This window comes from Anabrus simplex, chromosome 10 (genome assembly GCF_040414725.1).
Source record: "Anabrus simplex isolate iqAnaSimp1 chromosome 10, ASM4041472v1, whole genome shotgun sequence".
Lineage (NCBI taxonomy): Eukaryota > Metazoa > Arthropoda > Insecta > Orthoptera > Tettigoniidae > Anabrus > Anabrus simplex.
The window spans coordinates 8146565-8283132 of record NC_090274.1 but is presented as its reverse complement, the minus strand read 5'-3'; the positions used below and the strand labels follow the sequence as shown (position 1 = coordinate 8283132).

General features: G+C 40.2%; 4 protein-coding genes across 8 annotated transcripts in view; 2 read left to right on the top strand and 2 right to left on the bottom strand.

Moving 5' to 3' along the window:
• Positions 1-21362: 21362 nt before the first annotated feature.
• Positions 21363-67943, bottom strand: Zcchc7 (Zinc finger CCHC-type containing 7). Of its 2 annotated transcripts, none has more exons than XM_067154353.2 (6): positions 67683-67943; positions 61786-61859; positions 40110-41721; positions 35397-35605; positions 30870-31013; positions 21363-21981 (listed from the first exon to the last, which is right to left on the bottom strand). In XM_067154353.2, the coding sequence occupies exons 2-6, from the start codon at positions 61801-61803 to the stop codon at positions 21601-21603; spliced, it is 2364 nt and encodes a 787-aa protein (XP_067010454.2). In that variant the 5' UTR covers positions 61804-61859; positions 67683-67943; the 3' UTR covers positions 21363-21600. The 2 variants fall into 2 exon arrangements, with proteins under 2 accessions (XP_067010454.2, XP_067010455.2); XM_067154354.2 differs by lacking the exon at positions 67683-67943 and adding an exon at positions 62090-62296.
• Positions 62756-74536, top strand: Ppox (protoporphyrinogen oxidase). Of its 2 annotated transcripts, none has more exons than XM_067154357.2 (2): positions 62756-63007; positions 73110-74536. In XM_067154357.2, exon 2 carries the CDS (start codon positions 73111-73113, stop codon positions 74506-74508), a length of 1398 nt encoding a protein of 465 aa, XP_067010458.1. In that variant the 5' UTR covers positions 62756-63007; position 73110; the 3' UTR covers positions 74509-74536. The 2 variants fall into 2 exon arrangements, with proteins under 2 accessions (XP_067010458.1, XP_067010457.1); XM_067154356.2 differs by lacking the exon at positions 62756-63007 and adding an exon at positions 68279-68449.
• A 6182-nt stretch (positions 74537-80718) lies between these two features.
• On the bottom strand, positions 80719-123397 carry Taf13 (TATA-box binding protein associated factor 13). Of its 3 annotated transcripts, none has more exons than XM_067154976.2 (4): positions 123170-123397; positions 119371-119541; positions 112466-112631; positions 80719-81020 (listed from the first exon to the last, which is right to left on the bottom strand). In XM_067154976.2, the coding sequence occupies exons 1-4, from the start codon at positions 123197-123199 to the stop codon at positions 81010-81012; spliced, it is 378 nt and encodes a 125-aa protein (XP_067011077.1). In that variant the 5' UTR covers positions 123200-123397; the 3' UTR covers positions 80719-81009. The 3 variants fall into 3 exon arrangements, with proteins under 3 accessions (XP_067011077.1, XP_067011074.1, XP_067011075.1); XM_067154973.2 differs by lacking the exon at positions 80719-81020 and adding an exon at positions 96138-99578; XM_067154974.2 differs by lacking the exon at positions 80719-81020 and adding an exon at positions 96138-96246.
• An 8833-nt stretch (positions 123398-132230) lies between these two features.
• The window catches only part of LOC136882428 (xaa-Pro aminopeptidase 1), a 277746-nt gene continuing 273408 nt past the window's right edge, over positions 132231-136568 (top strand). The window contains exon 1 of the mRNA XM_067155073.2: positions 132231-132393. Coding sequence (XP_067011174.2) covers positions 132354-132393 — 40 coding nt within the window. The 5' untranslated portion in view covers positions 132231-132353. The remainder of the gene's footprint in view (positions 132394-136568) is intronic.

The following is a 136568-nucleotide window of genomic DNA, read 5'->3' as shown; positions in this document are numbered from 1 at the left end:
TGGAGATAATTGCAAGATAAGCTTGATAAGTCATCTCTTGAAAGTGCTCTTGAGGGTGATACACAGAAGAATATACAGATTGTGTGAAGATCAGATAGCCCCTAATCGTTTTGGGTTTGTTAAAACAGTAGGTACGAGAGAAGCCTTGTTCAGTGTGCAGGTACTATTTCAGAGATGTAGAGATGTAAATAAGAATGCATTTGCTTGTTTAATAGACTACCAGAAGGCCTTTGACCGTGTAAAACATGAAAAATTGATGGAGATTTTGAGCAATATTGAAATGGAGGAAAGAGATCTGTATATCATAAAGACACTGTACTGGAATCAAACATCGGTGCTGCGTGTTGAAGGAGAACACACCGAAGCAGTCAAAATCCTCAGAGGAGTGAGGCAGGGATGTATCTTGTCACCTATACTATTTAATTTGTATTCAGAATACATATTTAGAGAAGCCTTGGAACATATAGAAGAAGGAATTTTGATAAATGGAGTGAGATTAAACGATATCTGGTATGCTGATGATACGGTTGTATTTGCTGATACTATCCAAGCGCTACAATAACTAATGGATAGAGTCAGCAGCCAATACGGGCTTGAAATAAGCACCGCAAAGACTAAACTCATGGTTATAAGTAAGGAAAATATTACCCGATTAAACTTGGTTATAAATCAAAAGAATATAGAAAGGGTAAAACAATATTCATACCTTGGAACCATAATAAATGAAGACTGGGTTTGCTCACAAGAAGTCAAGGTACACATTGGAAAAGCAAGAAATGTATTGCAGAAAATGAGTAATGTGTTTAAAAGACACAATCTAACTTAGGAACTAAAATCAGACTTTTGCACTGCTATGTATTTTCTGTTTTTTTATATGGTGTAGACATGGACCTTAAATAAAAACACAGAGAAGAAGTTGGAGGCCTTTGAAACATGGCTTTATAGGCAGATCCTGAGAATATCTTGGACCCAGAGAATGACAAACTTGGAGGTAATGAGAAGGATGAACACAACACCTCAGTTGATCAAGATAATGAAATGCCAAAAGCTGCAGTATCTGGGACATATCATGCGCAATACAGATAGATACGACCTACTCCAACAATACTTCAGGAGAGAATCAACAGCAAAAGAGGTCCTGGAAGGAGACAAATATCTTGGCTTGACAATGTTAGAGGCTGGTGCAATATGTCATCAGCTGAACTGTTCCGCGCTGCCACAAACAAGACAAAAATAGCCATCATGATCGCCAACATCCGAAACGGATAGGCACCGAAAGAAGATGTATATCATCTCAGACCTACATTGAAGTATTATACTGATTTAATATGTTTAATTTAAAACTGCATAATTTAGCTATAAAGAAAACCAAAATCAGCGACATATAAATGCCAAAATCAAGGAATTGCAATTTCCATTAAGACGTCAGTAAAATTGCATATTTGTGACAGCATAGATAGCATGATGCACTCAACAATATGGTTCTGAAAGACACTTAAAATACAGTCCTTTCTGGTGCTAGTCTGTTCTCCTTACAGCGCAAGGTTAATAAAGACATCATACTGACCGTTGCGACTCACGGTTTTGGAACGGTCATACATGTTAGCATGTCAGCCAAAGAGCTACGGAAAGAACAAAGTTGGATATCAGCTCAAGGGACTATGTGAGAAACAAAGTGACAAGAAGTAGAACAAGACTCTACTTCAATAATTGAACGGTTGTGACACAAAAGCTGTTCGTTTTTAACATTTTGACATACCGATATCATTTTTTATTTTGCCTGTAAGTTTTAATCACTAGCTTATCTGCTTTCTTTGTTTGGCAGAGAACTTTTTTTTTTTTTTTTTTTTTTTTTTAAGACATGATATGGGCTTTTGGGTTTATGCTGTGTCCAGAAAACAGTTCTGTAAACTGAGCTCGATAGCTGCAGTCGCTTAAGTGCGGCCAGTATCCAGTATTCGGGAGATAGAAGGTTCGAACCCCACTGTCGGCAGCCCTGAAGATGGTTTTCCGTGGTTTCCCATTTTCACACCAGGCAAATGCTGGGGCTGTACCTTAATTAAGGCCACGGCCGCTTCCTTCCCACTCCTAGCCCTTCCCTGTCCCATCGTCGCCATAAGACCTATCTGTGTCGGTGCGACGTAAAGCAACTAGCAAAAAAAAACAGTTCTGTAAACGAGGGAGACTGGAGGAATGTCAGAGAGGATCCTGCCTCTGGTTATAACCTAACATATACACATGGAAGGCACTGAACAGACTCAGTACTGGTGTGTCTCATTGCAAAACAATGCTTAAAAGTTGGGACTCTAGAACAACAGATGATCTTTGTGTTTACGGAAACCTACAGAATCCTAACACCAGGGCTAGAGAAAGCCTGCACATTGGATGACCTGTTACTGACAAGATTGTCCAGACTGTTGAATTTTGAGCTCCACGGCACATTGTTATTGTGTCTGTCATTCTGTTTCATATATCTTATTATCTAATTAATTTGAATGTACATTCATGTATCTCGTACTGGATATGAAAAATAAGTACATTTTCAAAGGGATCCACAAAATAGAAGTGGCATACCAACTAACTAGAGATCATCACATCATCATTTCCCATTGTCCCGCTCCTGCCAGTTCGGCGTGTTGATGGCACTTTTCCACCATCGCCTCTCCTTCCACCACTCCTCCTCTTCAGTAATTGTATTCCAGCCATCATCTTATTCTTATACTCTTCTTGATAGAGTCCATCCATCTTGCTCTGGGCCGCCCTCTTTCCTTCTATCTTAGCCTCCAACACTTGTTTTGGTATCCTTCCTTCCTCCATCCGCATAACGCATCCAAATCACCGCAATTTATTCTTCTGCATCTTATCACTCAGTTTTTCTACCCTTATCTTCTTTCCGACCTCAACATTTCTTACTCTGTCTTTCCCTGTCTCCCTACCATTTTCCTCAGGAACTTCATCTCACCGGCCTGAATTTTACTCTGATCTTTTGCTGTCAAGGTCCAAGTCTCTGATTCATGTTGATATAGGTTTATAGTACATCATGTACATTATCTCTTTATATTTCATAGGAACTTCTCTGTTCCACACCAAGTTCCTTACAATCTGGTAGAATGTACTTCCCGCTTGTACCCTTCTGCTGATCTCTCTATCCAACCTTGCATTATTTCACTTCTCAAATATTTGAAGTATTCAAAAACCTCAAGGGTTTGTTTCCTGATACTAGCGATTCCTTTTCGTTCTCTTTCTCCTCTGGTCATCACCACTGTTTTGCTCTTCTCCACACTAATTTTCATACCATATTTCTCAATATTGTCATTTAAAGCCTCTCTAGTTGGATTGGCACTTCTATACTGTTGACTCCTCAGATCACTATGTCATCGCAAAGAACATTTTCATATCCCCTCCATATCTTGCTTTTGTTTCCTTTAGAATTTCATCCATAACCATTATAAATTTACGTGGAGACAATACACTTCCCTGTCTTAGTCCAGTTAGGTTACTAAACCAATCTCTTCTCCCCACTGGAGTCCGAACACAACTGGAACAATTCTTATACATTGCTTTCACTAGTTCCCTTGATTACCTTCCATATCCTTTTCTTTCCAGAGTTTCCACCCACCTTTTCTCTATTAACATCATCGTATGCCTTCTCTACATCAAGGAATACCATCACCAGATCTTTTCCATATTCCCACTGTTTTTCCATTAGTAATATAATGGTAAATATAAGATCTATTGTTGACCTGCCGTGTCAAAATCCATATCGCTCTTCTTCTAAATTTCTTTCCACCCTTCCTCTCATGCTCCTTTCTATTATATTATTCTCTCCAATATTTTGGGTACTCGTGACAACCAGAGATATCTCTGACAAAAGATCAGTGTACATCAACAGCAAGCTTAGGCATTATTGGTCATTCATCCAGACTCTGTATGCAGGAGAATGCCTTGCATTGAATACAAAGGATCTAACTGACAAGTTAGAAGCCTAAAGACCAATCACAGAAAATGGTGAGTATAGGGGACGGCAGTGGCATGTACTGAGGGCTACCAAGGCTATCAGTGAAGCCTAAATCTCAATTGAGAATGATGGAAGTCCAAAGCACATTATAATGTAAGCATCTGAAACACTGTTCCATTTACAAAACTTGAAAGCACATATTTCTGAGAGCAAGGCATCGGAGACTGATATCGCAGCCCAGACTCTCGCCCCTCTCCCCTCGACTCACCACACGCAGCTTGCTGCTGGATATCGGATAGGAGCGGGGACTGGTGGAGGATAGGTGTGCTAGGCTTCAGTGCGTCACATCGCCACTGCTAACTATCAGCCACGCGTTATTCATTGTACATACTTCCTCACCTCATACTTCTGACTTAATGATATAGATAAGAGAGTGCGCTTATTCCTCACTCCCGCTTACTTCTACATCCTTGTATGAAGAGACTGCAGAGCTGCTGTTAGAGGAGCAAGATAGTTTTATTTTTATTGGTAGATCTGATCAAATGAAATGCCATCTTTCAGGTTTAGTGTTTTCTTCTGTTGGTTGGAATCAAACCCGTGATCATGGGTCAGACACCACCACTGATCTGCCGAGGAAGCGAATTAACCAGTGAACGATGGGTACGACTGCTGAATAATAATAATAATAATAATAATAATAATAATAATAATAATAATAATAATAATAATGGGGCATGGCATCTATACAGGCTTCGTGTTCACCTAATGGGGATAAAATGAATGATGGAGATGTCATAAACACCCAGTCCCCAGGCCAGGGGAATTAACAGCACGAGCGGGTTGATTTTGGAAACTGAACAGGGGCCGTCAGACCAAAGGCAAATGTTCTATCCATTTAGCCACAAAGCCGGACTTCAACCTTAAGCTACCATCTCCACTGATCAGGGGTTGAGCATTGCCAGTAGCAGAAGCCTGTAAAGCAGGCTTGACAACACAGCAGGTTTCTCCGTTGGCTACTGGCTGTAGCTCAAAACGCTGAAGGCCAACTACTGAAAAGAGGTAACCTAAGTCTATGGTAGCCCATAACTTAATCCCAGCATACGCCACTGGGGGACGGCATAACAACGAACTGTACCTGCATGTAGAAAGGATGAGAGACACCATTTGGAAAAGGAAGATTCATTTTTATGGCCACATAACACGTACACAATTACAAACGTATCACAAAACGTGGCTAAGGGGTTGACAGACATAGAGCCACATAACACATGAGACTCACGTGGTGGTGGTGGTGGGGATTATTATTTTATGAGGAAGTACAACTGGGCAATCATCCTCTATATAACACTAATCAGAGAGAAAAAATGGAACGAGTCCGACACTTCGAAAAAAGGAAGACAAGGACCATGAAAGGCATGAAAATGCAAGATTCCCTAGGCCTCAAATTTTCTAATACCATCAGGTCGGAAAAGAACAAGAGTTGACCAAGGGAGATCTGACAGAATAGATGAAAATGAGGATCCTGACTCAAGTATGTGGAAACAATGCCAGGACTCGGCTAAGAGCCCCGTGATCGCCAACCCACGCTCCAAAGTTCAGAGCCCCTGGGCGCCTTTTAGTCGTCTCTTACGACAGGCAGGGAATACTGTGGGTGTTAGAGACTGACCAACCGGATCTTTTCCAACTTTGTAAACAGGAAAACTAAAAGTCAAAGAAGACCTTTGAGAAATAGGGATCACACATGAAGACCAGAAGAAACTTTGAGCATGCCAGTGTTTCCAAGAAAAGCTGAAGTTGAAAACACCCAAGAAGTGGACTGATGAAGGAAAGGAGGCTCACAGAAAACAAACAAGTGAATAATGGGGATGCAAACGGTAGAAATAACGTGGTCCACAGCAGGAAGAAAAAATCTTCAAAGAACGATGGACTTAAGTTCATGGGGGAGGAAATAAGGGTTGAATGAGTGTTACTATCACTGTTTAGTATTGCAGGTAAAAAATATTTTATTTACAACAATTACAAATGTACAATTAACATATTTAAGAAGTGATCAATATTGTTAAAAATGGCCACACAACTCATTTTGATGGAGCCAATCAGTAAAACAGTGTGACCATGAAGTATAAACAGCGGAATTAGTTTTACAATACAGTAACTTCTGTTGCCCTGAGAAACACACACAAAAAAAAAGATATATCAAATTAGTCTGTAACAATACAAAGGGGGTCACTACATTTTTGACCTTCCCAGCATTTTACCGGTATGGGTTTTCTTCTTTCTTTACCAGAGTGAGTCATCTGAACCAATATTTCCATAACATGGAGGTGACACTGAGTCGTTCTCCCAATTATACAAATTGTTATTGTTTTTCAATATCAGTATCTTGTGAGATAAAAACTAGACAAGTTAATGTTTGCTTTATATGGTAACCGTGGAAAAAAATAAAGAAAAAAAAAATTAACAGGATACAAGTTGCATTGAGAACAATTCTTTACAAATGATTATTATAATTAATGAGGTTTTACATTTATTTTCTTATAATAGCAAGTTGTGGGTGTTTTGCGAACACAATTTTAAATTTTACTGTAACAGGTAAACGATGGTATTTATGATAACATTCAAGTGGCAGCGAGTATCAGCGGTTTAATAAAATATATTTCAACTTCGTCTTAAACGTTGGTTGGCAGAGCAACCAGGGTCAGTTTTGTATTTGACCTGGGAAGTAGGACCTATTACCACACGCTGGTCAAACTGAAAATCCTTCCCAAGGTCACTTGAATATTTAGACTGGGAGCCGGGCTGCTAGACCACAGCACTAGTGTGCACCTCTAATCCCGTGGCACTGACCACTGTAAGAATTGTTGTGCAGCAAATAGATTCGTTCCAAACTGTCAGGTCCAGAAGAACTGGAGACTGCCATGTGAAGACGAACGGTAGTGATGGCAGTCCGATAGAGGATCTCGAGATTAGCACGACGACCTATCACTAGAGCTCTCAAGAATATTGTCCATGGATCACGCGGCAAACAGCATGTAGTAGGCGGAACTGAATGTTGTTCCTGCCCAGTACACAAATAGTCAACCATGGCACTTCCGTAAATGTGTTCCAAGTGAACGCTGGCCATCAAGAGTTAGCTGGAAAATTTATAATTTCCGGTAAGGGACAATTATATTGGAATTATATGGTACAGCGTTTATGATGGTACAAAATGAGACAATCTCAGCAAAAGAGGGCATACACAATGCATTTTGCTGAGTAATTAACCACATTGGCATTAAAATGGCAAGAAAAGAACCGATCTCAAATGTTCACTTATTTCATTTTACTGAAAAAATTTAAACGAATAGAGGTCATAGAATTTGTCTGACTCACTGGCTGAATGATCAGCGTACTGGCCTTCAGTTCAGACGGTCCCGGGTTTGATTCCTGGCCGGGTCAGGGATTTTAATCGCTTCTGATTAATTCTTCTGGCTCGGGGACTGGGTGCATGTGTCCATCCCAACACACTCCTCATCATATTCAGTCAACATACCACACTACCAACCACCACAGAAACACGTAATAGTGATTACATCCCTCCATATAGGGTTAGGGTCAGGAAGGGCATCCAGTCGTAAAACAAGGCCAAATCCACCTGTGCGACCCCACAGGTGTGGGAAAAAGAGGTAGCAAAAGAAGAGGAAGTGTCCTTAAAATTAACATTACTTTGTCAATTTTATATATTTTTCATCTAAACAGTGTTATGTGGCTGAAGATGTTGATAATATACGAAACATGTACCACTTTTGACCATTAAAAATTGCCTTAAGCAATCATTGTATCGACTAGGTGGAAAATAAATAAATACTTAATTGTGAATTTCTCCAATCTCGGGCGATATCATTGCCCATCCCTAATGAACAGTCAAAATATGAATCATCATCAGTTTTCCACTCCAGTTGCCCGGATATGGTTTACGAGCACTCTCCACTTCTGTCTGTCCATGTACCACTCTTCTCTCAAGACGACATCCCAGTTGACTCCTCTTGTTCCTATGTCCTCTTTCACTTCGTCCAGCCATCTCTTCCTAGGTCTTCCTACCGGTCGTTTTCCGGCCACAACTGTGTGTAGCCATTGTTTATGAATAATAATAATAATAATAATAATAATAATAATAATGATGGCATATTGCCTCCAGAGAGGGTTGGTGTAGGTGTTTCAAGTAACGGTGAACTCTACTCACACACGCACGCCTCAGTCTGCCAACCAGCTACCCTTGGAGTCTGACAGTGTCACATTCAGAACTAGTTAGAATTCTTACAGCAGTGATAACTGTTCCAGTTGTAGGCAGAAATCATCTTTCCTCATTCTCTTTTAGCTGTGTACAAATGGATCTTTTTTTCCTAACAGGGAAATATATAAGGATCCCCTTTTGAGATTTTCTGCATTCCATTTTTCCAGTTTTAAAGTAATTTACAGAATGGTTAAGATTTTTTGGTGCTTTATTCTTTCCCTAGCTCCTAAAACTGAAACACACGCAAATCACATCCTCCTCTAAACACAGCTAAAACCATACTGACTGAATATCCCCCCCACCATCACATTTCTCTGTTCTGCTGCCTCCAGACATGAAAGGGAGTGGTTTTAGAAGCTTACTTCAAATCATAAGTGTTTTATCCTATTCAAGGTTGCTATCAGACCGAAAACATGCTTTGCAGAAACTAAACATGGAGATGTAGTGTTATTTGTTCTTGGACTTTGTGTCCATCTATATAAATGAAGGATATTTCACACATTTTTCTTTTGTGCACCATAGAATTGAAGATCTCAGTAGACTGTCAACACTGAGCATGTATTTCAAGGACTTTTGGAAAGGACACTGGTCGTGGAAATGAAACAGAGATATATATAGAGAAAACTCCCGAGGAAAGACACACCGACATGTATTTTCACTGTGACACTCTGATGCTCATTCCCGTGTTGGGCTCTTTCCTTAGTTCTGCATTCATTGACGCTGTATGTTGTCTGTGAAAGTTCATGTCGTCCAGTAATAATGAATGTTTTCTTTTACGATGTCAAAGTGAATATTTTCTATGTGCAAAATACCAGTTATGTGGAAAGTGTAAAAGTAGTTTTCACGCTCAATTTCACCCGGATTTAAAAAGTAAAAAAATTCACACTGGGCTTTTTCACTTTAATGAATGCCCATCTGGTGGTGATAATCGTCAAGTCTAAATAGTCTGACACTGTGGTTAGCTGGTTCGAGTCCCCTTGGTGGGAAACATTTTAACCATCAGAATGTCAGCGGCAGGGTAGGAGAGGTGGTGATATACTATTTCTGATCCCTAGACTGTGCGCCGACAGCCTGGATTCAATTACAAACCTCTCCGCAGTGTTTGTACGGAGTGAGAGCATATGATGATGTTTATGGTAAATCGTCTATTGGACAGGGTCTTGAGAAAGACCCTTTGGTGTGAGTAGGCTCTGTGCCAATACTGGATTTCACCCTCTCCCTATCTCCCTGATTAGTAGGCCGCCCATGGGCATCACAAGGAGAGACATGCATTATGCCTCTCCAGAGGCCACAAGGAAGGAAGGAAGGAATCAATCAATCAATCAATCAATCAATCAATCAATCAATGAACCAACCAACTTCATTGAATAGAGTAAGCTATCCTAAATCCAAACATATAGAACATCGTAAGTATATGTCCTGCAACAAAAGTGTATGAAAATGAAAATCCACAGCCTGTTTCCAGTCATTCGACAGGGTCAGGAATGGGATGAATGAAGCCCCCATCTAGGGGCGAGGATAGGAATTGTGCCGGCTGCCAAAGGCTGTCTCAATCCTCTGGGGCAATGATTAATGACTGACAGATGAAATGAAACTGCAGTGTGTTGCTGGAATGAAAGATGACAGGGAAAACCGCAGTACCCGGAGAAAAACCTGTCCCGCCTCCACTTTGTACAGCACAAATCTCACATGGGGTGATTGGGATTTGAACCACAGAACCCGGCGCACTGCTGCGTAAGTCACAAAGGCTACAACAAAAGTGTATATTAAATGCTATTTTAACATTACATATCTGAAAGAGACATTTTAAGAACCTTCTTCTAAGGAACCACAAGAGCTAGAGCAATGAAGGTTAAGACACCTCTTAAACTGGTTGAAAGCTATGAGGAAGACGTACAAAAAGAAAATTATCTGCTAAAATACAAGTAAATATAGCACTAACAGCCTTCAATTTTTATTTTTTTTTTGCTATTGATTTAACATCGCCCTAGCACTTCGTAAGTTTTTGGCAAGAGAAGGATGGGAAACAGCTAGCAATGGGAAAGTGGCATGGCCATCGTCTTAATTACGATTCATGCCCAGCATTTGCCAGGTGTGAAAATGGGAAGCAACAGAAAACCACCTTCAGGGCTGACCGTGGGATTCGAACCCACCAACTCCTGAATGCAAGCTCCCAGCTAACATGACACAGTCAACTCGCTTATCGAGAGCCCATTTTAATATGGTAAAATACATTTTGGACACACTTGTCTCTATTGCAGGTCCTAATTATAAACGAACATCTTCAGTGTAGCTAAACAACTTAGGTGGCAGAAATTTGAATTTTTAAATGTTATTTTTTGTTCTTTCAACAAAGATTTGGATGATTGTTACATTTAGGTTGCCTACAAGTCAATTTCAAAGTTCTGTTTTACTCTATCAGATATCGCTTGCCTGGTGGCCATGATCGTTAAATGATCTAACACCGTGGTTAGCTGGTTTCAATCCCGTTCACGGAAAACATTTTCACCATCAGAATGTTGGCCGGCACGGTAGGAGACGGGGTGGTATACAATTTCTAATCACTAGATTGTGTGCCAAAAGCCTGGATTAAATTCCACACCTCTCTGCAGTGTTCATATGGAGTGAAGCTGCTGATGTCGATTCGTCTGTCGGATGGGGACGTAAAGCTTTGAGCAGACCCCCGGTGATATTTGACAGGAGGCGACTACGTGGCGACAATGGGTTTCGCCCTCCTCCTACCTGATCATCCCACATACAGATGTGCAGCTATCAGATACCAAAGAAATAGAGACACACTATTACGGAACCTGTTACTTCATTTTTATTAATTTTTTCGGGGAAACACCAAACATGTCTTCAGATATCTTCTACCTGCTGACATCACACCACCCCTCAGAAATCTCACCACCTGTCCCGGATCTGAAGCCAAGGTATTGTGATCTGGAAGATGAGGAGGAGTTATTTTGCCAGGAAAGCTACCAATAAATCTAACAGCAGCATCTCTTCCAAGCCAACTGACGCGGGCAGGCTTTTTATCTCACAACACTGAGCAACAAGACTGGAAATGGAGTACGGCAGACAAAAACTTTGGAGGAACTATGTTTGCGTACGGCCCAGTAGCATCTGGACAAGATCAATTATGTGATGAAACAACTAAAGGAAAGCATGCCATGAATAGTCATTTTAAGGTCACTTCAAAACTAATGGACTAGATTTCAAAAAAACACAAAGCCATTTTTGCTACACCTTTGCTGTTTATATATTACACAGAAGCACTATTACTGCTTGTATCAGAATTTAGTTCAGTTTCCATGCACAGTGCGGTCACAGCACTAGTTGAAGATGGCCGTCGAGCTTCACATCTTTCAAAAGCAATGTGCTGGGTTGTGTTGCGAGAACGAAACCGTGGGAAACGTCCACAAAAGGTTGAAATAAGTCTATGAACATGGCATTGCACTGAGATTATCGGGCAACAATGTGCTCTTCAAGATTCTCCTCGTAGCAGCAGACCACACAAACATCTTACAATGTACAGTCCATCAACAACATGGTTACAGACAAGTGTGAGTGAAGTTTCACATGAACTTGTCACCGTTCTTGTTTTGCTGCTAGTTGTCAAGTACGTGTTTATTTATTATTTATATTATCATTGATGAATTTTAGCAATCTGTTCAACTCTTGAATGTATTAATTGTGAAAAACTTGTACAAAATGCCTACAATATTGAGATTTTTATTCTTATTAGTGTTTGTATTAGTATTACAGTTGCACTAACACTGACTGAAAGGATGGTAAAGGGCTAGGACTGGGACGGTAGCATGGCAGTGGCCTTAATTAACGTACAGCCCCAACATTTGCCTGGTGTGAGAACGGGAAATCAAGGAAAACCACCTTCAGAGGTGCCGACAGTAGGATTTGAAGCCAAATGCAAGCTCACAGCTACATGACCCTAACCGCACGACTAACTCGCTCAGTTTGTAATTAAGCAACAGAGATTTATTTGTATATTCCACTGAAGTAATAAAAATGTTGATTCCCATAGGGAACCTGAAATGAGTGTATTTATAATATGAACTATATTGGTATTATTATTCCACTGAAGTCTCATTCTGTTTTCTGGCTGTGACATGAAAGTCGCTGAGTAATGACTAGGGCGCCGACTTTGCCTATTTGTGTTTTATTCCTTTGATCTGAAAGATAGGCTTTTAAGTTATAAACCTGTTTCATACTACGAGTTTGATACTGCAATTTTATAGTGCCTATAAAGGCCAATTTGAAACGGAGCCTATTTTGGTTGTTGATGCCAAAACTCCCTTTTTTTAAAGATAATTTGTGCTCTTTTTGCCTTACTCTTTTAGTAATTTTAATCACACTGTAGTTTTCATGTAAACCTTTCGAGAGCTTGGCACTTCCTGAAAAGCAGTACAGAATTTGAGACCTTTGACCAGGAAAGAATAAACTTGCTTAATGACGTGATAAATTGGTAAGATAAGGCCACTGTGTACCAAACGTAAATAATTATGGAATGTCTGCAGAAGATGTACAGAGGAGAATGCAAGTGAAGCACTAATTCTAGTATATTACCATCTTTAAAATGGCTGCTTAAGCACACATTTGGTCATTCCATGTTTATCTGTACTTCTGTGCATGTCCCCTGTAGGAAACTGGAGGTGAAAATGCCAAAGGAGTAAAGTTGTGGAAGTGTGTTATTGTCACTGTATCATCCTTTCCACAGATGGAAGAATTTTTTTTCTGCCAGGCTTGTGTGAAACAAATTTAATATTTTGTTCTGGTACCCTTTTGTTATTGTCATTCTATTTTACTTTTAATAAATGTGTCAAAAGCAATGGTCACAATACCACCATTCTTTGGACAAATTACTCAATAAAGGGCCAATAAATGACGCCACTGTTTTAGATCAAATGACAAAAAAGGTATCACTTGGAACAACACAGGCATCAGAAAAACAGTCGGAAGAAATCGGGACACCAGCCTTTCTTTTCTGATCCTGAGACACGTGGGCACAGGCCGTGATAAATTCTCTTCCGAATTGTGTGTCGTAATGATAGCAACCAATATTTCATGAAGAAAAGTAGATAATCCAATTTTAACAATATTTTTTAAAAAATATACCAAAAGGATACTCTTCATGAATTGACCATTAGAAAGAATTATTTGCTGCCATCCTACGAAAATGTAAGTTGTGTGGAGGGTAACTTAGATGGAGTACTGTAAGTATACTAGGAATTAAAATAGAAGTGTTATCATTATCAAAGTATTTTGTTCCATTTACTACCTGTTTCTTTAATTTTTCATGCTTTTTGTAGAACTGATTGAATTTTTAATGCCTTTTAAATTGCCTATTCTTCAAATATTTGCCTGCCTATTTAAGCATTTTCAATGCCTATAAACCCACAACCTCGTAATGACATTCACAGCTTGACCAGTGCTACTCGTATAGTCAGTTGTGCTACGACTGTACTTTCTGACTCTGTGAGGAAAGCAATGGCAAACTATCTTGTTCCTCATCACACCTAAATTCGGCTTTTGCAGTTTCTTTATAACTGCATAAACTTTGGTGGCCTCTTGGCTAATGACCTGATAGCCAGAGATTTATTCTGAAAGTGCTGGGTTTGTTCCAAGTACAGTCCCGTGCAAATTAATGGAATTTTTTCATTCTTTTCCCAATGACTAGGTACCTATTCTTTGTTTCCGCACCCTCTACATGTTATTTGCACTGTTGTTCAGCGTTGTTTAATTTGTGTGGCAATTGTTGTTGTGGATAAAAGCGGTATTTATTTCGACGTGAGTCACTTTGGAGGATTTTTGAGGTGGTAATAATACCTATTTCTTCAATGGAAATGACTCCCAAGAAGCACAGTGCAATTGCAGCATTATCACAAAATACTTCTATGACACAAAGAGAGTTAGCTACTAAAATCTGGTGTCGGTGTAGGCACTATGAATAGAATTATTCAGCGGTACAAACAAACTGGATAAATTTCACCAAAGAAAATGGGGAACTGTGGTGGAAAAAGAAAACTGCCAACTGATTACCATATTCTCCTCAAGAGAAGTAAATTAAACCCTAGGCTAACTGCTGTGGACTTGGCACGTGAATTAGGGGTGAATCTGCATGTTCGCCGTAGACTACTGTCAGCTGGAAGGAAAGCCTGCAAATCTGTAACAGCTTCTAACAGGAGAAATGCGCAAGAAACGTCTTTTGTGGGCACATAGTCATTAGGACTGGAAAATGAAACACTGGACGACAGTTCTTTTCTCTGATGAGAGTTATTTTCAAATGCAGGGGCAGAGGGTTCAATATGAGCGAATAATAAGGTGACAACTTCACATCATTCGCAACAGACCGTAAAACCCTGTGCAGATGATGTTTTGGGGGTGTTTCACACATGAAGGATTGGGACCATTAGTACCAGTTGAAAGAATGTTGAAATCTGACCGTACATCCAAATACTGCAAAGAAGGGTTGTTCCTACGCTGCAGAAAAGGTTTCCAGATGGTGACAATTTTTCAGCAACATCTGGCTCCTTGCCATACTTTAACCCTCCAAGTGATACGTAAAAACCTCTTAAGCGATAAGCGACTGTAATGTCTTAGTACAAGATTTTTTTTAAATTCATAAAAAATGCAAAATGACAGTAAAATATATATCATATTACATATCTTATTGTTCAGTATAAACTAGAGAATGTGATTATGTAATAATATTGGGTACACACCTTGAATCCATTTTACTGGGGGTGGTGAATTACAATTTTTCACTTTTGAAAAAAAAGTTTCAACTTACACTGTACGTAGCTTCAAAACTATAAAGACGGAAACAAAATGTAAATGTACAAAATGTTCGCCATTTTGTTAGCAACAAAAGACTTAAAAGTACACATTTATCATAAAACTAAAGAACAAAAAACCAAAACTATGCACATCTCCTCTTCGGGCATAATCCATTACTTCGAGTCACTTGCAAGAGTTTTCCTGTTCCTCCCCTTTACTATGGGCCTGTAGAAGTGTTTCAACTTATGGTAGCAACGAGGATGAACGCCACAATTACACATAGGGCACCAGAATTTGCTTCGCTTTCTTTTTATCATCCTTGTTTTCTGACGAGTCACCACTCAAAGAAACTGCATTTGGTATTTCGTCACCTGGCAAATCACTGTCATCACTGAAAACAATTTTCATAATCATCTTCTAACATATCCCAAATATCGTCAGAAACACATGGATCGCACATTTTAGTTTACTGAAACACTAACCAATCAAGAAGAACAACAATAGAACACTGTCATGCGGTGTGGCACTTCGAGCGACTGAAGCCGATTCATTTTTGACAGTACATAAGCAAAAAAACCTATTCGATAATTCAGCTAGATGAATCAAAATAGCCAATGAACTGAACTATTGATTAGTGCAAAGTTCGACGATATTCATTAAATGGTTGCCCAGCAACACGGCTCTAAAAAAATGAGTCGTTAATAACAAATTTTATCATTTCACAAAGGCATAAATGATAACGACTCATATCACTTGGAGAGTTAAAGAAAGTGAAAAAATGTTCAGCGAGAACAATATTCTTGTTTTAGAGTGGTTAGGGAACTCTCCTGACATAAATCCTATAGAAAACTTGTGGGCTATTTGCAAAAGGAGACTCGCAAAACTTGCTGTTCCACCAAAGTGTCTCTAAATAAAGTGCAGTTTCATGATGAACTGTAAAATACGTGCTCAAAGCTTGTAGAACAATGACAAATCATGTGAAAGAACTTATAAAACACAAAGGCTATTAGAAAGTATTCAAGATATGTATTATGTAAATAAATGAAAAAATGAAAATATCTAATTTATTGCCACATTCTGATTAATTCGCACGGACTGTAGGTTCTGACGATGCTGAAGGGATTTACAACAGTGCAAGACACATCTTACAACCCTGATTTGGCACCCTCAGATTACCCTGTTGTAACATAACTAATTCCTTGTTACGTATGTAACGCATTGTAGAGGTACCAGACCAGATTTTTACTGTACAGGAATACACGTGCACATTTCGAGGAGGTGTAAGGCAGCCAAAAGGGACGAAGATTATGTAAAGAAATTACACTGTGAGGCTAAAGAATGTAGCAATATACAGTAGAGTAAAAATAACAAAGCTGTAGGTTAAAAACTGGCTCCGAAAAAAACTTAGCTGGCCCTGCAGTCTGAGGGTAGCAAGCCTGCCCGGCCATATCAGAGGTTTTTATCCGAATCCAAGGTTCACGCACCTTAAATGGGAATAACCAAGGAACTCTCCAATGGTAGGATAGCGACCCTGTACTAGAAAGCAAAAAATAGTGGCTGAAAGGATCTGCTGTGCTGATCACCCGTCACCTCAATCTTCAGGCAGAGCAGCAAGGTCCAGCGAGGCTGAAGCGCCATGGGGCTCATTTCTTGTTATTATTCTTAAAAATTTTGGAGCTTTAATTTTGTAGCGATACTGGATTTTACGGATAAACACACCTATGTGGATTATTAACACATTCACGCCCGTATCCGTGTTACTGCCTATAGCACAGAGTCTATGCTGTGGACCGTATCCGAGTTAGCCTGGATAGTGCGACCTTGAATTGAAGCCATTCCTAGGCAGATGTGGTCTATTTTTGTCACAAATATGTGCGAGAGAGATGAGGGCAATACACTTCTGAATGCTTCTACTCACCAGAAACCACATGGCCATGGGGGTTTCACCGTCCAATGCATTTTCTTGTTTTGTTCCTTAACGTAACCTAACGCTGGCCCAGCTAGCTGCATAATTTGTTCGTGATTGCACAAGTGTGTGTATAATCATATTCTGAAGTGTAACCGTGGTTTTCAAGAACAATATCAATGTTGACAAAACTGCCAACATTCTTTTCAATTAAGTGAAAGTGACAGTGATGACAGTAAAGAAGATTCTCCTGGACACGTGACAGAAAGCACAGTACCTGAAGGTACTCTATCCCACTTACGGCTAAACCAGGTCGTAGGTCTGGTAAACAAAGAATTCTGTAGACTGCACAATTCCAAGCTGTACGAACATATAGAGAGGCTCTCTACTGTGCTAGGAAAAGGAGAGTGCTTTCTATGGCCATAGAGTAAAACTGCCTCCCAAAAGACTGACCAATCGTCTGTTCATCTTCTGGCAAAACAAGAAGATTCGTACCACTTGGCTGACAGAAAGTGAGAAGGACATTAAAGAACTGGGAATATCAGATCTTCAAGATAGACGGTCTGTACGACATACTCAGAAAGAAGTCCATGGATCTCAGGAAAAACCCCAGAAGAAAGGTACCCTGGACAGACGAAAGAAAGGAGCTACACTGGCAGAAAATGCGCCAATACTGAGCAAAGATCAAAGCCCAACAGTTGAACTAGTGTGGTCCAAAGTAGGCCCATTCGAACCAAGAAGCAGCAGAAGGAGGAGGAGGAGAAACACAAAACACTTAACAAGATGTCATGCAATCGTTTAAATTAAATTATGGTTTCCTTCTAGGAACCTTATTTTTTGATATAGGGAGGCAAATGCTTCCCCTAGTGCACCGTCACTGTATCGTCCTACATAGGAGGCTTGCGGTGGTGTCTCAATGGCACACCAGCGCTAGCGTCTTGAAAAGGTGTAGCAGACCAACTGATGAGCCCACTGCTACACTGGGGCGAAACGCTGGTCATTTCACGACTGAAAAAGCCCAAAGACTTAAAAATGTAATTTGTAAATCCTTTTCTCACAGCTGAGTTTCTCGAATACTTATGTGGGCAAAAAAATCTGTATACCACTCAGTAAATCAGTGCCGTGCCACGCCCCTTCTCTAAACACTCTCATGCACAAACGTGCAGTAGAGTGACTACTTCAGAAAAGAGACAGTTCCTGGGTTTGATGCGCATTAGCTCACTACCAGCATTATTAGTAAACCATCTCTCAGAATGTACCAGACAGAAGATCCAATTTTCCCCGCTCCTAATTTTGCAAAAAATTGTCATGAAATCGCTTTGAAAGTAGTCTCTCATTTCTCCACTTCAGTGATAGCAATGAATACGAGCACAGCAATGACAGATATAAAATCAGATCCATTTTAGAGATACTCTGCAACAGATTACAGACGTTTATACCTCCCAAACAGATAATTGCTCTGGATGAGGAAATGCTAGCTTGGAGACGGTGCCTAAGATTCCGTGTATACAACCCAGGTAAAATATAGAATTTTGGTGAGGATGGTTTGCGAGCCTATCATGGGGTACATCTGAAGTGAGATACAGTACAAGTGGCATGAATTTATAAAGCACATTTTTTCGCCTCCTTGAAAATTATCTTGGTCAGGAGTACACAGCATACATGGCCGATTGACATGCCCGGAAAAATGGGTTAACACCCAAAATTAAAATATTTGAGTTATGCACTGCTATCTGCTTTCTGATACAAAAGCTATCTTTTGTGATATTCGGCTATCCTCCAGGGATGATATTACCTTAAATACACAAGGCAAATATTCTTGCGCTTCTTTGATCTATCCGTAATGTCAAGAGCCGGGATAAGTGGCTCAGACGGTTGAGGCGCTGGCCTTCTGACCCCAACATGGCAGGTTCGATCCTGGTTCAGTCCGGTGGTATTTGAAGGTGCTCAAATATGTCAGCCTCGTGTCGGTAGATTTATGGGCACGTAAGAGAACTCTTGCGGGACAAAATTCCGGCACCTCGGCGTCTTCGAAAACCGAAAATGTAGTTAGTGGGACGTAAAGCCAATAGCATTATTATTATTATATTAGTATTATATTGTGATGTCAAGAACGGGCTAACCCACTGCTGCAACTGACATCTTCAGTATAAGCAGTGGGTGAATGTCTTGAGTAACTCAACAGAAAAAACATACGGCTCTCCTCAGGTAAGCTTGCATGTTTTACTTTTATTATGTACCACCAGGTAGAGCAGTAAATTCACATTACTGGAAATTTTGCAGTGTTTTACAATACAAGCCAAGTGTTTTTATTAAATACTACATTCATTATTTACTTATTAAAAGTGGACAAAAGAGGACATTACAACAATCACCCAAGTAAATGCAGCGATGAAAACCTGGCATTTGCTCGCGCTCACACCAACAGTTTTCCTGCTCAGTCCAGTCATTATTCGGTACTTGGACATACAGTTTTACTATGCGATTTTTTTTAGAATTTGCTTTACATCACACCGACACAGATAGGTCTTATGGTGATGATGGGATAGGAAAAGGCTAGGAGTGGGAAAGAAGCGGCCGTGGCCTTAATTAAGGTACAGCCCTAGTATTTGCCTCATGTGAAAATGGAAAACCACAGAAAACCATCTTCAGGGCTGCCGACAGTGGGGTTCAAACCCACTATCTCCAGGATGCAAGCTCACAGCTATGCGCCCCTAGCCGCACAGCCAACTCGCCTGGTTTTACCATGTGACCGGAACTTCGGTCTCATTGAGAAAACATAGTCAAGTGTCTTATATTTTATGTTCCCGATCAATGGATGGAGCTAGTTAAGAAAACTAGAGTTAAAAATCCTTTCAGTGTTGTCAAAGCTGGTACCTCTTCTCGACAAAGTCCAGACAAAAATAGTGAGAAAATCTGGTCAAAAGGTACTGCCAACCTTTTAAGCTGTTTTTTTCAGTATAGCTATGTTGAAATTGAGAATTATGATTCTGTGGTTATTAGAAAAAAAATTACTTGGTACACCTTCACTTAGTTGCGAGACATTTCCCCTCAAATATCATGGTCCAAGATCTATAAATCCTGCAAAACTGAAAGATTTACAGGAACTGATGGATATTCCACCAGTTTATCATGAATACTACCAAAACCTGAAATCTGTTCCAGAATCTGAGACTATTCCTGACGAACCATTTTTAGACCATAACATTGTTAAATAACACCTTCAACCATAAATTTCTGCGATAACGGACTGTTATACTATTTGGGAAATGCAATCGATGAACTATAACGTGTTAAAAAGAGGGTAAATGAAAGATGTAATGACTGCTTTCGAGATATTAAAAAAAAAAAAATGTATTACCATCTGTGATAGGTGCATAAAGAATTGAAGAAGTTTCTCTTTGTTTACTGACAATGTCTTGTTTTGGGTAATGAAATATGGAAGATTATATTGTCTGCTTGAACCTTTTGTTTACAAAAAAGAAGATTTTTTTTTTTTTTTTTTTTCAGCCTCAATCACAAACCTCAAATTTTCTCCATTTTAAATAAGTGTGGGTTAACCCGTTTTTCCAGGCATGTCTTCAATTATTGCAACCGTGTTGGACTCGCAAAACAATTACGGGCACAGAACACTGTCTTATGTGGTACAATACAGTCAAATAGGGGTGTAACGAAATATCTAAAGGAACACCAGACAATTCTCGAACAGAGGGGAATAACTTTCAGGAGGGACGATGTATCGCTTGTTCCCTGGAGGGACAAAAATGTTATAACTATAGTAACTACCATCCACTTGGCAGAAATGGTTGAAACAAATAAATCTAGAAGAAAAACTGAAAGAGTTTGCGACTGACAATAATCAACACATGCACAATGTTGATACTGCAGACCAGTACTTGGCACTCTATCCTTTCATAAGGAAAATTGTGAAGTGGCCAAAAAGTTTTCTTTTATTTACTGTACTCTTTAATGCATTTCAGCACTCAAATCTCTGAAAAAACAACACTTCTGAATTTCATGCAGACAGTACTTAGGAACTTGCTCCAGGAAAAAAAAAAAAAAGCAAACCCGACATACCTGACACCATCCATTTCATCAGCCCAAGTCCACGTCCTGCGATTTTGCCACCAAAAAGGGCACCGGCCAAGGTTAGATGGGAAGATAAAAGAGCATACATCAAATAAAGTAAAGTTCCCCTCAGGAAGGTGCAAAGAGTGCTTCAAAAACAAAATTATTAGTGAAACATGCTATTTTTGTGGAAAATGCAGCATTCCCATTCAGCCAGGAAAGTGTGCCATTAGCTATCATACCCTCCAGTGATACAAGAGGACTTTGTCACGGTATGTGCAAAATTTAATTTCCATTTCTTGTTTAATTTAAAACTTTCGTTGTTGATTGCTGTGCCACTTACGGCTGGAATAGCTGGGCAAGCCATTTAAATAGCCAGCTCAAACGGTGGGCGTGAACGTGTTAATAATTCAGTCAAACATAAGAGAAGTTTTAGCATTGGGAAGATGAACTGAGCCCCAAGAAGAGGCACCACAATGGCAGGACCAACGGCGGGAAGAATTACTGTTCAGGACTTGATAGAATATCTCAATTCAGAACAAAACACTTCCACAAACATTCTTTTATCACAGTAAATAACATAAGGTACACAACACTTCACGAAATTTTGGAATAGTTTATGTAAGACTCCCTGTACCGCCCTCCTTTCATTCCCCTGGATCTATTACTGAGTTTTCGCTGAGCTCTCTGCAACCTGTGTTTCATCTTTTCTTGTTTTCTTTTCATCTTGTCCCTTTTACGGAGGATGGCTTCCAGCGCCATTATATTTCCACTTATGTCCATTTTGTTAGGATTCGCAAATGGAGCTGAATTCACTGCCGATGGCCCAGGGATGACTGAACCACAATGAGGTAGCGAACGGTTCGCCAAACATTCATGCGCTGAATGTCCTTTCATTGTGCACACGGAACATGACAGCTTCTTGGATGGCTTATACAGCGTCTGGTTTGAGTAGTTTGATATATCATACGGCGAAGTCTGCAAAGATAAGAGACAGACTGAAGTATAACATATGTCAATGGCCATGTTCAAACAATAAAATTCAACAGCAGATGATATGGAAATAATACTAATAATAATCATTAACACAGTAAAACCTTTTTAAGAAGTTTCTGCACAAGAGAAGGAAAGATAATGTGTTAAATGAGAAAAGGTACTAGTGAATATCCAATTAAAAATAACCCTAACTGGGATTTGGAATCACATTCCACTATTCTTCGACATGCATGCATTTTACACTGTGTATGTACAGCAAAAGCTGTATCTACCGTTTCTGAAGATATTAGAGGAGAGTATTTAAATAAAAACCTTTTGCACTGGAGTCCATAAAAAATAACAGCACGTTAATTCAGATCACTTTCCTCCTAAAACAAAAAAGTAATGGTGAACTGTTAGTTGAAGCCTTATGTTACTAAATATTGTCTTCCGGTCACACTTTTTGACGATGAATTTTTTGCAGGATACAACTGCCCATGTCCGAAAAAATGACTTTAGCAGCAACAACACTTCTATAATATCCGGCATTGATTCAGACCGACTCAAGCCAAGGTGTGAGTTTTAACATTTGTGCGAACTCTGCATGCATTAAGATACTTATGCCTGCCTGTCCACTTCCTGAAGGACTCTAATTTATCTTCACTAGTTAAGTTATTTCATGACTTTTCTAATCTATAACTAGGATATCACAAGACAAGTCATCATCTTCTACTGCTTTTCTCACATCTGTGAGGTCAATGATGCAAACTGTGGATTTAGCCCTGTTTTACAGCCGGATGCCCTTCCTGACCCCAACTATGCAGAGGTATGTAATCCCTATTGGGTGTTTGTGGTGATTGGTAGTGTGATGTGTGTGGTGGTGTGAACATGAAGTGTGTGTTGGGACAAACACAAACACCCAGTCTCCGAGCTAGAAGAATGAATAAAACGTAATTAAGGTCCCCAACCTGGCTGGGAATCAGAGCTGAGACCCTTTGAACTGGAGCCCTCAATGCTGACCATTCAGCCAAGGAGTCTGACATACCACACAAAACATATTCTCAACCCTTCACTCAACATAGAATACATTTCTAACTTCAGACTAGAATGCTCAATACAAAGCAGAAATGGGTTATTCAGCACCCTCACTGTTAACCCCTTAACTGGGTTTGACGCCTTTAGGCGTTCTTGTACTTCTAAATGTGTTCTTACGTAAGGTTAGCTGCGTATGGGCGTCTGGCTATTCGTAATCACTTCTGCCATCTACTATCGTAATTTAAAACTAATTCCATTCAGTTGATTACTGCTGTCCTATTCACTTTTTTTCCGGTCTCACGCCAGTCGGGTAGTTCAAGGCTAGGCGGCAGTCCGACAGCTGTCTCGTGTTGCCTCGTACTGTCCGCTCCAAATTCTTCGTAAAGAATTTATTTGTGTATATGTACATTGAAATTACTAAATTTGCGAGTTGTTGTTGTTGTTACGATACAGTTGTTCTGCGAACTCCATTGTCCATGTTCTGATAACTTTTTGCAAATTGGTCTGTGTATGGTGGTAAACTGTTGTGTGTGACGTGAACATGGCTTGGTTAGGAAAGACATTGAATTATCTGAAAACCCGCCAACCGGAAGAAGTAATCACTCAAGAAAACATTGTGTTGTGTGCCTGTCAAACCAGAGGCAACAGAAAACTGTCTATTGCTGTGAGGAATATGATGTGGCACTTTGTGCTTGCCCGTGCTTCTGTATTTACCACACTGTGCGCAATTTCTGAATGACCTATGAACCAGAAAGTATGTAGAACCTATTGATGTATAACTGAAAACTTGAAAAATGTCATCATAATAATGAAAGGAACACTTTCTATATTCACTTTTGTATGAACACACTGTGTATATATTTACGGGTTTAGAAGAAAAACGGTAATAACATAATTCTATTGAATTTCTACTATATCACTGATAATTTAAATAAATCAAGTAAAATATATTTTTCTGTTGAGTATTTACATCTGCCACACGCTACTGTAGACATTCCAAAAGTGCACGTTGCGCTGAATAATTACCGCCTGGCTGGCTGATGTTATGAAACTATTCCCCAGGTAAGGGGTTAACTGTCCAGCAAAACTGATGCTTCCCAAAGGTCCAATTTATGTTGTGAAGTTCAAGAATTCAAAGCCTTTTCCTGTTATCCTGCACCTTTCTCTGGCCTGCCTCCACAGCTGAAGGAAATTGGAAATCACATTCCATATGCAAGGGATGACAAAACATTTTCAAGGCTCGGAAAAGTGTAACTATACTATGTAGTAACAAAAAATCATGATGCGATAATCAAAGTATTTTATATATATACAATATGATGGGACTCACTCCACTGAAAAACAGGTGGTAATATGAATCCGCCTTGTCAATATTATACAAAATACTGTTTAACATTAACTAATTATCCATGTCTCTAGAAAACATAATTATCTTCTTCAGCGAAATAATATTCAAGGAGTTGATTAGATGACAAAATAATTAGATGTTCAACTATTATTCCTGTTTTTTAGTGTAGCGAGATTGTGACTGTAAGTACAGTAGTCAATAAAGACAACTTTGTTTGTCCAACCCTTGTCCCGTTTCTCTACGGGGTCGGGTACGGTGCGAGATGAATGTGTTGCGGCGGTTTTTTATGACCGGATGCCCTTCCTGACGTCAACCTAATCAGAGGAGTTAATGAGATGAAATGAATGACGTAATATAAGATAGCACTGTCCCCGTCAATTTAAGGCCTAAATAAGCATTTATTATATGTCCGCAATAACCAACATCATTTCTTTCATTGTGAGTGAAGTGTTAAGTTTTATTTAATAGCAAGCTGTGTTATCATTCAGAAAGTGGTTTGACAGGTTTCTGGCAAAAGCAGAGTATTGATTTTATTCTAGCTCGTCGATCGATACCATGTGCAAACCACGTGACAAACTGGAATTTTTCAAGATTGCTTCCGCCCGCCCGCTGAGAGTCTTGGCTTGCTTTAAGTCAAGTAACTTCCAGAATGATTCTAAACAATTACAGAACATAATTACAGGCCAATTACGAGTAGAGAATGTGCCACACCTCCCGATGAGAGGATATAAAAACTTTTTTTTTTTTTTGCTAGGGGCTTTACGTCGCGCCGACACAGATAGGTCTTATGGCGACGATGGGATAGGAAAAGCCTAGGAGTTGGAAGGAAGCGACCGTGGCCTTAATTAAGGTACAGCCCCAGCATTTGCCTGGTGTGAAAATGGGAAACCACGGAAAACCATTTTCAGGGCTGCCGATAGTGGGATTCGAACCTACTATCTCCCGGATGCAAGCTCACAGCCGCGCGCCTCTACACGCACGGCCAACTCGCCCGGTGATATAAAAAAAAAAAAAAAAACTAGGGACATTAATTTATCATCCCCTTATTGCTGCAATTCCACAAGAGCCTGCAAGTTTCGTCGATATAACTAATCAGCGTTTTCTAGCTTGAACAAATATTAAAGCCACTTGTGTCAGTTTCAGCTATCACCAACACTTCAAGAAGGAAGACGACCTCAACAGTTCGAATTCATTGCCCACTCCAGGATGGTTTGCCTACCTTCAAGAGGAGCAGCTTAATCATAGTCGGAAATGGACTTTGCTGTCATCACGCCCTGGTAAATGTAGGCATTTCTAACATGAGAAGGATCATGTGACGGGTGATCTTCATCATGAGAGCAGAGTAGACTGCTCCGGGGATCGAATTCCATCACAAATTTGAGTACACTTTTATGACATTTTTCTGTCTATGTAGAAAATAATACAATTCTCTAGTGTAATTTTGCAATATTTTCAACTTTCCTCTTTCATGGTCATGGTAGCTTTGGAACATGTGAATGAATGTGAGTTTGACTCAGAGTAGTTTGTTGTAGATTGTCTTCCGAGATCATCTCTATTTTCTATGGAATTACTTAAATATTTAAAAATAGTTATCCTCTCAGATAAAAGAAAATTTAATACTAATTATTATTTCAGATTTGTGAAACACTGTGGCACAGGATTTGGGTTGCATTTCACTTAATGAACTTTAGGTTGTATTTCATCTAATGCATTACTCTGCAATTATGCAGGATTGTGTCATCTAATTCAAAGATAAATTCAGACTGATGGTAGAATTAAAAATCACTCACTTTATTTTATTTAAATTTCTTAGCCAACATAGGATTACTTAGTCAGGTTTATGGAGGTTTTCCTTCTTTTCATCAGCCCAATACTGTTTCATCCTTTCTGAGCGGAATTTTCTTTCTGCTTCTGGAATCACTCTTTCTATTCTCTGCTTGTTGATTTTTGTCTGTAGTCTAGTGCATTTTAAAAATCAATAATAATAATAATAATAATAATAATAATAATAATAATAATAATAATAATAATTTTTAAAAATTTGAGATTGGGTTAAATAAGACTTTAATGGTCCTGTTGTAAGTGATAAACAATATTTGATGTTCTTGTGGAATATTTAATGTGTGCTCTGTTAATGTATAATGGGCCTGGAATATGGCTATCCTGCAGGATAGCTGTGGTGGAAGCATGCGTTGAGTTATATTCATGAGTTTTAGGGATAATCATAATTTATTGGCACTCAATGACCACGTGTCTGATGACATTAAAATTTTTACCCAGGTGATGTGCACCAGTTCTTCTGACTATAAAAATTTTGAATTTCGACAGATAGACGTTGTAATACTCACATGATGTTCTTTACAGTGATTGCTCTGATTCAGTCACAAGTCACTTATTTGTTGGACTTGATAACTTATAAGAAAAGGTCATCTGCCTACTATATTTGACGAGACCTTATGAATAAAAATCATAAAATTAAAGTACATCCTAGAATTCGTCTGTAAATACTGTGTGTCCTATGTATGTGTGTGGAGTGTATGGTGTATTGAAATGTGGTTTTGACCTGACCGTGTGTATATTCACGTTTTAATCCTGCAGTTCTTGATGTGTAGAGCCTGGTATTGTGCGATACGAGGCAATGGTATTTTTAATTGCAGTTCTTCAGTACAGAACAGCTGTCTTGTGAGCTCATAGGTTAGGACCGAAGGAGCGCTTTTCTTCAGGCAGAGAACTTTTTTACGATGCATCGCCTTGACTCTTTCTAGTGTAGCTAGTTTATCCTTCGACAGGTGTTCCCAGATAATGTCTAAGGCGTGTGTCACGATGGGGTCTGTTTGTACGTAGACTTTCTCTTAGCAGCATGCAAGTTATTAGGAACGCTCTGCCATCTGCTGAATATATTTGGAAGCTGGGAAAGGTTAAAGAATCAAAGAGTATCTAGCAGGGAGAAGTATTCTTCCATGATCAGAGGAATTGTAAACTCTCTGGCTTGACAGGTAGTAATCAAACATGGCTGCATGCAATGGCATTACTAAGGATGAAATTCACATATACCAGAATATTAATGAAAGCGTTAATCGATTAGCAACCTGCTAAGTACAGATTGTACAGCCTTTGCCTGCAATTATTGGAGAGATCATTTTATGACTACTCAGAGCTGACTGAACCTAAAGACAGACCAATGTTTCATGATTCACCGGCAGGTGATTCCGGAGAGAATAAAAAAAAAATGGAGCAGATCAGTCTGGTAGAACGGACAGACGGATTAGACGATATTGGTTTTATGTTGAACAACCTTTACAGTCTTCACAGACAACAAGATGCCAGAATGTCTGCACGCCAGTAAATTTATACACACGGATTTGAGTACCTCCTTCAAACCCAGTGAACTCAGAAGGCCAGTGCTCCACCGCCTGAGTTATTCAGCATAACGCTGTCGCTTCCAACCCTTTCCAGAAGCAGAGCTTGAGGAAGTGTTTTACATAGTGGATCAGAATAAGCAAAAGTGATAACGAAGTAAGTACGTGTGATGATAATCATAACAATAACAATAATGACAACCACTAATTCGCAGGTATGCACTGAACTTGCGTGCATTTCATCCACTAGAAACAATGATGGACAGATTCTTATTGCTATCATAAAATAAAGCCCAAGCTGCACACTTAAAGTTCAGTTTTCTAAATACAAAGGTCATACACATTTTCTTTGTAATTCTTAATGGTCCTCCAGAAAATTACACTCTTACCCTACGGCTAAGTGCTTTAAGGCTGTGTGTTTGACCAGTTCTTGGTAAGTCCTGGTAATTCACTAACAGGACACAAGAGTGTGCAGAGGTTGCTGTAGCTAGATACCATCATTTTCGGAAACTAATTCACAGACTTTCTAAACTGAACTCATTTCGTTACCAGCGTCTTAAAAAAGGACAGCTTACATGTCAACAGATATCTGTGACATCGCCAAGTGTTGGGAACGTTCTGCTAACCGTGCAATAAGTATGGTAGTGTACATTTTTACCTGGTACCAAACAGGGTTGAGGGTACTCGAATGACTAGGCAAGCCCTCCAAGAACAGAACATTATATGAATAGCTAAGGAATGTGGTTGTCCTACTGCTGTGTTTGTAACTGCCCTCACCATTATCCTTAGCAGCAATGTTCTCTTTGTTCATGTGAGTTTCAGTTCTTTATGTCTTGGAGTAGTGAATATCGCACAGAGTCTGCTTGAAAGTGTTTTAGATAGTAGATCAGAATAACCAAAAACGATAAAAAAGATAATTTAAAAAATGAGACTGACAGCTCATCATCCGAAAGTTATAATGAAATTATGTACAAGGTGTTTTAACATAAACAACAAAAATGTTCCTGATTGATGAGCAGCTTAGATAAGTACAGAAACATTTCTCTGAGTTAATGAAGGCAACAACTGATGACTACTACAATCATTAGTAAACCCCGCCTAATCCGAAGAAGCTCTCGTTCCCGGAAACATGAGGTACCGTTTTGCACGTTATTTAAATTGTTTAATTCGAAATATGGATAATTCATAATTCGAAGAACAATGTTGGTCCCATTACCGAAATTGAATCTTTTAATTCAAAACTGCCTTTACATTTTAAAAAAATAGTATTTTACAGAGTAATTTAAATTCAAAATTTCTCCGCGTCGTGAAAAAACAAGTCTTCTGGAACGTGCAGGGGTAGCTTTCCGCACTCACTCACTTTGGTGTGGCTACAGTGAGCTTCACATCTGCTAAGTTCGAGTGAAATCATAATTCTTTTGTATTCAGCATTTTAAAGAATGCCACAGTGTGCGGAGAAGCAGAATCCGACTGGCGATACCAACAGCTGGCGAAAGCGCGTGGCTCATATAATCAATTCGTACGCACTGAACAGTATTGTCAGTGCCAATGAAGCTGCATTTTGAATTTTTTTTAACGCCGAGCCCAAACTGACTTACGGTTTTAAAGGAGAGAAGTGCCAGCCGTGAAATCGTGCAACGGTAGGAGTCACTGTACTGTGTTGCAATGCACACAGAAGCAAGACACTTCCTTCCCTCGTCATATGAATGTTCAATAAGCCACGATGTTTTAAGGGCGTCTGGCACTTTCTGTGAAAGTACAAGGCATCTAAAAATGCAAACAGTACAGTAATCCAACAGATAAGGCATTTGCACAGGGGAGCCAGCATAATTTGTCCTAATCTTTGATTTTTTTTCAATGCATGAGGTTATGTTTGCCACTGTTTAATAGAAGTGCATTATGCAAATGCACCTTATTGGATACATTTCGGTAATAGTGTTTTCCATTGCATTTGAAAGATTTAAACTGAGAATTAAGGTGATTGCATGCATTAATGGGTCTTAGAATACCTTGTAACACGAAAAGAGTTGGCATTTTGAATTACGAGATAAGGCGGCCATGGACAAGTGGCATGGCGGGAAATCGTACAAGGACAGTCACTGCACTGTGTTGTAATGCAGACGGAAGCAAGAGACTTTCTCCCCTGATCATAGGAAAGTTTGACAAGCCACAATGTTTTAAGGGCATTGGGTACTTTTCGTGCAAGCACACGGCATCTAAAATCCATACAGTACAGTAATTCAATGAATAAAGCACTTGCACAGGGGAGCCAGTATAGATTTTCCCTGCCTTTGAATAATTTTTTCACTTTTTAAAATTTTATTGCGTGAGGTTATGTTTGCCAGTGAGTTATCCAAGTGTATTATTTGAATACTGTAAATGCACCTTGATGGATGACATATTGGAAATAATATTTTTTCGTGGCATTTGAAAGGTTTAAACTGTGAATCAAGGTTAACTGCATGCAGTAACAGGTCTTAGAATACTTTGTGATGCCGCAAGGGTTGGCATTTCTGAATTATGATCTGGTGGTTAATTCAAAATCACGTAATTCAAGTCTGATTTTTGCGTCCCAACGACTTTAAATGAACGAGGTTTTACTGTATTTGTTACTACTTGTTCATAATATTACTAAATCTTGATCACTGACAAGTTCATGAAACATAAACAATAAATACTGTGCATATATGCACATGATTTAAAGCAATATGATAGAATCTGCGGATCTTCGTGTTGAAGGTGAATGAATGTCAGTGGCAGATAAAAAAACAGTCCATTTGTTCAATTCTTTCTTTATTCATTCGTTCACTGGAAACTATGAAGTCTCTGAATTGCTTCACAAGAGTACCAGGTTCAAAAGCCTTGTATTCAATAGTACTGTAAAAAAGAAACTTAAGTGCCTCCTAATATCGCAAAATATTTTGAATTTTATTGCACCAAATCCTCTTTCTGAAGAGTCATTAATCCTCTGCATGCTAAATTAAAAAGCTGTGTGAAAGTATTCCAACTGCGCAATGATCTGTAATGAGTTTTGTTTTGTTGTGTGCCGTAATGCAGGGTAGAGCTTTAAAATCCAGTTCCTTAGTAAACTGAGTGGCCTCTTAAATTCGAGGAAACGAAGGGTAGAGGGAGCAGTAGAATACACTTACTACTAAATGAAAGCCTCTCCATGCTGTTGGACACTGGTACAGGTAGTGGCCAATTTTCCCACAGGTGGTACAGATGCAAGGATCAGATCCAGGAGCACTGCACACCATACAGCCCACGGAGAACACTGCTGATGGACGACCGCACTAGAGGGGACGAACCAAACATCCCAACTTCACATCTTTTAACTCATCACAGTTTGAAATGTACAAAGAAATTTAAAAAACACATCAAAGGCAGGAATCTAGAAACTAGAACACAAATGCCCTTATGGGAAAACAAGGTGGTAGTGACTGTTGTCAATCTGGTAACCAGCCTCTCTTAACAAAATAAATGTAAACAAAAGTAAAAACCAATTATATACTCAAATGATTAATTTTGAAAATGAAATTAAAAACTATGCATAAATGATTTTAAAAGGCTGAAATGACACGAACACATCACAATTGAATGCAAATTTCTGGAGTAAAGAAATACTTGAAATTTATATGGGCTTATTTAGCCTACTCGCACACACAGAGATCAGCAGAATTCTTGTCGTTGGCTAGTACGAGTTCAAGTGTTGCCTGCATGTTAGGGATACACTACTAAGCAAAGAAGTGGGCCACGGTGAATTATGGCAGCGCAGGTAGAGAAAGGTTCACCTATTCAATACCATTAGATTAATATAATATCTCGTATACAGTAACTAGTACTAGTTTCAACCTTGATATATTAGGTCATCTTCAGCCATGATCAAATTGTAACACACATGTAAACATATAACCACCAATAGAATATTACAAATTGGTATGTCTTAAATAAAATCTAAATCTAAAACATTTAAAATTGAAACTAAAATAACATATTAAAACTGTTGTGACTGGTGTTGGACTATACAGACCATAATGAAATTCATAACTTATGACCACATGAAGGGGAGGGAGGTGGTGGTGAATATTGTTTTAAGAGGAAGTACAACTGGGCAACCATCCTTCTATAAACTCTAAATGAGGGAAAATTTGGACGAGGTTCGACACTTCCCAAAATGAAGGTCACAGCTAGAGAAAGACGAAGACCACGAAGGGCATGAAAAATGAAAGATTCGCTAGGCCTCTATCGGGGCCGAAAAACAACAAGGTGGGTCTTCCCTCTTTAGGAGGTAAGAGTGAGACCTATCCTCAACTCGCACATCAGCACGTCCAGGATTCAATACGATGGCGGGTTGAACATTTCATGTCTTATACTGGCACGTTCTGTTCTTGTGTAATGTACTATACAGAGTTGTAGAAAATGAATTCTAACATAGAACTAAAAGCTTTTCCAGACCTTCGTCTATACAGTATATTTTCTTCCTCAGTGTGAGAGGAATGTGTCCTAAAAGTTTGGCCTACCTTACATCTTGTAATGTTATAACTTGCATAGCAGAAAAAGCAATACAGTAGAAGTCCGCTATAACGAGTACGGCATATAACAAAAACCCCGTTAAAACAACAGTTTCTTCTGTCCCTTCAAAATTCCTATATTAAACTGTGTATCATCCTTCAGTTACAGCGAGAGCCCTAACACTGACAGCGATTAAGCATACAAGATTTTTTTCTGTTACCAACATTTATGCCCCCAGCGATTATATTGCATGCAATCGATCATCTTCGGTATAGTTTCCTCACTATGTCCACTAGCGAGTTCTCTTGTTGACATATGAAGGCGATGTCGTAGTCGACTGCTGTTCCGTGAAGAAAATGGAAATTAAAGAGAACATTTTTCGTAATACATGTGTAAATAACGTGTCCGATAGCAGTCTGGGCGGCATCTGCCATGTGTAGGTAACTGCATGTTATTGTGGTGGAGGATAGTGTTATGTGTGGTGTGTGAGTTGCAGGGATGTTAGGGACAGCACAAACACCCAGCCTCCGGGCTACTGAATTTAACCAATGCAGGTTAAAATCCCCAACCTGGCCGGGAATCAAACCCGGGACCCTCTGAACCGAAGGCCAGTACGCTGACAATTTAGGCAACGAATCTTGATACATATACGGTAAGGTTACGCGACTGTTTGAAAAAGAAAACTGGAATATTTACCACAGAGGCCTCTGGAGTGACACTATAATTTTTCCAGAATGAAATTAAACATACTGTACACTTCACGTAGTATCAGATTCTGAAAAATAACAAACTAGCAAGCCATAGCGTGAATATCATCTGCGAATATGCAAGTTTTCAACAAACTGATTGCCATTTAATATCGATTTTAATGTGTATAGGCTTCTTCCAGACATTTACGAAACATCGGATATAACGACAATCTGTTATAGCGAGTTAACTACTTGCCGTTATGAATTCTCACTATAACGGACTTCTACTGTATCTTCTTCGGAATTTGTACCCGAAGTTCATACAGAAATTTGAATTTCCTATACTCCGCACGGCTTTACTTCTAAATTGAAGCTTTGTAAAACAAATGAGCATCGCCTTACTTCTGTTGCCAGCATGTTACTGCCACGAGAACAGCTGATACAATACAAACACGGTAAACAGCCTTTGTAAAATGTAATACCGTACTCCAAAAAGCTATTGAACCGGCATTGAAAACAAATTCACAAAAACTTCACCTACTAAAATATTACCAGGTGTATGCAGAAGTCTTTTCCAGTTTCACCAAGAGATGGTGCCAGCGAACAGTACGCAGGGTATGAATTGGACACACACGTCAGTTTGTTCGTCTGACATTAACCTACCAACACACACAAGCTGAGCCGTTGTATCGTTCAGTGATCACGTCGACATTTGTGCATGAAAAAGAACATTTGCGGCACGCATTGCTTTTCTTATTTAATCAAAAGAAAAAGGCTGTGGAAAGTAACTGTTGGCTGGTAGAAACGTGGTGAACACACTCCATCGATTAGAACATGTGAGGCAATTTCAACGTGTTGATTTCAATGTGAAAGACAGTACACCACAGAAGTGCCTATACAAGCAATTGCAGGCATTACTGGATGATGACCCAACTCAAACTCAACAGCAATTGGCACAAGCATTAAATGTGTCACAAGAAAAAATCAGCAGACGTTTACGAGCAATGGGGGAGATCAGTAAACTCGGTAAATGAGTCCCCCACAAAATTTGAATGAACGGCAAATGGAAAATCGCAAAGTCACTTGTGAAATGCTGCTTCAACGCCACGAAAGAAAATCATTTCTGTACCGAATTGTGATGGGTGACAAAGAAATTGATTTTGAAAACCCGAAATTGATTTTGAAAACCCGAAGTGGAGAAAATTGTAGCTGTCACCTGGCGAAGCCAGTCTTTCAACACCAAGTCCAAATCACTTCGGAAAGAAAACCCTGCTTTGTGTCTGGTGGGACCAGAGCAGTATTGTGCGTTATGAACTCTCAAATCCCGGTGAAACTGTTAATGCACAACGCTATCACCAACAAATTATTAATTTAAATTACTCATTGATCGAAAGACAATCAGAATGGAACAGAAGACATGACAAAGTGATTTTGTTACACGACAATGCGCCGTCTCACACAGCAAAACCAGTGAAAGACACCTTGAAATCATTCGGATGGGACATCCTTCCGCACTCGCCGTACGCCCCGACCTGGCACCAACTATCACCTCTTTGCATCAATGGGGCACGTGCTCGCAGAGCAGCACTTGAGCAGTTTCGAGGAAGTTGGAAAATGGCTCGACGAATGGTTTGCCGCAAAAGAAAAGCAGTTTTCTGGCATGGTATTCATAACTTACCTGAAAGATGGGCGAAGTGTGTAGAAGCGAATGGCAAATATTCTGAATAAACAAAAAATGAATTTCCATTGAAAATTGCGTGTTTTCTTTACCACAAAAACTGGCAAAAACTTATGTATACACCTGGTATTTAGAATAAAAAGAGAATGAGGAAATAACACATCACTCACCGCTAATGACTGGCTCAGGAAAGAGGTTACGGCCCACAAAGGGAACACTCCACTGATCTCAGAGTGACGTTTTTGCAACTTGTCTTTCCTGAACTGCAATGAAACATGCTAAACACTTACTGCACTATACTAGAGAGATAAAAACTAATTACTGAAGAAAAATGCAAGAAATCGTGAACCATACCAAATATAATACACGCGGAGCGAAATAGGTTAACCACATGGTGAATGTAAATTAGAGTTGGAAACTAGGTTTCAAGATCGCAATCTACCGATGTAAGTCAATTTGAATGGCAGTTTGGGAATGGCTGGATGTCTATGTTTCAGCGCATAACTACAAGACAGAGCCAAAATCGGCCAATACGTCAATTTAGAAGTAAAGCAGTGCGGAGTATAATTTAAATTGTTAATCTTTTGGTCTTTGTTGAAGTACGAGGGATACACTGTTCATATAGCACAAAGATGTTTTTCTAAATAGTGTTAACATGTCAGCTAAGTAGGCAGTTGTAGGATATAGTTTCATAGATATGGGCTTTCAAAAATTGGCTTTAAAAACATACAGATTCTTGTCTAGGTTTCAACTGCTAAATGGACAATTTTATCACATACGTTATAGAAAAATTTTACCTTCAGGCAGATCTTGTGTGGGCACCGTGGCTCCCGATGTCCTGTTTCCCCGCACATGTGGCACATAAGTGGCTTTGGCGGGTCAGGACATCGGTTCAAAGGATGGCCAAGCTGATTACAGTTTCGACAACGGGTTCTAGCATGAGGCCCCGTTCTCTTCCTAGGACCATAGCGATCCACTTCAAGTATTTTCCAATGGCGATTATTACCTGGGAAAAAATCAGCGATACAACTCACAATACAAAAGAACACATTGTAATAAATAAGTCAATCATATCTTGCGTATTATTGTGTGTCAGTTTAAATCATAGTATATTTAGATTGGGAGTCTCTCCTCCATCAAAAACACAGGGAGGTGGCTGGGATGATAAGGAGGAGGATAGTAAGCCCAGAAGTATGGAAATACACAACTGAAAAGAAAAAACCTACAACCTGTTTTCCAGTCAGTGACCGGCTCAGGGACAGAATGAATGAAGCCCACATCTTGCGGCGAGGATAGGAACTGTGCCGGCTTCTGAAGCCTGTCGCACTCCTCTCGGGCAATGATTAATGACTGACAGATGAAATGAAAAAATGGAGAGTGTTGCTGGAATAAAAGGTGACAGGGAAAACCAGAGTACCTGGAGAAAAACCTGTCCCGCCTCCGCTTTGTCCAGCACAAATCTCATACCACAGAACCTAGTGGTGAGAGGCTGACACGCTACCGACTGAACCACGGAGGCTACACAACTATTGTTTGATAATTACAGTTTATCAAAGGTGTTGCATTCCCTCTAGCACAAGTCCTTTCGAGCAACTACTGTAACGTTTCTTGCCTTGCCCAGCATGAGGCGCATACTTTGTACTCCCCTGTGAATGCAGATATGAACCATCGCCAAAGGAGGTAGGTCGGAAAGAAGTGGGTGATAACAAGCAATTCCACCAGCAGGGGTGTTCAATTTCGGTTGCTAACTAGCAGTTAAGATTGCTGAATAACCCAGTGAACCTGTTGTGCTTGTATTTCGCATGCCAGTCAGGAAATTCATTCCGTCCTAAGCTGTAAAGGGAAGTGTGATAGCCTAGTTATGGATACGGAAAAAGTCGTGAAATTTCTAACCAATGAAGATAAAATAAAAATCCTGCAAGTAGACAAGCATATTCAATCTCTGCATCTCACTCCAACTCCAGTCGGTCGGAACCATTGCTGGGTACTGCCGAAGTGTCGTCGGGCTGAAGATGGTGATCAAAGTCATTCTCTCCCAGATGGTCGAAGAGTGTAACAAGGAAACACATTGGTCTGAAATATAAGGCCTCAACTAACGGTTCAACATTACATTTGTTTTAAAGAGTGTATGACCCGCAATAATATTTTTATACTTTTATGGGCCCAAGTGCAAGTGTTTTCATATTTACTGCCTCTTTTCTTCCACAGCTTTTAATACTCTCGTCTCAGCTTCAGAAGTGGTAGATACAGTTTTCACTGTACCAGTATATACTAGACGTAAAATGCATAGATAAGTAAACTCTTTCAAGATTATAATTATTTTAATCTTGAAAGAGTTTACTTATTGTATCTTCAATATGGAACAAAATGAGATTAGTTACTTGTAAAATGCATGGATGTCGAAAAAAATATCGGGTGTTTCAATATCCCTGTCGGATACTTTTTATATGCACACTGAGTAGTACATTTTCCCATTTGTATTTCGCATGCCAGTGAGGAAATTTATTCCCTGCTGAGTTGTTAAGAGAAGTGTGAGAGCCTAGTTATGGGTATGGAAAAAGGTTTTCCTCTATGTATGAACAACTTTTTTGAACAAAAAACAAGTAATTACTAAGCTTAAAGATATGCTTCTGTATTAAAAACATTCATTTGCATGCATATTCCACAAAACTATGTATTACCTTCTAATTAGATTTTTCTCCTAATCCATCACAAATGACAACCTTGGTCAAACTTTTTCACAATATGCAACTATATAAAACCGTGAGAAATCATATACAGGCATCATCAATGATGGTAGAACAATGTGAACAATACAAGGCTTCACAGTCTCTCCTTGCAATACGAGTTTCGGTGCAAAGGTGCCGCAATGTTGTTTCTTCAAGCACAGTAGCAAACAGGTTATTTACAGGTTTAGGTTTTCGAAGTTAGTTTATCGTTTTTTTTTCTGATTTGTTTTACGTCACACCGACACAGATAGGTCTTATGGCGACAATGGGATAGGAAAGGCCTAGGAATGGGAAGGAAGCGGCCATGGCTTTAATTAAGGTACAGCCCCAGCATTTGCATGGTGTGAAAATGGGGAAACCACAGAAAACCATCATCATGGCTGTCGACCCACTATCTCCTTGATGCAAGCCCACAGCTGTGCGGCCCTGACCGCACGGTCAGCTCGCCCAATGTGTTTATAATTTAAACAACCTCCAAGTTTTCCAGTCTGTTGAACATCAAAGTTCTGTTTTAAACAATGCACAATAAATGATGAATCTACATCTTTTAATAATATGAGGGTCAAGTCATGTCATGGCAACTATTTTTTTGCTCTCGAACAGGAGACAACACGGAAAATTTAAGATATGCATTTGAAATATACGGCATGTACTTATGTATAGTGCCTGAAGACAAATTCTGACTGCAGGAGATTCTCGTAGGAAAGTGACAGAACTCAGGATATTGGTGAACATTGTTTTATTATGGTATAGAGAGCAAATACAGAAGACTACGTACAAAGGACAGATCTCCACTGATTACAGACCTTTGAAATAATCACCTAAGGCTTCTACTGTGCATTGCCAGAGGTGGGGCAGGCGCTGAATACCATTTGCTGCATGTGTATCGCTAACGTGTGACACCTCTCTCCAAAATGCAGTTCCGATGTCCTCTTTGTTAGTAAACCATCGTCCAAGTAACGGCTTCTTAACCTTGGGGATTAAATCATAGTCGCATAGGCTCAGATCAGGCGAATAAGGCGGGTGTGGAAGAATCTCCCATCCCCACCGTTGTAAGCGACGCTGAACGATGGCTACTGTCAGCTGTCGTATTATCGTGTAGGATTATGGCGTTGTCCAAAAGATCTGGATGTTTGGTTCATACTGCACGGCACAATGTAAACATGACAACACTGATCGATCACCATTATCCGTACATCTTTGTCCATGGACAGTGGACAGCCTGGGCGAGGCAAATCGGCAGTTGATACTCTATCCTGTTTGAAAGTCTCCACCCACCTCGCCACTTTTCTATAGGGCATAGCATGCACATCTAATGCTTCCCGTAGCTCTGCATGGCAATGGCATGCATTTCTGCCGCGGAGAACTGCTATTTTAATATACGATCATTGCTCCTGCTTGTTGACTTACAATTTGTGACGCTCTCACTCACACACTGAACTTGGGGGCATGTTTAGACCCACACTGCTGTTTACATACACCATCTAGTGGCATCATACGCAAATACATACCGTACGTTTCCAAATGTACATCTTAGATTTTCCGTGTTGACTCCTGTTCGCGAGAAAAAAAATAGTTGCCATGACTTATGACTCGACCTCCGTATCTGTAGGTTTAGATCACTTTTATACAACACGGTTTGCATGAAAGTAAAACTTTTTAAGAACCTCAACTATTCAAATGAAAAGAAATTAACTACAAGTTATTATCAAGCCGAGAAAATTGAATGTTAAATTTCAATTTGTATAAGACTTTCAAATTAACTGATGAAATAATAAACAATATTATTGAAGAAACAAAATATATGTAACTGATGAGGAGAGAAAAATGGAAGGGATACGTTACTTCGAAAAATGAAGGTATCAGCCAAAGACAGACAAGGGCCATGAAGGGCATGAAAACGAAAGACTCCCTAGGCCTTGAATGCTCTAATATGGTCGGGGTCGGGAAAGCACAAGGGTTGACCTAGGGAGGTCGGATAGGATAGATGACAGTGAGGAGCCTGGCACAAATAAGTGGAAGCGATGCCAGGGCCCCATGGTCGCCAGCCCACGTTCCCAAGTTAAAAAGCCCCTAGGCACCCTTTTAGCCGCCTCTTACGACAAGCAGGGGATAGTGTGGGTGTACATCTACTGCATGAAAGAGTCATAAATGTACAAAAAAATGTTCTTATATTTTTTTGTAAATTAAAAGGTATTACTGTACAACTTATGTTAATAGATTATATAACATGTACTGTATTTTTTTTAGTTTTTTCTGGATTATCCGGGTTTTTGATAATCCAGATCAGTTCCGGTCCCACTTAATCTGGATAAACGAGGTTCTTGTGTATATCCATAAGTACTGAACAGTGGAAATATAAAATATTCCATTTAAAGGAATAATTATTTGATAACAAAATATTTGACAATTTTTGCAAAGTATTTGCAGGGTAAGAAAGTCTGAATTTTTCAATCGCCAAGGATTTTTATCAGCAGTGTACTGTTCCCCCTTTCATTCACTTTCTGACTGTCTCTTAGGGGTTGCTCACCACCTGCTTGCCAGTCTCCAGTTTGCATGATATTGCACGAGCATTTTGTCTCCCATAAACCAACCCCTGTTGACTTGCGAAAGCTCTGGAGTCAATAACTTTTCCACTGACCCTGCCCTGTGCTGCAACCAGGTGACCCCAGATTGTTTACATCGGTCAACCATCACTGGCAATGCCTGTGCTTTAGTGGAAACAGTATCACAATTAGACTGAAAATAAAAGTGATGTACATAACAAAATAAGAAACTTACCTGGCATTTTATTGCGAATTTCATCCAAGTTCCGATGGCCCCAGTGCTGGTTATAAAAGCGAGCCATGTCGGGAGTCCAAGAATTGCAATCAGAAACCGGAGGAATGGAAGACGACATCATTTTCTCCTCGGCGGCATTTGCTGACTGCGATCTCCTCTTCTTCCTTTTGTCTTTCCTCTTCCTTTTCCTCTTCCCACTATTCGCTTCAGTGTCCGAGATAACTACTACCGGACTACCCGGATTACTGTCCATATTCAGAACTTCTTGTCGCCCTGTTGAAGAACAGTGTACAATCAGATTATTCACCAGAGGAGTGGCAGGCAGAGGTGGTTTACTCGACGACTGTGCACGGGTGTCCTCTGTCTCTTCGGAACTGTCTTCTAGCACTATGAGAGGCGGAGGTGTTTTAGGTGGGGGTTCCACCACTACGATAGATTCTGCACTGGAATTGCTTTCAAGATCAGAATCCGCACACAATTCTATAATATCAGGATCATCACCCTGACTCTCAATACTTTTAACACTACTTGCTAAATTTATATTGTATTTTGAAGGAGAAGCTTCAACTGTCTTATCCTTACAACCTCCACTATCACTAGTTTCCAAGTCACACCTAGAGTTACTAATAACGACAGGATTTTGTACCACATTCGAAGACTCTTCTGAAACACTTTCTGTCCCTAGACAATGCTTCACCCTCTTTGTCTTGTTCTTCTTTTTCTTTTTCTCCTGCCTGAGGACTAAAGAACTAGGATATCCAGCAAGAGCTTCCAACACAGCACGTAAGTTAGGTTTTGGTTTATTGCTATTAGCAGAAACCGGACTGTCCTGTGGAGAGTTTCCGTTATGATCACGGTCAACTTGAGGTCTCCATGAAGAGAAACTGGGGGAAGAGTACAACAGACGACCCTGCGGAGAATTTCCACTTTGATCACGTACAACATCAGGTCCAAGCGTCACGGAATTTGGGGTAGAAGTTGACGGATGAGCACGAGGCGAGTTTTCACTCTGATCACTTTCTGGTCTAGACCTGCGGAAAGAGAAACTGGGGGCAGAGTTCGATGGATGACCCGGCAAAGAATTTCTGCTCTGATCACACTCGACTCCAGGTCTGCTAACTGAGGAATTTGAATTAAGAGCCGTTGGAGGAACTTGCGGCGAGTTTTTACTCTGATCACACTCAAACCGAGGTGAGTTTCCCCTCTCTGAGTTATTTAAAACACGCCTATTTCCAAATACCCTACGATCCGATGATTGATCAGGTGTCTGTATGTTTATATAATCAGGAACACTAATTGCATTTTCTTGAGAGTTACGCATCATTTTGGCTGCAAAATCAGAAGAAGAAGATACAACATTTCTTGGTGAATTTCGAGGATCAGTTATTCTTTTCACTCTATCCCAGCGAGATGCTTTAGACCACCTACTGACGGAAAAAGAATGAGGTTCGCCAACATCAGACCCTCCATTGATGGCGGAACGATCCAATTCCTCATCAGATGGAGGTTTGTGGTGTACAAGGCTGTACAGAATAGCCTCTGTATCTTCATCAATGCTGCTATCATCTACATCAGAATTTTTAACGGCTTCCTCCTCATCAAACCAACCGCTCTGGAACAAACAGGAATACGAAGAACGATTGAAAAATCACGTTCACACAATGAACTACATTACATTTAATGATTATTAAGTGGAAAACAAGTTGAGGACACATTAGGCAGTTAAGGTATTCTAACACAGCATAGAACAAGCCTGGTAAGGAAATAAACATAATGGTCCAGAACAACACAGAAATAGCAAGTCTGAGGGATAAGGTGAAGAAAATGGAAGAGGAGATGAAGGAATTGAGATGGCAACAGAAAATGCCCTAGCAGGAAACTTGTAAGAACAATATCTTTATATATGGGGTACCAGATGATGCTAAAGAAGATCTAATAGCTAAAATGACAGATCTAATGAACGAAAGGTTGAAGATCAACTGCAGAGAAGCTTATATCAATAATATTCAGCAGATGAGGAAGGCAATAGGTAAGAAACCAGTGGAAGTGAAAACTCATTTCAACTATAATGGCGAAGAAGATTTTGGATAATAAACGCAACATGAAAGGTGGAAAATTATGGATCAAACAGAAGGAACCAGAAAGTGCTCTGATTTCTTCTGGGAAAAGGTGTGCGTTCTGGAATTAACACCTACATAAAGGGAAACTTGTCAGTGGTGGGGGATGGGAAGTGGAGTCCAACATAGCTGGTGAATCAGCTAAAGGAGATGTGCACCACAGAGACTCCGTAGGCCGAAGAGGAATGCAGATGCATGATGCAGCCAACCTCAGTGCGCGATTCAACTGGAAGTGTCTGGTATGAGGAAGTTAGTCTAAGAGGAGAGACAGAGGAAGGAGCCTACTCAGAGGACGCCAGCAGGGAACGCAGCCGCAGTGATCTTCAGTGACAGCGAGTAGCAATTCTGCGAGGAAGGATTCAACTCCCAGACACAGGCATGTGAGCTTGAAAGACTTCTGGCAGAAGAAAGGACAGGAATAAATTAATATCAATTCACTGGCATATACTGACAGTTTCCAGAGCATGGGATACAATGTAGGCGAAGGATGATCAGATATGAGAACATATTACGAGTGTTCTGCCAAAAGAGGAAGAATTGTTATTGTGTTCGATTACCTTGGCTGGTTCATTTACTATGCAAATCCCTGTCGCCATCCAAGGCCAGTAGTAATATTCATGTTGCACAGAAGGCTGTTAGCAAGTGGTAATATTTCTGAAATTCTGAACAGAAGCCAGAGCAAAAGCAAGTCAGAAATGACAGATTATGAGGAATTGTTCAGTAAGGAAAGCAACAATGAATCACAAAATTCTGAAAGCACTGAATGCGATGTTGCAAGGCCAGGTTTCAGTAAAAACAAAAACAAACGAGCAGCGGAAATGAGGGTGAAAGGCTGGCAAAACAAAGAAAAACAAATTCAATTTTCAGGGAATACTGGTATTGCTTCTGTATTACTGAGGCAACTCTGTGGTCCATAAAAGACTGTTATTTAGCTGATCTGACTTCGACTGCCTGCTGCTCTCACGGACCTCGTGTTGATTCCTGCCAGAAATTTACTATTCGCTGGCAAGTGGTTAAAAGGTACACACAGTTCAACTTCATTAGGGGTGCACATGAAACGACCTACATCACCTAGGAAAAGAGCACACAAATTCACTTCACTACGAAAAACCTACCAACATTTTAAAAATATCCAAAAGAAAGATTCAAAATTCTTTCATTTCATGAATTTAATTTTGTGTGAGAATCTATAAATATGTTAGCTGTGACGTCAATTAATTAGTGAATCAGGGCATGCGGTGGACTAGAAAATGGGTTAAAAGCAATGTCCTTCCATTCTCTTCATACTCCATAGTACAACAAGGAGAACTGAATGCACCTTTATGCCACCTTCAAACATCTGGAGGCCAAATCCAAACAGCAAGTGGGAATGCAGAACTCAACGGCATAAATCACAGAGAATCATATTAATCTTACCATGTACGACTCGAATGCCAGGGCCAGGAGGAACCCACCAACCTGCTACAAGAAATATATTTACTTTTATAACCTCCTGTGGCATTTTTTGTACCTCTGGCATTAAAAGCCAGTGCTAATGGCTGAAATTTATGCAATATACCATCATTCCCAAAATGATAGACGTCATTACCAACTAAAGTACAGTAAAAACTCAAACACACGCATAAAGAAATTATGAGTACACAGGAGGTGGTTAGGCCCATCATGGAAAAGTAGCCGAGATAGGTCAAGGTGGTACGCTGGGTAGATTAGTATAGTCAGAAAGTGCCCCTTTATCACTGCAAATAAACGCCCAGGGAGACCTCTTGCTGTCTGGACAGTGACTATACAGTGGGACACTAAGAACCTTGGACTAAAAGAAGATATGGCAATGAAAAATGAAATGTAGTATAGCTTTTAGTGCCGGGATATCCCAGGACGGGTTTGGCTCACCAGGTGCAGGCCTTTATATTTGACTCCCGTAGGCAACCTGCACGTCATGATGAGGATGAAATGATGATGAAGACAACACACACACCCAACCCCCGTGCCATTGGAATTAACCAATTAAGGTTAAAATTCCTGACCTGGCCAGGAATCGAACCGGGACCCTCTGAACCGAACGTCACTACGCTGACCGTTCAGCCAACGAGTCGGACATATGGCAATGAACAGACATAAATGGTGCCACCTGATTAGGAAAGCTGATTCCATTTATCCAAGATAACCCTTTATGCCTTGCTTTGCTTGGCATATGTATGTATGTATGTTTAGTCATCAGCCCGAAGGCTGGTTGGATCCTCAACAGCTCTGCCATCAGCTGTCATAGATGGCCTAGGCATCGCTGAAGAGGCGTACTAGGGAAATGAGGAGTGAGGTAGTTTCCCGTTGCTTTCCTCACTGAACCAGTAGTTGCTATTACATATCAGTCTGCCAAGCACACTGAAATGCATGCACCAACCGACCCTATGAGCAATATCTTCACACCATTCATAGCAGGGACTGGCTGCAGAAGAAATGGCATTACTAGCATCACTCATACCTCAGTCACTTTCATTTTGTCAAAGCTAAGGATAAAGCTGAGACAGATCAATGAAAGTAACAAAACTGCTCTAGCCTATACCAGAAGACATAGTGCACTGTAAACACTATGTCCTGCCAGCAAAGGCAAGCTTGGCATATAGCCTGTGCTAAAAATAAACCAATGGTGATAAATAAAAATTTTAAAAACACATATACACCCTAAGCAAAGTTTAACTGCTTGTAATGCAAAGACATCAATGGTATGTACATCTCTTGCAACAAACAAGCATCACACAGCGGTACATGCACGCTGGGGTGCGCTTTGTTAAGTTTTCCGTAGAAAACGACTTATTAGAATCCACCTAATCAACACTACATAACACTGTACACAAAATTTTATCCTATCTCATAAATAGGAGTACCAGATCTTCAGCTATATATGTAAAGCGACTACTAAACACAACACACACAAACAATATGATTACATATCATACAAAATCTAATACTTTATGTGAACATTCTTTACAATGTCATCTTTGGTATAGTCTGTTGATTTAGATTAAGAAAACATCCACATTGTAATATCGTTTGTCCTATGAATTATGACTACACTTTAAAAATTCTTAAAAAGCTCTGATTGTCTTCAAAGACAAGTAATCCCACCGTATTTCAAAATTTTAGTCAATAAAGAAGTATAGCACATTCATGACCTAAACACAAACAAACTTGTTTACAACTATATCGTCGGTGAAATACCAAATGAGTTGTTCGTTATACGATATAGTACTGTAAAACTAATCATACTTCTTATGGTCAGCAAAGAACACTCCTGTCTCTCCTACATACACTGTAATATCTGGTAAGATTTATAAGATTCAGCTTCCTAAAATTGTATAACTTAAGTTTATGACTCTTACTGACATAATATTAGATCATCCCCCCTGTAAATTATATTAATAATGTTACTGGCTTTACATCCCAGTAACTACTCTTTTACGGTTACCCACTATAATCTAGGCTATAAATTACTTTATTCACGCTAAGTGAAATGGTAGTTTAGGGGAAGGCCTAAAATTTAATTCTCAAATATTTATGTTATTAATGGTCCTATCGATAAATACTACATAACTAAAGTTACACATAATTAAATTTCTGATAACTGATGTCATATTTTTACCTACCAGCTATGATAACACAGATATTCATTAATCTGTATTTTTGTTGGTAAGTTCATATCAACGCCAAGGCACAAGAAAATGGGTACACAAAATTTAATGAAAATCATATATAGAGTTTAAGAATAAGAAACTACAGTCTAAGCTATAAATAATTTTATTCACCCTGGATAAAATGGTAGTTTAGGGAAAGGCACCTAAAATTGAATTTTGAAAACCTATGCTATTGGTTCTATCGAAAAGTACTACATAACAGAAGTTACAGAGAATACAATTTCCGATCATTTATGTTTTATTGAGATTTACCATACCGACTATGATAAGAGTGGTATTTCAGAGTCGGAAGAAAACTAAATGTGAAGGCCTACAATATCGAAAGCTCATATCATTGATCAACAATAACATATCACTGACCATTGTTTGTTGTAATGTTCTTTGTCTCTTATGCTGCCACTCATCTCCGATAGATGGGATTACTGCTGCGTCCCGAGTAAAATAGCCTGACTGAATATTGGCGGGAAATAGCTGGGGAGTTAGATAACTTTTCTTCTTTTGCATGCCATTCCTCTGGTTCATACATTTTCTGATAATACTGGTACGTAACACACTGGTTCATCATAGTATTCCAGCTATTCGCTCCCTATTCTGATGCAATGATTGGAATGAGCAATGTACGCACTTAACGGAATAATAGCAGAGGCTAACTTATGACCTGATCTAGAATTACAATTTCGGCCTATTCCAAATTATAACACCACAATTCACTAAATAAGTCAAAATTCAACCCTGAAAAGAGCCGTTTCTTAAGAAAAGCTTCTTCTTCTTCGCTCCAAATCACCCACCTTTGAGGTACGTCAGATAAATCACTTTTTGGATGCTTGTGGTCTTTTCTTCTCCCAATAGTTCTTCATTCTAACTGATCTCCTCCTCCTTTCCTCCTCTGATATATGAATCGGTTTCCTGGTGTTTATCTCAACTTGGAACCTCTTAGTTTTATCTTTGGTTACGGTCTTGGCCGTACCATTCTTTAACATGAGTTCGGTAACCTTAAGATCCCACTCTGATGAGTCTAGTGTCAGACCTAAGACAAAACGCTGGTTAACAGAGCAAACGCCTGAAAAGCCTTACATCTGATATGTTTTTGACAAGCTCTATTGGTGAAAGACCTTAAGATCTCTCAGATCCTTTTCCACTTCCTTAAACCAATTGGGGTTAGCCTTCTTCTTGCAAAAGAAGTCAAAGATATGTTTAGTTTATCTGTCAGGGTTCATTCAGAATGTGTCCATAGAAATCAATCCTCCTTTTCCTCATGGTATCCAAGAGTCTCTCCGACTTTATGCAGAGGGCTTCGTTTCTATAAAAAACTTGTTATTTTGAAATTTGGGACCCATGATCTTCCTCAAAATTTTCCTATCCTTGATTTCCAATTTCTCCATTTGCCTTTTCCTCCCCATGACTAGTGTCTCTGCTCCATAGAGTGCTTCCGGCTTAATAATGTGTTATAATGCCTTATTTTGGTGTTCCAAGAGAGGGCTTTCTTATTGTATATGTTTTTGGCTTTCTGGAAAGCTACTTCCATTTTGGTTTTTCTCGCTTCCATTGCTTTCCTTCAAGGTTGTTCCATTTAATCCATTCCCCTAGGTACTTGAAACTCTTCACCACCTCTATTTTTTGACCTCCTACTTCAATTCTCTTAGGAGTGTCAAGTATATTCGTTATGATCTTCATCTTTTCGAAAGAAATCTTAAGTCCTAACTTCCCCGCCTGCTCTTGCAATTTGTTCTTTTGCTTCCTCCTACTTTTCTGTAAGCAGCGCCAAGTCGTCAGCAAATGCCAAACACTTCATCATGATTCCTTTGTTCTAAGTCTTATTCCCCCTCTCGTTCTTGCATTCCATCCCCTCACAACTTTTGCAAGTGCATAGTTGAACAACAGGGGGAAAAGTCCATGCCCTTGTCAGACCCCTGTTCTGACCTCAAAAGGTTCTGATAGTTCGCCCATGAATCTGACTCTAGAGGACATATTCGTGGCATCTCCTTCTCCCTTTCCTAGCGTTTATCCCAAATTATGGGGTCCACTGCGTGAGCATCTCCTTGATGATGTTTAAAGTTTTCCCGTCCAAGCCAAACTCCTCCAAAATATTGAACACCACCACACTGTCTATGGAATCGTAAGCTTTTTGGAAGTCTACAAAAGTCACAAAAGTTGACTCGGCCTCCCGTCCCAGCTTGAACTGCTCAAGAGCCATCTCCCCCTCGCCTTATATAGCCGAGCGGCTTGGCGCGTGTAGGAGACAGCACCGGCGCAGCCATGCTGAGACGTGAGGCTACGAGTCGTGGGTTCCCGGAAGGGTGATCCCACCGTGCTGATTTTATTATAATATATACATAGATTACTATACGCCATGTTCCCTTTTTTTTTTGTCCTGAAGTTAGAGTTGGGGGTGGGTGGGTCATATCTGTTTAGCTTCTCCCTGAAGATCCGATAATTTCTCATTTTGTTCTTAGCAAAGTCATCATTTTTCTTCCTGGGTAGTTGGTCTTTTTGTTCCTTCTTAACTTTCTTGATCACTTTGGAGACCATCTTCATAGATTCCACAAAGTGTTGCCAGACCCACTCGTCCCTTTTGGTTTGCCAGATGTGCCACCCCTTCTTCCTCAGATCAAGTAGTCTATCACACTCTTCGTTCCACCATTTGTGCTTTTTCGTCCTAGTAACAGGCGCAGGCCTTGGTTGTAAGACTCTTCTCTATCAGTTTCCAGTCCTGACCTCCTAGGTTGGTGGTTAACTTGCCCCATTCCTCCTTATTCTCCTTTATTTTTTCCGGATCATATCTCCTTCGTGCAAGGTTTTTCCTTTGAAAGTTACTCTTGGGGATGATCTTCAGTTTCACTTTAGATAAGTAGTAGTCCGAGTCAAGGTTGGCCTCTCTGAGAACCCTAACATTTTGGATTTTCTTATGAAATTTTCGCTTTATCACAACGTGATCTAACTGAAATTCTCCCAAGAGAGGGTAAAGTGACATCCAGGTCTTCTACTTTCTTGGCAATTTCTTGAAGCTAGCTGACCTCAGGACCAAACTGTGCACCTGACGTAATTCGATGAGCCTGACACCATTTTGGTTGGTCCTGTTATGTGCGGGGTAACACCGCGCTATATGCCTGAACCTTTTCTCTCTCTCCCTACTTGGGTATTAAAATCCCCTAGAAGGATGACGTTATGTTTATCGGGTATGTTCTGGACCGTGTCATCTAGTTTATCCCAGAATAGTTCCACCTTCTCCTTATTCTTTTTGTTGTCAATGTTTATAGCGGCGTGAACATTCACAATCGTATATACTTTGTTGGTCGACTAAACGTGAGTGTGGATAGCCTTTTAGATGTAGACTCAAAGCTTATAATGGAGTCTAATACTTTCTTGTCAAATACAAAACCTGTTCCATGATGGGAAACATTTTTCATAACTCCTGTCCCCATCTTCCCCTTAAGAACCCTGAATCCCCCCGATTCAAAGCTGTCCTCATCCAAGAACCTGGTCTCTTGTACAGCCGTTATGATTATTCTATGTTCATTTAATGTGTGTATTAGAGTCTTAAATTTCTCCACTTTCAAAAGCGAATTTAAGTGGCTAAGTAGTTTGTTTTCCTGTATTTTATTTTGTTTGAGGTTCCAAGATGCTCTGATTCGTCTTTGCGTGACAATGCAGACTCCCCAGAATCCGAATAGACATTGACCACCTGGGGTAATTAGTTTCACATCACACTTTTCCATAATTGATAATTCTTTGAGTTTTGGGGTGACTTCTAGTCACCTTTTCTTACAACCGAGATTGTTAACACTGGAGGATTATTTACATGGAGAGAGACGCTGACCAAAGGCCGCCCGATTTGGGAACAGTCACTTTTGAATTTTGACTTGATTTTTAATTCATGGTGAACTCCACTAGGCTCTTCTGCTCTCTCCGCCGTTGGGAATCAGATTCCTCTTCCGTCTTTAGAGACCGTTGACCACGTTTCACCTAGTAACCCTAAGCAGGGGCCCTTACAGGATGTTACCATCCGGAGCCAGATGGACCCCCGTCTTTCCTCATCACTGAAAAGCACTTATTTATCTCTGTGGCCTACTAGCAGCCATGATGCTGGCCGTAAAGTAATATTGTAATGTTGAAAGGTATAACTAGTGAAGCGAAGATAACTAGTAGCCATGTTGTTGGCCATTTAAGTCTTAACTGACAAATACGTCATTGATATAGAAATATAACTATGAGCATACAACATTTTCCATAAGATGTTACTCTGTAACATTTCGACTGATAAATTTAGTTTGATTAAAAATGTGAACAAAGGGTTCAAACTTTAGTAACCAGCAAAGAATAAACACGAACTATGTGATCTTTCAGGTGCTATATTCTAACTTGCATGGCGACCTCAATTTTCTCAATGAGGGAACGGAATACTAAATTACGGAACAAGCGACAATCACATGAAAAGACACATAAAAGGTTAACCTGACTAACCGCTTCGATGAACAGGAATCCACATTACAACAAAAGGACAGAAAAACTACATACACTTCCAGTTCTCCCTGGCAAAAGCTGCTCTCCACAACCAAAAATTTGTAAAAACATGTCAGAACAATGTATTGTGTATATATATATATATATATACATACACTTACAGCAGCTCTTTCCTCCACCAGTTGGTTAAATCCAATGCCCCCACTTTTAATTAAATTCTACATTCATTTTATTCCAAAGTAGGATGTCAGATAGTTTTTTCCCCCGCCAGTGTAGTGAATTGAGGTTTTCCGACTCATCAGGTACTCCTTGGAAACATAAGTAAAAGAGCACAATTTCGCCCTGGGACTCTCCACTATTCGTGTGTCGCTCCCCCCAAAAAAGTGTTCACGACTGTCTGCGGCCTGGTCATTCCAGCTCTGGAACTTTGGACTGTTAGATCAGCAACGTAGTAATGCTCTTTAAAAGTGAAAAATGTGTGGTTTTTCATTTGATCAAGTATTTCATACGATAGCGTTGCTTTTAATTGCGGCATGTCTAATTACGTCATTGCAATGACCTACATTGCATTCAGTTGGGAAAACCACAAAGACAGTCTTTCTGAGGATGTAAAAAGGCAGCTGGAGAGTAATTGTCTGCCATTATAATGAAAACTCCCCAACTTGATTATTGCCTACCATTACAATGAAAATTCCCTACCCCAGTCTTCACACGAGAAAAGACGTTTGCTAACTTCCCCATCATATTTCTAGGGTAACGTTAAGAGCTGTACAATTTAATACTATCTTACAACGTGTACACCACCTAACCTAGAACTCTGTATACAATGTAAAATTCCATAGCGAAGCACAGGTACATCAGCTAGTCTGGTATAAATACACTGGGTCCAGTGATGGAAGCTACTCTTTGTTGTATCCGTTCTATTCATGCTTTGAAGCTAATAATTAATTATTTATGTACTGGGAGGTACACCTCTACGCCGCACATTTAAATCTTGCGCCAATAGAACTCCTCTACAGGAGAAACACTGAGCTTGGAACTAGACCTACTTAAACTTTTCCTCAGAAGATGTCGCTACCATAATTTTTGTTATTGTGAAGTTTCCAGTACTGTGAATTTCAACTTGTTTTTGTTTTCCGTTCTTCAAGAAGTTTGGACATTCTCTCATAGATGTCACTATAAAAACTATGATCATGCACCCTGGTGCGAAGTGAATAAACCTTTTTTGAAGAAATTTTGTATTCATAAGTTTTTCTTTACTAAATTTTGTTCATTCATTTTTGGGTTGGCAATATTTATCTTTTCTTTCTGCTAGTTTTGAATTTAGCCAATCAAGAATTTCTGTAATTAATTTCCAACCTATCACATATTTCTTCTTCGACTTTGAGTGTAACTTTTGATTTTGACCAATAAAGATCTGTGGGTGTGTCTTGATCATTCATGAAAGGTCTCGAACTTTCCCTGAGGGTTTATAAACTGCGTATTTTCACGGCTCTTGGCCATTTGATCAACATCTAACTGTGTGTGTACGTGTGTCTGAAGCAGGAGGTGCCTCTTTCATCAGGCAGCAGTACTCCGACAAGGTATGTCCACTTAACATCATCATCTTTTGCTAGCTCCGCAGTCTAACCCGAGGGATAGGGGAACTTTAATATGTAACCACCTTCTCTAAAATGTAATTTTCTGCCGGCTTATGTAAAAACTTCATAAAATCTTTAACTGTAAATCAGGGATAGAGAGTGATACACCCTCTCGAGCTCCCCTTCATCTTGGTTTGAGGTACCACATTTGTTTCTACAATGTATTAAAGTTATCTCCATCCGAGCAACCTCAGTAGTTTGGGATTAGCCCATGTTTCGTCAGCCAAGTGCCCTATAGGTTTTTAAATTTCCTTTTGGGAGCTCAACCTTTGACTCCATTCCAGTTGTACTTGGGCCGTTTATTCAACCTGTTCTTTTTCACTAAGGCCCCGTAGGTTGGGTACTAGATACCTCTGTGTAGTAAGATTGCTATTTGTAAATAGTGCCTTGTAAGGCCAGTAATTATTAGATTTTCACATTGTGTTGCCTTGAGTAGGCTGGGAACATTGAGAGCACATCAGCTCTTTTCAAGTATTGTAAGAATGCCTCTGGGAGGCTTGATATTGTAATTGGCAGCAAGTGCTCCATGTATCAGGGGACTTCTGACCTTTGAATAAATTGGTGCTTTGTAAAATTTGAGCTAGGAACTCAAAAATTGTAATACTAGGGGCTTGTAGCCCAAGAGTGTTATATTTCTGTAATTTTGCATCTTTTTAAGTCTTGTTTTTAAATCGCTATGTCTTTGTTACGTCACTAAGTGAAAAGTTGTTAAAATTTTGTTATTTTTCTTGAAAATATAACCTTATTAACTTTGACTTTGTAGTTAGACCCATTCATCCCGCCACCTTCTTTCACCTCTGCTGGTCCACGGGTAACCCCGTAACAATTTACATAGTCATTAACAAAGAATAAAATACTTTTCAGAATAAGTTTTTAGAAATTTGTTGTTCCTTATTGCCTTAAGAATTTAGGTATTAGTCGTACTTTAAAAAACTGGAACAGGAAAGGTAATACTTAAAACAAAAAAGTTGGAAAACACTTGTCTAAATGATTGCCCTGTTCAGTGATGTCTTACAAGGAATACAGTGGCTATTATCCAAACTGCCTGAAAATTGTTAGTAGCAGATAGAGCTAGGTCCACTTCATCTGAAATTAACAAACCATGAAAACTCAACGTTAAGGACAATACTTACGGGTAGGTCTTGGGTAAGCTCCTAGCATTAAAGAAATTCACTACTGTGCACGAAAACAAATGTTTGAGCTCACAAGAACAGGTTCACAGTAGTGTGTCGTAACCTGAAAGTGGAGAAAAATTGCTTAGCAATTAATCGTTTATCCGATCCTCCAAAACGTGTGAACCGCCATAAAACTTTTTTTTATTTCTGAGGATATATATGAAAATTCTTTGGCGTTTTCAATTCCATAAGCAGCATGTCTACATTGTAATCCTTAGTCCAATGACAGTGACAATGACTTAAGACAAGTACTGCCATAAGGATGAATAAAACAAGAATGCATGAACAATCAGTGGCATTGCAGATTAAAGGAGAGAATGGGTGAAGATGATCCAGCTAAAGATGCACTCATTTAAAAACAGAGAAACCACTCAGGTAAAACATTGCTCCCTCTGGATAAGGTGAATATAAAGTGGTGTAGACTTTTATCTCTGCCATCAACTGACAAACTTGTAGCTGAGGATGGTCTTAGTAAGAGACCGAAATTTTACTACTGTAAAAAGGAGATAGAAAAAAATTCTACATACATTTCAAAAGTGTTTATTCCGTGCAAGTGTCCTAATTTAAAATTAAAGCTATTGAAACTGGGAAAATCAACACGGGAATTATGAAAATAATAAATTTTACTGGTTTAATGTTGCACTAACAGACTGAAGATTTTCAATGATGCAAGGATAAGAAAGGGCTTTAATTTGCCTGGTGTGAAAATGGAAAACCATCCTCAGGGATGCCGACGGAGGGTTTCAAACCCACCATCTCCCAAATGCAAGCTCGCAGCCACACGGTCAACTTGCTCCGAGACTTGCTCCTTTCTCAGACCGGTGTCCCTAGGACTTGCGCAGAGTCACTATGCGGCGAGAAGGGTGTACTGGAGATCTCGCATGGCGGATGAAACAAGATTTTCTTGGGCTGTTTCTTGAGTGGTTATAAAGACTGTCTTGACATTGTGATACAGCTGTTATGCTCAGCTTCCAGCACAGGCATGTACTGTATTCGCTGTCCGTGCAAGAAGATTTATGTGGGGTTCACCCAATGCAGCATCAACATCAGGGTGAAAGATCGTAAGCAGCACTCAGAAAAATGCAGTGGTAGAGCAAACACGTTTTCCGCAACCATGAAATGAAATCCGAGGAAAGCACATTTCTGGTTACCACCCAAAAGCATTATTCTCATCTCTACCAAGAAGCTGTGGAGATGGAGATGATGATGTGTGGCCCCCCTGATGCAGATCTTACTTCTTGAGCCCTGAACTCCATAGTGCATAATGGGAACTAGGGCTCAAGAAAAAGTTTGCGAACTATAGGAGACACCCATGGGCAACCTGCACACCTGGGGGTGTGGTGATGATAATGAGGTATGGAGACGGTGAAACCCAGTATCCTATTAACACCAAGGAGTCTGCTCAAGGCTTAATATCCCCATCTGAAGGAGGAATCACCATCAAAAGCGACGTGGCCTCACTCCACATGAACATTGCGAAGAGGTTTGGAATTAAACTCAGACTTTTGGCACATTATCGAGTGATTATAAATTGTATACAACTACCTCTCCTACCGTGCCAGCCAACATTCGGATGGCTTTTTTTTTTAACCAACAGCACTTGAACCAGCTAAGCATGGTGCCTGACAACCGTTTCAACAGGAAAAAAAAGCTGTAGGTTAGCAGAGTTTGGCAACTGTTACTTGCGACCTGAAGACAGAAGAATTGCAATTCTGAGTCACACTGTGCAAGTTGAAAGACCAGGAAATAACACTCTTAGCCACTAGCCTTCTCACTGCTATAAAAATGTGGGCACCCGGCAGCACCCTGTGTCACTTCATCTGAACAAGGGCTGTTAGTGTTTGGAACATCAACATTGTTTTAAAATATCAGCGACTCACTTTTGGATATCCAAAGAGTATACTAACTGTCTTTACTGTTCATCATTGTTGATAACCATTCACCAACTTTACGTCACACATCATCGTCGTCCTCCACACACATTCTCCACTCCAGCAGACCAGGTGTGGACATGAATAAGAGCCCCTCCCCCACCCCTCTTTTTCCTCTCCTGCTGACTTGATATGCTTTTCTGTCAGTGTGAACTAGTAATGCCCGCACTTGATCTGCAAGGCAGCATCATCAGCCAACTGCACTGAGATGAAGGTCTCCTCCTCCTGCCGAACTTCACTGCAACCCCGACAAGGTGCTAACAACTCGACCAAGGACAAGAGGTCACTTTCTTGACTTGTAACGGGCAGATCCTGGTCTCCCATACACTGGCCCCGGGTTGGCATGAAACTGACCATCCTAGGACTCAATTCAGAAATAAATTTTATATTATTAGCATTATTTACCCCAGTGTCTAGATACCAAAGGTTTCTTATTCTAATTAGAATGTAGTAATTAAAGAACACTTTAAAAAGTCTCACCAATACTAAATGGTTTACCAAGCTCAATAGCTGCAGCTGCTGAAGTGCGACCAGTATGCAGTATTTGGGAGATAGTGGGTTCAAACCCCACTGTTGGCAGCCCTGAAGATGGTTTTCCGTGGTTTCCCATTTTCACACAAGGCAAATGCTGGGGCTGTACCTTAAGGCCACGGCCGCTTTCTTCCCAACCCTAGCCCTTTCCAGTTCCTTCATCGCCATAAGACATATCTTTGTCGCTGCAACGTAAAGAAAAATGCAAATTAAATTAAAATTTCTACTAATTTTTATTCTGAGCATTTCTCCGACTTAAGTGCAGGGTCCACTTGTCCACCACACATCAAGAAATGGTATCTCACAATAAAAATTCAACATAGTGTTGAAGCATGCCGGCCCCGCAGTGTAGGTGTAGTGTTCCTGCCTCTTACTCGGAGGACTGGGGTTCGATTCCCGGCCAGGTCAGGGATTTTTACCTGGATCTGAGGGCTCATGCGGGGTCCACTCAGCCTACATTATTACGGCGGCCTTGGACAAGAAATCCAAGAATAACAGCCGAGAGGATTCGTCGTGCTGACCACACAACACCTCATAATCTGCAGGACTTCGTGCTGAGCAGCGGTCGCTTGGTAGGCCAAGGCCCTTCAGGGCTCTTGCACCATAGGGTTTGGTTTTAGTATTCAAGCAGTTTGATGTTCTTCCACCCTCCCCCACACGCTACCAGTGAAAACTAAAGAAATTCACTTTTTCAGATGATTCTACGGGTCAAGTCAGAACATGAATAAATGTGTTACAAAAATCACTGGGACACCATCATCATTTCCCCTTTTCCAACTGACATAAGGAGGGGGCAAACATAAATCCTCTCCACTTCGTTTTGTCTCTCCACCGTTCCTCATTCAACACTGTGTTCCAGTCCAGATTCCGTTGTGCTATGTACATCCGTCATAACCTTGGTCTTCCCCGTCATCTGCCTTTCCAGTGCTTTTCTTGGCAGTCTTTCTTCTTCCATCCGCTTGACATATCCAAACCATCTCAATCTGTTCTGCTCCAGTTTATCATTTAATATTTGCACATTCAGCTCTTATCGTATGTCTTTATTTTTCACTCTATCCCTTCTTGCTTTCTGTACCACACTCCTCAGGAATTTAATTTCAGCTGCCTGTACTCTGACGACGATGATGATGATGATGCTTGTTGTTTAAAGGGGCCTAACATCGAGGCCGTCGGCCCCTAATGGTACAAAACGAAATGACAAAGTAAAAGTTCAAAACCATCCACTGACCAAAATAAAAAATGTCATGATGAATGAATGGATGGACATGAATTTTTAAACAATCAGTGAATCCGACTCAAAAAAACTATCATAAATAATAGTAATACTGACCAAGGAACCCCTTCTAAAGCACAATCCTGAATCGAGGATGCTTGATGTCTAAAGGAGTCCAAAGTCCAGGACAAAGGCCCCTCAGAATGGTATATATCACTAGTAAAGTAGAACCATGGTATGTGTCACGTTGGGTTACTAATTAAAAGGAGCGAAGACTCACAGTGTTCCACACATGATGGTGATGGTACTACTCACAAGTATTGGACGTCGTACAGGTAACGCAGACCTATGGTGTTCCTCACCTAGGTGTACTAATCACGGGTGAGGGTAATCCCGGAGTGTTCCTCACACAGTGGATACTAATCACAGGCAACGCCCAGACCTGTGGTGTTGCTCACAAGGGTACGACTCACGAGTACTGGAAACCCACATTGACACACACTCTGCTGCTACTAATCACAAACCTATTTCATACCTAATATAGTTGTACTACTCACCAGTACAGGCAACTCATGGTGTTCCCCGCGTGATGGTACTAATCAAAAGTAGTTTTATGGTTCTAATTCAATCATCCCTTGGTCACCCCTTTTAGTCGCCTCTTACGACAGGCAGGAGATACCATGGGTGTATTCTCCGTCTGCGTCCTTCACCCGCAGGGGGTGCCTGTACTCTACTCTCATCCCTCCGAGTCACTGCTGAAGTTCCTGCTGCATACGTCATTATAGGCAAGTACTATCCCTTGTATTACTGTATTTACTCGCATATCAGCCTCAATTTTGACGCCGATTTTAAGGTGCCAAAATAGGGGGTGCGGCCATTATGCAGAAAATTTTAGACAACATTTTTAAAAGACAAATTGCAGTGATTAAAACTGTTATTAGAGAGGTATGTACAGTACATAGGCCTAATAACATAGAGGTTTCGTGCTATTGCAGTACGGTTTTTGACTAGTACAGGGAATCTATTCAGGGATTGCTGCTCACCCGGTCACCTGCTCTGCAAGCCTGTCTCCCGCCGAGCACTTGGTCGTAATGCGACCAGCGCTCGCCCAGCAATGAGTCATACTGTGTTTTCGCACAAGATTTCCTGTACTTTATGAAGGTATTATGTATATATTCACGCTAACATAATGAAAATGGCATTGAAACAACACACTGAGCGCTAAACACATGTACACTTGAGTAAACTGAACTTTACGCTAATAAAGTTCTCAGCACACTTCAAAGGAGAGGAACTTGGGGCGCCGAGAAGCACATCACAGCAAAGTGCTTAGTGGGAGACAGGCTCGCAGCACGGGCAACCGACAATCCTCTGAATAGATAAAAAATGTCCCTGTATAATGTTATAACGGGCTGAGACCAGTACATCCACCGTCAAATTAAGCATGGCAAATAATAAGCAAAAACATAATTAAAAAGTCCACTCAAATCAACATTAAGAATTTTCATATTTCTTGAATAAATATCTCCCACCCCATATCAATTAAAAGTACATCTAACATCATTACATAAATATAATCTAAGATTTCTAAGTATTCCTCCAAAGATTCAAGAATGGAATTCAGCTCACAGTAAAAGGAGGCTGAAAACCTTATTTCAGATAAAGGTGCTTTTTTTTTTTTTTTTTTGTTTCACGTCGCACCGACAGATATGTCTTATGGCGACAATGGGAGAGGAAAGGCCTAGGAATGGGAAGGAAGAGGCCGTGGCCTTAATTAAGGTTCAGCCCCGGCATTTGCCTGATGTGAAAATGGGAAACCACGGAAAACCATCTTCAGGGCTGCCGACAGCGGGGCTCGAACCCACTATCTCCCGCTTACTGGATACTGGCCGCACTTAAGAGACTGCAGCTATCGAACTCGGTTTCAGATAAAGGCACAGACACCTAAACTCTGTTATTTCTGCGACATCACACTGAAATTGTGGTTCAACAGGGCAAGTTACAGGATTGTGAGCGCCTACAAAAAGACCTAGGCAATGCTGTGAGGCAGACCGCAGACAATGTTATAACTGTAAATGGGATGAAAAGTCAGGTTGCGAGTTTCACCAAGAGAAAAAGTCCTCTTAGTTCTTGTGTTGATGAGGTGTTAATATAAGGGATGATCTTCATTAACGAGGTTGTAAACAAAGGTTACAGATCTCTTCAAATGGTTATGAGGGTATTGAGGGGTATAGTGTGGATCTACAGGAGAGGCATATACAGTATGTCTTGGTAATAGCCCATTTAAAGTATGGTTCCAGTGTTTAGGACTCTCACCAGGACTACTAGCTATGAGAACTGGAAAAAGGAAAATTTGTTATTGGTAATTTTCAACAAAAGAGTAGGATTACACAATGTTGCAGATTTTTGGCTGGGAAGATGTCAGAGTAAGAAAACGATATGCTCAACCAAGTGGTATGTACCAAGCAGTTGGAGAGGTGGTATGGAATGACACTAACTATCATAATATATAAGTAATAATAATAACAACGTAAACGTTTCCACCTTTTCAATACTAAAATATATTCACAAAATTATAAATTACACGGTACTAGTTTCGACCCATCTAGGGGTCATCATCAGCCGTATTGGAGCAAAGATCACTTTTGGCAAAATCCTAAGAAAATGTTATTTTAAAGAATAACATGTGAAATGAGATATTATGGTAATAGTTAATAATACAAGGAATATACATACTAAGAGGTTTTTAACAAAGAATAAAGTATAAATGGGGTGTTGTAAAAATTATAATCATGGAAATCAGTAAGTTCTTGTATTGAAATGAAATATGGCTTAGGAAGAGGGCTTAAGGTGGGGCTGAAGGGTGCGGGAGAAAGTGTAATTGTCTTGGAAAAGTACCTTTGATTAAATTTAGGATTGAGTTTAGGTTGGCTCCCGCACCCTTCAGCCCCACCTTAAGCCCTCTTCCTAAGCCATTCAATACAAGAACTTACTGATTTCCATGATTATAATTTTTACAACACCCCATTTATACTTTATTCTTTGTTAAAAACCTCTTAGTATGTATATTCCTTGTATTATTAACTATTACCATAATAACATCTCATTTCACTTGTTATTCTTTAAAATAACATTTTCTTAGGATTTTGCCAAAAGTGATCTTTGCTCCAATACGGCTGATGATGACCCCTAGATGGGTCGAAACTAGTACCGTGTAATTTTTAATTTTGTGAATATATTTTAGTATTGAAAAGGTGGAAACGTTTACGTTGTTGTTGTTATTATTACTTATATATTATTCTCAGTTCAATACGGACCAAAAACATGAAATTCATTACCATTAACAAACTATCATAACATGAAGATTAGGTTGGAATTCAAGAGGACAAATTGGGTCAAATATTTATAGGACAAGGAGCAAGGAATTGCAATTGTATATATGAAGAGAAATGGTTGATAAATTTCCAAGTTCTTTGAGAACATTTAAGGAAAGGCTAGGAAACAATTGACAGAGAATCTGCCACCTGGGCGACAGCCCTAAATGCAGATCATTAATGATTGATTGATTGATGGATATCATCCACTACAATGTTCTGACCAGTTCATTCCAGGTTGAGGCTAATATAGTTCTCCCAATTTTCTTGATTGTTGCAACACACTATCGTGTGTATTATAAGGCTGTTCATCTTCCTCTCCAGCTGCAGTTCCAAACTCTTATTATATCATCCTTTCACTGCCCAAACAACCTCAACCTGTTCCTCTTCATCGTATCATTCAATTTCTCCACTTCAACCACTTTCTGTAGGCTCATTTTTAACTCTGCCCCTTATCTTCCGAACAATCCTCCTCAGATACTGAACAATTAGGTAGAAATTCAGTATGAGCAACATTAGTTTTATAGCATCCTAAACATATGATATCTTACGTGGAATACCTTGTAGAGGAGAGATGTATTCACTGCTATAGCCAGGGACCCACCCACCGTATATGAAACTAGGGGCCTAATGCTGCTTCGCGGCTTCTAACCGTCCAGACCAATGGTCTTGTCCACGGCAAGAATCCTAACCGTCCAGACCAATCGTTTTGTCTAGATCCTGTCCTAACCGTATACGAGACTAGGGGCCTAAGGCCGCTTCGTGGACGGCAAAAACGGGGAACAATTCGAAGCATAGTTCCTAAGTAGAGTGGTTGGCAGCACTGAGCACTGCTGTAGAACATCCTTTCCAAGAAGGCCCGCGAGCGAGAAAACAGACGACAGTTGTTACGCATCTGTGTGAATAGCGGTCCACGGACTGAACTAATGATAAATCACCAAGCTCAATAGCTGCAGTCGCTTAATTGCGGCTAGTGTCCAGTATTCGGGAGATAGTGGGTTCGAACCCCACTGTCAGCAGCCCTGAAGATGGTTTTCAGTGGTTTACCATTTTCACACCAGGCAAATGCTGGGGCTGCACCTTAATTAAGGCCACGGCCACTTCATCCCACTCCTGGCTTCTTCCTGTCCCATCATTGCCATAAGCCATATCTGTGTCGGTGCGACGTAAAGCCACTAGCAAAAAAAAAAAAAGGAGATAAATCTACATCGTTGATCTGAAGAAAAACAAACACTACTCATCACATTTACAAATAAAATTACATCTTAATAACCTTTGCCACAATTCTTATGTTTATAAATTATATCTCAACTATCTCATTCACTGCACCTTATACTATCCCAAATAAGTGGCCCATGGCCAATTTCTAACACTAAACTTCTATTCCGACATTTGCTACACTCTGTAAGAAATCTTCCATTAACTCTACTGAATACTTCTGTCCAGGAAGGACAAGGGTTGATGGCTAGTGTAAGAATGATGGTAAGCAGTTCTCACTGTTTTGTATGCATAAAATATAAGTTAGAAAATTTGCCAATGACATACCTCTAATAATGGTTCCATCGGTGAGCCAAATGGGCTGCTTCTGGATCTGTATGTGATCCTCGTCAACTAGAGAACTGAAATAAGAAAAGTAACTAAGTGCATTATATTAATACTTCAATCTAGCTCTACGCTATATTATACCTGAAAGCGAAGGTAACTTCAAAAACATGGCACGGTTAACAAAGAAGAGGTTATTCCTCATAATGTGTCACACAACTGAAAAGCGAGGTTAAATTTCACTCGGTTGCATAACTTAATGTTCCAAAAGATATTTAAAAACATATTCAATAACACTGAAGCTCACAAGAATTATCACCGCCTAACTTGGCATCATATGCCTGCTCTCCGAAGCAGGCGGACGACGAGTGGATGAAAATACTTTTTTCCTGATGAAAAACATCAACCAGGGAGAATAAAAGGTAAGAGAGGGTAGAATACGTTCAAAAAAAAAAGGGGGGTACAACAAATATAATAAAAGTACAGCGGATCAAAATGAGTAAAGCACATGCGAAACATAACCTGCTTGCTGAATAAAGGCGCAAGACAAGAAATTTTCACAAACATACGGTATTGTTAAGTTGGCTACACATTGCGCAATAATAAATTCACAGTTAACCCAACATTGAAAACTTTACACATGCCAATTGAATGACTAATATAAGCTAAGACCAGCTTAGCAATAAGTACAAATGAAATTCAAACTGGACTCGCTTACTTTATTTTCTACATTTGCTACGCCTTCCAGGCACATTCAATTCAAAAGAAACGTATAAAAAGCTTAATAAAATCGAGAGTTGGCGCACTTGTAACTGAGGATGTCGCATGCGAAGCTAATGACAGGGATCATCTTGCAGAGATCACACATATGCTGTACACATACTCTTTGGTCTTTGAGAGAGATGCATGAACGCCAAGGCCACTAGATAGCAGCTGCTGACCAATGCCGAGTGATTGCAGCAAATGGTGGTGGTGATTACTGTTTTAAAAGTACAACTACTGTAGACAACCATCCTCTATATAACACTAATGAGAGAGAAAAATCGAAGGGATCCGACACTTTAAAAAAATGAAGGTATCGGTCAAACAAAGACAAGGGCCACGAAAGGCGTGAAAATGAGACTCCCTAGGCCTCGAGTGCTCTAATACCATCGGAGTCGGAAAAGAACAAGAGCTGATCAAGAGAGGTTGAACAGGATAGATGAAAGTGGGGAGCCTGTCACAAGTAAGTGGAAGTAATGCCAGGACAAAGCTATGGGCCCCTATTCGCCTCTTATGACAGGCAGGGGAGGCCGTGGGTGTTATTCTACCACCCCCATCCACAAGGGGTTAGAATTTAAGTGTGGCTATAGCAAGGTATTTGTATCTGCTAATAACAGCAGCTTTATAAGTCAGATCATAGAGGTGACTTATGTTTCCCAAGCTCAGGTGTAGTACAGTAATATGTGTGTACTTTGTCCTTGCTGAAACACTATTTTTTAAATTCAAGAACAAGTCGGCAGATCATTTTGTACCAGATCTCACTTCCAGTTATTATTTTTAATTTGCCCATAACTGTACTACTGATTATACTATCCATAATATTTTACATTCTGGTGTATATACATTTTGTTAGCAATTTTTACATAAGGAAAAAAGTGTCACCAATTCCTAAAATTGCATGTAGTTTCGTTAGACAACAATGTGAGGAATGAAGTAGTAGCTTTTTATGTAAATAACAGCCCACTTGGCAGTGCTTGGTGGCGATAATCGTTGAGGAGTCAAGTCTATATGGTCTGACACAGTGGTTAACAGGTTCAAGTCCCATAGGTGGAATGTTGGCCAGCCTTGAGCAGATTTGGTGTTATTCAACAGGAGTAGGCTACGTGCTGAAATCGGATTTCACCCTCTCATTATCTCATCATAGTCCGCCTCCGTAGCGTAACGGTTAGTGTTATTAGCTGCCGTCCTCGGGGGCCCGGGTTCGATTCCCGGTACTGCCAGAAATTTAAGAATGGTAGGAGGGCTGGTATGTTGTTCAAATGGTACACGCAGCTCACCTCCAATGGGGGTGTGCCTGAAAAGAGCTGCACCACCTCGGGATGAGGACACGAGTTTACTTTATCTCATCATAATCATCCACCCAGTCATGGAGGTGATCCCTTGGTGTCAAGGAGAAAGACTTGCACCACGCCAATCAATCAATCAATCAAAACAATCACTTGGCCAACCATCCAATAAGAGTCACAGTACCTTCTGTGACAATACAGTGAAGAACAGCTCTCACCCCAAGTAGATAGAAATCTTGCTCAATCTTACAAACGCCAGCTCATGATGCTTGGAGAGACCCCGAAGAGCAGGAACAGCATCATCAGGATACTGTCAGGAGCCTCATGGGGAGTGCAAATGGAAACTCTGCGCACTGCAGCCCTGGCCTTGTTATACTCTGTTCCCCAGTATGTCACCAGAATTCGCATGTAAACAAAGTGGATGTGCAGCTTAATGACACCATGAGAGATATACCCATGCACCCTGGCTTCAAGCACTAAGTAACACCCCCTCACCACAGATGAAATGACAACAAGGAGTGCTCCAAATGGGAAAAATACAACAAAGCAAGATGCTAATGGTCCAAGAAACTATGTTCAATCCACCAAGCACACTTTTGAATCCAGGACACCATTACAGGCTGCCTGTCAAATGCAGATGTTCAAGATCGAAATGTATAAAAGGAGAAATAATCTGAAGTCTAAACTGCCATAATGTTGAAACCCAACACTTACACCGGGACTTCAACTGTGTTGGCGGAAAACTTGATGCCTGCTGAGCAGAATTACCTGTGGCCACATAAGAACCATGTTCATGATGCATAAATGGGGTACATCAGACTCTCCACTGTGTCACCCGTGGAACTTCAGACCAGAACATAACACACGTCCTTGAGGAGTCATCCAAGACATGGTTTAGATAAATAATGAATATCGCTTCAAAAGTTTTAGAATGAATGAACTCTATGTCATTTGACCAGTTTCATGACAAGTACTGTATTCATTTTCCTTCTACTGTATGTTGTACTGCTGTAAATATCCATATTTTTATTTATTTGTACTTCCTACAATTACAGGCTGCCTAAATCTGACAAAGTATACCATAACACTTAAATATTTAATGTATGTTTAATCATAAAGAGTTTTCTGGAGTTAATCCTCGTATGCAGGACTATAGAGGTGATTTCTAACGATTTGGACGGAGCCTTTAAAGGCCAAGACAGTTAAATCACAGCATACAATGTATAGCTACAAAGCGGAATGCCAAGATCTTTGACCACCTTCAGAAATTGACTAACTCAGCTAGGATCAAACCCATGAAGTAAGGATCGTGAATCAGACACTACAACACTGATCCACCAAGGCAACTGCAGCTGACAGTATTTTCCAGAAAGACAGCAAGTCACAGGCCAATCATCATTATATAGATAATAACTTTTCCTTAGGTTGAATATGCTGATCTGATGGCTGGAAGGCATAACAAGTTTATAATGAATTAATGCCATTAGAAATCACAGCAATGGCTGAACATTCTTCAACAGGCACACTACAGAATTTGATCAGAATGACATCACTGTCTATGTTGAGGAAATTTGAAACAGGATTATCTAACAGAAAAAGTCAAGAAGCACACAAACAACAGTCATCAGAGTCTTCCTGAAAGCTTTGAGGATAACTGCACGAATGATTGTACTTCTGAGAGTGAAAAGTTGGTACGATCATTATATGAACAGATAAAAGCTGATGGTGGTCATCATCGATTAAAGGTTGGCCAGGAACAATGGATCAGTGACCTTCATTTCTGCTCTTCCACCACTCCTTTCTGAATACTCTCCACGCATCAACAATTCTCTCGTTTTCTCCTTCCATTCACTGTCCATCAAGCACTGCTCTTGAAATTTCTTCCATCCTTCTAACATGGCCACACCATTTCAGCATCCTAATATCATATATACACCATTCATTTCATCTCATTAACTCCTCTGATGAGGTTGACATCAGGAAGGCATCCGGTCATAAAAACCCGCCACGACAGATTCATCTCACCTCATACCTAACCCCGTAGAGAAACGGGACAAGGGCTGGACAAACAAACAAACAAACAAACAAACAATGTTACCAATTCTGTGAGCATAACCTAAAACTTTTAAGTAAATTGTTGCATTACTAAAAAAGTTTCTCAGGCAGCAATTTTTATTATATTCCACTGATATTTTGCACATTGGTCCACCATCCCCATGTCAATTTATAATTTGAATTTGGCTTCTGGGTGTATTATTGTAATGTTTAATGTATATATTCCCCTTTCACAAATGACAGCATATTTTTTATTTGTTAAGAAGGAAGCCGTACTATTTAGTGTCAACTTAGTTAAAAGCTTTTAAGTCTGTTGAACACACTAGTTCAAAACATAATAAAACTATAACATAACTGTAAAAAAAAAAAACCTATTAAACAAAGAATGAAGACATGTTTTGTTCTACAAGAACAGTCAGGTTCTATCAAATCACTTTAAATCATAAGCATAAAATGTACAATATTGTTTGCATTGCATGGCCTAGTCACTGATTATGAATTGGTGATGTTATGATCAAATATATTAGTCCTCTTGCTCAGTAACCACAGATGTAGAACAGTGAATAGTGCACTGTTTACATAAGACTTTGAGACAACATGTCAACAATATTTACACAGTGACTGCAGAGTTGTTATAATAATAACCTGAAGAAAAGAGGGAGTGGTTGGGGTTGTTGAACTAAAAGGGGCAATACTCATTGTTTAGAGGATTAGCTGTCCAAGGTCTCGAACAATTTTATTTTCTCTTCTAAAGACTGAAGGTAATTTTATACACAGAGAGAGCACAAATGAGACAATGACAAGGCACATGTTTCTGAAAACCCTACTTCTAGCTCTGATGAAACCATTCCTAGTAATTCGGTCAAGCATTCCTAATTTGCCACTGGACTTCTGCATAACGACAGCAAAAATAGCCCGGACTCAAGTGCCAGAAAAGAGACATCAAGAGGCGACTGTAGCGACGTGTGTACTGTGTCCCTGGAGGAAGAAATCGAAGGACAAAACGTTGAAAAAACTGTGTGATACCAACCTGCAATGAGCACACTAAGAACATATTTATAATACAGTCTACAAAGAAAATGGAGATAAAGAGTGATGGAAGATAAAGCACAAACTTTCTGTTCTGTATAGATTTTTAAAGTTGTGTGTTAAATGATTCAAATCAATTACTACTGATCTGCATTTAGGACAGTCACCCAGGTGGCAGATTCCCTATCTGTTGTTTTCCTAGGCTTTTCTTACATGATTGCAAGGAAATTGGAAATTCATTGAACATCTCCCGTGATAAGTTATTCCAATCCCTAACTCCCCTTCCTATAAACGAATACTTGACCCAATTTGTCCTCTTGAATTCCAACTTTATCTTCATATTGTGATCTTTCCTACTTTTAAAGATACCATCCAAACTTATTCGTCTACTGATGTCATCCCACGCCATCTCTCCACTGACAGCTCGGAACATACCACTTAGTCGAGCAGCTCGTCTCCTTTCTCCCAAGTCTACCCCAGCCCAAACTTTGCAACATTTTTGTAACGCTACTCTTTTGTCGGAAATACCGCATTCTTTATTAGGCCTATATAACATGTACTTTCAAAGATAGAAGTGCAATTCAAATGGTCATACACTATTTGTTTTAAGATAATTTGGTATTTCCTTTGTGAGATATTTTAAATTAATTATCCTTAATTTAAGTGCCGTTGATGCTCACGCGCGATTACTCGCGGGTGAAGAAACTGAACGTAGAGATTTAGAGAACAAAAATGCCCGTGTTTCAAAGAACGAAATGTTTTCCTTACCTTTTATTAGGAAGAATACAGAACGTAGGATTCAGTGCAATATACTGAATGAGAGGTTATCGAACCACGGGGAAATGGCCATATTCTAACATATTTTATCAGCAGCTGCGGGTAGACATCCATCACCAAAATATCTTCTCTTCAGTCATAGCAGCTAACAAAACTACAATTTGTATAATAGCCAGATAGTATCCAAGACGTGAAACATTACAAGATTACAATAGTGTGCCGAAGAATAATAATAGGAAAAAAAAGCATGAACAAAGGTGACCGTAGAAAATAATAGCGAGATGTGCTTCATAGATAGAACTCGCACTTGCGTACATCGTATGGTAGTTTGTATAAACACCATTAGAGAACGCGAGCAGCATTCGGGGACATTTAAAAAAAAAATGCTCTTCAAAAGTTCTTCAAATGTTCGACACATCTGGAGAAATCACAAGCTAATAGTGATAGCTAGATAATTATTCAAAATTAGACACAAAAATTACCTTCGTGACGAAACATACGATAGAATTTAATTCTGGTTCGATACTTACAACAGTGACATCGATTGCACATTTCTATTATCATTCCTTGCTAGAAAATCACTTTCTTGTAATCTGTGGAAATAAAACAGCTGTTCGACGACGTTTAATCAGCTATGCGAGTTTCGAGGTCGTTAAGATCATCATGCAAATTTGGATCCAAAAAAGCAGTAAAAAATTCATGGTCATTTTAGAAAATTAATCTAAGGAAAAATTGAAGTATCTACTATTTAGTACAAGGTAACGATTATTCCTCTTTTATTTAATAATAATAAGGAAGGTGCACCCAATGGGCATAGGGATTCCTCTTTTCTTTGGTCTTAAGATCTGGTATCGGGCAATATTTTGGTACCCTACGAAGTAAACATTTTTCCGTAAGTCATTTCCCTTTGTGCAAGTGAGTAAAGAATAGCTCTTTTAAAACATTACCGTATTTGTCTTTCAATAAATTTTCATGTGTGCTGTATTGAGTTGCAATAGGATATACTCTCCAGCATTTTATGATTGGAATGTTGAGCCCTAATTATCGTATACTTCACTACATCAGAATCAAGAACTTTAAGCTAAAACTGTGTTTTTAAAATGTATTATTATATACCATCCTCCAGCAATTCAAAATCAGAGTACTACAATTAGTCACATTAATTTTTGGCAATGTTTAGCAATGAAAAACAAAATAATGAAGAAAACTGTTCTTTTCAACTTGGCAAGTTATAGTTCCATTACAGTAACTTAATGCTACTATTACTTTCCCCATATAAGACTAAATGGGCAGAAGTGAAAACATGCAATTTCTTCCTCGTTCTCAAAATAATATCCCTCGAAGTTTTTCGTTCCTAGTGAATTGTTAAATAATAAAATTCGTCACTCGTGCGCAGTGACGAAAATTCGGACATGGATTTTGGATATTAATTATCTCATTCTCTCTCTCTGATACTATGGCCCCAAGTATGATGTTATAACTCTGCCATGCCGGGCTGAGTGGCTCAAACGATTGAGGCCCTGGCCTTCTGACCCCAGTTTTGCAAATTCGATCCTGCCTCAGTCCGGTGGTATTCCATGGTACTCAAATATGTAAGCTTCGTGTCAGTAAATTTACTGGCACATAAAAGAACTCTTGCAGGAGTAAATTCTGGCACCTCGGTGGCTCTGAAAACTGTAAAAGTTGTTAGTGGGACGTAAAACAAAATAACATTCTTATTAACACACATCCTAAATACTTGAAATTATCCAGCTTTGTATCCCCAATTTAACATTCAGTTGTCTTGGATTTCTTACCTACTGACTTCAGTTTAGTCTTGGAAAGCCTATTCTTCATACCATATTCATTGCACCTATTTTTAAGTTCCAGGATACAAGACTGTAGACTTTCGGCATAATCTACCATTCAGACTAAGTCATCAGCATAGGCCAGACTGCTTATTACATTTCCACCAAACTGAATCCCTTCCTGTCACTTTATACCCTTCATCAGATGATCCATGTAAACTACGAACAACAAAGGTGAAAGATTACAGACTTGTCTAACACCTGTAAGTATCTTGAACCAAGAACTATTAATACTCAGTGCAGCCCAATTGACCACCCAGTACAGCAAACACCTTTTCCTCCAGCACTCTGTCATAGGATTTCTCTAGATCTATGAAACATAACTGACTCTTGCTCTTGTAGCATTTTTTAATTACCTGGCGCATATTGAAAATCTGATCCTGACAGCCCCTCTATGGTCTGAAACCGCACTTGTTTTCATTCAACTTCCTCTCAACCATTGATCGCACCCTCCTTTCCAAGATGCCAGTGAATTCTTTGCCTGGTATACTGATCAGTAAGATACCTCAATAGTAGCCACAATCCTTCCTGTAACCTTGCTTATACATAGGTGCAGTTACTGCTTTTGTACAACCAGAAGGTATCTTACTAATACTCAATGCTAATTCTATCACTATATGAAGCCATTTCATCCCTGCCTTCCCATTATATTTCACCATTTCAGGTCTAATTTCATCTATTCCTACTGCTTTATGACAATGGAGTTTGTTTATCATCCTTTGCACTTCCTGAAGCGTTATCTCACCAACATCATTTTCCTCCTCCCCGTGATCTCTGTTGTTCGTTACATCACCAGGAAGATGTCGTTGTACTCTGAGATTTTCATAATATTCCTTCCACCTGTCCAGTGATTCCCTGGGATCTATTATGAATTCACCTGAATTTCCCAGAACACTATTCATTTCCTTTTTCCCTCCCTTCCAAAGATTCTGTGTTATGGTCCAGAAAGGTTTCTCTGTTGCTTGACTCAGCCTTCCAGGTTATTACCAAAATCTTCCCATGACTTATTTTTGGATTCAACAACTGTTTGTTTCTTCAATCTATGTACAATTCCCTGTCTGCATCAACCCTTGTTTGGAGCCATTTTTGATACTCCTTTTTATTTACAAGCTGCTCTCACTTCATTATTCCACCAAGAGGTTCGCTTTTTCCCAACTTTGCACACAGTTGTTCCTAGGCATTCCCTTGCTGTTTCTACTACAGCATCCCTGTATGCCACCCATTCTCTTTCTATATCCTGAACCTGCTTACTGTCTACTGTTTGGAACTTCTCACTGATCATATCCATGTACTTCTGTCTAATTTCCTCGTCCTGGAGATTTTCTACCCATATTCGTTTGCAGACAGATTTCACTTTCTCTATCCTAGGCCTAGAGATACTTAGTTCACTACGGATCAGATAGTGGTCTGTATCATCGAAAAATCCCTGGAAAACCCACACATTCTTAACAGTTTTCCTGAACTCAAAGCCGGTTAAGATATACTGTAATAATAATAATAATAATAATAATAATAATAATAATAATCGTATGGCCTCAGCTACTGTGTGCAGACATTTCAATTTGACGCCATCTGGCTGTCTGCTCGTCAATTTCGACGTTCCGTTTTACTCTAGGACCACTAGATGGCACGCCGAGTAAATCTAAACTCTCTTGAGCGTCTGTGACTGAGATTTAATGAATTTTGTCAGGTAAACACCAAATTTGTCACCAGAGATCTTTTATATGCCGACATCATACGATGTGGAGTGTTGAATGGACTTTTTTCCGCCCTTCGAAAATCCGACTACCTCTGCCGGGTTTGAACCCACTATCTTGGGATCCGGAGGCCGACACTCTACCACTGATCCACAGAAGCACTGATATACTGTAGTCTGTTATGGATCTGGTGCCCCTACTTTAGAAACTATAGAAATTTATGGACACCAATTACTATATCCTTAGCAGCAACTGTATATTGATATAAATATGTCTTATGGGTGGACCAAACAGTTGGCCTTGCGGTTAGGGGCACTCGGCTGTGAGCTTACATTCGGGAGATTGTAAATTTGAACCCCTCTGTTGGCTGTCCTGAAGATAGTTTCCCGTGGTTTACCTTAATTAAGTGCATGGCCACTAAATCAAAATCAATCAATCAAGATTGATCTACATTTATTGCAGTCGCCCAGGTGGGAGATTCTCTCTCTGTTGTTTGCCTAGACTTTTCTTAAATGATCGCAAAGAATTTGGAAATTTATTGAACATCTCCATTGGTAAGTTATTCCAATCCGTAACTCTCCTTCCTATAAAAAAATATTTGCCCCACTTTGTTCTCTTAAACTCCAATTTTATATTCTTTTCTACTTTTGGAGACACCACTCAAACTTATTTGTCTACTAATGTCATTCCACGCCATCTCTCCAGTGACAGCTCCCTATGGGAATCAACATCTATATCATATACCACTTAGTCGAGGCAGCTCGTCTCCTTTCTCCCAAGTCTTCCCAGCCCAAACTTTACAAAGTTTCGTAACGCTACTTTTTTTGTCGGAAATCACCCAGAACAAATCTGTCTGCTTTTTTTTTTTTTTTTTTTTTTTTTGGGATATTTTTTTTTTTTTTGGGGGGGGGGGGATTTTTTTCCCAGTTCTTAAATCAAGTAATCCTGGTACACTGGAACCATACTCTAGTTGGGTCTTACCAGAGACTTATATGCCCTCTTCTGTACATCCTTATCACAACCCATAAATACTCTCGTAATCATTTGCAATCCCATCTATGTGATTACCCCAACGAAGATCTTTCCTTATATTAACACCTAGGTACTTACAATGATCACCAAAAGGAACTTTAACCCCATCAACACAGTAATTAAAACTGAGAGGATGTTTCTTCCTGGTGAAACTCACAACCTGGTTTTTAACCCCGTTTATCATCATACCATTGCCTGCTGTCTTTATTGCAACATTGTCGAGGTCTTTTTTTTGCAGTTGTTCACGTCTTGTAACTTATTTATTACTCTATACAGAATAACATCATCACTTTCTTCCCATTCCTATCCCATCATTGCCTTATGACCTATCCATCTGTGTCAGCACGACGTAAAGCCAACTGGAAAAAAAAAAAAAAAAACGGGCAAGTTGGCCATGAGCGTAGAGGCGTGCGGCTGTGAGCTTGCATCCGGGAGATAGGGGGTTCGAATCCCACTGTCGGCAGCCCTGAAGATGGTTTTCCATTTTCACACCAGGCAAATGCTGGGGCTGTACCTTAATTAAGGCCACGGCCGCTTCCTTCCAACTCCTAGGACTATCCTATCCCATCGTCGCCATAAGACCTATTTGTGTCCGTGCGACGTAAAGCCCCTAGCAAAAAAAAAACACCTGTAAAAAATAAATGACCAACTCCTGACAGTGGAGCAAAGTCTCTGAAACGCATTGTGAAAAAAAATAATTTAATAAAACTTGCGATTGGTAATGGTTCATATTAGTTCTGTCGCAGACAAGGCCTTCTTCAAAAAGCATGATTATGTTTAATATTTTTAGTATGATCTTGCAGCAAATTCACTGACTGTTATCGTTTTCTGTTTCACAACAGCATGCACGGCATCCTAGGAGGCGGACTGAGCGGTCTGGCCGCAGCTTATTACTTGCTCAAGACTTCTCAGCCCGTGAAGTTGTTCGAAGCATCCCAGAGACTCGGAGGCTGGATCCGGTCCTCCAGAACTGAGTCGGGACACATCTTCGAGCACGGACCGAGAACCATCCGTCCAAAAGGAGAACAGGGCGAAAATACCCTCCAGCTGATCAGCGAACTGGGTCTCTCTCAGCGCGTCGTTCCCATCCCGTTCAACCATCCAGCGGCACAGAACAGAATGATATATGTGAATAAGCACCTGTACACATTACCTTCCAGTTTTCTCTCCCTGGTTCTCGTCAAGCCCCCTTTCACGAAACCTCTCATCAGCGCCCTCCTGCATGACCTGCGAGCCCCGAAGAAGGCCGGTTCCGACGAGAGTATTTATGACTTTGTTCAGAGAAGGCTCGGCCAAGAACTGGCAGACTACGCCATCAGTCCAATGATCTGCGGAATATGCGCAGGAGATGCGAAACAGATCAGCGTGAAATTCCTCATGAAAAGTCTATACGAAGCCGAACAGGAGCACGGCTCAATAATTGGAGGTATGTTAAAGAATATGTGGATGAACAGGGGCTCAAAAAAGAAGGCGAAGAATAAGAATGAACTCTGCGAGAGAGCCAAGAAAGAGAAGTGGAGTGTGTATTCCTTGCAAGGAGGTTTGGAACTATTACCTCAAACTTTGGAGGAGCAGATCAGAAGTCTGAATGGAAGCATAATGTTGAATGCACCCTGTGAAAATATTACATTTGTGGATTCCAAAACTGTGTCTGTGAAATCAAGAGGCAGAGATTTTATTGTTCAGAAACTCATTAGCTCAATACCTGCACCAAAGTTGGCTCCACTGCTGCAGAAGCAACATCCTGAATTAAGCAAGGAGTTGGCCGCAATACCATTTGTGACAGTTGGCGTGGTGAATTTACAATATCCAGGCAAGCTAGTCAAGAAAGATGCATTTGGGTTTTTAGTGCCTCCGTCGCAAAACATTCCAATCTTAGGAGTTATATTTGACAGCTGCTGTTTCCCAAGTGCAGACAATACCCTTCTGACTGTGATGATGGGAGGGCATTGGTTCGAGAAGCAGTTCGGACGAAACCCTAGTCGAGCAGACTTGTTGAATATTGCTACATCTCAGGTGAAATCAATCCTAGGCATATCAGACAAACCTCAGAATTCCTGCGTTTCCATTTTGAAAGACTGTATTCCTCAGTATGTTCTGGGACATCATGATCGTGTCAAGAGGATTAGAGACTATATAAGTGCCAAGAAGCTACCACTGGCTGTGATTGGAGCGTCCTACGATGGAGTAGGTGTAAATGATGTAATATTATCTGCCAGAAGGGCAGCAGAAAATGTTTAAATAAAAGAATTTTGAACTTTTTTCTACAGCTTCTGTGTATTATTCCTTAATACTGCCATGAATATATTTCTCTCACCATAATCTGTTCACTTCTAAAATATTACATACATACATTATCATTACAGACTTTTATGCCTTTCAGCATTCAGTCTGCAAGCCTCTGAGAATTTACTAAACATCGCCACAATCCTCAATTTGCAACTAGTGATGCGGCCTCGTTTAGTTCTATACCTCTTATCTTTAAATCGTTAGAAACCGAGTCTAACCATCATTGTCTTGGTCTCCCTCTACTTCTCTTAGCCTCCATAACAGAGTCCATTATTCTCCTAGGTAACCTATCTTCCTCCATTCGCCTGTGGGTAATTAATTCATTTTTATTTTTTTATTTTCTTATTTTTCAGCACATCTTCATTCTACCTAATACCTCATCATTTTTTTACTCCTCCTGTTTCTCTCTGCTTCTGTGATTTCAATCTTGATCTTAGTATAGGTCCATTTGTGACTTTTGACAAGCTTTTTGTAAACAGATTCCTGCACAATGATTAGTGAATACATATTTATCTATTATACCAATAGCCTTCCAATCCTCCCTAACTTCTTTCATCCAGTTATTTCCTATTAAGCATGTCACATTCCATATCTTCTTTTAATATATGCTAACTGTATAAAAACTGAAATGACCTTCTACAACCTGTCTGCTTTCCATCCTAACCCAAGGACTAGATAAACTGCTACCCAACTAGAAGGGACAACATTTTGATGTATATTTTAACAAAGATTAAGGGTCAACTGCAAATTTTGGATGTCAAGTCACAAGCCATTCTCATCCAGCCTTGTTTTCCACCTGGTGCTGAAGAGAAAGGTTCCACTCCTATGAAAGTACGACATCATCCGCATGTAGGAGTGCCCAGGGATGTAGAAACTGAATGTCGTGTCTGTACAAAGGTTGAAGAGTAAGAGCTGGCTGAACCTTGAACGCCAACGGTGATGTTAACACATCAATTAAAGTATTGTAACTCAAAAAGTATTCAAGATATCGACCTCAAACCTGGAACATGTTCTCAACAGGTTGCTTAGTAATCTGTACGTTGTGATATCTTTCAAAGCAATATTCTTTGTATGTTGTCATTAATGCTTTCACGGCCTGTACTTAAAGACATAATACTGTATAGGCTTTTGGGCTTATGCCGTGTGAAGAAAATAAGGTGGATTTCTCAACGTTTCGCAGGGAACTGTGCTCTGCATCCTCAGAAGAAATCTTGACTGTCCACGAGAAAGGCTTCTTAAACAATGACACTTTAAATTTGGACGTTATAATAGAAGTGGAAAATGGTATGTTCATTCGCCACCAGATGGCCCCCAGGACGTGGCAATGCTAGCGTTCGAAACGGAAGCTGACCAAACCATCACAATCATTCTAAGTGGTTCTCATAACGCGTTTGCATAACACATGACATTGGCAGGTGTATGGCATAGATACAAGCCAGGAATGAAACATCTGGCGACGAGGAACGTAGGAATTTTGAAAACACCGAGACGAAATAACAATAGTGAAGGGAACTACCTACGTAAATTCTTAATGGCTGGCAACCAGGTATTACTTAATTGATAGCCGGTGCCCCTGTTGAAATTGTTAGGATTTCTACGTATTTCCACAGCTTCCCGTATAATCCTGGACCTGTAGTGTCTAGTGTGGGTAAGAGATCGAGCATCTTGGAACATGACATCATGACATGACCCAACGATAGAGCATGCTCAGCTATGGCCGATTTGTCTGGTTGGTTGAGACGAATATTACGATCATGTTGTTTGATACGGGTACCAATGGACTGGCATGTTTGGCCAATGTATACCTTATTACAAGTACAGGGAATTTCGTATACTCCAGGATGTAAAAGTGGGGACAATTTGTCCTTGATTTTACTCAGACTGTGAGCAGTTTTAGTAGCAGTGCCGAACACTGTTTTTATATTGTGTTTGCGAAGGACCTTGGCAATTCGATCTGTGGTTTTGTGAATGTAAGGCAAGTAGGCAGTTCACTTCTTCCTTCTGTGAGCGAAACGACCAAGCAATAATTTTTGTTTTCACATTTAAAATAATTTGCCATTCGTCATCAATAAGTCTACACTCCAGCAAGCTGGGTGGGTGTTCACAAGCCTCTTCCATACACAGCTGATGTGCTGCTTTTTCCTGCCAATTGACACCACATTTTGCAAGGTCTTTGAAAATTTCCTTTTCTCGACCATCACAAGGACTCCCTCTAGGCCTCTTACCAACAACATTCCTTTCATAGTGTACTCCTGGGATCCTAATTGTAGCCATCCTTCTGATATTTCAATACCATCGTAATCTGCTTAATTCAAAGGATTCCAACAGACTCTTCTCCAAGTTGTTGCCAGATATTTTTTATTCATTATTTTGTGTCTTCTGGGGCCTCCATGGCTCAGGCGGAAGCACGCCGCCCTCTCACCGCTGGGTTCTGTGGTTCAAATCCCGGTCACTCCATGTGAGATTTGTGCTGGACAAAGCGGAGGCGGGACAGGTTTCTCTCTGGGTACTCTTGTTTACTCAAACATCTTGCATTCCAGCAACATTTCATCTGTCAGTCATTAATCATTGCCCCAGAGGAGTGCGACAGGCTTCGGCAGCTGGCACAATTCTTATTCTCACCACTAGATGTGGGCTTCCTTAATTCTATTCTTGACCTGGTCAAATGACTGGAAAACAGGCTGAATATTTCCATTTTGTCTCTTCTGGAGATAAGAGATAAGGAATTTCATTTCAGTGACTTGTAAATGACTTTTTACAGTCAACAATGCTGTTTCCAGTCCGTGCAAGATACGCTTGATACATTGTGAGTTTGGAAGTTTGGAGAAGTGAGTCGTCCCAAAGTAGTTGACGAACGGAGTGATAGAATTTTGACGCACTTTGTATTCTATTGACTATTCCTTGGTTTATGGTATTATCAGAAGAAATGAAGCTCCCTAAGTATTTGAAGTTAATAATAATATGTACTTCTTCGTTTTGCACTTGTAGGTGGACTGCTTCACGATTTCAACTCATTACAAAACCAACAGTTTTAGCTCGGTTGATGATCATTCCCGTTCTTTCAAATTATTCTTGCCAAAGATCTAGTTTAGCTTGAATTTCTGCTTTTGTCTCACCCCATAGCATAATATCGTCTATACTTCTATACTAATATTACAAAGAGGAAAAATTTGTTTGTTTGTAATGAATAGGCTCAAAAACTACTGAACCGATTTTAAAAATTACTTCACCTATAGAAAGCTACATTGCGAGTGAGTAACATGGGCTGTATTTTATTTTTAAAACAATTTGAGGTGGGGGGCATGGTGGGGAGATAATAGGTTAATATAGGCAAAATATCGAATTTGTCATATTAGGACGAGACAAAGCTCAATTTAATCCTCTTGACGCAAAGAACAAAACTCGGTAAGCCCTACAGACCTGAAAACCATGTTTTAAGGCTCTAAAACCAACCGTTATGGACATATTGGCACCACACTACCCCTGCTCTAGGAATCGGATAAAGTAATGAACTGCCGTAACCATGGCAACGTCAGCTCCAGGATTCTAATTAATGTTATTTGTTTTACTTCCCACTAACTACTTTTCAAGGTCTTCGGAGACGCCGAGGTGCCGGAATTTAGTCCCGCAGGAGTTCTTTTACGTGCCAGTAAATCTACTATCACGGGGCTGTTGTATTTGAGCACCTTCAAATACCACCGGACTGAGCCAGGATCGAACCTGCCAAGTTGGGGTTAGAAGGCCAGCGCCTTAACCGTCTGAGCCACTCAGCCCGGCGCTCCAGGATTCTACAGCAGCGAAATTATCTATAATAAATCACAAACACCTAACATGTTACAGACATGAAAATTGATATTTGGAATCCCCTTTAAAAATAAAAGAACACAAATATTTGTTTTCAGGAAATCCACTTAAGGGGGTGGGGTGTGAAAAGAAGTGAGGAAGGAGTTGAATTATTTATATGAGGAAACATATATCTCAAAACATGATGTTACAGACTTTAAAATTGGTACTTGGAATCTCTTTAAAACTGAACACACTCTTTTTGGAAAATTCACTTAAGGGGGTGAAAAGAATAAAAAAAGCGGGTGAATTTTTTAAAATGAGTATCTTCTTCTTCTTCTTCTATCGCTTTACCCACACCTGTGAAGTTGCGGGTACGAACTGTGTCGCACATGAGGATTTGACCCTGGTTTACGGCTGGATGCCCTTCCTGACAGCAACCGCATGTGTGGGGATGTAATCTATACTTCTATACTAATATTATAAAGAGGAAATTGTGTATATTTGTTTGTAAAGTATAGACTCAAAAACTACTGAACCGATTTAAAAAATCACTTCACCTATGGAAAGCTACATTGCCAGTGAGTAACATGGGCTGTATTTTATTTTCAAAACAATTCGAGAGGGGGGGGGGGGGGATGGGGGAGATATAAAAATATTAAAAGAATAGGATAATATAGGCAAAATCAAATTTGTCGTACAAGGACGAGACAAAGCTCATTTAAAGGCCCTTGACGCAAAGAACAAAACTCGGTAAACCCTTCGGGCCCGAAGACCATGTTTTAAGGCCTTAAAACCAACTGTTATGGAGATATTGGAACCACACTACCCCTGCTCTAGGAATCGGATAAAGAAACGAACGGCCGTAACCATGGCAACGTCAACTCAGGATTCTACAGCAGCTAGATTATGCATGTACGTTTGGGCATAGCTGCAAACCAAAATTGATACACATATGACTTACTATCTGGAAAAAATAAACTGTTGTACAAGATGCCCATAGCACTCCTTTGGGCGGGGATAGAAAGGGAGAGAAGTATAAAAATAATAGCTCCGGAAATCTCCTTAGTACAGCGACCAGCGGTTGCCGGCAGGCCTCCGTTTTTACGTACTGGCTTAGGTTTCAGCATTTTGCGGAATCTGTTACCTATAGTTTAAACTATTTTATATCAAATCATGGAGTAGTAGGATCACTGATGTTATTAGTGCCGATATTTTGGTCCACTTTTACGATCATTGTAACCATAAAAACCTATATACTGTACACAGTTGTCAAGATGACTTGAAAAAATTTATCAACATTTATATTCAGATTCATTATATGATGTGCGACATGAGTGACAAGCCCTGAGAATTATAATTCTCGATAATTATAGTAGTTTCTTTTATGCATCACGTATTTCCTTCAACATTTGTAATAGTTACGAAATGTCGGATCAAACAAATACATTCAATAATATTTATATTTGGCGTACTATCTAGAGGAAGTATACTTACACTAAACCTGCAGCTTTGTGAAGGGAACAGGTATATATAGGTGGAAATGAAGGAAAAACACGGTAGCAAAAGATCTTAGAGGTCAACGCTAATTAGGAACTAATATTTAGAGGCCCCCATGAAGAAAAGAAGAAGAAGATACACTATAATTCCAAACATGACAAATAATTCCTACGTACTGAAGTAAATACACCAGTGATATAAATATCTAATGAAGTCAGTCACACCAATAGTATGAGTAACTAAAGAAAGTTTCTGAAAACCCGTACGAAGAACGGGTACTTCTGCTAGTTAGCAAATACAAGTGCGTTTGTCATCTGGGGACCGATTTCAAATTGAGTAGGGGCTAGTCTTAACCCAACTTGGAACAGTATGGGGCAGAGAGGGTCAATCCCAATACGTCCCATATGGCTGATAGGGAATGTTCCTAGAGATAACAGGTAGGTACGAATGAGGTTTGATGAAATAAGCAACTACAACTGAACTGAAACAATGGGTACAAGGGACTCGTCAGCTGGCCTGGATCAAGAACCCCTACTTCTCCAGGTCTGAGTTGTGTGGGAGGAGACATATCGGAGACAGTGACCTTTAAGAATAGTGAAAGCTGAGGAGGAGGAGGAGGAGAAGCAGCAGCCTAAGAGAAGTAAGGTAATTCACAGCGGAGGTTGGTATTCTCGTGCAGATCTGGGTTATGTGGGACCTTCACCTGCTTCCTCCTTGAGACTGACCAGGAGAAAGTAAAGGGCTCTGCCCTCTGCCGAGTGTTGTAAGCGACCGTACTTCCATAGATTCTGTGTACATAACTTAGGTGGTAAAAAGCCCTTGGATCAGAGAGAAGGAAAAATTAAGGTCATCAACAACACAGTATTTGTTTGATTTGAACATTTATTCAATACTGACAAAATATCAATAGCTCATAAAAGATGAGTTATCAAATTAGAAAACATTAAATGAATACAAAAGGAATGAATCGTCTATAAAAAATAGAAACAAAATTTGTACATTACTGGATATGTAAATTAATTGCATTACTTTCCAGTATACGAACTTGTACTTCAACAGGAGACAAAATAATACTTAGTTTTTTTCAGTCTTGAGATCTTACAAACAGATGTGAAAAAATAATCTTTAAACTCCTTCCTCTTGTGCATTTCTTGGAGATGTATTCAGTCTTCATGACTCAACTGCAAGAACATGGAAATTAGAAACAGAAATAGTCTTTAGTAATGCAACTCAAATATACAAGGGTATGTTACTAATTAATATGTCCATCTTGTCCTCTGAATACTTGGCAACAAATAATACACAGATGTGCTGATGAGACAATATGTTATGTCCACCCCGACCTAGGAACATTTATCAATTATGGAGAAGTACACAACACGCTGGCAGCACGGTGTGTATAAATATTAGGGATGGTTTTTTTCAACCTCCGATGGGCTATATAAAAGACATACTGACATAACAAAATGATTTTATCACTAAAAGTTTAGTTGTTTCAGACATTTTTCCAAATAATCGCCAAAACGATTTAGGCATTTATCGTATCATAGCACCAGCTTTCCGATGCCCTCTGGAAAGAAGTCTGCCGCCAGTGAGGCAATGTCTCGACAGCCTCCTGAAGTTCTTTGTTTGTATGCCACAAATGGAGCTTTACGATCAGTGAGCTTTCTGCAGCAATCTCAGACATTTCATGGTTTTCTCTGTTCCCAATTGTGACTCAACACTTATGATACTGGAAACTTTGTTCACATTGGATCCCAACAATGTTGACTGACAATCACAAAACTTAGTGAATGGCATCACGACTCACCGTAGTGAGGGGGAAACGTTTTTGAAGTCTATCATTACTGGCGATGAAACTTGGGTTCTGTACGACACTCCAGAAACTAAAGAACTGTCTAAGCAGTGGATGCATTCTCCTTCTCCAAACAAGCCAAGAAAGCCTAAACTGACACTGAAGAACAAGAAAATAATGGCTGCTGTTTTTTAGGACCATAAAGGTATTTGGACTTTAGGCAGCAGGAGGCTGTCAAGATGCACATTACCTCACTGGCAGCAGACTTCTTTCCAGAAGGCATCGGAGAGCTGGGGTCCCCAAGGTATGACAAATGCCTAAATCATTTTGGCGATTATTTGGAAAAATAAGTATGAAACTACTAAACTTTAGGTCATAACAAAATTATTTTTTAAGTCAAAGTGTCCTTTTTTTTATAGCCCATTTGAAGTTGGAAAAAAAAACAGCGTTCGTATAAATAGGGCAGGTCGAACAGGCTCACTGTCAGTTGTGTGTCTGGCATGAGAATGGGAAAAGCAGGCAGAATCTCGGAGTTTGATGGAGGTCAAACTCTGGTATCAGCATCTCTGAAATGACGTGGCTTACCGGCTGTCTCTTGCCACAGTTGTGAGGATATACTGAAAGTGATGCAACAATGCACAAGAAATGACACCTGCCCAGGCACGCCCCCACAGTGGCTCGATGATGCCGAAGACCAGCAAAGGCTGTTACGCACTGTATGGAACAACTGCAGGGTCACAGTTCAAGAACTCGCCCAGAGGTACAACAGTGGTAATCAGTACAATGTTGCGCAGCACATGTTCCAATTAATACGAGGGGGAACCCAAAAAGAACAGGACATAATTCACTCCACACATCCCTCTAGGTGGGTGTCAAGTAACCCCTCCTGAGTCACTATGCCAAGCGGCGTCGCTTGATACAGTTGTAGTGACTCCGTGTGACAGTTTCCGTGCAAAGTGTTTTTCAAGCTCTTTGATTTTTGTGAACTGAACCAATCCTTCTGAGTGTTTTGGGGTGGTTGCACGAGTGTGTTTGGTTGAAACAGGCTGATTTGTGGCTGAGTGGGGACTGGTCCTTCCACCATGACAATGCTCCAGCTCACACAGCTATTTCTGTGCATGATTTTTTGACAAAAACACGACACCGCTTCCTCCCCCACACTACTCACCATATCTTGCACTTTGTGATTCTTTTTTTGTTTTGTTTCCCTGGATGGAAAGGGAGCTGAGAGGGAAATGTTTTGATGACATTCTGGAGGTGGAAAGAGAATCAAAAGCAGGGCTGCAAGCCATCCAAAAGGAAGAGTATGAAAGGTATTTCACACAGTGGGGAAAAAAAAGTTTCAACAAATGTATTAGTGTTAACAGAGTACTTCGAAGCTGACTAATGTTTGTAACTCGAAAAAAAAAAATCTGTATTTTTATTTAATGGTGTCCGTTTATTTTAGGGTTCCACCTTGTATTACTGTACATGGGACTGCAGAGAGGAATATCCAGTAGTAACGTGGGGCACAATGGGGCCCATTATCCCTGACAGTTGTCCGGTATTTGGTTATAATTGGGAACCAAGTTCGTTCATGTATCACTGTTCTCTGAACGTGACGGCCACTTTCAACAGAATTTCAACAGAATGTCACACTGCCAGGATTATGAAGGACTAGTCCAAGAAACATGACTGCGAAAATGCTTTAATGCTGTGGCCGCCAAATATTCCGGATATGGACCCAATTAACATTTGCTGTTCAGCTTGGAGGAGGCAGTTTATGCTGCAACAACACAGTTCCCAAAGCACGCCAACTGGAAAACGTACTCCAGAATACTGCCTGCCACCTGCAGGCGACCTACTCTGTATTATATAGGAGGTCAGAAAGTAATGCATGCCCTTGTGGGTGTATTTAGAATAAAACTCTCCTCCGTAAGCAAGGACAGATAATATATCCACACTATCCCTGCCTGTTCAAAGTACCTCAGGTTCAATCCCAGTCAGACTGGGGATTCTTGGCTTCACACGGTTACTTCTTATACCTTGAGGACTGGGAGCTTGAATTCATCTTAACCAGACAATTCTGAATTGGTAAACAGTCAGTTGCAAAGTGACTAATTTTTTAATAGTAAGTTACTGATAAGAACAATTTGAGGGATTTATTCTTGAGAATTAAAAGAACAAATGAAAACTTTTGATTGATCTTTAACAATAGACTGATTTTGAAGTTAAAATTATTAAACTGAGAGAAAAAAAAAAGAGCTGTGATTTTTGTAATTTGGCACTTTTGGCTTTCTACTGATAAGTATCCAATTATTATTTGCAGTAAAAATTCACCCAGCTGTATTTTCTAATGCTGAAGACACATCAGACTAATGATACAGAATTTGATTCCCACAGGGAACCTGAAATGATTGTCCCAAATGAGTAAATTTATATATAGTACCAATATAGTTGGTCCATTATTGGACATTATAAATTTTCCAGCTAACTCATTCCTGGTTGCCAGCATTTTGCCCCAGTGCGCTAAGTTGGTAGGTGTGCTATTTTGCAACTGATGAGCCCAATTTAGCACACTGGGGCAAAATGCTGGCAACCAGGAATGAGTTAGCTAGAAAATTTATAATGTCCAATAACGAACCAACTATATTCGTATTACATCAGACTAATGACTGTCATATTGCTTAAACATACGTACCTTATACATTTAAACATCAAATTGGGACCACTTAGAACAAGCTTCAGCATAGTTATTCCCGAATTTCTGTATTAATATTACGCATCCTTCTGGACCGACTTTAGGATAATCCAGGGTTACTTCGTTTACACCCCCATCCCTGATAAGATTAGCATCAGGAAGTATATCTGCCCAAAAAGCAGAGTTAGTTCACATACTGTACAGTGCAGGCAACAAAGCAACTGGGAAGAAGGCGGGAAAGAAAGATACAGGACAATCTCCATAATCCAACCTTTTCTTTCACTTGTCAAACAGCTTAGTTTGTACTGCACCTCATTGTAATGCGACCTTCATAACCACCCACTATCTTCTTTGTTGCCACTTACATGAATTATATTTACGACACTTACTGTCTTGTGTTTCTTGTGGCGCTGCACATGTTTGGTCTTAAGTATCAACTGCAGTTTGAAGACTGCCAAACTTGGAGAAATGCCAGCACAAATAGGAAAGGCGAGTTAAAAGTGCCGTGTGTAGAAAAAACAACAAAAGAAGGAAGAAAAGACGAGGAATGTGTTACATAAATATTTTGTAGTACAACCCTTTGTATGACCTTCTCCATCAGGACTAAACATCCGTCCATAAATTGCGCAATAATAATAATAATAATCTATGGTTTCGGTTATCATCTGATGTCATTTCTGCTGCCTGCGTGTCGATTTCAATGTTTCGCTTTTATCTACCAGATGGCAGGTATGTCAGACAATCTACGGCTGAGTTTTAATTAATTCTGTCGGGTAAATACGAGTTGCATCACTAAACATCCAACTACCTCTGCCAGGTTTCAACCTGTGATCTTGGGATCAGACATTCTACCACTGATCCTCATTACACTAAAATTAACATTTTCAAGACCAAAGTGATGTCAGTAGGGCAGAATCCTAAGATGATTGAAGTATCAGACTGGGAATACAAGGCTGTAACAGGTAGATAATGTCAAGTATTTAGAATGTATATTCTCCCAGGATGGTAGTATAGTAAGCGAGATTGAAATAAGGTGCAACAAAGATAATGCAGTGAGCTCGCAGTTGCGATCAGCAGTATTCTGTACAAAAGTAATCGCCTCCCGGATGAAATTATCTTTACACCGGTCTGTTTTCAGAGCAACTTTGCTGTACGGGAATGAAAGCTCGGTGGACTCAGATTTGTGGGGGGACGCGAGGCGAATGGAGGAGGATGAAGGGTACAAGACGCAGAGGGAGACCAATGGTTAGACTCGGCTTAGGACAAGTGGTGAAGAAATAACAAAACCACACTGCAAGATTCGAACAAGTGCTTGAAGACACTGAAAATGATTGAGTTATAAAACAAACTGAGGTATAGAAAAGGGCATATTACTTCAGCTCTACAAAAAATCGCCTCTATCGTCTACTTCCTTATTTACTTTTGTCACCAATGTCACTATTTTTATTGCTACATCTACAATTTTAATATTATTAGATATTGCTTTAAAAGTCAGGATTTTTGAAACAGGTTTTATTATGCCTTAATAAGGAGCACTCTTACTTTAATATGCTTTGAAAAGAAGTCTGTCCTTTTTCTTTGCTAGTCAAAGAATCTCTCAGTAAAATGTGGAGAACGCAAATCCTCATATCAGGAGAAGACTAAAATTCCAGCTACATACTGGCAGGAATTAGTTTTATATGTGGATAATCGAGTACACATGAGCGTAGTGTGAGACCCACAAAAAGCTTCCCTCTGACTGTAGGTCAGCACTAAGGTTCAGCACTAGGTCCATAACTATTCAGCCTTTTAACAGATGAACTGGCCAAAGGTATGAGAGATCCAACCCCCGGGCTATGCTCTTCGCTGACAGTATTGTGTTGGTAGGGACACAGGCGAATGCAGACTGAACGCTGAAATGGATAACAGTCTATAGCGAAGATATATGTAATTACAGCCATCTCGGTGGACCAGTGGTAGTGTGTCTGATTCATGATCCCAAGTTCGCAAACTGAAATTGTTTATTTTTGAAGGAAGGTCAGAAAAGTTGTCCCTTATTTTGTGTAGAATGTACTCACAAGGAATGCTAAAACTCTACAAATTTTGAAATCCTAGCTACTAAATTTTAAGAGAAACAAGAATATAAATTTGACAATTTTAAAACTGACAACAACTTCCTTTAAAATAATCCTTGCACTATCACCACCACCACCAACCCTGTCAGTATTTCTCAAGACTGAAGTCCTTAAAAAAAAAAAAAAACTAACCAACATACTTCAGTACAGTAGAACCTTATTAAGCCAGATTAACGGGGACCGGAGTCAATCCAGGATAACGAAAATCCAGGTTAACCAGAGAACATATGGGAAAAAAATCAATAAAAGATAACTTGCATAAAACTTCCTTTATACCAAACACAACACGTATGGAACATATTTCCAGATTACTAACAGCTTCAGTTTGGAGTTTAGAAGATTTATGTCTGTTATCCAAGCAGTTTTTTTTGTATTTTGAAACAAAAATCTTAAATAATTATCCTGCTTTTCTTCCAGTCCGACACTGTTCGTGATGTCAAATTCTGCACCAAGCACAGTACGATTGTGTGCACCAATTAAAGCTCTTATTCTCAGAGAAAATACATTATTATTATTATTATTATTATTTTCTAAAATGTTTATCTGTAAGTTTTAGCTCTCTCTCTGATTACTATGCAAGGCATCTTAACTGATATTTATAATTCTGTTTCTCTATACTGATCTGGATTATCCAGACAAGGGGCCAAATTGACAAGGTTCTACTGTACTTAAGAATACCCAAAAGCTTTCTGAAACTCAAACAAGTTCATAGACCTATTCTTGACTTTATACAGACCTTCACAGACAGGCAAACCTAACCCCCACTTCATTGTAAATTCAAACCTCCCTCCAGCCTCCAAGCTATCAAACCTGGAGAGTTGTCTGAGCAAACTGCGCAATCCATAATCTTACAAACAAATTGCAACCAATAAAACGAGCTGGCTCAATGCTGTAAAAGACTAGCGATGCATCCGTAGTACGAACAACCTGCGGCGACGGGAAACGGCTCCTCTTTCTCTACTCGGAGGATGTCTTCTTCTGCTTTCCTGGGAGGCAGACGATAGATTTGGTAAGTTATGTGCTTCTGCTGATAACTACGGCCACTACCAGAACTAATCTCTACCCTGCATGCACAGACTAAAGCCCATCTCATGCTCAGCAATGAATACAGCACAGGAAACTGATTGTTTCATACAGGAAAAATTTTAAACATGCATGTCCAGTGAATTTCTCTCATCAGTCGGCCGGCAAGTGCACTCAGCTTATCTGCCTCCCGTTGACTCATCACTCCCCGCACTTCGCTCACTTTATCTGTGCATGACATGAAATAACAATTAAAATTAAGAACAGTTACCTCATATGATTTCAATTTTAACATTTTCTTATCCCGCCATGCTGAGCTCTTTGAAACCCCGGCTTGCTGTCCAAGTTGTCTTAGAGATTTTTTAGGTGCATGTTCTAATATTTCTGCAATTTCATTTATTTTTTCCTTGTTAAGTACATGTTTTTTTTTAAATTTCACTTCTTATTGAGTACAGACCCAGTTATACGAGTTTCTGCACAATCTCTCTGTACGGAGGGCGTACACCTGGAAATTATGTTACAAATCACCTAATGACTTCCCTGCAAGACTTGGTTTCGTCTGCCGTCTACACATGTGGAGACATTGTGAGAATTATACCCCAAAGCAACACTTCACAACTCGAGAACAGATCAACTCTTAATACACGTTCTAAGCACGGACCTGAACTGTGAAGTGCGGGCATTCCCACTGTTCTCCCTAGGACCTTTATAATGGGCGCACGCCCAGCTGTTTTTAGAGACCGCCCGGCTAATATAACCTAGATACGTGCTAGTTACATAATATTACTACATATGAGTCACTGGGTGCTCCAAATTAACATGTAAATACTGTAAAACTGTTAATTTAAATGATAATTATTGCCAGCATAATTGCATCAATTACATACAACATCAAAAGTTTAGCTCGACCACCACGTAGTGTCGTGCGTGAGCGGGGTCTGGATTAGCGGGCAATCGCAGGCGAGCCCTCTATTCCGCATGATGTCACAAACCCGTATGGCAGTCCACATGTCCACAGCAACCGAGTGGTAGGCCCAAGTCCTCTGTTCCATGATTATGAACAAGCAATAGAACACTAGAAGTTCAAAATACTCTGTTATGTCTTGTCATGTTCAATTTTGCAGTTAATATTTACCTGTCAGATATCATTGTTAAGGCCCTGAGGGGAATGAATTGATTTTTTTTTCATATTGAAGTTTTACGTAGAATTCCCCGCTGGGCAACTTATTCATGCCAGCAGCTGACGAAAATTTCTGGGGAGAACACTGATTCCCTTGCTCTTGCTGCGCCGTGTAACAGGAAGTGATGAATCAACGGGAGGCAGATAAGCTGGGTGCGCCTGCCAGCTGATGAGAGAAACTCACAGTATTTTAATAATAAAACTGTTGCACCTTTTTCGCCTAATTTGCAAGCTTCCCTGAAGGACTTGAGTGATTCAATAATCATCTAATGATTCCACTCGGAATTATTAACTTTTGCATGTTTTCGTTCAGGGTTCAGGAAAGGGACACTAGACACAGCAACATACCTAATAGAACAAATTGAAAATGCCTTGTGGATAACAGAAGGCAAATACATGGCTGTCATTATAGACACTGAAAGAGGTTTTGACTCTCTGAATAGTGAGGAGCTAATACAAAAGTAAAGTAAAATAACTGGACAAGAAAATTAAATAGAACAAATCATCAGGAAATCTTAACCAAAAACACAATAGCAATAAACAACAAATGTCATTAATACCATCTGCTTCGCTGATGATTTGGTTGTGTTACTGATCTTAAAATTATTATTATTAACATCATATAGTAAGTATCAGTACAGCTTTTGGCCTGTTCATGAATATTGGCAAGACCAAGCTGATTGTATTTTCAAAAACACCTAAGCAAGATTCCCTGCACATCAACAACACAATTTTCAGCCAAGTGTCACTCTTCAAATATCCTGGGACTGAGAACTGCAATCCCGAGAAAGAAATCTTATCCAGGACAGGGTAAGCCAAAAATTCATTCAACAGTATGAGGGCCCTATTCACCAGTAGATATGTTCAGATGTTGCGATGCTATGTTTTTTCCCTGCCCTTCTATTTGGTTTTTGAAGGCTGGACGCTCAATCCTTTGCTGGAGAGACGGACTGAAGCTTTCGAAATGTACTTGTACAGGAGAACGCTTCGAATTTCCTGGATAGAAAGGAAGTCCTCAACTTGTTAAATAAGAAAAAGGAGCTTCTAACAACCATCAAGCTCAGCTACATCGGACACATGATGAGAAGTGAACGATATGAACTTGACATCGAGGGGAAAATTGAAGGAAAATGATCTGTGGAGAGGCAGAGAAATTGAAGTGATGAGCCAAAAAGGGATCTAACAGACATTCTTTCTGAAAGTGAGGTCTCATCAAAATAAGGATCTATATGTACATTCCTGCATAGTGGCCTAATCATGTGGAAGAATTCGGAACTTGCTGCTGTGGTGGAGAGTGGAGAACTTCTGTCTCACGTGGAAAAAGGGATCTAACTCTAGTCCAAGATGGCGTTTTTTGCAATTAACTCATAATACAGATTTTGGTGGTTTGATCCCTATTCGACGCATCACTTAAATTCCTGGCTCACAGACCTGCGCCACTGGTATGGACGAACTTCCATTGAAATCTTTCGAGGATTATCATAACTTTCATAGGGAGACGGTGTCCCAAGAAGAAGAATAATAAACAATGGAATGATGACACAAACAAATGGAGTACTGTAGGATGATACAACGAGCCTGGCATTATTTAACATTAAAAAGCTGGTGTAATCAAACATAACAGAAGGATTGGACATTGCGTTAATATTATACGGAGATGACATGGTCTTAGGATCAACGGAGAGAGAAGATCTACAAACAGCAGTAGAATGTTTAGAGGATTGGGCAAAAGAAAACGACTTCAAAATCAAAAGAAACAAAATTCATGTGATCTACAGAAAGGGAAGGCAGCGGAGACACGATAATCCTACACAAAGAGTCATATTTCCCGCATCTAGGAATTACCTTACAGACGACCGGACTATCCTTCAAAAAATCCACGTTCAAGGGAGAACAGTTGCTGCTATACAAGGAATACATGTAGTATAATGGACCAAAGAAAACTTTCTCTAACAGCAATGGCAGAACAAAAATAATGCCAATTGTTACATACAGCATTGAACTAATATGGCAACACCTCAAAATATCAGGAATCAGAAACTGACCTTGGGCATATCAAAATCAGCACAATCACTATTAGCCTACGAGCTAGCAAAGGAAAACTTCTTTATTGAGGACATTAGAAATAAAATGCTACTACCACGTCTTACAGTGCAGACATCAGAACACACCGGACAGCAGGAGGAAAAGAGAAATGAGATTCTTGAAGAGTTCTACACATCGGATGCCATATAAAATGAAATGTCGTATGGCTTTTAGTGCCGGGATATCCCAGGACGGGTTCAGCTTGCCAGGTCCAGGTCTTTCTATTTGACTCCCATAGGCGACCTGCGCGTCGTAATGAGGATGAAATGATGATGAAGACAACACATACACCCAGCCCCCGTGCCATTGGAATTAACCAATTAAGGTTAAAATCCTCGACCCGGCCGGGAATCAAACCCGCGACCCTCTGAACCGAAGGCCAGTATGCTGACCGTTCAGCCAACGAGTCGGACTATCGGATGCCATGATGGATAGAAGTTGGGTGGGTCTCAACTAGGAATTACGAAGCGCCATCCCACATCTAGCTGTTCACCGATTCCACCGTAAGTTCTGTGAAAATCCCTATTTCCACCAACCGAACGAAAACTGTGTGTGCAAACTACGCGCCAGTGAAAATACAGAACATATCTTGACAAATGCAAAAAACTGTACAAAGTCTTTGAGTGAAGATAGTAAAGAACAGTGGTGTAGCTTGAAATAGCTATTGGCTGTCTGAACAGTGTTTGCGCTAGTCTCCAGAAATCTCGAGAGCGTTGTACCTGCACTGTGCAGCGTACAGCGTGTTGTAGACCTACAGGTAGACTGAGGTGAATGTACCGAGTATGCGAATAGCCAACTGCAGGCCTCCTCCATTCTAAAAACATGTGTCAACAAGCGACTAGACCTTTCATTTCTACTGAGGTCTATATTGACGCAGTAAAGGATATGCATTCTGGGATTGTATGCAGCGGTAAGTGCACGAATGAGCAGGCCAAGTACAGAAACTGATGGCTACTGTACGTGTACATCGTTATCACTCATAATTTATGAGACCGCACATTCGATATCCTATGACCACGGCTTGTGTTCACCGACATTGCGGTCGCGAAGAAAATAATTACTTACAACGTTATAGAGTATTCGAGTCATGATTAGGTACTTCAGTATATGACTGTGCAATGTGTAATCATGTCTAACTGCATGTGAGAACTTTAGGACGATATCTGAAACGCAATGCAAGTCGTTGACGTGGGATTATTTTCAAGAGATGCCGTATAGCACAGTCCTCCGTGTTTGTTGAAAAGAAGTAAAATGTGTCAGCAGAAATACTTTTGGGATGATCCGGTACTTAGAAACATATTATATTATTGAAGGGGGATAGTCACAGAGAACACCTCCAACCTGGCCTGCATCACAAGAAGCTACTCTGTCAACAACAGCGAGGTATCCGGGTAGGTGTACACCTTATCTACAGTTATTCAGCTAATTCACAATCACAAAGAATAGGTACCATCCACCTAATCAATACAGTACCGGTTTCGAGCTTCACAGAGGTCATCCTCAGCTCGTCATGAGATCTAAAGCTAACTTAATATACTGTGTACTGTTTGTGAGTAATAGATAATTTGGTGAAATACAATTTCTACACGTAGAATGTTTATAGCATTTTTGAGGTATACTTTGTAGTTTAGTTCATATTGGTGAATCGTTGCATACGTTCATTGGTATGTTTGTACTAAGCATTCTAGGACATGGATGTGATAAAAACTAATAACATATAATACATTAAAATACGATAAAATGTCCACAGTATTCTTGCGGTATGCTTTGGAGTTATATTAATGTTGGTAAAGCATTATGTACGTTCACAGGCATGTTTGTACCAAGCATTCTAGAATGTTCAACGATGTGTATTGTTTATCTTGTAAGTTCATAAAGTTAAGAATATTGAATGATTTACATCAAAATATTGTGGTGTGTCATTAGTTTCCTTGGTACTAATCTCGTTAAAAGATATTGAGTAGGTGCAGATGCTCCCTCTTTGTAGATTTGTTGGACATGCAGTAACCTGCGAGAACAGAGAAGAAAATGAAGTATAACAATTTTGTCAATGAAATGTCCAATGAACGTGTGGAATAAGTGTTTATTTTCATAGTACTGTTGACTGGTCGAATTTGTAGTTAGGGAGCACGTCGTGCACTGCTCCGTGTGCGTCTAGGGCTGGTACTTGCGGTAACAGAGAAGAAAGTGGAGGTGCAACAGGGGCAATGATTGGGGGAGGTGAGGTATGGCTGGGCGTGCATTCGGGAGGTTCCTTGATATGTACAGGATTCTGTTTTTTAACTATTTTTATGTAGGTGTTTTTTTAAAATCGGGATGACTGTATTAAAGAGGATATTAAGTTTATCTCTAATTTCATTTAAGTTATAATTTGGGTTTGCATATTGATCTATAGGAATGTGAAATTTTTCCCTTATATTGAGCAGAGGGCCCTTGGGGATCATACTTAGAATCTGCATGTCGTTTTCAATATTTGTAAAATTATGCTTATTATCTTCGTTATGTTGAGCTATAGACGAAAAGTGATTATGTTTTAAGGCGTTAATGTGTTAATAATAATAATAATAATAATAATAATAATCGTATGGCCTCAGCTACCGTGTGCAGACATTTTGATTTGATGCCATTTGGCTGTCTGCTCGTCCATTTCGACGTTCCGTTTTACTCTAGGTCCGCTAGATGGCAGACAGAGTGAACCGGATCTCTCTTGGGCGTCTATGGCTGAGATTTAATTAATTTTGTCGGGTAAATACCAAATGTATCACCAGAGATCTTTTACATGCCGACATTGTACGGCATGGAGTGTCGAATGGACTTTTTTCCGCCCTTCAAAAATCCGACTACCTCTGCCGGGTTTGAACCCGCTATCTTGGGATCCGGAGGCCGACACTCTACTACGGATCCACAGAGGCAGCTGTTAATGTGTTCATTGTAACGGATAAAGAAGTTTCTTCCAGTACGTCCGATATAGCTAGCCTCACAATTGTCGCATTTCATTCGATACACTCCTGAACAACTGCAGTACGGAGGACCTCCTGCACTAGCGTCGCAACAGTCAGCTCAAGTGACATTAGCAGCCGGAAGCCGTGATTTATGGCAGCTAGATGTGACACATCTGCTCGTGGAGGGAGTCCTGCGTCACCTTGGCGCATCGGCAGGTCAACTATTTCTGGGCTGGCACGGTGAGAGAGATTGAGAGTGGCTTTCACAGTGGACTTGATCTTCTGTTGCCTTCTCTACTTCATCAAACGTGATTCGCCTGTACCCCATTTCAAGCCATTCACACGCTGGGCACTGTTTGGTTTGCGTGAAATTGCTGGACGTCCAGTGCTTTTGCGTTTTACAGCACAGTCCCTGAGATCTCTAAAACCCAAGGAAACACACGTCTGCGGCTGGGTGCTGTTTGCCCACACATGGCTACTAACCTCTTGTGGATGTCTGAAGCAGTCTCTCCTTTCCTCCAGAGAAACCACACTGTCCACCATTGCCCATGCTTGTCTGTTTCCATGTTGCCTTATTGATGTCCACCAGCGCACTCGTAAGCCGGAACAAGTGCTACTGCAATGCGCCACCTATAGGAAGCAGCAACACTATCTGGTGGCAGTAGACAGTGCTAAAGCCTATCTTCACGCACACATTTCAAACTGCTACTTTGCAGGAATTATAGCGGGAGTGCCAATCAATATTGAACATACTAAATACTTTTAGTGTGAAAGATCTCATTCCCAGGTTGGTCTGGTAGAAAAAGTCAGCTCTCTAAGTATCTTGTCAGCCTTTACAGGAAGATGATTAAGATGAGCCCGGAAGGTCAATTTTCTGTCTAAAATTACCCCTAAGTATGGCAGCTCATCGACTATTGAATAGGTGGACCCTTCTCTACCCCTTGACAGCTGATAGTGAAGTAAGGGTTCATAAAATCTTCTCAGTATGAGGCATCAATAAGACCATGTGGGCACCCTTGGCATATGCTTCCCCGTGGAAAACAAGAGTCATTTTATTGAATTTGGTCACCCAGGTGTATACCACGAATGCATAACAAATGATGGCTATGATGCAAGACAAGATTTTGATACACACACAGATGACTCTCGCTCTGTCGACACAAATAGTCAAAGTGCACTGGTGGGTTGCTCCTTCGTAGTTTTTGCTGATAATGAAGAATTCAGCAGAGGTTACAAACTGGCTCCTACAAATACTGTTTTTCAGTCCTAGCTATTTGCTCTAGAACAGGCAGTCTTCTTTTTTTTTCAAATTTGTTTCACGTCGCACCGGCACAGATAGGTCTCATGGCGACGATAGGATAGGCCTAGGAATGGGAAGAAAGCGGCCGTGGCCTTAATGAAGATATAGCCCCAGCATTTGCCTGGTGTGAAAATGGGGAGACCACGGAAAACCATCTTCAGGGCTGCCAACAGTGGGGTTCCAACCCACTATCTGCTGGATGCAAGCTCACAGCTGCGCGCCCCTACCCGCATGGCCAACTCGCCCGGTGAACAGGCAGTCAGATGGTGCTCTGATCTTGGGAAATCAGCGAAGATATATAAGGGATTCCCAGATCTCAGTCAAAACAGTTAGTGATAAATACAACCCAACCCAATTGCTGTAAACACCAGAAGATTAGTCCTGAACACCTCCTCACATATATGCATCACTTGGGTCAAGGGCCATGCAGGGACGAGCAGACCCACTTGCCAAAGCCAGAGCAGAAAATGAGGAGCATTATAGCTTCAACAAAATTCCTTGAGCTTTTGTTAAAAGAGAAGTTCATAATAAAAGCATAACTGGATGGAATATGATTTGGACCAGCAGTAAAAATGGCAGCAACACGAGAAACCTCTTTTTTTCAAACAGTGTTCCAGCGACTCGAATCCAAATTCTTCAGTGAGTCTTACATCTCTAGACAGTTCATTGGTGGAAATGGCAAGTTCAAAACTTATTTTCAGAGATTCAGCATACATATAGCAGCCAATTACCAGTACCAGTGCAGAAACGTCGAGCAAACGGTTACTCACCTTTTGTTCGAATTACCGTTACATGATGGCAAAGGACACAACTTAGTAGCTCATTTGAACTAATGTGAAATCCACTTCTCACCACCACTCAGAGATGTTGTTCTGTTTTTGTGAGTTACTTCAAGCCATTATAATATCTGAGATTTTATGTAATAAATCATTATATTTCGTAAAACGATAACACTAACATACCTTTTGTGTAATAGGGTTATGTATATCGGAGATTCAATAATACTAATAATAATAATAATAATAACAACAACAACACTCAGCAAGACAAAAATATACACCTTAACGTCTTTTGAAATGTACTCTTCATGGCAATCGTCAACAAAACTTTGACGACAGGATTTTGAAGTGACAGGGGGGGGTTGTACAAGGATGGATGAGGAAATATCAAAGATCAAACTACAAATGGTAACTTCTTTATTAACAATTGTAGTAAATAACATGTAACAAGAGCCAGTACCTTATTTTTTTTTTTCATTTCAGCACTCAAGTGCCTTCGTCAGTATTATCTGCAAATGAAAACACAGTACCACATCATTTAATGGAGCTCAGGTCAGTGCAGGGGGTTAAGGGTGCAGCAAACACATAGGTGATATTAGGAAACAGAAAGCCCCAGCAACATGCACACTGTATCCTATCTTGGCACACTGTTATTAAATTTATTCCGTTGAAGCAAACCTAACACACCGAGGAATCATGGGCAGTAGGAGGTCCCACAAGAGGGCTGCATCTGATACAGTGTGTTACAGTGAAAATGTCATACATACTGAGACATACCTTAAAAAATTAGGTTGTATGAAATATGCTTATTATCATATTCCTCCAAATCCAAGAAGATATTTTTTTCTCAGAATCTCCTGTGAAAAATCAAGGGTCGTCCTACATTTGCAACCTAACAGTACTGAACACCACTGGCGGCTACCACAGTAACCACGCTGCCTTCCCTTCACCTCCCCGTGCGTGTGCACAAAACTCGCTGACCATCAACGCCTGCATCTTTATTATACATCCCTAGCCACAACAACCGGTCGTAACGTCTGTGTTTACTGGTTCTAAAAAAAGTTTCTCAAATCTGCAGAATGGCATCGAAACATGCAACCCTTCAAATTCTTAGAAAGGCCACAATTACTCAGTGGCAGATTTATAACGCATCTACTGTATCTGACGCTTAGTAAGAGTTTTATAGACTGCAGGAATATTTTCATGATGGATAGTCGTATTGTAAAGACACATAGAACGGGTACTGCCAGCAAAATTCCAATGGGCCGTCGATATTATGATAGCAAGTTTAAATTGACGGTTATTAAACACGCGGAAATGAAGAATAACTGTGCAGTCGCAAGAAAATACGGCATAACTAAAGACAATGTTCCGCATTAATGTGAAGAAAATGAGAGCTTACAAAATGCATTCAGTGGTGGAGCAATACGCATCAAGACCTTCCATAGTTAGAAAGAAACAAGTCCCAAAAAAAATACAATTCACTAGCCTGTGCAAGAAAGTGCATTTCAAACTTTCTGTCGTGACAGGTCTTAAAGAACTCAAGTTTCATACATATAAAGTGTCAATGGCTCATAAATTACCCCTCACCGATCTGGCTGCGTGCTCTAATATTTGAGGTTGATTTTACTATCTGTATGCGACAAAACAGTGGAACCCAAACTTCTTTTAATGAGCTACGAAGCTAGGTTTCATCTTAGCAGGTATGTGAATGCTCAGAATACATGGTATTGGTACACCAAAATTCTGTATGCAATTCATGAAGTCTCATTACACAACTAAAAGGCTAGCGTAGTGCAAGATTGTTCTCTATTTCTTTACGATGCAGTGAAGGCAACAATGTGTTGTGAATTAAGTTTTGCGAACATCCCCTGAAATACTACCCGAAGAAGAAAACCAACATGGATACTTCCAGCAGGATAGCACAAGCACTCTCATATCAGTATGTCCAACGGAAGTTGTTCATGAGATCACGTCTGTATTTTCTGGGCTTATAGGCCGTGGTTCCGACTGACTTCAATAGCAGTCTCAGCGGAATGAAGTGGTGTTGCAATTCCACCTCATTATATAGTGCAGGCTACGGTGCACTGCTACCCTATTGGTCTGCCATGCTGAAGGGGCAGTCACCGACTGGCTGTTCTTCGGCCAACGGTTCTGAAGCATTAAGGAGCCCGATGCAGGTCGAGCTGCCTTGGCCTTTTCTAATCTGCCACGGCCATTGTATCCTCCAGAATTTAAAGCTTTCAGGACTGGAAACCAGGCTTTGTTCACCCGTTCACATTCCTCCTTATGGCTGAAGCTATTGGACGATTTCAATGGCCTCCCTTTGTAGCCAGGCGTGCTGTAGTGTGAACCGCTATATCTTATCATGACCAGAAGAAGGAGAAATTATAGCGGCATCCGCATCTGCAGTAGACAGTCAAAAAGAAGATGACACGAACGAGGAGGGGGCGAAAACACCGCAACAGCAGACGACACATGCAGGCTGACGAACATTATGGCATACTTGGAGCTTCAGCCTGATACCACCCCAGCTGAGCTATTAATGATAAGAGTGTTTGTGTGACTGTGCTTCATTCGAACACCACACACGTTTGAAACAGATAATAGTAATATTATTGGCTTTACGTCCCACTAACTACTTTTACGGTTTTCAGAGACGCCAAGGTGCCAGAATTTAGTCCCGCAGGACTTTTTTACGTGCCAGTAAATCTATCAACACACGGCTGATGTACCTGAGCACCTTCAAATACCACCCGACTGAGCCAGGATCAAACTTGCCAATTTGGGGTCAGAAAGCCAGCACCTCAACCGTCTTAGCCACTCAGCCCTGCAATGTTAGAAACAGAAGACAGTGGACCAATTCCCTGTTAAGAAATGATCTGATTTTATGTGATTAAGATTTTAAAAATATTTTTAACATCTTGTAAACAATACTATGTACATAATTTTTTTACAAAACGTCATCATAAAAGGTAAGTCTCCTCATTTAAGGGTTTTTTTTTGCTTATTACCGACACAACCTGGACTTTTGATTATCCAGATTGCCTTTGGTCCCGGTTAGTCTGGATGAACGACATTTTATTGTAATTTTCCGCACTTATTCAAATATTTCTTGTATTATAGAACAAGAGTTTGCAAACAATCGCTGTGAAAAACTCTGTTGCCCATGGGAGAAAGCACTTTTTAATTGTCATTTTCACCTTGTCACCGTCATGAAAATGTGAGCCATTGAGAAACTTCTTCAGACGCAGGAAGACGTGGCAGTCACCAGGCGATGTTCAAACGCATGCAACCATCCAGTCTTTCGGCAGAAAGCAATTCAACCTTCCTCGCTACAGTGCCTAGTGACCAACACGATGTTCTACATCTGAAGTAGTTCCTCGGCAGCACGCGTTTTCACACCGATGACAGAGTGAAACTGACAATTCAGAAATAGTTTCCCTCCCACGCAGCAAATAAACTTCTACAACAAGAGTCATCAAAAATTTGCCCCATAATAAACAAATGTTTGAATAAGCATAATGCAGAAAATTAGCTGAAGGTAGATAGAATGGAATTAAAAAAAGAAATTTCCCAAGAATATATAAGATTCTTATTTCGTTGGCATTCTGTCCAGCCGACGCTCAAATGGGAGCTCCACCAGCCCCTGAACTTGCGTGTGTTCAGTTTGCTTCATTAGTGGATTGATAGAAGTTATTCTCCAGCTGTGAGGTCATTTGCAGATTACTGCACGGCTACGAGGATCGTAGAGAGAAACATGGAGGATCTGACCTGGAATCGTGCGCCAACCCACCGAGCTAACCTTCCAACTCGTCTCCTCTGCCGCGAGCAGAATGACCTAAAAGATGAAAATATATTCAGGCTGGGGAAAAAAAAAACTAGACTCAACTAGTTAAGGTTGTGACAAACAGAGCGTAGAGATGCAGGAGTGACCGACACTACGTCACAGTTAGTTGGTCAGTGCCTGGAGAACACTCTGGAGAGTGTGGATAGGCTGTTTCTGAGGTGGAGTTTGTCACAGATTCTCCCTTCAGTTGTTCATTTTCCTCATGCAGACCTGTCATGTATGTCGTCTGCATAGAGTTATATTGTCATTCCTAGGTTTTATTGATCTTTGATTTATATACATTTTTTATGAAACATAATTTCTAGTTAACTACAAATCTGAAAAATTCACAACTGCAATGATTATATCAGTGGTGGTTACTGTTCTGAAGGGAAGTATAACTCTATACTGTACCAAAGCCGACAGTCATTGGGAGGGATCGTGCAGTAAGTAGATGTACCAAACCAATGTGCCCAGTCTCTGGAACGTGAGATACCGAATGGTTAACTTGTGTAAGATATATCTATCAGCTTGAAAATTGCTCACGACTTTAGAGGGTCCTGAACAAAACGTATTTGTTTGTCAACTTGGCAGACACATGCGCAGACTGTACTCTGTATCGGCAACTAATATACTGCTTCTGTGTATCATCATACAATGACACTTTAGATGTGCTCTACAGTGAGGGTGAATTCAAAGACAGATTCTACACGGCATATACCGCGTCACGCGTCTGGTTCACGTTATACGTAACACAGGGGCTCTCTCATAAACCCAAACTGTCCTGCAGAGTTTCTACTTTCCGAGACCTAAGCAGCTGTACAAGGGGGGGGGGAGGGTGCTTGACCTTGCAAGGAGCGAGCATGTATTCGACCGAGCATCAATAGCCAGTCTGAATGTCAGCTGTTTACCCGGTGAGACAGTCATCATGTATTTACGTATGTAAAAGTTATTTTTAACACGTTCGCGGCCAATGATGACACGTGCGTCACATTCCGCGCCAAATATTAAAGCTCGTATTTCTGCCAATATGTATGTAAACAAACAGACCTCTTATCTGTGCATTATTAAGGTGTTATGAAACATATGCGCCATCCGGGCATCAGATCAATTGTTAGTTACAATCTCTGTAGCCATTACAAGTCGGCATACATTTCTGCTATGTCAAGAGGGAACAGTGAAGTTTCAGTACCTTTTCACCGGGCAATTTGCAATTTATGATGATAGTCTGGAAGCTCTCCTGAACGCTAGTGACAGTGACAGCAATGACAGTGTGAAAAGTGACTGTAGCCACCTGAGTGAGAATTTTAATCACGGATGTGTGTGTCGAGTGTCTACTCCCAATTCTCACATTACAGAAGATGAGGAAGACCTAATTAATATCTCATCTCCAAATCTCCTGCCAAATAACATGGGCAATATTTCAGGGGCCATTTCTTGGAGTTCAAATTCGTACTCAATGAAACAAATAAACTTTATTCGTCGGCCGGGAATGAAGGTTCCACTGCCAAATGACGCGAAACCTATTGATTGTTTTCGCTTGATTGCAGATGACAACTTACTGAATAACACTAACTGAATGTAACGCATTGGCAGAAGAGTTATTTTTTTCGAGGAAATGTCACTGTAGCACAATGTATGGACTACTGTAGTTACACTGTACAGCTTATGGAGTAATGTAAGTATGCATTGTTCACACAGCAATAATAAGATTCTACTGCACAGTATCTTTGTGTGAAATGTTCAAAAACTTATTTTTCTGTTGTAAAGAAGTTCTACATTCGAACAAAACATTAGTTGCCTTGTTTCACTTCGTTACCAGTCATGACACACACGCTGCGTCAAACGGCACCGAAGGCGAAAAGCTCATCGGTAGTGCCGCTGACGTAGCGTGTGCGTCATGACTCGTACGCACATAAATAATATTGAAATAATTGAAATAATAATCTAAAATGCATAAGGACACAGAAATGAACCCCTTTAAACAAAAAAAGTATTACGGTACCACGGTAATGGTTGCAGATATCCGAGCGGCCGCGAACGTGTTAAGTATGAGTCGGCTCGACGGGTTCGTGATGCGTTTGTTCAGCTATTTCCTGGTGAGCACAGATTCATGTAATTGTAAATACATTTGAAACTACTGGCTCAGGGCTCAAAAAAATATATTTATGCGTGCACACAAACAGTTTTAAAAGAGGAAAAAGCTAGATGACATTGGTCCGAATCTTGAACGGTCACCAAGTAAATCACTCACAAAAATTAGCACAACAAGTAGGGGTTTCGGTTTCTTCTGCACACACAGCTACAAAGATGTTACACATCAACCCGTACAGGTTTACACGGGCCCATTGCTTAAAACCTGCTGATCCAGCCACAAGAGAGAGATATTGTTAGTGGTATGTTGCATCACTGAATGATCCTTTATTCGACCCACAGCTTGTGTTTTCGGATGAGCCCTGGTTTCATCTTAACGGTCGTGTGAACAGTCGTCACTCTCACTAGTGGTGTGCAGAAAATCCTAATGGTGTTTATGAAGTCCATCATTATGAAGATTGACACTTCCAGCACCTTTTATAAGGTAACATTTCATATAAGATTGTATACACGCTTGAAGCAGGGTGGCTGCACGTGACATAAGTTGGGCTCAAGCAGCTGCTGTAGCACAAACACCGTGCTCTCGGTCTGAGTTTATAGGGGAGACCCTGTATGTGTTCTGTGACAAAAGGTAATTCCCCATTGTCCCCTCTTGATCGAATATGAAGGATTATACCCTATTATACTACTGAATCAGACTTTGATTAGTGACTGTATTTGTGTCCACAAAAACACTGGTTCCAGTAACTGAGCATAATAGATAATTAAAAGTGTATCGTATTACTGTAAGCCTACTTACATTGCCAGTGGGTATACACTTTTATAGTCTAATCGTTTCTGATTAACGATATTACACCACAAAGAATGAAATGGTTATGTATGTTACATTAATTCACGGTATTCATTGCTGTACTCCTGTTTATATTTCGGCAATAACAGGGAATAAATATGGTCATGCTCATAACGCTCGGTGCAGATGATTGGATCATGCGTGTCAGGTGCTGCTAATGTCAATGTCTCAATAGAAACCTGCAAACAATCCCCAAATTCTTCTGACGGTCCTCAAACCGTATTGAAAACTGAAATCCATGTCTAGAAGAACACCAAACTAGCAGTCAGAAAATCCCAAAACCTTACCGTACAAACCCTCTAAATACGATGTGCTCACACATCTGACAGTCTGGAATAATTTCCACTGCTGCATGAACAAACCTTACATGTAAAAAATAAAATAAAAAAGGGTAGTGAGATGGGTGGGATCTAGTGAGTGGTTATGAAACTTTATTGAGTCAATAGTTCATAGTTCGCTGGGGCTGTACTTTAACTAAAGTCACGGCCGCTTCCTTCCCACTCCTAGACCTCTCCTATTTTGTCGTCGCCATAAGACCTACTCGTGTCTGTGCGATGTAAAGCCAATGGAAAAAAAAAGTTAATGGTTCAATAAGTTAGCTTCTATTATCTCTGCAACACAACCGAAATTTATCGAGTCAACAAATTAATAGCTACCAGACAGATATGTCGCCATTCCAGAAACTCCAGATAGCTGATAAGATGTTTTTTTTTCCATAATGTGGAAACTTGGCCAATAAAATCAGAAGATCTAAACAGAATCGATGCTTTCAAGATGTGGTCGAACACGAAGGTGCTGAAGATATCGTGGAAGGGGAAAGAACTAATGAATCAATTCTCAGTTAACTCTATGTGAAGAAAAGGCTATCCTCCATTTATTACCAGAGAATTCTGCAATAACGTGTGCAATATTTTTACAATGTTGGGTTATCTATATGATTAATTCATTTTATAAACATGCAACATTTGGACTTTGTGTATTTTTAAGACTCAAGACTTGACAAGATGTCAATATGTCGTGCCATAAGATCCACAGACTTTTTATCTAATGGTTTTATTGTGTCCTTACCATAAGTTTTTAATGACTTTGTTTGTGACAAGACGTCTCGAAAGTGGGACGAAACACGTATCACTAATATATTTTAATGTAGTATTATCAATAAAGACTATTTATGGTATTGTAATGGTGGAACATTTGTTGTAATGATCTTCACAATACAGGCTCAAATATGAACTTTATCACGTGTAACAAAATACATCAAGACAAAGAAGTCAGATAGGGAAAGGCAAGAGTGAGGCTATGAAAGTGAGCAGCACACCACCGTCTAACAGACGTGTGTTTAAAACAAAACGCAAACCTTGGTAAGTATGGTGGTTTGTAGCAAACGGATGACCACAGTAAGTCTACTAAATAATTTTTTCAGCCAATGGGACTCCAAACTGGCTAACCACGTTGCCGGACCATTTACGTGATCAGGCAACTATGGAGTTATCGGCAGAGCAGGAACCTATATTCACTACCAATTCAATAGTAATTTGGTGCCCAGTTTGAATATAATAAAAAAACAACGGAATGCCACAAAACTTCCCGTGAACGCTTTCTTTCTGTAATCACAAACACTAGTTTGAAATTTAAAGACTTCAAGTACTTGACTCCTCTAAACTTTCCCCATCTAAACATCAACACTGAACCTTTCAAAATTATTAGGACAGAATCGTATGAGCCATAAGTTCAGTTACCACGCCACGTCTTCAGTGGAGACATCTAGGCACAATTGCACTGCCCTCTATTTCTTTCTCACGGATTTCTCATGTACGACGTGACTGTTTGGTGCACAAGACAGCCAACGCTTGAACTTTAATTTATCATTTGGGCTAGTGACAAACCCATTAGAGGGTCTAAGGGTGTAAGCCCCCAGGTTAGGGCCGCTGTTAGGCCTCTAGCATTCCGTAGGGCGATAGCAGCATATTCTACGTTGGACAGTGATGAAAGGCTGAATTAAATTATCATTCGGGCTAGTGACAAAACCATTAGCAGTGTTTTCATTGTGCGGGGATTGAAGACCGAATGTATTTGACTTGATTGTTGGGAATGACATCATCCGATTATGTCTCAGCCTATGGAAATGCTACTGCGTGGTTCAGCAATGAAGAACGGCGAGTGCTAAATTCCAGGAGGTTATGAAAGTAAATGTACTTCTGGGGGGCGGGGGTGGAGGTCCCTAGTTGTCGTAGTGAATACATCTCTCCTCTACAACACATTCCACATACGAGTTGTACTATTTCAAATCCATTATATTACTATAAAACTTGTGGTGCAGTTACTGAATTTCTACCGGGTATAATTCTAAGGAAGCAGAGCCAAGATCTTTCTGCAACTTACTAAGCTTTCTTGGCATTTATCTCAATGCACTTGGTGTAGGGTCACAAACAATAATCTTTCCTCCCATAATTTTTCACGCTCTTTAAGCATTTTTAACCTCAAAAATGGGAATGGATGCAACTTTGATTTTGAATCTAAAGTACTCACAGAATTCCACCACTATCAGTAAGATCTTTCAGCAGTCACTGGCTCGAGATGCCCTCCTTTGAAGAGAAAGGTTTCACCTTCTCATGAATCTACACGACCGCCCCCTACTTGCTTCAAACTGAGAGATTCCTATAATGATTTTCTTTACGATCTCCAGCACCTTTAACGGTACCATTTCATACAAAACTGAACAGCCATTGTTCCTTAATTCCATTAAATATTTTAACAGTTCCTTTTCAATTTCTGGATACTGGCCCGATTGTAGTCCTCGAAAGGAAAAGACTGGCTTTTTTGGCACACTCAAACTGTTCTTTTTGTTTATGCCAGTAAGAGTGCATGTCATGTCTTTACACAAAACGATTGCTGCTATTTTCAGCGAACATGATCGCCGTTAATTTAAAATGTGCATTGCAACTCCTGTTTTCCTCATCCATCGCTAAACACTACTCACGTAGGTAAAAAAAAAAAAAGCAAATGGTATGGAGACCAATATACGTTATAGACCAAGTGCGCATCACCCACGTGGTTACTATCAAGGTAGTTCTCTATATAATGCAACATAATTTTATTTTTCTAAAAGCAGGTTCATTTTATTGAGGATTAAAATACACCATGTTATTCCCCAATCCCTTTGCTGCAATACCTTATTTTTGAACATAATCTCTGATGGTTATGAATTTCATGTTTTTGGTCCGTATTGAACAATATATAAGTAATAATAATAATAATAACTTAAATGTTTCCACCTTTTCAATACAATATACTCACAAAATTACAAAATTATACGGTACTAGTTTCGACCCATCTAGGGGTCATCATCAGCCGTATTGGAGCAAAGATCATTTGTGGCGAAATCCTAAGACAATATTATTTTAAAGAATAACAAGTGAAATGAGATGTTATGGTAATAGTTAATAATACAAGGAATATACATAATAAGAGGTTTTTAACAAAGAATAAAGTATAAATGGGGTGTTGTAAAAATTATAATCATGGAAATCAGTAAGTTCTTGTATTGAAATGAAATATGGCTTAGGAAGAGGGCTTAAGGTGGGGCTGAAGGGTGCGGGAGAAAGTGTAATTGTCTTGGAAAAGTACCTTTGATTAAATTTAGGATTGAGTTTAGGTTGGCTGCATTATTGTTTCTGAGGAAAGTGATAAATAGATCGAAGAGTATGTTGGGTTTCTCTGAGATTTCATTGAGATTGTGACTGGCATTAAAGTATTGGTCTAGGTGTATGTAGTAATTTTCCATTATGTTCAGTAAAGGGCCCTTGTTTGCTAATACGAGGATGTCCATGTCTTGTTCAATATTGGTGAAATTATGGTTATAATCTTGCATGTGTTGGCCGATGGCTGAAAACTTGTTGTATTTTATTGCGTTAGTGTGCTCGTGGTATCTGATAATGAAGTTTCTCCCGGTTTGCCCGATGTAGGTTTTATTACAGGTGGTACATTTGATCCTATAAACTCCTGATTTTAAAAAACTGCTGGTCTTGTTGATATGTGAAGTATTGTATAAAACATTCATGTTCTTATTGTTGGTTTTGAAGGCTACTTTAACGCCTTGTTTCTTAAAGATGTTGGTTAACTTGTAGATATCATTATTGAACGTGAAGGTGGAAAATGTTAGAGGTTTGGTTATTTCTTTTTTGAGGGTAGTTTTTGGGCGATGTTTGTGTTTATTGATTATCCTTTCTATAAAATGATTGCTGAAGCCGTTGAATTTTGCGATTCCGCGGATTGTGTTGAGTTCGTTTTTTAGATCTTTATTGGACATAGGTATGCTGAAGGCTCGGTGAACTAGGCTGTTGTATGTGGCTCGTTTGTGGGACTGGGGGTGCACTGAATCTTGGCGAATGGTGGAGGCTGTTTGAGTGGGTTTTCTGAAAATTTTATAACTGAAAGAATCTGAGTTTCTAGTGATGGTTAAATCTAGAAAGTTGATTTTTTGATTTGATTCGGATTCTAGTGTGAATTTGATATGAGGATCAATATTGTTGAGTCTTAAGAGGGTGGTGGGTGCGTTAATTGATTTCTCATTCATGATTACAAAGACATCGTCGACATATCTGGCCCAAAAGAGAATGTTTTCGAATTCGTTGTCAATTTTGGTGTATTCGAGGAAGTCCAGGTATATTTCTGCTAAGATACCTGAGGCCGGTGACCCCATTTTCATTTTCAGAAAACCCACTCAAACAGCCTCCACCATTCGCCAAGATTCAGTGCACCCCCAGTCCCACAAACGAGCCACATACAACAGCCTAGTTCACCGAGCCTTCAGCATACCTATGTCCAATAAAGATCTAAAAAACGAACTCAACACAATCCGCGGAATCGCAAAATTCAACGGCTTCAGCAATCATTTTATAGAAAGGATAATCAATAAACACAAACATCGCCCAAAAACTACCCTCAAAAAAGAAATAACCAAACCTCTAACATTTTCCACCTTCACGTTCAATAATGATATCTACAAGTTAACCAACATCTTTAAGAAACAAGGCGTTAAAGTAGCCTTCAAAACCAACAATAAGAACATGAATGTTTTATACAATACTTCACATATCAACAAGACCAGCAGTTTTTTAAAATCAGGAGTTTATAGGATCAAATGTACCACCTGTAATAAAACCTACATCGGGCAAACCGGGAGAAACTTCATTATCAGATACCACGAGCACACTAACGCAATAAAATACAACAAGTTTTCAGCCATCGGCCAACACATGCAAGATTATAACCATAATTTCACCAATATTGAACAAGACATGGACATCCTCGTATTAGCAAACAAGGGCCCTTTACTGAACATAATGGAAAATTACTACATACACCTAGACCAATACTTTAATGCCAGTCACAATCTCAATGAAATCTCAGAGAAACCCAACATACTCTTCGATCTATTTATCACTTTCCTCAGAAACAATAATGCAGCCAACCTAAACTCAATCCTAAATTTAATCAAAGGTACTTTTCCAAGACAATTTCACTTTCTCCCGCACCCTTCAGCCCCACCTTAAGCCCTCTTCCTAAGCCATATTTCATTTCAATACAAGAACTTACTGATTTCCATGATTATAATTTTTACAACACCCCATTTATACTTTATTCTTTGTTAAAAATCTCTTATTATGTATATTCCTTGTATTATTAACTATTACCATAACATCTCATTTCACTTGTTATTCTTTAAAATAATATTGTCTTAGGATTTCGCCACAAATGATCTTTGCTCCAATACGGCTGATGATGACCCCTAGATGGGTCGAAACTAGTACCGTATAATTTTGTAATTTTGTGAATATATTGTATTGAAAAGGTGGAAACATTTAAGTTATTATTATTATTACTTAACATAATCTCTGTCAAATGATGTCGGAGCCAACATCGTGCTGCACTGATAACTTCCCCCATCATCCACATAGTGCTTCCCGCGGACAGCATCCTTCATTGGGCCAAACAGTTGGAAGTCAGAGGGCGCGTGATCCAGTCTGTAGGGTGGATGAACAACAGGCCACTAATGTTTTGTGAGGTCCGGTCGGGTGCGAAGACTCGTGTGAGGTCTTGTGTTGTCATGGAAATGGAGAAGTTTCTTTTTGCATTTTTGTGGCTACGAACACGCTGAAGTCGTTTCTTCAATTTCCTTAGAGTAGCACAATACACTTTAGACTTGATCATTTCACCACGAGGGAGGACACCGAACAGAATAACCCCTTCAGAGTGATGATGAATCATGGCTCGCTCAACGAATCACCGTGCTTTTGTTCACTGCCAGGTCTCCATAGATATTTCTGCAAGCACCTACGAATATCTGTGATGCCCTGGTTTTCTGCCGAAAGAAACTCAATAACTGCTCTCTGTCTGGTATGCACCTCCATTACAGGCGCCACTTTAAAGGCTACTTATAGCGCTGCCATTTATCAGAAATTAATGAAACTCTACGAGACGAAGCGAGAAGATTCAAAAATGTCCCAAAGAAGATTCCAATTTTTTTAAACCAAAGCTGGTTGAGACATAAAATGTGTCCCACACAAGCGCACTAGCAACGTGTGCATACACCAGCACTATATGTTAACGTGCCGACGGGTGCCACTAGTGCGGTGTTGCTGCTTGCCTTCTCAGTCACAACCTACAAACTAACGATGGTTTCACAACACCACATTTTGCAACAACAAAGAAAACGCACTGATCGCAGAAAAATTTTATGCAATCACAGCAGAAAATATATGCAATTCCCCCCCCCCATCTAACTTCCACAAGAAACTAAGGCAGGTAAACATGATATCACATCCATTATTGCGGGCTGTGAAAGCACAATTTTTAAAAAATTACCATTACGCTCCACACGAATGGCGAACACAGTAAGCCACGGATAATACCAGAGTGCTGAAATGATGAGGTTAGAAAGGAGAAAGTGCAGAAAGGGCTCGTGTCTGACGTAACCATCAGAGTGGACAAACTACGAGCTAAACTGTACATGCAACAGCATGCGATAAGAGTGCGATTTGAGATAACAGACCGAAGATACAGTGACCCAAGTCCGGACTTTGGAATTTTCACTTCCAGCTGAAGTAAGGAGCCGGAAGAAAATCTCAAATTTAAGATTGCATGCAGAGACTCCTTGCTGAATACTGCTGACTGTTTCATGTGACTGCTGATGTATGGTGAGGTGTGTGATTATACTGGTGTGATATGTAGGTTAGAAACATCAATTATTATTATTATTCTTATTATTTACGTGTAATAACCAGGTAGGTGCCTGTCCATGTTCATGTAGAGTAATCTCAGGAAGCACCACACAGATATTGATTTACATCAATGTATAGATCATTTATCAAAAACAGTTCAGGTGTACAAACCATTAACGAAAAAAAAAAAGGGAGCTGGGCAGTGGGAATTTTGGTTTGCAGTTTCTTGGCTTATTTTGTTTAAACCATTAACGACAGATCCCAAGTAACGGTGTGTGAGAAACAATTGTGGGTTATACAGCTCTACAAAAAAATGTTCCAGGTATTTATACCTACCTGAAAAAGGTGGTGTTTTTTATTATAGTTTACAGTAAAAATCAATCTTAAAATCAGAAACCATATAATAATAACTGAATCAGTCATTTAAGAAAGGGCGCATGCGCAGAATAAGAGCAAAAACTGATTTAAAAGCCAGCCTTGCTATTCACGTTAAATTGTCTTGACCGTTAGTGTAGATGGTTGTGGCTAGTTTACTTGATAGAATATCGAGTCAGGATGAAGGACTTTATGGAATTTGGCAGTTAAAGAAAATGGATATGTGCCCTTTTCCAAAATGGAGGAAAGAAAATCAGTTTTGCAGCAAACACACATTGTTTACTCAGATAAGGTTTTTTTTTTTTTTTTTGCTAGTTGCTTTACGTCGCACCGACACAGATAGGTCTTATGGCGACGATGGAACAGGAAAGGGCTAGGAGTGGGAAGGAAGCGGCCGTGGCCTTAATTAAGGTACAGCCCCAGCATTTGCCTGGTGTGAAAATGGGAAACCACGGAAAACCATTTTCAGGGCTGCCGACAGTGGGGTTCGAACCTACTATCTCCCGAATACTGGATACTGGCCGCACTTAAGCGACTGCAGCTATCGAGCTCGGTCCTCAGATAAGTTAGACACACTGTGTCGTTCTACAATGATCATCATTTGAATGATGACAGTCAATCAAAATCATTGTCCATTACACAAACATTTGGCCACCGAGTTCGACAGCTGCAGTCGCTTAAGTGCGGCCAGTATCCAGTAATCGGGAGATAGTGGGTTCGAGCCCCACTGTCGGCAGCCCTGAAGATGGTTTTCCATGGTTTCCCATTTTCACACCAGGCAAATGCCGGGGCTGTACCTTCATTAAGGGCACAGCGACTTCCTAGGCCTTTCCTATCCTACCGTCGCCATAAGACATATCTGTGTCGGTGCGACGTAAAACAAATAGCAAAAAATATTTGGCCACACAAGTATTTGATTGAAAACGTCTTCGTATTCCCCCAGAACGTCAATTCTAGACACTAGGTCATTCTTCTCGTGCCCATCAATTGGAATTGGTTCTTCGTACGCTAGTTCATTAGGAAGCTGGACAATGTCGTCTAGTTTCAAATGGAAGGTGTGTTCAATAAGGCTATTGATGAATTGTCTTATACGCACAATTCTTGGATCTTTGGTAGAGTAAAGGAAGTGCATCAATGATGCTGGCTGGAAACGAATTTTCAAGTCGGTAGGATTTCCCTTCCTCGAGGTTCATCTGACAGTCCTCCCTTCTTATATAATTTGGCCACCATACAGGAAAGTGCAGAATATTACTAGTCTCTACCAGAATGATGGTGAACTTGCCATGATGTTAAGACGCCCGTACGATGATTTGACAAGATTGCTTTACATCATAAATTCGATCAGTTTACTTTTCAGGTCTTTTAATGATAGCAAAATCTCTATCACAGGCATTGAATGAGTGCCCTTGCTAAGGGAAGAAATGGTGAATGCGCCCTTTCCTAAATGACTGATTCAATTAATGTTATTGGCTTTACGTCCCACTAACTACTTTTTTCGGTTTTCGGAGATGCCAATATGCCAAAATTTTGACACGCAGGAGTTCTTTTACGTGCCAGTAAATCTACCGACACGAGGCTGACGTATCTGAGCACCTTCAAATGCCACCGGACTGAACCAGGATCGAACTTGGCAAGTTGGAATCAGAATGCCAGCGCCTCAACCGTCTGACCACTCAGCTAGAAACCATATTTGAGGTTAATGGTGTACTGTATTCCTTTTCAAAATATGTTTTTTATTCAGTTCAATAATCTTATTAAGATAAAAATAACCTTTACAATATGTAATCTACATGACTGGTTTAGGAGTTATTGCAATAATAATAATATTGGCTTTACAGCCTACTAATGACATTTTTAATGATTTCTGAAGATGCCAATGTACCCAAATTTGTCCCACAGGTGTTTTGAGTTTTTTTATGTGCCACTAAACCTACCTACATGAGGCTGACCTATTTGAGCACCTTCAAATACCAACGGACTGAGCAAGGATCAAACCTGCATAGTTGGATTCAGAAAGCCAGCACTCTACCACTCTGTTATTTTAGTGAAAATTAATTACAGTAATGGTTTTAAATAGAGCAGGGGTGAGCTAACAGGCAGGTGGCCGGAAGATCCTTCGAAAAATGTTGTCCTGGCAAATAATGTTACAAAAAAAAATCTCATTTAGGGTCTATCATCATAAATTCGAAACTGCTCCCATGCAAAGCCAAAGGAGAGTTTACTAATAAATTAATAAATTGATTCTATAGGTCATGTATCTCTAACGTCTGTTATTTCAGGTTTGCACAAACAACAGTAAGATCTGAACACACAAAAACTACTCTGAGGTCTACTTGAGAAGTAACACCGAGACTCACCTGCATATTTCACCTCGTCAAAAGCCTTTCTCGCCTTCTTGAGTTCCTCGTTCATCGTGAGGAGGTCCTTTACCCTGGCATATTTACGCTGGTCCTTCCTCACCATGAACACTATGTCTTCCACCTGAACACGACCAGTGCGGCCCACCTCCATTGCCTTGTGAGTCTGGGAACAGTCAGAACACATTTGACATGTACTCCAGGATTCAGTGTAACTACGAGCTGATAACAGAGGGCACTTTGAACATCTCATGTGTTGTGTTGGTATGTTCTGTTCCTGTGTGTTTCCTATTATCAATGTACTACGTTTTGCCAATGATTCAGCATTATTATCAGTTGACATAAAAGAAGCAAAAACCCATATATCAGAACTTCAAAACATTGCAAATAAAATTGGCCTCAAAATATAATTTGAACAAAACAGAAATTATGTCTCAAAAACCAACACAACTAAAAGACATTACCATAAATGGTAATAAAATCAAAATACTAACTCAATTTAACCTCTTAACATAGCAATTATTTACAAAATTGTGATTATCTAATATTTTATTGTTAAAATGGACTCTTGACTGAAAAACAGTGACAGTGATAACAATGAAAGTAAATTTTGTGAACAACGAAATATAAGCCGCTGAAAAGTTCCTGTTTTAAAATCCTGAGTATACTCGTGATATTTTTATGGGTTCTTCTTTTAACTTACATGTAAAATAAATAACACAGCACTAAACAGCTGGCAAGTAAGAGAATATGACAATACTGTACAAGAAAGACAAGGATCAACACACAATGCTACATCACACTACTTACACATGTACCTGGATTACCTTCGTGCCCTCTTCCCTCTATCATCGCACACACAGAACTATCAGACTCACTAAACTCCATATCGAACTCTTCTTCAGTTTCCATTTTCACCTAACAGACAAAGTACACTTAGATAGCAATAAATACGGAAAGGCTGGGAACGAGCTGCCCGAGTCGCAGACATCTACTACGGTTGAGTAAGACATCTTTTGACAAAAATAGGAACCTGAAGTAATAATTTTATAAATATCTGGTGGAAATACTGAAAAACAGCAAGAAACAAGTACTGTATATTCGGGCCTTTAAATTACGCACCGATCAGCGAGTGACATTCTTGAGTATACTTGGGTTTTTATTTTATATAAATATATAAAATCCCAAGTATACTCGGGATTTTATGCTAAGAGAAGTATGCTTGGAGAAGTAAACAACACCCAAACAAGAACAAATAGATTAGCTAAAGCACAAAAATGAATATGGGACAAAAAGAAATGTCTATTTCGTCGCCATAAGACCTATCTGTGTCGGTGCGACGTAAAGCCCCTAGCAAAAAAAAAAAAGTCTATAAATGCAAAAATAAAACACTACATCATCATTTCCCTTTATCCAGCTGTAGCCACACAGTTATAAAGCAAGAAGCTACACATGAAGCAGAAGCACTTTTTCATCGGAATTAATAATCAACAGACAGAGAGACTTCAGAAAATTGAAAGGAGGATTGGAAGAACCTGCATCAACAAAAAATACCAGAAAGATGGACAGTGGTGGATAATACCTAACAAAGTCGTATTCAATTACAGATACTATGCATAAGAGGAGACCGAGATTCTTTGGTCACATCATGAGGATGCAGGATTCAAGACTTCTGAAACAACGAGAAGACCACAATCTCGTCTCAAAAAAATACCACAACAGGATGTAAATGGATCACAGAAGTAAGGGAGGATCTGAAGGAAATAGGCCTTGTAACACAAGACACCACTAATAAGATAAAATTGAATACAAAACTCAAGAATACAAACCTCCGCTTTACCCTTTACACACACTTTCAACCGAGGAAAAGGCACGAAGATTGGAGCGTCTGAAGAAGTACTGGGAGGACTGCAAAGCCCGAACAATCCCTTCAAAGAGACCTGAACGATGGACTGACTAAAGTGATCCTATGCGGTCATAAAACAAGAGGAAGAATCTACTACGTAGAGTTGTAGAAATAAAGCCATGTCCATGTAACATATTTCCTTCTTCTTCCTCTTCTACGTGTGAGGAATGTGCCGGGAAAGTTTGGCCTACCTTATTGCTGTTGTTGGTGTTGTAACCTATCACTTGAGGTAACTCCAATACAAAATTGATATCTGTAAACAACAGTAATATACAAATAACACTAATAAAGTACAGATGTATTAGGAACAGTCTTGTTTCATCACGTTCCTGGATGTACACTGAAGTAGATGTTTTTTTAAGTGCATCACTGATCCAGTAATTTTGCAGATGGTACACTTTTCTGACGGGTATATTTTGATTCTAGCTAGATGTGCAGTCAAATATAATTTTTTTTTTAAAGGATGGAGCTACTCCAGTTCTGGTAATACTGCTAACTGAATGGAAATGAAATCTCAATTGAATAGTATGATCGATCTATATGAATTTTCTAAACTGTTGTTTCTGTATAGGAGTTCTAGGTTGTTCCTGTGATGTACCTCGATTTTCCTCACTCATGTTCAAGCTTAACCTGTATTTTGACTTCGCTGTGTAAATAACAACAGTATTTAAAGCGTTGCAATTATATCACCAGATATCTCACGGCGATATATAATGGTTTCATAATTCTTGTATCAGAGGTTGCCAATATGAATCTCAAAGATAACCGAGGTCTACGATTCAGCACTAGGGAGCCGAAGTATCACTAAAAGTTTCGCGTACTGTACTAGTGCAACCCCCCCCTCTTTTTTTCCTAGCTCAAACTCAAACTGGAAGACAACCATCTAGAATAGAGCAGCAGCACTAAATATCTAGGTGCGACACTGGACAACAAATTAAATTGGGAAAACCAAGTGAGCAAAACATCTGCAAAGCTAATAAAAGGATTAACCTGATGAAGAGACAAGCAGGCACTAAATGAGGATGTACACACGGCACACTCAACATCACCTGAAACACGTATGTGAAACCTAAAATTAAATATGGAAGTGAGGTAACAGTCACAGGAAATAAAACATGTCTAGAACAACTGGAAAGAATACAATCAAAAGCCCTAAAATTAATGTCAGGAGCAGTTAAAATAACACCAATCACAGACTACGGCTATATACAAATAACTCACCAATACAAAGAGAAATACAGAAACAAGCTGCAAAAAACTTAGTTAAAAAGCAAGCATCACAAAAAGCAAACTGGATACCCAGAATAAAACACAATGAATGACTAAAAACTCAAGAAACGCCTATAACCGCTAGTAGAAATATTTTAAAAGCACTAAGTATATCATCCGAAATTGAAACCACCCCTGAATCAATCTCACTGGACTACACCTCAATACAAACCAACTGATCTCTCCCAGCTAATCTCAAGGAAGAGATGGTATGTCAGTAATGCTGAGCTCAGCACTTGGTATGCTAAATGAAGAATATCCTGAAGATCAGTGGTTAAGTCTTCACAGGCGGCTCACAAACAGATGACAAAGGAGAAGGCGCTGGAGTTTTCTGCCAATTATTCTCACAATATGCTCCAGTAGGCAGATATAATAACTTCGATCATTACTTGAGCCCTAGTGACATGACTTTCACACCCGTGGAACAACTGTCGTTTGTTTACACACTCGTGGCCTTTCTCAAGAAGGATGTTGTCAAGTGGTGCTCAGTGCTGCCAACCTCTGTACTTAGGAACTAACGAGTGAGTGGTGCTTCGATAGCTGGTGGTGGTGATTATTGTTACACGATTGGTGGGAACTTGTTCATGCCGTGCGGATGTTAGGACAGGATCTGGACAACACCTGTGATATAGAAACAAGCAAAGGGGGTCTGACCTGCAAACTTAACAAAACCACAATTCGGAAGATTCTGATATGAAAATCAGGAGATACAATTGGTCAAAACTGCTTATTCTACGTGTCTTGAGCAGTACAGGAGTACTATCGTATATATTATAACACTTATTGTCTCCAAACCCGACTGTTGCTATACGAGGTTACAAGGCTAAAAATTACATGTCTCTTTTCCCCCCAAAGGAAGTATATATGTGAGATGATCGGTCTCTGATAAGCCTTCTGAAAATAGTATGAACTCATGCTTCACACGTGTGAATCAGTCATGCACTTAGATGCCATTACTTAGCAAATGCATAAATTAATATACTGCACCATTATAAGTTTCATTTCCGTATTGATTGGATGCACGTATATAGACAAGAAAGATGTTCCACCTATCAATACTTTATTTATTATAAACACATTCACCTCAGTAGGAGGCCAAAACCGGTACTGACCTGAATCTGTTTATAATAAATGAAGTATTGATAGGTGGAACATCTTTCTTGTCTATATACGTAATACAACGTGCGTTCCATAAGTAATGCGACCAATTTTTTTCTGAAGCAACTGTACAAGCAGCGTGTTCTAACCTGCTGGGCTAGGTGGAGGGGGGGGGGGTGTTAGCTTCAAACACTCTTTGTCTCATTCGGCAGCGAGCTGCTGGAGAGTCAGGACGTGCGTTTCCGTCAAGCCCATTTTGAGTTCATGTAACACGGCACAATGGATCGTTTTGTAGAGCAACGGTACGCTATCAAATTTTGCGTTAAACTTGGGAAGTCCACCACCGAAACGTTTCCATTACTTCAGCAGGCCTTTAGGACTGATTGCTTGTCCAAATCACAAGTTTTCCGATGGCACAAGTCGTTCATGGAGGGCCGAAAAGAGATCACCGACGAACCTCGCTGTGGACGGCCGTCAACCTCATTAATCGACGAAAATGTGACGCATGTGCGCGATTGTTTGAACTCTTGACAGACGGCTGAGCCTTCAATTGATAGCACAAACTCTAAACATGGCAAAAACAACCGTTTTCCACATTGTGACCGAAGATTTGAACACGAGAAAGGTGTGTGCCAAACTGGTCCCAAAAGTGTTGACCGACATGCGAGTACTTCGGTGCCGAGAAATGTTGGAATTGTGTGAAAATGATCCTAATTTTTTTAACTCTCAGTTATCAATGGTGATGAGACATGGATTTTTGAGTATGGCCCTGAGAAAAAAAGGCAGAGTTCAAAGTGGGACACCCCATCGTCGCCCCGTCCCAAGAAGGCACGCATGAGCAAGTCCAGGATCAAAACCATGCTCATTGTCTTCTTTGACATTACAGGCATTGTCCACCATGAATTTGTACCTACCGGGACTACAGTGAACTCAGCTTTCTACTTGGAAGTGCTCAAAAGACTGAAAAGGAGGGTCTCGCGCTGCCGAAGCGACATCAAGGACACGTGGAAAGTTCATCACGACAACGCGCCAAGTCACAGCGCCTTCATCGTCAACGACTTCCTGGCCAGGACCAACACCCCAGTGGTTCCCCAGCCTCCCTACAGTCCTGACCTGGCTCCCGCTGACTTTTTTTTGTTTCCTCGGTTAAAAGGAGTCATGAAAGGAAAACACTGCGACACGATTGAAAGAATCCAGGCGCATGTTACATCGGCTCTAAATGACATTCCGGAAAAGGCCTTCCAGGCATGGAAACACTGCCTCCAGAAGTGTATCGACACAAGAGGGTGCTATTTTGAAGCTTTTTGATTATTTGTACGAATATATTCAACAAATTATTTTTTATGAATTTGGTCGCATTATTTATGGAACGCATCTTGTATATTGCATCAAGCGCCCGCGCAATTATGCGAAGCGCAATGCTATTTTTATCAAGTAATATATTAAAATTTGCCAGAATTGTCTTCAAATAGCTCCTAAAATCTCTAGAAAATTCACTAGTCGATATCTTTGAAATTCTGTTGCTGAATTATTTAAAAACTCCAAATCTAGCGACTAGTCTCCAGAATAGACTAGACTGATATGAACGAACACAAATATAGCACACGAGAATGAGAGATTGACAATCGATATACGCATTGCGATATACATCGCACATTCACACGCATCTCTCGTATTAATAAACATTGATATTTCATTTGAAAGTAGCCAAAGTGTGAAGGACTTACGACCACTGGCATACAAAGCCGAAATGGCGGGATTTGAAAACAAATGTTTGAAATTCACAAAAAAATAAGCTAAAATCAGGAGAAATAATAGAATAATCAGGAGGCGGGAAAAACTGTCGAAAATCGGGAATCTCCCGCCTAAATCGGGAAGCTGGCAGGTATGCCCTAGGTTAGAAGCCGCAAAGCAGCCATAGGCCCCTAGTTGCAAGTGGCAACACGATTGGTCTGGACTGGTTCTTGCTGTGCGGACGGTTAGGATAGGATCTGGACAAGACCTGTGTTAAAGGGACAAGCAAAGGGGGGTTCGAGTTAGGTTACATTTCCTTGCAGTTTTATTGTGCCGGGGTTGGTAACGGATTATGATTAACATTACTGACGGGAATGAGATCACATGCCACTTTACGCTGGCCAACTGGAATGCAAGTAGCTACATCAGAAATGAAAATGATGTGTAGTACTCTTCACTAGGTTATAAAAGTAAATGTAGTTCTTGGGATGGGATGGTGGGTTCCTGGACATCGCAATGAACACATCTCTCCTCTGAGACGCATTCCAAGTAAGATGTGATTCATTTTCACTCACTTATAACGTTATAAATATCTTGTCACTAGGGCTGGAGTTTTACCTAACTTTGATGGAGAAACAGAAGCCATCTATCTTGCCCTACAAAATCTAATTTATAGAATCAATTCATTTTAAAAAGCAGTCAGATTCACTAGCTGCCATACAAGCAGTATCCTTAAACAGCAAACTCATTTCATCGAGAATTCATGACATTAAACATCTACTAACAAAATTCAAAACTTTAAAGAGAAACATTCATCCCACACAATGTCACCTAAACAACAAATACTGGTAGAAGAAATGTCCAAACATTGAGCTGACAGTTCCCTCCTGTATCTCACCATCTCAGTAATGAACTCGATGACGAGATCTTCCAACAAATCCACACTTTCAGTATACGGGTTCTGATCATCTCCAAATCCATACATCATGCAGCGCAGCTCCTTGGAGAAGAGCCGCTTACGGCCGGAGAGAGTGGCTCCAAGAGGAGCTTCCGATTCTTCCTCTTCGAACTGTGGAGCAAAATAAGAAACATCAGTCTGGTACACAACGGAACTATATCCTAACATGAATTAGCTGCCTTCATAGATCAGTGGTAGCGTGTTGAATAAGTTTGCAGCTTTGACTTTGGCTACAGTAACTTAATTTATAAAGGGCTGCCAAATTTTGTTACCCTGTATAATTCCTGTGAGCCAAGGGGTGGTAGATGGAGAAAGGGCAAGCCCCACATACACGAAAGTGCCTCCACCTAACAATCTAACATCTAACAATGTGATATCAGCCCCAGTCTTGAATGCCAAGAATAATAGCCGAGAAGATTTGTCATGCAGACCATACGACCCAATGTAATCCGTAAGCATTTGGGCTGAGTAGCAGTTGCTTGGTAGACCAATGGCCAGATGGGGCTGATAGCGCCAGAAGATTTGTTTATTTCTTAATATAGTGTTCTCCCCAGAAATTTTTGTTTGTGGGGTGGCAGGAATGAGTAGCCGGGCGGGGAATACTGCACTACGTAGAAAATGAATATGATAAAATTTCAACTTATACCCCTCAGGCCATGAACATTAATATTAGGCAAGTAAAGATTAACTGCAAAAATGAACTACTTTAGTGTTATCACGAAGAAGACATAACAGAGTATTATCGGCACACTTTATCTTGGTGCATTTGTGTACGGGGGTGAGGAGTAAGGAGGGAGCTGTCCCCGTTCCGATAGTGCTGCCAACTGAATGAAAATATGAACTGAATCGAGAATATGATCGATGGATATGAAGTTTCTAAACCGTTATAATCTTAAGCCAACAACTATGTCACATACACATTATATAACATTTCTCGATGCGAATCTTGCTCCTAACATGAATTCTATAGTTTGGCTTTGCTGTGTAAACAACAATAGTACTAGTACGTAAAGTGTACGCCAGATGTCGCACAACGATGCTTAAGCGATTCATAGTTTGTGTTTCAAAGGTTGCCAGTACAAACATCGAAGATTACCGAGGTCGACCGATTGAGCACTAGGGTGTAAATGCACCAAGATAAAGTGTGCCGAAAATAGTTTGAACTTCTAGTGTTCTACTGCTCGTTGATAATCACTCATTTGCTGTGGAGAGCCAGACAGGTTAGTTAAGTCCTGTGGAATCGAGTGCTCGCATGCGATTCCAAGCTAATCCAGACACCGCGAGTGCACGACACTAAGTGATAAGCTGAACTCCTATATAAGATTTTTCATTTAAATAAACAGTTTTACAGTGTTTACATTTTAATTTGGAACACATAATGACAAATATGTGTAGCCCCCGTGGCTCAAGCGGCAGCACGTCGGCCTCTCGCTGCTGGGTTCCATGGTTCAGATCCTGGTCACTCCATGTGAGATTTGTGCTGGAAAAAGCAGAGGCGGGACAAGTTTTTCTCCGGGTACTCCGATTTTCCCTGTCATCTTTCATTCCAGCAACACTCTCCACTATCATTTCATCTGTCAGTCATTAACCATTGCCCCAGAGGAGTGCGTCAGGCTTTGGAAGCCGGCACAATTCCTATCCTTGCAGCAAAATGGGGCTTCATTCATTCCATCCCTGACCCAGTCACTGACTGGAAAACAGGTTGTAGGTTTTCAATGACTGAAACATGTATTAATATTACGTAAACTAAGCGAGTTAGGAGCGCGTAGCTGTGAGCTCGGATTCAAGAAATAGTGGGTTCGAACCCCGCTGTCGGCAGCACTGAAGATGGTTTTCCGTGGTTTCCCATTTTCACACCTTAATTAAGGCCATGGCCACCTTCTTTCCACTCTTAGCACTTTCCTACACCATCTTCGCCATAAGACCTATCTGTGTCAGTGCGACGTAAAGCAACTTGAAATATTATGTAACTAACAGATATCTAGGTTATGATAGCCAGGCGGTCAGTGAAAACGAAAAGTTCCTAGGGAGAACACTGTAATATCATTACTGTTGGCATGTTAGATATTCACAATTAAATTTATACAGTTGTAGGTTCTAGGATGAGGTCACCTGATTTATCCAAAATGCAATTCATTACCCTTTTCCAGCCTTTTGCAAGGTTTTTTTATTACAGCACAGAAAGGTTTCCCTGCTGCCTGACCAAGCCTTTCCTGGTTGTTATCAAAATATTCCCCTAATTTCTTCTTATCCTCTACACCTCTTTCAGCAGAACTCCAGAATGTGCTCCAAAGACTACTCGATCCACAGTAGCATGTTCCCGGTTGCAGAATGACTCTTTTGTTGCTAGTAGCAGAGTTACTTCCTATGAGCTGTTGCCAACTGTTCTCAGCTACAAGTACTCTTTCTTTATTGATCTGCGTACGTCCTGGCCAGCAACAAAACCTGTTGGTCTACCACACCATGGGTACGTAGCACAGAGCCTCTCAAAGGGAGCGTAGGCACAGTTTCATATCAAACCACTGCCCTAACAGCAAATACATGGTTATATTTCAATAAGTTGGTAGAGAAATCTTGAATTCTGGGAGTCATGCTGAATTATGTTAATATATGCCAATGGTAGTGATAACTGCTGCATGAAGTATGGAAAAAGATCCATTATTTATGGTAAGTTGTTTAATTACAAAAGTATAGTAAATATATTTCTAGGGGTGGATTGGTAGGCCCTTAGCCTTGCCAATGAATGCTCCACAAGTTATACTACATAAGATTAATTAACTCTTTGAAATAATTTAATTTATGCTGAGATTTATACCATGTAGTATTACCACTACCTCTACCAGTTTTGAACCAGACGTAACAGGTTCATGAGCTCGACACTGTACCACTGATCCAGAGAAACATGAACACAAATATTTATTTCACATGCTGGGCTAGAATTCAAAATAAAAGCCATTGACGTTGCTTTAAGTAAAGAAACCTATTCTATTCTGGTGTGTGCATTAGTAATCTTAATTAGTGTCAAGATTTTGAAGGAAGCAACTACTTACTGTATCCTAGCTACCGTTCCAGCAATGAACTAGAAAGCCATGAAAAACTACTTCCAGAATGGCCAAAATGGCATTTTGACCCAAAAGTATTAGCTAAGGCTGAACACATATTAGTTCCTAACACCATGGCAAAACTAGGAGTACTAATCAAAATATATCCAATAGTGTCGAAGCATGTCCGGTATTTCAAGCTAATTACATGCACTCACAACAGACAGAAATTTTAAAATATGTCGAACAAGTATAAACTTAATTATTTTTTTAAGAGTAGCATTATGAAATTGACTCAGCAGTATGTTCAGAGCTGTCAGTGGAGATATGGCATGGAATGACATTAGTAGACAAATAAGGTTAAGTGGTGTTTTTAGAAGTAGGAAAGACAAATTTTGAATTCAAGAAGACAAATTGGGGAAGATATTCGGTTATAGGAAGAGGAGTTAGGGATTGTAATAACTGACCAAGACAGCTATTCAATAAATTTCCGACTTGTTTGAAACTACAGTACTTAAGAAAAGATAAGGTAAACAACTGATAGGGAATCTGTCACATGGGTGACTCTCCTAAATGCAGATTACTATCAACAACACAATGGCCTCTGTTGACAATTCGAGAGATAGCAAAAACCCTTTCCTCAGTATTTTTCTGACATTTGAAACATATGGTCTCTCGAATAAAAAGTTACAACGTACCTGTTCAAAACTTTCGTCAGCTGCAGTCATTTCATAAAAGTTTATCCTTTGCCTAAGATATAAAATAGCTCTTATGATAAATAACAATACTCATAAACTAGAATTACGAAGAAACGCTGAATTCACAATATCCTCTTCGCACAAAACCAGCACACAACCTGAGTCAAAATATGTAAACAAAATTAAAAGAACGTTCCAGTTTTCCAGTAATCAGTAATCAGCTGCTTCTTCAACGAATTTCTATCAAGTTTGTTTGTCTGGGCCAAAGGAAATTATAAGCAGCCATCGGATAGATCGAGCAGGCAGTGGCTAAGACGTAAACGCTCCATACGTGAGTTTCTAATAGATAGCGATTACTCACATCGCCGCCTGAGTGCGCCGTATCCATCTTCCTTGTTTGGTTTGTCCCCTTCCAAGAATTCCCTGACGATGAGAATTTATAATATTTTAAACGTTCGTAAAGCCAGTTTTATTTGTGAAACTGAAAAATGTTCGAAGTCGTATCTTTCATGTTTCTAACAGAAAACGAAATATTCAAATGCGCCTTCTTAGCGAGTAGTCTCTTCATTTTTGAACATGTGCATGTCAAACACTGCTAGAGATCGGGCCAGCTAGGAAGACATCTGGGAGCGCATGCGCACTTTGGACTGTCTCGCGTAGCGTATCCCCTACTAACAGAGCTCCTGCTACAAGGACAGCTCAGTGCATAAGTTTACACTCAGCTGCCGCGCTCTGCTTTCTAATTTCCCGTTGAGTAGTAACTTGGTTAGTGGTGGTGTACGTTAGGCCTATCTGTGACAGTATGGAAGGCGTTAAAAGTAGCGTGCATCGTAAGGTGTTAAAGAGTCAGACTCGTGCAGCAATCTTGAACGTTATAGACTTTATGGAAAGGGAGGCAATGGAAGAAAAGTTCGTGATAGATTGTAAAAAAGTGCAGGAAAGAGTAGCAGCAGCTGTTGGAGTGTCAGAAAGTTCTTTGGTACGGATTACGGATTAAGAGCGAAAAACGAAAGAATTAGGAAAACCTATGGATAGTCTGTTTGAAACACCAAACAAAAATAGAATGCGCACAAAGAATATTACTGGATTGGACGACTTTGACGAAGGTGCCGTACGTCGTATTGCTAGCAATTTTTATTTAGATGAAAAAATGTTTACCTACAGTTTCAAAAATTCGTGCAAAGTTAGGTAAAGACTTAAAGTTCAAAGAATCCAATACTAGTGTCAAGCGAATTCTTCAATGTTGTTTCTGTACCTGAGAACAAATGTTGAACAAATGAGACGTCAAATTGAATGTGCACTCGTAACTTTCCTCAGAATCAACCAATTTGAATAATTAAGAGCTGAAATGAAAGAGGTTGATCCACTGAGTGTTCTTGGGCCAAACCGAACTCCGTACCTCAATTAGAACCAAAGATATCATTGCTTCAAAGAGACAAAAAATTGAAAAAATCAAATAATTTGAGGAAGGCGGAAGTTAAGTGATTTATAGTACCTAATGACAAATCTGTGCATGAATACCTTTCAGTTAAAAAAAGAATAAAGGAAATCGACCGGATAGAATGGCCGGACTGACTGACTTTAGTTTTCATAAATTTTTTAATATATAGATTATTATTATTATTATTATTATTATTATTATTATTATTATTATTATTATTATCGAATTATTTTACATGACGTGGCTCAGGTTATGAAGCCTGCTGTTATTGCAAACCATATTCTACACTGTACATCTACAGCGTCGTAAAGTTAATTTTACATCAAATTATAATTTAAAAATAAGGACTACGCAAATTGATACACGGAAACGATTTTGACAGCTACTGTAATGAGAGGTTAAATTATGTTGTAACTCCTTCAATCTATCTGTCATCTGTAACACTTCTAAATGCATTCATTTCGGCTTGGTATGTCGGTAATTTACAGCCGGAAGGGAATTCCACGATCTGAAAATCTGCGGAATGTTACATGTCAGTTATAACAAATATTTCGGATCAACTGTACGTCGCCACAACACTGAGCGAGAAGGGGAAGTCAGCGTTCTCGCTCCCACGGCTCTGCTTTCTCACTCGCACACTTCCCCTCACCGGATGTCTTCCTAGCTGGCCCGATCTCTATTACTGAAGTGTTTTCAACTCTCCCTGAAGGGAGAGGCGGGTCTATTAGACGGTAACGTCTTTGTCTTTCTTTCGTCGATGTCTTCATATTTCGAAGTACCTACCGGTAACCGATCCCTTCCATTATTTCTCTCTGATTAGTGTTAATAGAGAATGGTTGTCCATTTGTACTTCCTCTTCAAACAATAATCACCACCACCATTAGTGTTAATAGAGGATGGTTGTCCATTTGTACTTCCTCTTAAAACAATAATCACTACCACCATTAGTGTTAATAGAGGATGGTTGTACAGTTGTACTTCCTCTTAAAACAATAATCAACACCACCATTAGTGTTAATAGAGGATGATTGTACAGTTGTACTTCCTCTTAAAACAATAATCAACACCACCATTAGTGTTAATAGAGGATGGTTTTACAGCTGTACTTCCTCTTAAAACAATAATCACCACCACCATTAGTGTTAATAGAGGATGGTTGTCCTGTTGTACTTCCTCTTAAAACAATAATCACCACCATTAGTGTTAATAGAGGATGGTTGTACAGTTGTACTTCCTCTTAAAACAATAATCAACACCACCATTAGTGTTAATAGAGGATGGTTGTACAGTTGTACTTCCTCTTAAAACAATAATCAACACCACCATTAGTGTTAATAGAGGATGGTTGTACAGTTGTACTTCCTCTTAAAACAATAATCAACACCACCATTAGTGTTAATAGAGGATGGTTGTACAGTTGTACTTCCTCTTAAAACAATAATCAACACCACCATTAGTGTTAATAGAGGATGGTTTTACAGCTGTACTTCCTCTTAAAACAATAATCACCACCACCATTAGTGTTAATAGAGGATGGTTGTCCTGTTGTACTTCCTCTTAAAACAATAATCACCACCATTAGTGTTAATAGAGGATGGTTGTACAGTTGTACTTCCTCTTAAAACAATAATCAACACCACCATTAGTGTTAATAGAGGATGGTTGTCCTGTTGTACTTCCTCTTAAAACAATAATCACCACCACCATTAGTGTTAATAGAGGCTAGTTGTCCAGTTGTATTTCCTCTTAAAACAATAATCACCACCACCATTAGTGTTAATAGAGGCTAGTTGTCCAGTTGTATTTCCTCTGAAAACAATAATCAACACCACCATTAGTGTTAATAGAGGATGGATGTCCAGTTGTATTTACTCTTAAAACAATAATCACCACCACCGTTTGTGTTAATAGAGGAGTGAAAGGGTTTACCCTAATGGCCACACATGCTTCGCAGCGACGTGGCATGCTCTCTATCAGATGGTCCAAGAGCTCTTGTGACAGTCGATCCCATTCCTCCGAAAGGGCAATGCGAAGGTCTTGGAGGATCCTTGGTGGAGCCTGGCGGGATGCGAGTCGCCTCCTCAATGCATCCCAGGCATGTTCAATAGGATTCAGATCTGCAGACCTCGCTGGCCAGTCCATGCGATTAATGTCTTCCCCAGCCAGAAGTGCATCCACCAGAGCAGCGCGGTGCGGTCGGGCATTACCGCCCATTAAGAGGAAGTCTGGACCAACCGCACCTCTGAAGAATCGAACATGTAGTCTCAGTATCTCATCCCTGTATCTCCGAGCGTTAACAGTGTTCCTCGGACCACCCATGGAAATGTGCAGGTCCGTACGGATAATCAACATGATGCCGCCCCACACATGACGCCACCACCACCATACTGGTCCCGGTCCACAATGTACCTGCGGTTGTATCGGCTACCCGGTTCTCTCCAGATTAATGCGCGACGGTAATCGTTCTGCAAACTGACGTGGGATTCATCTGTGAAGAGCGCATGCCTCCATTCATTCATAGTCCAGATTCGATGGTGACGGCTCCACAGTAAACGGGCCCGTCTCTGTGCTGGAGTGAGCAGGACGCACACCGCTGAACGTCGGGTAAACAGCCCTGCTGTTCTGAGCCTCCGGTACACAGTTTGCCGGGAAACGGCAACCCCTGAGACGGCTGCAAATTCCGCCGACAATTGTCTTGCAGGTGCACTTCCGAATTCGTCGGGCGGTTAAGGCCAGATATCGGTCCTGCTGTGGGCTGGTTACCCTTGGTCGACTTGGTTGGTACAAGTCATGTGACTCGAAATCGTCTCCAAAGCCTGGAAATGACACTTCGTGGCACATTGAAGGATACGGCGACTTTGGTCTGTGTCTGGCCTGCTTCCAGGCGGCCGAGTATTCTACCCTGCAAAACAGGGTTCAAATGGCGTCGTTGTGCCATTATGTTGTCACGTTCACAACGAGGCTACACTCCGCACACTATAACAGGGCAAATACGACTGAGAGAATATGGGGCGCAGGTACTGGCTGTGCTTACTTTGTGGTTACGCCGCTAGTCAAAGCAGGGAACACTCCTTTCCGAAATAGAGCGAGCCCGTAAGGTTGGTAGGTGCATATGTCGTGCGATTGCGGTCTGTGTCCTGTTGCCCTGCTTACTCGTAGCTTATGCTTAACTTTTGGACAATAGTGTAGTTTTCCGTGGTTTCACATTTTCATCCCACTTCACGCCGCTTCCTTCCCACTCCAGCCCTTTCCTATCCCATCGTCGCCAGAAGAACTAAATATGTCGGTGTAACGTAAAGCAAATTAAAAGTGAAAAAATGAACTGATTGTAGATAGCGTTGCTGGAATTAAATATGACTAGGGAAAAGCTGTTCCACTTCCGCCTTGTCCAGCACAAATCTGGCATGGAGTAACCGGGATTTGAACCACGGGCTGCCGCCAATGAATTCTTTAAGTTGTTTTACGTCACACCGACACACGTAGGTTTTATGGCAAAGATGGGACAGATATGGACTAAGATTGGGAAGAAGCATTCGTGACCTTAATTAAGGTATAGCCGGAGCATTTTCCTGGTGTGGAAATGGGAAACCACGGAAAACCATCTTCAGGATTGCCGACAGTGGGGGTCGAGCCCACTATCTCCCGATTGCAAGCTCGGCCCCTAACCGAACGGCCAACTCGCCCGGTTATTTAGAATGTGATTTACATAGTCCACTAATGCCCAGTGTACGGTTCAGTTCTCAGAATCTGAACGGAAACCCTTCATTGTCATTATACGTACGAGCATGTTAACCACCCTTTCCGAATTTCCCGGCACTTCCCCGAATCTGAGCTAAATCTCCCGCGTACCGGGTGAAAAATGTCCTTCGAGACGCAGAATGTCCCCACTTCTATATGTTGTCCATGGATTAATTTTGATTTTTACCAAGCAATCAGTGTTATAGATTTAACGAATTCCCTAAGTGGGACAAATGTAGCGTAGAATTGATCAAAGCAGATCTTTTTACAACTTACAATTGGAACTGCACTGATCCTGTAGACGTTGAAAAGCAGTGAAAATCCACAGCCTGTTTCCTGTCATTCGACCGGGTCAGGAATGGAATCAATGAAGCCCCCATCTAGCGGCGAGGACAGGAAATGTGCCAGCTGCCAAAGCCTGTTGCACTCCTCTGGGGCAATGATTAATGACTGACAGATGAAATGAAATGATATGGAGAGTGTTGCTGGAATGAAATATGACAAGGAAAACCGGAGTACCCGGAGAAAAAACCTGTCCCGCCACCGCTTTGTCCAGCACAAATTTCGCATTGCGCGACCGGTATAACTACGGAACCCAGCGGTGAGAGGCCGGCGTGCTGCCGCCTGAGCCACGGAGGCTCACTAGACGTTGAGAAGAAGTAAAATGTACAAATGGCAAGGGACGAGTGTAATGTACCATAATAAAATCACAGTTAAATGAGATAAATTATTAATATTTCTTTTATGATACTGTAGGTACTCTGTAAATATTATAATTGTACCGGGTGGTACACCTCTACGCCGCACATTTAAATCTTCCGCCTTTAAGTACTCCTCTACAGGAGAAACTGTGAACTTAAAAATAGACCTCCTTAAACTTTTGCTCAGAAGATGTCACTACCTTAATTTTGTGATTATGAAGTTGCCAGTACTGTGTGAATTTCAACTTGTTTTGTTTTCCGTTCCTCAAGAAGTGTGGACATTCTCTCATAGATGTCTCTACTAAAAAACTACGATCATGCACCCTGGTGCGAAGTGAAGGAACTTTATTTGAAGAAATTTTGTATTCATTAGTTTGTTCTTTACTAAATTTCGTTCATTCATTTGTGGGTTGGCAATATTTATCTTTCTTTCCGCCAGTTTCGAATTTAGCCAATCCAGAATTTCTGTAATTAATTTTCAGCCAATCACCGGCTTCTTCTTCGATTTGGTGTGTAACTGTAATGTATCCAATAAAAACCTGTGGGTGTGTCTTGATTATTCATGAAAGGTCTCGAACTTTCCCCGAGGGTTTATAAACTGCGGACTTCCTCGTCTCTCGGCCACTCGATTAACATCTAACCTAGTGTGTGGACGTAAAGCAGGAGGCGGGAAGCGCCTCTTTCATCAGGCAGCAGGTCTTCAATAAGGTAATGGCCGTTTAATATCTTTATTTCTTGCTAGCTCAGCAGTTTACACGCGGGAAAGGTCCGAAACTTTTACCATGTAACCTATCTTTCTGTAATGTAATTTTCTGCCGGCTTATGTAAATATCTTTAACTGTAAATCGGGGATAGAGAGTGCTTTGCCCTCTCGAGCTCCCCTTCATTTTGGTTTGAGGTGACTGCGTTTTGGTAACTGATTTTCTTCTCTTCCTTAATGTTTTAAAATTTATTCATTACACGAGTCACCTCCATAGTTTGGGAATAGCCTCTGTTTCACCGGCCTAGTGCCCGTTAGGTTTTAAGAAGTTACATTAAGGAGTGCAAGTATTCGCCTCCTTTCTCCTTGTATTCGGGCCATTTATTTACTGTCATTTCTTTTACACGAAGGCCCTGTAGGTTGGGTACGAGATACCCCTGCTTCATATTTGTAAATAGTGCCTGGTAAGACCAGTAATTATTAAAGGTTCACATTGTGTTGCCTTGAGTAGGCTTGAAAAACTGAGAGTGTGTCTGCTCTTTTCATGTATTGTAATTGTGCCTCTGGGAGGCGTGACATTGAAAATTACGGAGCTTGTGCTCCAGGTATTTGAGGGGTGTTCTGCCCTTGCATTAGATGGTGATCTTTGTAAAAATAAGTGCGAAGCTCAGGAATTGTTAAGTGAGGACTTAAAGCTCATGTTCTGTTTATTTCTCCTATCTTGTCTTAACTAGACTTGTCTTTCGCTACTAGTACCTGTGATTTTGTTAATTGTTGTAAATTTTACAAAAGAAGAAAAAATATAACCTTTTGTTAAAATTTTAAATTAACTTTGACTCTGTAGTTAGACCCATTCATCCCAGCACCTTCTTTCACCTCTGCTGTTCCACAGATATCCCGGAACAATAATAATACAGATTACAGATGTATTTACAAGTTGCTTACCGGACGATTTGGCCGTACGGTTAGGGGCGCGGGGGTGTGAGCTTACATCCCGGATATAGTGAGTTCGAGCCCCACTGTTGGCAGCCGAGAAGATTGTTTTCCGTGGTTTCCCATTTTCACACCAGGCAAGTGCTGGGGCTGTACCTTAATTAAGGCTACGGCCGATTCCTTCCCACTGCTAGGCCTTTCCTGTCCCTTCGTAAGTAAGCCTACTTTGTGTCCGCCTCTGCGGTATAATGGTTAATGTGATTAGCTCCACACTCGGAGGCCCGAGTTCGAATCTCGTCTCTGCCACGATATTTAAAAAGTGGTACCAGGGCTAGAAATGGGTCCATTCAGCTTCGGGGGGTCAAGTGAGTAGAGGGGGAGGGGAGGGATTTGATTCCTACCTCAGCCATCCTTGAAGTGGCTTTTCGTGGTTTCCCCACTTCTCCCCCAGGCTAAAGCCGGGATGGTACCTAACTTAAGGCCACGGCCGCTACCTTCCCTCTCCCTTGTCTGTCCCTTCCAATCTCCCCATCCCCCACAAGGCCACTGTTCAGCATAGCAGGTGAAGCTGCTTGGGCGAGGTACTGGTCCTCCATTCCAGTTGTATCCCCAAGACCGAAAGTCTCACGCTCAAGGACACTGCCCTTGAGGCATCCCCTACCTGTCGTAAGAGACGACTAAAAGCGGCCCCAGTAGCTCTGACCTTGGGAGCGTAGGTTGACGACCACGCGGTCCTTGGCTGAGTCCTCGCATTGCTGCCACTTAACTTGTGCCAGGCTACTCACTTTCATCTACCCTGTCTGAACTCCTTTGGTCAACCATTGTTCTTCTCCGACCCCCATGGTATTAGATATCGAGGCCTAGGTAGTTCACGCCCTTCGTGGCCCTTGCTTTTTTTTGCCGATACCCTCATTTTTCGAATTGTCGGATCCCTTCCGTTTTCTCTCTCTGATTAGTATTATATAGAGGATGGTTGACTAGTTGTACTTCCTCTTAAAACAATCAACACCACCACCATCCCCACCACTTGAGGCGGTAGAGCCGGGATCCCTCGCCGAGGCCGAGGGAAAAACCAGCTCTGGACGATAAACCGATTATGAAAGAAGAAAGTAAAAGTAGGTGCTTTGTAAGTTGTATTTTGATAATATGGAATAGCATGTTTGATCATATTGATGAGTTTATAATAGTAAAAGATGAAAGGTCAATCCTTGTGCCTCAAGTTTATGATTAGAGCTATTAACTTGAAGCACATGGAAAAATAAAACACACATACATATTCCTCTCGAACGTTCACGGTTAAATGGGGTGAAAACATCGCCTACGTCCTTAACTATACTAGTTTATATACACCTGAGAATTACAAAGCAAATGCACTAGAAACAATGCCTTGATGAATAAACGTGACAAATTTTGTCAAATATTGCGGCATTGACATTGTTATTAATGTGAGAAGTGAGGTGGCGCACGCGCTGTAGGTTGTACGTTCGGCCCCCTGTGAAGCGAACTGCTGGCGGGTTCAGTCGGGCCCACTCTCGCCTACCGGCAAGACAGGTTTTGGTTGTGGGTGTCTCATTGCGGTGCGCGAGCGTGTTTTGTTTACTAGGTGCTCTGTTGTTTTGCTACCTTATTTTTTTCCTCCTTCTGGCCGCGTAACATCAGCTGTGCAGAAGAATGCGGCCCATCACAGCAGAATTTACAACCTGCTTCATAGGTAAGTTGTATTCTATTTTATTAACCCGTGTTTCATTAAAAGACGGAATTTTACTTTCGTTATCTCATGTTAGAAGTGACCAAATAATGCCAGCCCCATTATACTTAGTTTCAGAGGGAGGGAGAGTTTACATTGACTTAAAGAATATTTTGAATGCTATGAACACTTAACATTTTCAAGATTAAAGTGGTGTCTGTTAGGCAGAAACCTAGAAGTATTGTATCCTTTTATGCCTGCCCTTTTCCCTAATTTATTGGGACCTGCGTTTGTAGTCGATTTTGCCTAGAAAGCATTCTTACTGATTATATTAGACATTATATTAGCGAAATTAATAACTGGTTCGATAGAGGGCAGTTTGGGTGTAGGAAAGGTTATTCTACTGAAGCTCAACTTGTAGGATTCCAACAAGATATAGCAGATATCCTGGATTCAGGAGGTCAAATGGATTGTGTCGCGATTGACCTATCTAATAAGATTTGGTGGATCATGGGAGACTACTCGCCAAAATGAATGCAGTTGGACTAGACAAAAGAGTGACTGAATGGGTGGCTATATTCCTAGAAAATAGATCTCAGAGAATTAGAATAGGCGAAACATTATCTGACCCTGTGATAATTACGAGGGGAATTCCTCAAGGCAGTATTATTGGACCTTTATATTTTCTTATATATATAAATAATATGAGTAAAGATGTAGGATCAGAGATAGGGGTTTTTGCGGATGATGTCATTCTGTATAGAGTAATAAATAAGTTACAAGATTGCGAGCAACTGCAAAATGACCTCGATAATTTTGTGAGATGGACGGTAGACAATGGTATGATGATAAACGGGTTTAGAAGGCAGGTTGTGAGTTGCACAAATAAAAAAAAAATCCTCTCAGTTTTAATTTCTGCGTTGATGGAGTCAAAGTTCCTTTTGGGGATCATTGTTAGTACCTAGGTGCTAATATAAGGAAAGATCTTCATTGGGGTAATCACATAAATGGGACTGTAAATAAAGAGTACAGATCTCTGCACATGGTTATGAGGGTATTTAGGGGTTGTAGTAAGGATGTAAAAGAGAGGGCATACAAGTCTCTGGTAAGACCCCAACTAGAGTATGGTTCCAGTGTACGAGACCCTCACCAGGATTGCTTGATTCAAGAACCTGAAAAAAAAAAAATCCAAAGAAAGCATCTCGATTTAGTCTGGGTGATTTCCAACAAAAGAGTAGCGTTACAAAACTGATGCAAAGTTTGGGCTGGGAAGACTTGGGAGAAAGGAGACGAGCTGCTCGACTAAGTGGTATGTTCCGAACTGTCTGTGGAGAGATGGCGTGGAATGACATTAGTAGACGAATAAGTTTGAGTGGTGTCTTTAAAGGTAGGAAAAATCACAACATGAAGAAAAAGTTGGAATTCAAGAGGACACATTGGGCAAATATTCGTTTAAAGGGCAGTGTCCGGAGGATAGCTGAGGGGGGATCGATACCCACCCCCCTGTACTCAGTTGACCTCCCGAGGCTGAGTGGACTCCGTTCCAGCCCTCGTACCACTTTTCAAATTTCGTGGCAGAGCCGGGAATCGAACTGGGGCCTCAGGGAGTGACAGCTAATCACGCTAACCACTACACAATTGCTATTATTTTCATTATTAATATTATAAGGGGAAGTAGAACTGGACAACCATCCTCGATTAACAATATCGTACCGATCGAGTTGGCCGTGCGGTTAGGGGCGCGCGGCTGTGAGCTTTCATTCTGGAGGTAGTGGGTTCGAACCCCATTGTCGGCAGCCCTGAAGATGGTTTTCGGTGCTTTTTCATGTTCACGCCATCCAAATGCTGAGGTTGTACCTTAATTAGGGCCACGGCCGCTTCCTTTCCACTCCTAGCCCTTTCCTATCCCATCGTCGCCATAAGACCTATCTGTGTCGGTGCGACGTAAAGCCAGTTGAAAGAAAGAAAGCACAAATGATGGTGGTGATTATTATTTTAAGAGGAAGAACAACAGGACAACCATCTGTCAGGTATTTTCACCCCGTTGTCTGCTGTCCATTGCCAAGGATTTTATTTCTTGTTTGCAAACTTGCTGCAAAGAAGCTTCGCAACACATTTTGTCAAACTTGCATTCGCACATTCTAACATCACAGTAATCATCTTAACGGCTTCTTAAAGGTTCAGGATGGGCATTAAAAGAAATTTTCTGTCTTTGGAAGAAAAGAGGTGTGTGTGTTTTAATTTGCTTTTTGTCGCTGTAGAGCTTATTGCGACGAAGGGATAGGGAGAGGCTACAGTAGGAAGGAAGCGGCCGTGGCCTTAATTAAGGTACAGCTCCAGCATTTGCCGCGTGTGAAATGGGAAGCCACGGAAAACCATCTTCAAGGCTACCGACATTGCGGTTCGATCCCACTATCTCCCAAATGCAAGCTCACAGCTGCGCGTCCCGAACGGCACGGCAAAAGAAGAAAACAAGTTTGAACTGATACGGGAATTGAAAATGGAAGGAAGAAAGCTGGCGTGTGTGGTTAAATTGGTCTGGTTAATTCTACAGTCCGGACGATTTGTGAACATGGTCTAGAAAGCAAGGGGAGGATGGAATGAAACTGTGATGCAAATGAACACAGAACGTAATTTATAAAAAAAGTGTACTGGGCAAGCAGGAGAAGACAGACAAAAAATATACATTATTATTCCTATTTGAAGAACTTTATTACCGAGCGAGTGTTTTTATAAACATTTTTATTGGCCTTTGTTCAAGAGGTTTTCATTCTCTCCGAGAACGTTTGTTTACGCTCTTCTGACCACTTTGGTCTGTACTGTTTTTGTTGTGGCTTCCCAATTGTTTACATTGTGTCTAAAGACTTCTCACTAGAAATCATCCATCACTCTCATTTTTGGTCCGTATTGAAAACAGCGATCTCACTTAGTTTACAAAAGGAGTACATTTGTTGTTCAACCTATTCAATACAATCAGTACCACGTTATGTGGTTAATTAGACATAGAAAATCTGAATATTATGGGGACATGTTTCGCCCTTCTTATTGGGCATCATCAGCCATATTAATTTAATCTTAAAACAAACATTGTTAAAAGGACAATGATATTTATAATTTGTAAAAATTGAACTTTGATTTATTATGATATGAACTTTATAAAATAGTGGTTATAAAATATGATATTGGGACTGTTACGGGGTTACCCGTGGATCAGCAGAGGTGAAAGAAGGTGTGGGCTGGAATGGGTCTAACTACAAGTCCGAAAGATGAAATAAAATTTAAATAAAGGTTATATTTTCAATAGACAACAAGATTTAACAAATTTTCACTAGGTGAAATAACAATGAAAAATAAGGTACAATTATAACTTTACAAACGAAAGCACAAGTTAAGGGGTCTTTACAAATTCTGGGCTTCGAGCCCCAAGTTTATAATTCCTGAGCTCTCAACTCACAACCACAAATTACCAAAGGGCAGAAAACCCCTCATTCAAGGAGCACTTGCTCCTAACTTTTAACCTCAAGCCTCCTAGAGGCACTTTTCAAACACAAGAACCGGGCGAGTTGGCCGTGCGCGTAGAGGCGCGCGGCTGTGAGCTTGCATCCGGGAGATAGTAGGTTCGAATCCCACTATCGGCAGCCCTGAAGATGGTTTTCCGTGCTTTCCCATTTTCACACCAGGCAAATGCTGGGGCTGTACCTTAATTAAGGCCACGGCCGCTTCCTTCCAACTCCTAGGCCTTTCCAACCCCATCGTCGCCATAAGACCTATCTGTGTCGGTGCGACGTAAAGCCCCTAGCAAAAAAAAAAAAAAAAAAAAAATTAAAAAAATAGCAAACACAAGAAGGAGCTGAGCCGCTCTCAATTTTTCAAGCCTATTAAAGGCAATACCAGACTATTACACAAACTTGCCATCGAGGCACAACTTACAAGAATTAAACAGGGGTATCTCGTGCCCAGCCTACAGGGCCTTAAAAGAAAATTAATGGGTTAATTAAATTGCCCAAAAATACCAAGATGAATGGAGGCGTTGCTTGCACTCCTACATGAAACTTTATAAAACCTAAGGGGCACTAGGCCGATGACACAGGGGCTATTCCCAAACTAGAGAGGTGACTCGTATGAGAAAACTAATACATTTAGAGTATAAAATCGGTTATGAAAACATAGTCACCTCAACTCAAAATGAAGGGGAGCTC

What these genes read in the sequence shown, in the direction of transcription:
- Ppox (XM_067154357.2), top strand. Translation starts at nt 73,111, where the DNA reads ATGCACGGCATCCTAGGAGGCGGACTGAGCGGTCTGGCCGCAGCTTAT.
- Zcchc7 (XM_067154353.2), bottom strand. An exon ending in AATTCGCAATAAAATGCCAG is followed by an intron (nt 35,606 to 40,109) that starts GTAAGTTTCTTA and finishes ATTTTTTCCCAG; the next exon opens with GTAATAATCGCCATTGGAAA. An exon ending in CACACAAGATCTGCCTGAAG is followed by an intron (nt 31,014 to 35,396) that starts GTAAAATTTTTC and finishes CGTCCCCTCTAG; the next exon opens with TGCGGTCGTCCATCAGCAGT.
- Taf13 (XM_067154973.2), bottom strand. Translation starts at nt 123,199, where the DNA reads ATGACTGCAGCTGACGAAAGTTTTGAACAG. An exon ending in CTGACGAAAGTTTTGAACAG is followed by an intron (nt 119,542 to 123,169) that starts GTACGTTGTAAC and finishes TTTGCTCCACAG; the next exon opens with TTCGAAGAGGAAGAATCGGA. An exon ending in TGACGAGGTGAAATATGCAG is followed by an intron (nt 99,579 to 112,465) that starts GTGAGTCTCGGT and finishes TTCATCTTTTAG; the next exon opens with GTCATTCTGCTCGCGGCAGA.